General features: G+C 38.6%; 2 protein-coding genes and 1 long non-coding RNA gene across 6 annotated transcripts; 1 reads left to right on the top strand and 2 right to left on the bottom strand.

The window, feature by feature from the left end:
• Positions 1–16,944: 16,944 nt before the first annotated feature.
• GDAP1 (ganglioside induced differentiation associated protein 1) lies at positions 16,945–30,378 on the bottom strand. The gene is made up of 6 exons (XM_027722058.2): positions 30,124–30,378; positions 29,729–29,921; positions 28,340–28,513; positions 25,689–25,783; positions 25,111–25,225; positions 16,945–20,343 (listed from the first exon to the last, which is right to left on the bottom strand). The coding sequence occupies exons 1-6, from the start codon at positions 30,172–30,174 to the stop codon at positions 19,961–19,963; spliced, it is 1,011 nt and encodes a 336-aa protein (XP_027577859.1). The 5' UTR covers positions 30,175–30,378; the 3' UTR covers positions 16,945–19,960.
• Positions 30,379–34,225: 3,847 nt separating this feature from the next.
• LOC120322970 lies at positions 34,226–42,200 on the bottom strand. The gene is made up of 4 exons (XR_005562985.1): positions 41,318–42,200; positions 40,012–40,089; positions 38,512–38,585; positions 34,226–35,051 (listed from the first exon to the last, which is right to left on the bottom strand). It is a non-coding gene; the product is annotated as an uncharacterized LOC120322970 (long non-coding RNA).
• A 7,116-nt stretch (positions 42,201–49,316) lies between these two features.
• Positions 49,317–132,538, top strand: JPH1 (junctophilin 1). Of its 4 annotated transcripts, none has more exons than XM_027722056.2 (6): positions 49,317–49,799; positions 55,677–56,433; positions 105,040–105,158; positions 121,910–122,571; positions 129,888–129,983; positions 131,847–132,538. In XM_027722056.2, exons 1-5 carry the CDS (start codon positions 49,421–49,423, stop codon positions 129,966–129,968), a joined length of 1,998 nt encoding a protein of 665 aa, XP_027577857.1. In that variant the 5' UTR covers positions 49,317–49,420; the 3' UTR covers positions 129,969–129,983; positions 131,847–132,538. The 4 variants fall into 4 exon arrangements, with proteins under 4 accessions (XP_027577857.1, XP_027577856.1, XP_027577855.1 ...); XM_027722055.2 differs by having other exon boundaries at positions 130,538–132,538; XM_027722054.2 differs by having other exon boundaries at positions 130,149–132,538.
• The last annotated feature ends 11,641 nt before the right edge of the window (positions 132,539–144,179 follow it).

The following is a 144,179-nucleotide window of genomic DNA, read 5'->3' as shown; positions in this document are numbered from 1 at the left end:
AGTAAGAAAGTCTGCTGGGGAAAAAACTGGGCTGTTCTTATTTCATCTGACTCACTTTCTTTATCATAAGACTCCAGCATCAGGTTCAGTTACCAGGTTTCAGTAAAATACAGGGCCTCAGCTGAGCTGCAGGAACAACTTTCAAACTCTATCTTGCGGCAGTTAAAATGTATTCGCTTGAACATCTTTCATTACCATTGAGAGCATTTTTCAGTTTGCATTTGCAATGGGCTAGGAGTGGTCCCCAAAATGGTTACTGCTGTTCAGCTGATGCAAACCACTGTAACTCCATCCATCTTGAGTGCTGGAAGCTCTAGGACACTATTATCACTCAGCTGGTTTCAAAAACCCCAGCAAATAATGATTACTGAACTTAAAGGATATAGGAAAAGAAAATTACAAATGCCAAGAAAACCAGAGGAAATCTCAATGGGTATGTAAAGCAAGAATATGATAAGCTAAAAAAAAAACGTATTCAGACCATCTAGTTCTTGTACAGCAACATCCCAAGGAGATGCCCACTTCCACATCTCAGATTAAGGATGCCAAACTAGTGTCAATATCCTTGAGCTTTGAATAGAGAGAGGTGTTTCCTCCTAACAGAAAACAGATTTAGACAAAGGTAAGAATCAAGTCTTCTAATGCTCCTTCCCCATCCTATCAGTGATCTGCTGTGCACTTTTCATCACACTTGGGGAAAATTGAGAAATAATACAATTGCATGTCTGTAACTGCCATGATTCAGCCTATTTGCAGCTGGATAAACACCAGGTCATCCCAACAGTTATATGTTACAAATTCTAATTTGTGATGATTAAACTAGGGGATGGTACAAGAGAGGCCAAGATCTAGTGCCAGTGAAACCATTAGGAAAAGATTTCAATACTGAATCTTGTGAAAGAGGAATAGACTCTATACTAAAAGAATAGAGGAAAGAATATGCTAAAAAAACCAAACCAAACCAAAACAAAAAAAACAAAAACAAACAAACAAAAACACCCAACAAACCAAGGGTTTTTTTAGCTAACCTCTCAATACTTGGGTATTATGGGCTGCCTTACTTCTTTAATTGCATAAAAGGCACTTGTCATTTTGACCTAGTGCTTGCAATTCAGCAGTCTGACTTTTTTTTATGACAGAAACACTGATAAATACAACTGTTCAATTTTCCCTCAAAATAAGTCCTGAAGAGCTAGTGTAGAGGAAGACAACACTTTTTTTAAACTCTGAAAATATTTATTAGAGCATAAATCTTCTTAATATAGATGGTTTCAACTCTCCTTTCAATCACTCAACCATTTCCAGCAGCAAAAATTGCCATGTTTCATGTCTACTTCAGCACATCGGCTCATTGGCTACATCAGACGTGCCCTTCTCTGAGCATAATGAAAGCCAAAAAATAGCCTAGACTCCCTGAAATGAGAAACAAAACAAAGGAAAGTTTTATTTCACTGTTTATCGGTTGTGTTTTTCCCTCTCAAAGTTCAGGAGGGATTCAGAAAGTACCCTGGGCATCACCAGGGAGCATTATGGAAGTAGAAAGAGCACACTGAGTGATGCTGTTCCCACAGCCATGTTGCCCCCATCCCTAGGGTGTTTTCTCCCAGTTTTTCTCCCTACCCTCACTCTTCATCTCCTCCAGACTCCTTGGAGAGCATGTGCCAGCTGAAAAGCTCATGCAGTGGGAAGCTGTGTGGGTATGAACTAGCAGGAGGGGAACTGGCACAGAGTGCCAGCAGGGTCACCTGACTGAGGCACAGCAAAGTATGAGGACACGGGAATTGGGATATATTGTGCACACAGATGGGGAGGAGATGGCTTGTCTCTCTCCAGGCAAGATGGCACAACTAAGGAAATGAACCTGAATGAGCCTCAGTGGCTACGAAGATGATGTTTGAGGAGGTGGAGGCTTGAAAGCTTTATAGTGATAATCACGGGTTTATTTTCTCCTTTCCTTTTAACTTCTCTGTTCCTGTCTACATCTCTGTTGTTCATCCCTCTCCCTTCTGCTGAAGCATAAAATCAAGCACATATCTTTACTGCAACATAGCGTAGCTACTCAACCTTCAAACCAAATCACAAGGTGCATGAAGCTCAGATCCGTTTGTTCTCTTCAACACAAATACCTTTTAACCTACTATGGTAGTATATTATTAAAAAAAATGTAGAAGAGCATATTGAGCATGAAAGGATGCCGTGCTTTACATTCACACCTCAGGTCATTTCACTGCATGGAAAAAACACCACATTTAAAGGAAATAGAGTGAGCTGTTTGCAAATAGTTGGAATTTAAATGCAGAATTAGGAAGAGAAGTGCTAGTATTTATGACTAACCAGAGCACATGAGGCAAACCAGTCTGCAATACTTTTCATGTCTTCCACCACACTAGCCTAAGTTCTCCTTCAATTTTTAGCTCTGTCCCCAAATCAAGGTCATGACTGTTTACATCCAGATAAGTTTGATGTTTTCACTAAGATTTTTACTAAGTTGTTAAATTTCCATGCAGGATTAGTGACAATTAAGAGAAAATTTTCAACAAGGTCTGCCTCAGTCGTTTATACCATATCAGTTAAGATGCCATCATACCCAAAAAGCCCTTTAGAATATCTGGCTATAACTCAATAGCTCTAACTAGAACAGTTTTACAGAATATTCTTTGACACATTCTTACCATAAATGTAAATATGGTATTTATGCTTCATGGTATAATCTTCAAAGATATATCCCAATTAGTCCAGGGTTTCTGCATTACAGATACCAGAAAACTGAATTTTCTTAGATATCAAGAATGGAAAGAGAGACTGAGATGGACACCAGTAAAATAGAGAATAAAAAGAAGAGTACTTTGCCCAGAGGGAAAGTAAGCCTTTCGTGCAGTAGATATGTGTTTTAAATGAAACAAAAAATGAGACCTTAGACAGGATTATAGTGGCCTGGGTGTAAAAAATGCTGAGCACACTGGTCCTCCAAGGGAGAGATTTTAGGAAACTGACATCTCCAGTATGTAGGTAGAAACTGTAAAGAGTCAATAATGAACTAAGGAATTAACTGAGAAAATCCCTCATCTATTGACTCCTTTTTCACTATTGTTTTCTTATACATTGTAAGATTATAGAGTTGCAAGCCTTTTGCTGTAATGAATTTAATTACAATGCTGGTTTGAAATAATTTAGCTGTACTATTGTCATCTTGCAATTACTCTGTTAACTATGTTACGATGTTAACTAACAACAGATGTTTCCCTTGGCTCATCAGTGATTCTTTCTGCACTTATATTCGTCTTTGGAGAGCTGAACCCTTCCTGGAAGGCAGTGCAGAATTTTCATTTATCTTATTTCTCTCCAAGAAAGTGTAGCTGTTGATAAGTATCAGAGAACTTGACTGCTTTCGAACACCACATGTTCCTGCCCTCTGCTCTGAAGTTATGTGTTTTTCTAACCAAAAACTTGGTTTCATCGAGGATAACTTCAATTCAAAAACATGATCTAAGCTAACAAAGATTGCACTGCAAAGATAAGTATTCCATAGCTTCTCATAGCATCTTTCAGATCAGGATCTCAGACTTTAGAACGTTTAAGCTTACTTAAACTTTACCCTCTGTGAGAGAAAAACCGTCTCAAACATGAATAAGTGGAGACAGAAAACATTTACTGTCCATGGTGTATGTACTGCTTGAAAGGAAATTTAGTGAGACTGCAAAAATTTTGGGAAAAATATCTCTCTTTAAATGTGTAATGCTGAACTTACAGCATTTATCAAGGCCACTTCATTCCTAACTTGATTTTGCTTTTTTTTGCTAACGTGATACTTGCTTTTAATCACACACTGGTTTCAACTCAGAACCAGTCAATGCCCAGCTTAAGAAAAGGATTTCTTAAAAAGCATTCTTAAAAGAAATGCATCACTTGCAGCTTAATCTGCCTCGTTCCTTGGTTGATCAGAGATCAAAGACAAAGGATTCTTCAGACTGAAAAGGAAGAAGGAGGAAATGGAAGAAAAAAGGTTAAAGAACTATTTGCAGTCACCCACATCAACAGTAAACTGGCTTTTTCCCATGTCACCTTAAACTTTTGATATATTGATATATTTTGATACTGCTTAGAAACTCACATATCCACACAAAGCTACAGAGAGTAAAAGTAAAATAATTTTTCAATTTAACAGCAAGAGCTGAGCATTAGTGACCATTACCATCATGTGCAGTCAAGTCTATCATTAACTATCTCCAAGGAAATGTAAGCACTCACTTTATTGCCAGCTGTTGGTGTTACTTACTATCAAGTTGACTAAAGCAAATCAAATGCCAATGAACTCACCAGAGAATAGCAAAAGGACAAGAGTCATATCTTTCTTTTCCTTTAAATAAGTTATGTCAATGAGAAAAAGAAAACAAAATATCCATATCACCCATCTGAGAAAGGGAGAAGAGTTTGAAGTATAATGTTATTCTCATGCCATGGCAGAAATCATTACTACAGAACTGTGATTATTTTTTTCTGGTGCCAGAATACAGTGGGAGCATATGTCTCAGCAATTTGCAACAGAGTATACATTCTTAAATTTCTACTGAAAATCCAACTATCATTCCATTCATAAGCACTGGCAGAAAACGGGATAAAGGCAACACATGCTCATAAAACAGTGTCACGCTACACTAGTGTATTTTCCAAAGCATGGAGGAAGTTGCACTTTATAATAAAGTATATCTTGGCTTTTGTTAGTTATTTGTTTAGTTATAATGTCAACATTCATTCATGGAGAAATACAATTCAGTGAAATTATTATGTGTTACATTGACTTGTTCAGGCTGTCAGGGGAAATCAGAACCTATATGGATTTGTTTGTAAGGGCTAAAGGTATCACCCACAAAATAAAGAAGGAACCATTTCCTTATAAGTAGCATAGGACTTGATTGCTTCAACTGGCAGAGGCAGGTGGTATTAGAGAGTTTGAGAACTTAGTCTAAAACTAGTGTAATGGGGTGTCAGATCTTTATTGCAAACAGAAGTTGTAACTGCTGTCTGAATATCTGACTAATCAGCCTGTTAAATGATTCCATAGTTTGAAAAGAACTCTTAGAAAATTCTCTCTTTGATGAAAGATTAAGGTAAGGTGATACCTTGACACTAGATTAAAAGAATGTGAGTGAATTCAACTGACAACACCAATTCAGTTTTCCTAGTGGAAGTTTGGACTTCACTGAGTTTTGAAAAGTCATATTCACTAAACCAAGATCCGCTGCCTGCCTACCCATGACTTAGGGGGCATGTCCTAAGAAGGTAAACAGTCCATTATTTTTATCAGTCACTGACACCGTAAACCACTGGCTTCAACTAATATCAGAGAGGAGTTTAAAATTGCACTTTAGTAATAGAAACAAACAGTAAATAGTGAGAATTCTTTCTCCATTGCCATTATTAACGAGGATTTTTTCTTTTAATCTACAGGTGACGATATCATGATAGGGGTTCATGAAAGAACCCATTTTCAGCTTTCTCCAGTCCAAATGCTTCTTGAAGAATGGCTGTCAAAGCATCTGTCTCTTGAGGGTCTCTCAACGGGTATCTCTACCCAACATTACATTATTTTATATACCAATTAAGGCCTACTTATCAGTAAGACTCACTTGATACAAAACCTGGAGCTCTGTCTTTTACCTGAGTACCTGCATAGAGCCTGGAGGCCCTCAGAAGGACAGAAATACTTGTTTGAAGTAATTTTCAGTATTTGAAGTCACTGTCAATAAATGCTGAAACATTTTTTCACTGCTTTTTCCCTAGCAAGTGTGAAGGACATTCAAATCAAACCAGCAAGGAGGAGATTCAAAGAAACAGTTTATACACATCATGTATAAGCTATGAAACTCCTGGACAGAGGATAGTGACTATCAGAAGTGTATATAGGTTTAAGACACTAACAAATACGTTGACAAGAAATACACAGGGGGATTAAACACACAGAAACCATTTCTACCTCAGGATGTCCCTGTGCCACAAACCATTGTCAGATGGGACTTTTATCAGAGCAATTGTCATTGTATGATTCCTCTAATCTTAACTTCTTTCCTAGGCATTTTTTTAGGCCATTGCTCAAGACAAGAGAGTGACCTAATACATCTTATCAGTTCTGTGGATCAAGTGAAATACCTTCTAAGTCCAGACTCTTTTCAGTTTCTGGGCTTTCTTTCCTTAGAAGGAGCTAAGAGGGAGGTCAAGCCCTGGTTCTCTCTTGGTTGTGTAACCGTCTTTAAATGTTTACCAAGCTATGGCTTATCTCTGACTACTTTTTTCTTCGTTTGCTTTTCTTACAGCCCAGTGTTTAATTAAACAAATAGCCCAACAGTCATCCCAACGGTCGTGTCAACGTAGTGTGTTCATTAACTATTTTTGCAGCTCCTCATCCATCACTGTGGATATTAGAGCTTGACCTGGACATGGAAACCATTGTCTTTAAGAACAAGTATCTGCATGGTTTCAGTCAGCTGAGTGTGTTTGATGTGATGATAAGCACAGCTGGTCTTATCTAAATGTGGAAGAATATAATCTAAACCACACTTCAAATGCATAGATTCAGGTCTTCATTTTTAAGAAGGTCAATTAACTACTAAAATAGGCTAACAAAGGAAGTAAGGGACTGTCTGTTTCCTGGCAACTTTGTGCCAGGAATGTTTTAGTCAAACATGTTATTCAGTGAGAGGCAAGTGTGACTTGGAGCAAAGAGATGAAGGGGGTAAGAATATTGATGGTTTATATTATACTACACTACATGTGACACTAAAATGATCCTTTCTGGCCTATATAAGACATCCTGATGTCAAAATCATGTTCTAGTGGTGCATTCTTCCCTCTGGTTTAAATCCATTTAAACATGATGACTTGGATCATTCATAGATCTTGTTAAATCTTCCATCAGATTACATAAATTGGTAAGATCAAATGTAAAATAAGAGAGAAGGTAGGATTGTCTTTCCATTTTGCCTTTACTTATCTCTTTCATAGTTCTTTTTATCTCCTGTTAAATAACTGATTGACAACAGATTTACCACTTAAAAAGCAGTGTCTGATCTACCTTTTATTCATGACTCCAAAGATTTTTCTTTTTCAGCTGCCATAACGATGTTTTAAAATATTTTCCAGTGATTTGGTATTTACTTGCCCTGCAGTTCTTCATTCAAACACTTCAATGTTTATGAATTTTCAAGCAGCAGCTGTAACCATACTTGATACCAGAAACAATACACCTCATTTACATGTACTTTTTCCCAACAAAATCCCTCTTCACTACCTGTCAAGTTCAATAAAATAACTGCCATTCTGGAGATAATTCCTCATGCAATTATTGGGGTTTTCTAACTGTTTTTATTTTCCTTGCATTGTGGAGTTGTCTGTAACTGCTGTTGTCAAATGCAGTTTTGAAACACGACAAAAAGGCACATTTTCTTAATTTTATAAGTAAAAACATTGTTTGCAGCTGCAACACTGTTCAGTACTTGATCTTTAAACCTTCGCAAGAGGAGGTAGATCATCCTTCCTCCGTGAAGGGAGTGCTCCAGGTATAACCCAAGTAGAACTAACATTGCACTGGGCTGGCGGGGAGTAGCTCTGTATCCCGGTGCCTGGTGTCTTCCAGGCACCCAGGAGGAGAGGTAAGTCATGTGCAAACTAGCAGAAAAATTTGAGGAGAAGGAGTTAAAAATCACAGGGGGTAAAAAACTCAAAATGGCACCATATGCAGTAATAAATAGTGCATAATGGAAATAGAGGCATAAGTTGGATTTTAATAGCAGGTTATGAGATTTAATTATATGTCACTAAAATGAAATATTATTTTTCTTTTTGAAGAGAAGGATTATATGTATGATTACAGTTCTAGAAACCAAAAAGAAAATAAAATTGACACACTCATTAAAGCACAGTATCCAAAGGAATCCCAACCCAAAGACTATTTTCTTACTTTGTCTTGTTAACTATATCATACATTTTTCTAAAACAAAATTCCAGTGTCCATAGTGGAAAATACTTCATGAGAATAGGTCCTTGAAGTACAATCTAATTCAGTGACAGATATTCCAAAACAGTCATATATTGCAAAATGTATTTATACCTACTCTGTAATGCTGTACAGAAAATAAATGTCTGACCTGTGTTTTTCAACCCACTGCACTAAATTCAATCCTGAGCAAAGCTCATAGGCATGTGCATCAACATGTTGGGGTTTGATTTGCTTGCTCTAAAGGCAGCATTTCTGATCCATTGGCCCAAACAGTGCTCTGCATTGAAGCGAGCAACTCAACCACAGCTAGTTCCCTGGTCAGCACACACAGCACGAGGTCAGGGGAGACTGGGACAAGGTGATCCTCAACTGGTGTGTCACCACAGATGCAGTGCTGCTGGCTGCTGGGATTACACACATTAGTCACCATGCACAGTGTCTGCAGGGCTGTGGAAAAAGAAAGGCCCTCAGCAGAGAGAAACACACCTATGGCCTCCTGTAGAGCTCTGTTATGCTGATGGCTGTCACTCAGGAGTGTCCCTTCTTCAGTGGTGGCCTGCTGCTGCAGTCCCTTAGGAGTGTGTGTATACTCTCTCACAGCAGCACTCAGTTCTGATTCCTAAATACATCTGAGGGGCCCATGGGCTCCTCTAACAGCTCAAAATTGTGGTGCACACTAGGGCGCTCATGCCAGTCCCAGAAGCATCTGTGGCTGGCACAGGGCAGTTCATGGAGCCCACAGACTCCTGCTGCCCACACCCTGCCATTCATGGCCAGCACAGCACATGTCAAATGGCTGAACTGAAGAGCAAAAGAAAAATGACACTTCTTCAATGGAGGGATCAAGCAAAGGGATGTGGTTCTCCCAGTCACCCAGCTCCTGCTCTGTTTTTGAAGGGACTGTCCATAGCCTGTGCTCCAAGACTCCTGAGCAGCCCAGGCTTATGCAGTGGTCCCAGCTGATGCCCTGTGGGAGGGGTTGCCATGTTAATGTTAATGGGGGGACTTGTTATTGCTTTTGGTAATTAGAATGGTACTAGAATTTACTCTTAAACTAGGACTGAAACTATTTTGTCATGTCTGGTGTACAATACTCCAAAGTCAACAGTGTCACTCATACATGATGTCATCTTCTTGGCAAGAGGGAAGCTTTCAAAAGTAGACTCTGAAATGACAATTTTTATTTAAATAATTCATGACAGTTTTCTTCATGGTCAAGAATGCCTTTTGTGAATTATCACATCAAGGGATAATTAGAAAATATAAAACAAGTGGAATGAGTAAATGTTCTTTTCTAATGAAAATCAGAATTGAACAAGGAGTATTCTTTTGTGACTGGGTTTCTACATACAGCAAGGGTGCTTATAGCAGTACAGATGGCTTGTGATTCAACCTTAATTTAAGTTTCTGGCTGGATTGTACTCTGTATCTACAGGAATTATAATTTTAATACCAGTCTTGTGTTTTATTCCAAAACTGTCAGAGTTGTGTATTTGTTTACATATTTTGATCCAAGATAAAATCTCAATGACAGTAAATAAACAGTGTCATGAAATCACTATTTATTTACCACTGCTAACAGAATTCATTTGGACCGAACAGTTTTTCCAAAAGGGTTTTTAAGGGTTTTGTGGCTTGGTTTTATTTGGTTTTCTGTTGACATTTTTTTAGCAAGCGTTTAACTTTATTACTGTGTTACTGAAAATGCTGTCTTTGCACTGAATACTGCTTTCACTTGTTGTGTCCTTCTGTGTAACAGAATTTTAGTTAGCAAACACACTTTGAAAGTAGGTGTTCCAAGTACTGTTATTTGCTTATAATCTCACCTTTGGGGAAAATATTTATTGGGGTAGGGCATCCTGTGGAAATTTTCTCCTTCTGTAAAATACAACATTTTAATAGTTTTTACTCTACTATTTTGTTCTGTTATTTTTATAGGCTTATTATTGCATATAGTTACATTATTGGGATATATACCAGGAAGAAGGAAAACTTGCTTAAACGGTAACATTGTCCAAGGACAATTGGGTATGACTGAGCTATGAAATTTGGAAATAAGGTTAGGTTCACACAAACTGACAGAAAAGTTTGAAAAACAGAAAAGTTTTCTTGGAGGAGGAGGAGACATGATTTTACATGATGAATGAAATGGGGTTTTTCCATGGTGGCAGTTTTTAAACTACCCTGTGAAAAGGGCCAGGACTGTTCTGAGTATGAACTAGGAGGCTGTCTTCAAACCCTTATATCTTTGATATCCACACTCAAATGAGGACTTGGGGACAACCTTGAAATGGACTTTTTCAAAAGTTTAGTAAAACTGAACAATAATAATGAAGGTTGTTTCTTAGGAGAAGAGGAAAGGAAAACACAAAGATGGGAATTTAAGGAAGCACATTTCAGTACTTTCATAGTCTGTGTTATATTTTCCCTGCAAAATACTGTAGGAAAAAGAGGAGTTGAAAAAAACTGACAGTCTTAAACTGTCTCCACTAAGAATGTCAACTATTGGAATGAGGAAGAAGAAAAAAAAAGTATCAAGATATCTCTAAGCAGATTAAAAGCTCTCTAATATCTTCAAAATACAAGAAAGCATCTGAATAAGGCCAAATTGATACAAGTATTAAATAATAGCTTAAGTATATAAGCCCAATTCATGGAATAAAATGTCTCTTGCTCTTGTTAGTGATGTCAAAAGTTATCAGAAGATAGTGTTAGCTGAAATCATGAAGCAGAGGCTAGTCATTCATCATTCTCTGTTGTGCTCCTTCTGTTACAAGTCTGGAAAAGAGATTTTCAGAAATCATACCTCCTCTTCCTTTATATACACCATATCATTCAGACTCCAAAGACTAAAGGAAAAATAATTTATCACATATAAAAGCTCCCTGTTTTACACATGGCCATCAAGGTCCATATTCAAACAGAGGTACTACAATTTGGAAAATCATCTAACGTTTTCTTAAAGCTACTTAGGCAAACAGTATGGAGTCATTGCCACTTGAGAAAATTATGCAAATGTCTTACCCAAACACTACTGACCATAAACCATGTACTTGTACTGAACTCCTTTCGATGAAGCACTTCATTAGCAAAAATTAAACTGTAGGCATGTAAACCCTGTAAACATTTGGCATGTCTGGGCTAGAAAGGAAAATTCCACCATTTGCACTCATGTGAAATGTAGCTGTCTCCCATGTAGCACAAAGGAAAATACTAAATAACACATGTAGGTACTTATGGCCTTTTCTCCAGCTTGAGGAAGGAGTCAATTTATGTTCCCAAACAGCTAACTAGCTCTTTTTTTTTTTTTTTTTATAATCCATGCTGTGTTCAATATTTCTTCACAAGTACAGAAGCGAAAAGTCCTGATGTACAAACTATAGAAGTAAGCACTTGCACTTCTGTTCAGCTTTCTACCTGCTGATTTTCTGGAACAGTGGTAGTATGACTGAAATGCTATGTATTTTAAAATACTTCTTCAGAAGTCTCATTGAACCGAATTAGACCATTCAAATGAGTTGAGTGAATAAGAAATTTTCAGTTGGTACCCAATGAATTACCTGGCAAAGGTGCAATCTCATCTTTAGATTGTCTGAATATGAGTCTCAAAAGGTAAACCACAGAAAACGTTAGTGCACTATAAAAGAAATAAAATTCTATACAAATTTTTTTGAAGTGAAACATCTGCCTTTGGATAAATAGCCAATCTACCAGTCTGACCACTGTCATTCTGTGCTATCTCAGATATGCCCATATATGCAATCGGTTTAAGGAATTTTACATTTGAAAAGGACCTGCTTCTAAACCTTACCTGTCTACAGAGACCATATTACATATAATAATATGGACATCAACTGTGGACCTGATTCAGACATTCTAACTGCGCACAGTCCTATTGAATTAGGTGGGAGCTGTAAGTTCTTAGAGGTTCTGAAAATTAGACTAGCTAGACAATACCAAAAGTATGTCATAGCAATTACAGCTAATACCAAGAAGCTATTAATACCAACACCCATGCTTAGGGCATATAAAGCTTGATAAATTCCTTGTTTTTTAAGTTCAACAAGCAAGCAAGGTGGGCAAGAATGCCAATGGCATCCTGGCTTGTATCAGAAATCATGTGGCCAGCAGGACTAGGGAAGTGACTGTCCCTCTTTACTCAGCACTGGTGAGGCTGCACCTTGAATCCTGTGTCAAGTTCTGGGACCCTCACTACAAGAAGGACACTGAGGTGCTGGAGCATGTCCAAAGAACAGTGAAGCTGATGAAGGGTCTGGAGCAAAGTCCTATGAGGAGCGGCTGAGGGAGCTGGGGTTGTTCAGCCTGGAGGTTCAGGGGGGACCTTATTGCTCTCTACAACTGCCTGAAAGGGGGTCATAGCAAAGCAAGGTGGGGGTTGGTCTCTTCTCCCAGGTAACAACAATAGGATGAGAGGAAATGACCTCAAGTTCCACCAGAGAAGGCTTAATTGGATATTAGGAAAAATTTCTTCATGGAAAGGGTGGTCAAGCACTGGAACACTGGAACAGGCTGCCTAGGGAAGTGGTTGAGTCACCATCCCTTTAGGTTTTTACAAGACATGTAGATGTGACACTTAGGGACCTGGTTTAGTGGTAGAATTGGCAGTGCTGGGTTAACAGTTGGACTCAATGATCTTAAAGGTTTTTTCCAACCTAAATGATTCTATGATTCTAAGATGCAACACTACACAAAGTGCCCACAGCCAGCAGGAGCCTGGGGAACTGCAGGTTATACGGCAAACAACCCAGATTAGAACCAGTCCTGTACAAACAAACACAAGATGAAGGACTGCAGTGTGGCAGAACAAAACTACTTTTGAGGCAAGGTTGTGTAGTAAGATTAATTATAATACATGTAAAAGCAGAAAATTTGTTAATACCTAATAAATTAATAGAAGTAAACAGGGAAATCACTGCTATCTTGAATTTGCATTTTAAGCTGTGATTGAAGTACATTAAACAGAATCATTATTGAATGATTCAATGAACCATGTAATAATAAAGCTTGTTTCTTTGCATACTGCAACCCTAACAGAGGTGTTCAGATAAACCTTCACTCACAGTAAGTAAACTCTCTACTCGTTCATCAACAGACAACATCTTGTGATTGCATCTCCCTCATGACAGTAACGCACACCTTGCAGTGTAGCACTCTATCAGGTGTAGATTTATTTATTATTAAAAGCCAACAAACTAACAAAACCAAACAAAGCCTAAACCTTAGGGTTATCAGCCTGTAAATGTAACTTAACCATTTCAAGTCCTCCTTCTGAGTCTCCACCACTATCTACCCTATCACTTTTCTCTCCAATGACACAATGGTGCTGAAGCGTGCCAGTGTGATACGTGAGGCTAAAGACTGCATTTCAGAACTAATTCTTGCTGAGACCAAGATATGAGCATGCTTTTCTTCATAAATATATTTTTAATCCATTTTCTACACAAATATAAGCACAAGATACAAACCTTTTCCTGATTCCAGAATTCAATATGTAAGCTTTCTCCAGTACATTACTCCTGCACTGCCAACTGATACAGATTAGTATCAGAAGCCTGTGTAAACACCAAGGTATTCTCTCATTCCATTTCATTAGATAGAGATGCTAGAGACATGTTAGGTATTCATCTGTGCAACCAGTTTGAGGGATTTCTGGTTTTAAGCACAGCCACTTGTGCTGGGTTCAAAACTTGGTTTCCTTCTCCTTCTTTCTCATAGAAGGCTGTTGGATTGCAATGAACTACTTTCAGTTGCTGCTGGACTTCCACTTCCATGGGTTACTATGGATGTGGAACTGCAGTCTCAGCTGATGTTGCCAGTGCTGCTGTTCTGCCAGCCACTTTGGAAATATTTTCATCTTTTCCTTTGTAGAAAAAAGACCCTGATAATTCTCATAACACACAAGAAAGGACAGAACTCTTATCCAGTATGATTTACCTAAGAAAATTAACTAAGCACAGTTATTTTCTGTTAATAAAATATATACATAAAAGAGAAATCTGTTATCTTTTTCTCGGCTGGAGCTTCCTTGTATTGCAGTTACAGTTTGCTGTTAACAACAGAAAAATGAAGTCAGCTATAGCTTTTTGGTTCTCTTTCAAATCCAAGAAATAAAAAATTTATGATGCTGTTCTGGGATAAGTCCTAAACATACATTCTTGGACTTATTTTAAAAGAATTCTTTATTCCAAAAATAACTCCATATTCCATAATTTTTGATTCAGTATGTGCTGCCCATATTAAAAGCTTAAACAGTTTTTAAAAGTTCAAGTTCTGCATATATCCTTTGTTTCAGAAAGGTATTGTGCAGCTTTCATTGTCTCTGTAACAAATAGGTTGATCAAAACAAAACTTGTCAAGGCAAAGTCGTAAAATGTGATTCATGGCATAATGACTTTAAAATCAAATTCAGATCCAACATAAGTAGATGCACAACTACATTTTTTGTAACAATGACTCATACCAGATCTGAATCTGGCTCTCTATTAGAAACTGAAATCTGGATACCTCCATTACTGCAACATTGGCCAATTTTGTTTCCTCTCTAACTTCTATTGGATTCTACCTCTGTGTTTTAGAGCTGTCTGTAATTCAGCACAATGGAAGTGTGCAAAATTCTTAAGGCGCAAGATTTGGACAAAAAGCGTCTGGTACAGACTCCCTGTGAGATCTTTGTCTCTGGAACTCTTTCTATTCAAAGACCTAAAAATCCAAACAACAGGTCTTTCTATTTTTACTGCCTCTGGCCCTGGGGTGCAATCCAGACCTCTAGTTTGAATTTTTCTCGTTTGGTGTCTACGCTTGTGACAAGGTGTTTGAGTAGAGTTACACAGTTCAAAACACATGCTTTCACAATACCTTTCTGAACAGTGGTCCAACTTAAATATCTGTATGAGGAAGCTGGCTTCATCATGTATTTAACAAAGACAGATATTCTTCCCTCCATTGATTTCAGTTAAATAGTTGAAGTGAGTTATAACGAATATGTCCTGTGAAATAGCAACCCAAAAGCCTCTCTCCATCCACAGAAAAGCCACAGAGAGCTAGACCAGAAGAAATAGTGATGAAGCTTCTCTGGACAGTTTCTTCTCTGATTTATTTATATAGAATTCCTTCCCTTTCACCAAACCTGTGTTATGTACCCAAAGACATTCTTACCAAGAGCTCAGCATTTACTAACTGCTGGCTTTTAACATAGCTAGTAGAGGAAACTGTGTGGCAGGCCCTGGTCTCCATCAAGTTTCTGAATGACTGGCAGTCTCGGCCTTCCACATTTTCACACTACTTTTTGTCAAAAACATGACCTCTGATTTCTGCAGAGACAGAAATGTTTCGTGCTGAGAAAAAGGAAACCTGACTCTGCAACCTACTGCATAGGGTACATATTTACAAGGGAGGAGTTTTTGTCTCCACTTCTGAGTTTTACCTATTTCAATACAAAGTGGGGGAGAAGGACTTCAATTTCTGTAAGGTGAATGCCTCAGCCAGCAGGGGAAACAACCAGCGGCTTCCTCTACAGCTTAACTATTTTATGGTGCAACATTTTTAACTTCACATTAAATAAAGCACCATGATTGTAATTTAGGAAGAAAAACAGAAATAAAAAGGCTATTGAAGTGCCACATGAGTGAGTTAGCAGTAGAGGGAGTTAACAGTATTGTAAGAACTCTGGCTTCTGGAATTTCCTGAGTTTTGAGTGCCTGACTTTATGACTTGGTACTGCACCAAAACTAAAAATTTCTTTATAAAGAAAGGAGGGAACAAAACCCAATATATTTTGTTTGGGATTTTTCTTCATGCTTTTGACTTTCTCAGCACATCTTATAAACTGCCTAAGCACAACCTTACACCTCTTTGTCTAACATCAGCTAAAGGGAAAGATAAAGTTAATAAGCAGGCCTCAGCAAATCTGTCATACACATTATTGCAGAGCACAGTGTGCTCCAGCTAGCTAGACCCACAACTTTTCACCTACTTTCCATCTACTGCTATCTCTATTCCTCACAAATTAGGGCACGACAATCTGGTCTGTAAACCTTAGAAGCTCCGTGCTCCCATAAAATTAAGACTTAAGTAAAAAACGCCTTTGAAAATGACACGTAAAAGTGGATGTACGGCTTTGCAAATCTAGACAAGGAATTTATACTTGCCATATTTACCTTCCCACTCACTCTTGCTCTTCTTGTATGTTTAGACACAAGCTTTTCACAGTAACAGCTCTGTGCACGCTTCTGATCAAGGCTACTTCTAAATTGGTCCAGGTGTCATAATCTCGTCAAACTCAAGCCCTATCAGCTGTCTACCTGATTCTAGCAGCTTTCTGGACTTTCAAAATACTGAGAGGAAATGCATGCAAGCCTCAAGTACTGTTGTTTATTCCTCTGCTTAACAAGAAGTGAGTCCAATGCAGACTGCTACATTGCAAGGAAAAAAAAGAAAGCTTTTTTTTTTTTTAGTTTATGGCCACACAAACACTGGTTGGGTTACACCATCTGGTCTCATCACGGATAATGTCAGCGTGAACACAGATTATGTGCTTCTCATGCACCTTATAGAAAGGACCTTCAGCTGCTGCAGCTCAACAATGAGTCAGGGACACAATCAGAAGGGAACTGGCATTGTATTTTTTTTTTTATGGATTAATTAAGAGCACAAAACTGCTTGCCCTCCTTAATTACTTTTATATTTTTATTTTTTTACTTTATTAATGGCTTCTGTTGAACCTTATGCATATACAGCTCAGATAGACAAAGAAAACATCATTTCAACTGCTGTTTCCATATACATGCAAGGCAAGCTGCATGTAAACCATTAAGCTGGTTTAAAAGGTGTTCAGAGGCTTCTCCTTGAATAGCATCAGACTCCTCACAGCAGTACTGTGTGATCCTTGAATGTGCTTTGTTTTACTGACACAGAAGACATAAGCCAGTCTAGAAAGTGGCCTTAGAATCTATGTTTATTGTGCAGGTCCCACATAAAGATATGAAATATACGTGATGCATGATATGAGAGCAAATAGGAAATGAAAACCAGAAGACTGCTTGTGTATCCAACTGAAAGAGTATACAGAGCTACCAGAGCAAACAAAATAAGCCAGCCTGAAAAGAAACTTTACAAGCACAAAAGCTATCCTGCACAAAGAGCCAAATACAGCATATGTGCTTCTAAATCTCATCCTATTTTGAGGAATTTAATCATGGATAAGCCTTTTGCTGCCACCTGTACAGAAACCAGTGTTGTACGGAGTACTTCAGGGCAGTGAAAATAAGTGGCATATGAAACATTTGAACTAACAGACATGAATCAAACCAGGAATCCCAACTTTTCTGCTGTGAAAGTTTTACTCATTCATTCCCGCAGATGACACGTTTAATTGTTGTTCAGTAACATTCATTTTCAGGTGAAATATTATTTCAACTTTAGCCTCTTATTTACCCAAAGTAGAAGCTACACAAGCATAAGTGACAGGTATCAGAGAACCAACCTGTGGTAGACCAGAGCAGTTCTTTCAAGAGCTCTTGAGAGACTGCTAGTCTGATGGGGGGGCTCACATCCCTCTTATGCTGAGATCACAAACTTTTTGTTTGTGAAAACTAGTGCTTTCCTGCCTCAGAGGCGCCGGAGCAGAGCCCTGGAGGACCACTGACACCTGGTGGTCACTTCACTCCTTCCAACAGCACCTGCACCTCCCGGCAGGAAACAAGCACGAGCTGAAGTGCAGAAATCACTGAGGTTTGGGGAGAAGTAAAACGGCTTCCTCAGTAATTAGCCTGTATCACAGCGCACAGGTCTGCTAGTGTGAACTAAGCCAGCAATATAAGTGTTCTTATCTGCAATTAACACATTAAAAAAAAAAAGAGGAAAAGGAAAAAATAAAATATAAATTAATTCTAAAGAAAGCTAAGTCATATATACTTAATTTTACTGTGACTTGATCAGATTACATTTTATAGGTGGCCTGACACAAATACATGTCAGGGAAGCATTAAGTTACAGGTCTTACGCCGTGTTTATTAATTTAGTGGAATTTGATGGTTACAAGTAAAGCAGATGAACTGCAATATGCAAACAACAAACTCAGTTAAAAGTGCCAGCACATTAATAGTATTGTTGGATTAAACTCTCTCTAGAGATAATAAAGCTTTTCTAAATAGACCACATTTAATTCAACAAGTTCTTGAGAACAACTGGGTTGTGAAATAAAATTATATAAAACTACCTTTTTGACAAATAAAAATGCACATTTTTTCCTAGGTAGATGTTACTTCTTACTGAAAGGGAGTAATGAGATTCAGGTCTACTTTTTCTAGACAAACTAGTACAATATTAAATAATAAGCAGAAGTATTCAACAATTTTATCCATATTGATATGTGTTTAATGGTGAGACTGTCCAGACCGAAATTGCCTCAGTTCTCTCCAGCAAACTTCAGAGGATCTTCCTGACAATTAAAAGCAATTGTGCAGAGAGACAAGAGCCACCAGCACTGGATCTAAAATGTACTTAGGCCTGTTAGCACTGGTTGATGATAGGCAAACACCAAAAGCTATGCTTTGTTTGTTGCAGCTATATACAACTTGTAAACAAAATTCTAAAGCTTTCAGACATTCATCCAGAACACAAAAATCTTACTAAATTGTCATGAAAATTTTCAGCCCTTCCCAACTGCTTTCTTCGTCATGGTTCAAAGTCTATTTTCAGGTAAATGTAAATTTCTCATTGAAACAGGAGCTCAGTTCAAAACTAATAAAATTCACAGCATCTGCTGAGCAGTGGGAAGTAATCAAAATGTTTTTCTACACCTTTCCTACATGCTACAAGAGTGCAGTTTTGCAAAAAAATCTGCAGTAAAAATCATCTGTCTTCAAACTGACCTATATTTTTCATTTACCACCAACATGACACCTCTCCATAAGTAAACAGATTGCTAAATTACAGCTTCACCTTCAATCTAGGCTACCTAACCAGACTGATAGTGAACTATTTCAAATTACTTTTACAAAATGCATTGTTGTGCATACATTTTCTAGCCAGCTGTGGCACGTTGGGGGCAAACATTTCATAGAGGCACATGCAAATGTTAATGTAGACAAGAAGTGTGCAAAAAACACCCGGTGCTCAGAGTGAAAAAAGAACACTCATACGGAGGCAATTATATCAAGCCACTCCAATGAAAGAAGCAAGCGTGCACCAAGATAGTTTGATTTGATTCTGCCAGAGTTTGCAGCTAAGCCCAAAAGGCTTTTGAAAGACAAGTCTCAGGTTTTTCACTCCCACTTGTATTTCAGCAAAAGTCCAGTACCTGTTGCCCAGTGATGCCCCTGGAGAATTTCACTCATGTGGCCCACAACTCACTGATGTTCTTACCTGTCTTAAGTCTTTTCTTGTACTGTTGCATGAACATACAGTGACAAAAGTGGCTTCACTTTTGAACACATCCTAAAGGTCCAACGGCAAATCAATAGACATTAATCAGTACAGAGAAACTAGCCCCTGTACACAACAGGCACAGAGCCGACGGTCCACTTAAATTCTACTCTGAGCATTTAAAGAGCTATTTTCAGTATTTTAACAATGCTGGTTTCTGCACAATAACGCATTTCACCTACAGTGAAAAGCTATCACATTGCTGCATATCTATTAAATTAAAGCATTATAATTAGGTCAGCTACTGGGTAAAGGAGACGACAACCACTTCAACAAAGCACTGTCACAGTTATAGGTCCTTGGCTGAAAAGAAAGTCTCTTCTTTCCTTTGTTGCCCCCTCAACATACATTTTTGAAAAATATCTCAGCATTACCAACCCAATTATACAACTGCAGGAGATGATTAGTGTGTGAAAATGTTCTAATTCACAGACATAATCTTTCATCTATGTTTATATTTTATTGGGGATATTTTCCTGGGGTGGAGAGATGCCTTCCACTCACCACCAAGGACAGACAGGTCTAAAAATAATTTTGCCTGGTTCTAATCGGTAACATCACGTTGGCAAACCTCTTCCGAAGACACAGGAAAGCAAGATAACCCATTCCCGCCAGGAGGCTGACCAGCAGGGTGGTGCCAAGAACCCTCGGAGCCCTTTTCTTGGCCACACGGAATGCCGTTGGCAGAACAGCTGAGATTAATATATTGTTGACGTGTCCCAAAACTTTGTAAAATGCTTTTCTCTTCACAACACGCTCATAATAGGCTTCCAAGTTGGGCCGCTTTCCATTTCCCCAGTTTCTTCTTGCTAATCCCAGAAACTTCAGGCGATGTAATGTGACGGCAAGTGATACATCTGCCAGACTGAAGAAATCACCACAGAGCCAAGGCTGATTTCCATCTTCTAAGCAGAGATAAAACATAAAGAATTAGGAGCTAATGGAATACAAGCACACATGGAAGCTTCCATGCACTAATATTTAGTTTAGTGCTATTTCAAATTCCGTCTAATAAACACCACCAACACTTCAGGTAAGATATGACTTTAATTGATGAACATTTTAGTAATCCCTGTCCATTCTTTGCACAGTATTGTAGTCTTAGGCTCAGCAGCCAGGACTACATTTGTTAAGGAAAAAAAGAGTGACATTCCAGGTTCATAAATTAAAGCTCACAGTAAACAGTTATTTTCCTCAACTACATTTCTCAAATCTGGATTAAATTAAACAGGACTGGAAAGGAGGAAGGCAGTTTAAATTTTAGTGAAAAGCTACCACTTGTCTGAAGAATTTATCATCTTGCCTATGTCACTCAGCTCTATGGCATTCACTCAAGAACTAAGTCCAGCTAAATTGCTGCAGGCTTTCAAGTCAAAACCAAACAGATCAGATGACTGATCTGCACCAAACACACCAGTTCAGTGAGAAGACAGAGCTTCTACCTCTCCTTCTTTTGTGACCATGGGGTTTCTACAATGAGATGTTTAAGAAGTGACAGATATTCACACTGCCCACCACTAGTCATGAGCAAAGATAGAGACCCCAGGTTCCCTCTACAGTTGAAGGAAAGAGATGAATCTTCCTGGGATGGCTCAGAGCAGTGTCAATGATCTGAACCACCACCACCACCACGTGAAAGGGCTGACCTGTATTGACTACACTGAGAGCTTTTGAAACCCAGGATATGAAAACTAATAGTTACCATAGCTGTCAGCATGAGTATTCTGCTCTAGCCTAGTTCTCAAATAGGACTATGCTGTTCCCTTCTCATTTGTATCCTTTCGCAGTTCTTCCCACACAACAGGCATGCAAAAATGCTGGCACAAACATTCAGCAGCACCTCTCTGGAAACAGAAAAATTTAGCAATCTCCTTTTGCCACCAGAGGAAAGCAACAGTTTGGTACATGGCTGGTACCAGTCCATTTTGACCAGTCAAACAGGTCTGGAAGAAAGGCCTCTCTAGAGAACAAGGTTATCCTAGGTTGATGAAAGCATACCTGGGGATTCATCTAGTGCATTAAGTAAGAATATAGAAAGGAAGACCAAAGAAGCTATCCTTCATGAAAGATACCTGCAGTGGCAGTAGCAGTAATTCAATGAGAGATTCGAGTAGTAGCAAGAGAAGCAGAAGCTACAAGTTTGACCAGGACCTGGAGAAGCACTGATCACAAAGCTCAAAAGTGGGAATACCTCAGACAAAATTCCAAGAGGTGGGCAACAGCCCCATGTTTTACAAAATCCTGTGATCCTGGCAGTTTTCATAAGGTCATCAAAATTGTAGCAGTTGACTCCTTGGAAAGGTTACTTAGCAGAGAAAGCAAGGGGCTGTTGGCAATGGTGACAGATGTAGTTTGCTGAACAAAATCCTTTATGAGTAAAAATATTTTCTGTGACTCTTCCACTGTTGAGTCAGTAGAAAATTTAACCTAGATTTTCAATCACTGGTTCAAACCTATGGTTGTGATAGTAACCGGGAATTATTACAACAGCTCTTTACAGGACTAAATGCAAAAAGTTATTGATTTGAGCAGATGTAGTTGATATTGACTGATGCTTCATGCAGTTCCCAGTGAAGTCAGAGGAAGGACTCCTATTAGTACCACTGGGAGTTGAACCAGGCTCTGAATAAGCAGAAGACTAATCCCATTCAAACAGAATTTAGGATGATGACAAGGATGATGCCTGTGGGCAAAGATCCAGGGGAAGGTCATCAGGGCAGAAGTCCTGGTAGGAATATGTTACAGACCTGCTAGCCATGATGAAATGGCAGAAGAGGCATTCTGCAGGAGGCTGGCAGAAGTCTCTCAATTTCCAACCCCTGTACACATAGGGGACTTCAGCTTGCCAGATGTCTGCTGGAAATACAACACAGCAGAGAGAAGGCAGTCCAGGAGGTGCTCGGGGTGTGTGGAAGAGAACTTGCTCTCAACTGGTAGGTGAGCCTTCCAGGGGCGGTGCCCTGCTAGACCTGTTGTTTGTGAACAGAGAAGGACTCATGGGTGATGTGGTCAGTGGCTGTCTTGGGCATGGTGACCACAAAATGACAAGAGTTTTCAGTTTTGAGTGAAGTAAGGAGAGGTGCCAGCAGAACTGCCATCTTGGACTTCTGGCGGGCAGACTTTGGCCTATTTAGGAGGTTAACTGACAGAGTCCTTTGCAAGTCAATCCTGAAGGGCAAAGCAGCCCAGGAAGGATGTACATGCTTTAAGGAGGAAATCTTAAGGGTACAGGAACAGGCTGTCCCCCTATGCTGGCAGGGAAAAAGACTGGCTTAGTTAAACAAGGAACTTAGGCTGGAACTCAGGGTAACAAAGATCATGTATCACCTCTGCAAGGAGGGAGGTAACTACAAGGATGTTGTGAGGTTATGCACAAGAAAATTATAAGGAAAGCCAAACTAGAACTTTATTTGGATGCTGCAGTTAAAGACAACAAAAGCAGTTTCTGTAAATACATCGGCAGCAAAAGGAGGGCTAAGGAGAGTCTCCATCCTTTGCTCAATGCAGGGGAAAACAGTGTCAGGGGATGAGGAAAAGGTTGAGGTACTTAATGCCTTCTTTGCCTCAGCCTTCAATACAAAACAAGTTGTTCCCAGAACTGGAAGTTAGTGACGGGGAGCTAAGTGAAGCCCCTAAATCCAGGAGCAAATGGTTAGTGACCTGTTATGCCAGTTAGACACCCATGAGTCTATGGGCCCAGATGGGATGTGCCCAAGAGTAAGAAGGGAGCTGGCAAAAGCTTGTCAAACCACTTTCAATCTTTTACCAGCAGTTCTGGTTAAGCAGAGAAGTCCCAGTTGACTGGAAATTAGTGACCCTTCATCTACAAGAAGGGTCAGAAGGAGGATCCAGGAAACTACAGACCTATCATCCTGTCATTGGTACTAGGGAAGGTCATGGAGCAGATCATCCTGAGTGCCATTACATGGCATTTGCAGGACAACCAAGGGAACAGGCCCAGCCAGCATGGGTTTAGAAAAGGCAGGTCCTTTTGTAAGGTTTGACTAACCTGATCTCCTTCTATGACAATGTGATGCACACAGTGGATGAGGAAAAGGCTGTGGTTGTAGTCTACCTAGAAGTCAGTAAAGCCTTTGACACTCCCACAGTATTCTCCTGGAGAAACTGTCTGCTCATGGCTTGGATGGGTGCACTCTTCATTGAGTGAAAACTGGCTGGATGTCCAGGCTCAGAGAATGGAGGTGAATGGAGTTATATCCAGATAGCATCTGCTCACAAGTGGTGTTCTCCAGGGCTCAGTATTGGGGCTGGTCCTGTTTAACATCTTCATCAATGACCTGGATGAGGGGATCCAGTGCACCTTGAGTCAATTTGCAGACGACTCCAAGTTAGGCAGCAGTGTTGATCTGCTGGAGGGTAGGAAGGCTCTACAGAGGGATCAGGACAAGTTGAATTGATGGGCTGAGGACAACTGCATGATATTCATCAAGTCCAAGTACTGGGTCCTGCACTTGGGTCACAACAACTTCATGCAATGCTTCAGGCTTGGGGCAGAGTGGCATGAGAGCTGCTCAGCAGAAATGGTCTTGGGGTTCCTGGCTGACCATGAGCCAGCAGTGTGCCTAGGTGGCCAAGAAGGCCCCCTGTATCTTGGCCTGTATCCAGAACAGGACTAGTGAAGCCATTGTCCTGCTGCACTTGGCACTTGTGAGGTTGCATCTTGAGTACTGTGTTCAGTTCTGGGCCTCTCACTACAAGAACGACATTGAGGTGCTAGAGCAAGTCCAGAGAAGGGCAATGAAGTTGGTGAAGGCTCCGGAGCACAATTCTTATGAGGAGCAACTGAGGGAGCTGTGGTTGTTTAGTCTGGAGGAGACCGAAAGGAGTTAGTTGGAGGTCGGTCTCTTCTGCCACGTCTCAAGTAAAAGGAGGAGAGGAAATGGCCTTAAGTTGCACCACAGGAGGTTCAGATTAGAGATTAGAAATGTTTTTTCACTGAGGGAGTGGTCAGGCATTGGAATAAGTTGCCCAGGACAGTGGTGGAGTAATTGTCTGTGGAAGTGTTCACGTGGTGTCAGGATGTGGCACTTGAGGATATGGTTTAGGAGTGATTATGGCAGTGCTACATTCACAGTTGGACTAGATGATCTTGAAGGTCTCTCTCAACCTTGATGATTCTGTGATTCTGTGAAAACTTGACTTTCATTTGGGTGGATGGCAGGTAAACAGGACTGCTTTCCAACAGGGTAAGGGAAGGGGCTTGCCTAACAATTAAAGCAATTATCCAGGTTGCTCATTCTGCATGTCCACAAATATCAGCAGAGTATTTACACAAGATTGTAATAAATCTACGTTAAACATTAAGGTTGTGGATCATTATAGTGATACTGAGGCCTACAATAACAACATCAGCATTCTCTAGTTTAAGTTTTTCTGATTTTGTTGATAAAATATTGAAAAATTGTGCAGCTAATTATACTCTGCTAAGACTGTGATCAAGCACTCTCACAAGAGAGTGAGAACTCACTGACAGCAACAGTAAAGTAAGCTAGTATTTAAAACAGTATTGATCCCTTTTGTGATGTTAGATCAGTATATACTAAAAGTAACAAATCACACACATTAAAAGCAGTTCTATAATGGTGCTGACAAGTTCACTCAGTCTCCTGAAACACAAGCATCAACAGGATTTAGCAATAATAATAGTTTACCTGGTGTTTCCTCATTTCGACGCTGCAATTCAGTCTCGACCTGATCCAAAACTTTTTCTAGTTCATCCAGAATTTTCTTTAGATATTTTATATTATCATGATCCAGCAGCTTAGACTAAATAGATACACAAGTTAGTGTTTTAATCATCATACAGAGGTTGTATTTTATTAGAGAATCTTTTACTTAAGATACTACAGTGTTTATTCATAAAATGTGATTATTTTCTCCACACAGTCAGCTGGATACCATTTGGATACTGGTGACAATTCAGATAACAGAAGAAAAACATTAGAAATGCTACATATCGAGGTTTGCCTCACCCTGCAGGGTGCTCAACAGCCCAACATCAGCACTGATGTGTACTTACCTTTGAAGTCAGTAGGACCAGTCCAGTACTTCAGCACACACTTGAAGTGTGTAGCTGATCTGGGGGGCAGACTGCTTCATGCCTTGAAGGGTTAAACCACTGCATGACACTACTGGTAATGACAGGTGAAACAAATGTTTACATTGTGACAAAAAAATCTAACACTAACAAGCTCATAATAAAGTGCGGGAATACAAAGAGCTTCCTTACTTTAAGGCGTTTCTGTTTCGCAATATAGGCATCTTGAAGGTCTGGATTTTCTTCTGCAAGTTTCCTCAATTCTGATTCTGTGTTACTTATTTGGCCTGATTGGAAAACAAAACAAAACAAAACAAAACAAAAAAAAAAGAAACAAAGAAAAACAAACACAAAAAATACCACAAAAAACCCAAACCAAACAAAAAAAAGGAATGACAAATATTAGATATCCAAACGTACTCACAAAGCAATCCACAGGGACTGATCAATAGTCTGTGTACAAATACCACACTAAATGGGAAGTGGTACTTCAATACAGCATCAGCTCCAAGTCAGGACTTAAAAACATCATGTTTTGGAAAACTTAACTGCTGCTTAAATTGATCCCACCACACCTTTAGCTCATCAATTTGCAATGTCCTCTATAGGTGCAAAAATGAGGAAATCTTGTTAATACTTTTCTCTTATTCAGAAAAAAGCATTTTGCTGCCAAAATATGTGCTAAATCCATAAAATTCTACTACAAATACATTAGGTCTCTGATGCTTTTGTACCTCAGTTCCTAACACATCTGTCATGCTGTGAAAGTGCAGCCAGGCCAGCACTGAGATTTATTGAAGGTCACTCCAGGTTGCATGCATAATTTCAAAGAAAAAGCCTAAATACCACTGAATATGGTGTTTTCAGTTAGCTAAAATATTATACCAAAGTATGTGATCCCTTTTGGAAATGTTCATTAAGGACTATGTGGGTGTTCTAGAAAAACATTCATTACATGACTTAAGGAATGATGTGAAAAGTTTAAGATAATTTTACTGGTTTCTACTACATGTGTATAGCCTTTTCTCTCCTTAAAATGGGACTTTGTTAGAAAATGCTATACTTACAGACCTAGATTACCAAAAGATAGTGAATAATAAGTCTTCTTCTAAAAATAAGTTTTTCTAGTAATAAACTGAGAACAAAAGAATAATTATAGAGCATGAATCACCTCTCACCGGTACTTGATAATTAAGTTTAGTTCCAATTAAGTCTTATAAATCAAACTGATAAAAATTCTTTCTAGAGAATAATGAACTCACTGTTTTATATATTCACTTCAACCTGATACGGCTGTGAGAGCCATCTTTCAGCATAGTATATGAAGAAATTGAAGGATGTAATCACACAACTAAGATCTTACATATGCAATTAATTATTTGCTTCGATTTGGTACGCATAAACATAATACAGAACTGGTTCATGCCTTATTACATCTAGCAGTCTGAAAAAGATTAGCTTTTCAAAACTGAAAACTAAACCATCAAGGAAAAGTTTGAACGTGCAAAGGAATTGTTCAGGAACATTCACATGCTATTAAAAAAATGCTTCAAATCAAAAAAGTAGGCTATGCTTTAAGTACAAAAAGGTAAGAAAACATCCCAATTTAGATGAGTGATAATTTTAGCTCTACCACTATGAACGTGTGCAAACTGACAACAATTTATACCAGCTAGATGCTAGAGGGTAAGAATATATACAGTGAGAAATGCAGAAGACAAGGTCATAAAGTGAACTATAATAAAGGCACTGACTATTAACATGTAAAACTAGAAAAAAATATCAACAATGCCTATGAGTAAAGCACAATTGCTCAATAAACAGTTAGCATTCATATTTGGGGGAAAAAAACCACTAAACCAGACAGTAAACTGATGTAGGAGAATAATAAATTTCTTGGACAAATGGGAATTGCTTTAAGCTGAAGGAGGGCAAATTTAGATTAGATATTAAGAAAAAATTCTTTACTGTGAAGGGGGTGAAGCACTGGAACAGGTTGCCCAGAGAAGTTGTGCATGTTCCATCCCTGGAAGTCTCCAAGGCCAGGCTGGATAGGCCTTGGAGCAGCCTGCTCTAGTGGACAGTGTCCCTGCCCATGGCAGCGGAGTTGTAACTCCTTTAAGGTCTCCCTTCCAACCCAGGCCATTCTATGATTCTGTGTTACTTCAGCTATGTAATTCATGCAACTATATGGAAAATTAACTGCCTGCCTTTACTTCTGACAACACAAAAGTGTGGCTAAGTTCTAATAAGAGAACTGACTTGCCAAAAATTTTAAGGGGGAGGATAACACAATTTGTTGGAAATAGAATTTCTCAAACTAACACAGTATCACCTTTTATGATATCATGAATTTAGTAACAGTATAGTAGTATTGCATTTCAAAGTCCATGCAGTATTTGACTGTGTTCTACGGATGATTCTAAAATATCATACAAAAAATCAACACAATATAAACCACTGACACTCACAAAAAAATCAAAGATCTCAGGATATAACGTAAACAGGGAATCATCACCCAGCCATGTTGTCAGGATTTGATCCTTGTACTAGAACTACTTAGTTCGTTTGTAATACTTAGAAGGAAACATAAAAACAATATTTAGAAGTTTACCATAGCACAAAAATTAACTCCACAGACACCTCAAAAACGACACTTCCTCTTTCCCATTTTCAAATTATAAGAGACTACACAATCAATAAAAAGTATATGGACAAATCATCAATGACTGCAACTAAAATTCATAAGCTGTGCTCAATATCTTCTGCTTAAGGTGCATTTAAGAAGACGAATGTAATGCAAAAGCCTACTGATAGACAGTCAGAGCTATACCAGTACATACTACGAATTCTGCTGGTAGCATAGGCTGGAATCATGGAGTCCACTGTTAACTCCGGGTGCAGGATGCAGCCATGTGTGTAGGCATCCATAGGCAAGGAGTCTAAAAGCTCTCTATAGTGTTGCACCCTTGGATAATACATGCTCCCCTCTTCTGGCATTAATCTTGGTACTTCCTCTGCAATATAAAGTTAAAAATAAAGTTAAGAGAAGAACCATGTAATTGACCTAAGTTCCTTCAGTGATGTTCAACTGGCACAGATGACACAGCCACAGTTAAGAAAGCTTCACTTGCTCCCCACCGTAACTCAGTAGTGTTATTGCAGCTCAGAGAAATGTATATACACATACTTCATTCTCAAATGTTTTAATAATTCTAATTCCTATGCAGTAACCCACATAAACACATATTTAAGAGGTGTTCAAATCAGAAAACCGGATTCAGCATCTGTTATGTTCTTCTAGGAATGGGCAACCACGACGCACAACCCTATAGTGCTCTAACAGTAGGGCACAGCTGAGGTTCCAGGAAATTGTTAAGGCTGAAACATTACTATTGTTGTAATGCTTGCAAAAATTACAGTATAGGAATCCTACTCAAAGCATGGTTAGAAATATTCCGCACACCACTGAGTTTTACCCTGCCCTCGATCTACCTGAGCCCTGACTCCTCCTTTTTTGATTAAAGCCAGAATTAAATACAAATTATGTTCTCTCAACAATCAAGTTTTCTTCAGGCCTTAGAAATCGCAGCACTAAATCCCTGAAATACAAAATGCTGCCATCTTCACACCTATAAAAAATACAGCTTCCAAAATTGAAGTAGGTTGGGTTTTTTTGGCAATACAGACACAAAGAAATTCAAAAACCTGCACGTGAGCACTTCTGAGGTTTCTCTTCCTGCTTTTTTACCTTTTCACTCCATTTTGGCTCCAAAAATAATTTGCTTATTTTACTTTCATTTTTCCACCCAAGATTATTCTGGAATTAAGCATGTTTCTTCTTATCTTACAGAGAATCTGGACCTGCCTGACAACCATAGTCATGTAGCTTTGTTCAACACTTTATTTTTCATGGCAGTGTCATCTCAGGGTTAGCACAGCACAGTGCTGCTGCCATTCCTGTCTTTCCATCCTTCCTGAAGGGTTAAGGACGACAGTGGTAGGTTTTACTTGAAAGGGTTGAGAAACTGCTGGAAGGCCTTCAGTTCATTTTAAAGGAACGTGTTTTCAGCCCCCGCGGCCAACTATTAGGAGAGCCCATTTATTTGTGAGACTCTAAGCATTTCTGTCCTGAGTGAACCTCCCCGCAGCGATACAGAGCTGCCCCCAGCATTGCTGGCACGCTACGGGGCGAGGGGAAGCATCTCACACCGAAATGCCTGCCGGATTACCATCTACAAACGTCGCTTCCAGGTAATCGATAATCTGCGTTGCCTCACAAATGATGTTTTCCCCATGGATCAGGACAGGTACTTCTCCGGAGGAACTCAAGCGCATGAACCACGGCTCGTTGTGCTCGCTCAGCGGCAGGTTTACATCGTGCTCCTCGCACTTCAGCGCCTTCTCGGCTATTGCCAGCCGCACCTGCAAGGGCACCACGGCTCACCCCGGGGGCAGCAGTCCCCGCACGGCCGAACCCGGCCCGCCTCGGCCGCAGCCAGGGGCGCTTCCTCCCTCCATCCCCCCTACCCGGCTCCCCCGCGGGCGGGCAGGGGCTCTCGGCACGGCGGGAGGGGCGACCCGGGGCCCGCAGGCCGCCGCCCCGCGCCCCCGCCTCCCCCCTCACCTTCTGCGAGGAGAAGGACTGCGTCCAGTGGTATAGCACCAGCGGCGCCATGACAGGCTCGGCTGGGCTCGGCTCGGCTCGGCTCGGCCCGGCCCGCGGCGCCGGGCGGGGCGGAGGCTGCGCGGGCAGGAGCGGCGGCCGGGCCCGCCCCGCGCCGATCCGCTCCTGGAAATCAACAGAAGGGAAAGCCCGGGGGATGCGGAGGACACCCCCTCTTCCCCCGCCGCACTGCTCGGAGAACGACCCTTCCTAAGGGGAAACCGCCCGCAAAGCCGTCTACAGCATCCCCTAGGGAAGCGCAGGAAGATGGATGCGCAAGTGGAAAAGGTCACATGGCAGGATTTTCCCTTTTGTATTTATTTGTTTCTTTTCTTGAACGAGTGCTTCCACTATGAATTTCAGGGACATTGACATCATGTGCTTGGGGAAGAAAAAAAATACTACCGGAAGACATACTGAATGGGACCCTGTGGGCATAGATCCTCTACTGCGAAATGTGTCATAGCAAGAAGGAACACTAAACTAAACACTAAAGATTGAGAATAACGTCTTTTGCTTCCTGACGTGTTCTTTCAATCTCAAGAGAGAAATTTTCTTAATTATTTTTTTTTCTAGACAAAATTATAAAATTGAACAGTTTTGCAAGGCTTTTTTCATTTCCCCTGTGTGAAGGTCCTTTCTGAAAAGCATTTGATAACAATAGCTTCCATCATCAGAAAATGCTTCCTTTGTATTTTACACTGGAGATAGTTTAGAAGATGCAGTTGCTGATAGTATATCCATTAGACACTATCAGCATCATCAAGGAGATTTTAGCAAACTAGAAAGCACGGTGGGATTACAAACTGCAGATTATTGTTCTCTTCATTCTGACTGCTCAATCCCCAGTAAAGGCAACTACTTAAGGCAAGCCTGATAACTCACTCCCACGTGCAATTTCTATGTAACCGATGAACCCCACCAGTAGTATCCCGAAGACCTGACCCTAGTATGTTGAGAGAGACATCCCAATAACAAGTACATTTAAGTTTAAGGGAAATTTTTACTAACGTTAAGCAAGTGAAAGGATTTAAGTCACTGAAAGAGACAAGGTAATGGACAAATCTTATAAATAAAAAAGAGAAGAAACAAAAAGCCAGCTTCCAGCCCTGCACTGGTTCATGTAAGTAGACCCAAGGGCAGCCCGATGCCTTCCCAGAGACTTCTCGGTGCTAGTCACAAACCAAAATAATCTCTTCAGAAGGTCAGGCATGACAAGAGGCTTCTCACAAATACCAGCTGACAGCAGTCAATGCGTTACTGATGGTAAATCCTACATTTTGGGGCATTTAATTTAATTGGAATTCTTCAGAAAGTTGGAGAATGTGTTTAGAATGGATAATAAGAATGCAGTTAATGGAATGAGATAAATACATTATAGCTGGATTTACTTCCCTTTAAGATACATGTCTAAGGTAAGAGTGCTGGAATATGCTCACATACACCAGGGCTTTAACCTGTGACTCACTGACACATGGATATTCTAATGGGTCCCTGCCTAGGTTGCTATACAGCAGTTCCTCACAGCTAGATCTTACAATAACTCAAGGCAAGAAACTGGGATTTATTTATTTATTTATATGCACTAGACACTCTTTCAGGTTTCTGTTTTGCTATTTTTTCTTTAATTTTGCCTTTAAATCAAAATGTCATTTTATCAGTCACCACATAGACCACTACTCCAATTCTCTTGTTCAGCTAATTAATTTAATATCACACATAGACTTCTGAATTATGTTTTGTTACCTGGTTTAGCTGCCTAGAAAGGCAATGAAAGGTATCTATATTATAGTACAATAAAGAAAAAAGGACCAATGCAAACAATATTTCCTACTTCAGACCTGTTCAGTAACAGAGCAGCTGCAATCATATTCAGATGTCTCGTCTTCCTGCAATCTAGTCATCTGTATTGCAATGAAATACAGAAAGGACACTGACCAATTGGAGCAGGTTCTGAAGAGGGCCACCAAGACAATAAGGGTAATGGAGTACCTTTCCTATGAGGAAAGGCTAAGAGAATTGGGATTGTTCAGCCTGGAAAAGAGAAAGCTTAGGAGTGACCTAATTGCAGCTTTCAGTACCTGAAGGGAACCTACAAGAAGGAAGGAGAGGGACTTTTCACAAGAGCGTGTAAGACATTTTACAATAGCCTGTAAGACTTTTTACAAGAGCTAGACAAGGGGGAATGGATTCAAACTGAGAGTAAGTTTAGATTAGATATTACGAAAAAATTCCTTACTTTGAGGGTAGTCAGGCACTGGAACAGGCTGCCCAGAGAAGCTGTGGATGCCCCATCCCTGCAGGTGTTCAAGGACAGGCTGGATGGAGCTCTGAGCAACCTGGTCTAGTAGTGGTGTCCCCGCTCACGTTAGTGGGGCTGGAACAAGATGATCTTTAAGGTCACTTCCAACCCAGGCCATTCTGTGATTCAGTGATAAATACCACCCGTATGTCCATGTTAATAGTCCTGGCTTGTTGTCAACAGCTCAGCTGAACGAGGGAGCGCCTGCCGCCGGGCTCCCCCCAGCCAGGCAGGCAGCTGTTCTCAAGCCTGACCACACGAGGCCTCCCTTTTCCAAATATACGATGCAAAGAACCTTCTCATTCCAGAGATTATGAAGAAGAAAAGGGGCTGATCCCTTTTCGTTCAGGACGAGCACCCAGCCATCCCCCTATGTTTGTTCCCAAGGCCTTCTACCTCCTCATACCTGAAGAAAAGCAAGCAGAAGGGCCAACCTATGAAAAAGCTCACTGCACCCTGGACAACCTTGTTCCACATGCATTTACACAAAGCTTTACACAACTGAAATTAAAGTCTCCATAAAGGCACTTTTAATGTGTATGTGTCATGAATACAAAAGCAGCACACAGCTGCAAATCTGACTGGCATCTTGCATCTGCAAGCAGCCCCTAGCCCTGCCTGATAAAACATTTTTCCAGTCACACTGATGTTCTTGCCCTATTTCTCTACATGGCCTCTCTGGGGTCTGTACATGCTTACAAAAATATATATATATATACACAACCCCCTACAAGTGTCTTTTTAATTCACAAATTTTTACATCATGGGAAAAAAATAACATTTACAGCTAATATTAATAACTAAACAGTACAAAAATCAACTTGATAAACAGTTGTATAAATTGGGTCAAACATCTGGAAATCAGTATTCTGGTAATCAGATTCCTTCTTTACTTCACCTTGCACTCCATGATATTGACAAGAAACATCTAGGCCAGATGTGTCATTAAAGTGATTGATGCAAGTAAAAAATTACTATTTATTTCTAAACAGATTTCGTTGTGCATATTGAAAACCAAGTTTGATTAGATTACAGGGGCAAAAAAATCTTTTTGCTTTTTTCTATGCAGCCAGAGCCATTATAGCTAAAAATTAACTGGATTCTGTTTATGCATCATTAACAGATGCATTGGTTCAGTTCCAAGTGCAGAACTGACCTAATTGACAGTGATGGAGGAGTTAATACTGGTTAGGAAAGTAAGACAGGTTCTGTTCTGGACCTTCTGTCATCAATAGTTATTGACTAAATTCCAGTGGCAGATGCTGCATTACTGTTGATGACATGAGTCAAAAGAACTTAGCATTGAATTCAGATACACAGCTGAGACTTAATATTGACACAAGAACTGTCTTTAATGTGACTGATGAATTAGATATGCAACTACTTAGAAACAGTGAGAGCAAAGATACATCTTGATAGTCCCAGCTGAGACTGTCTGTGCCCTAATTTAACTGCATATAAAACCATGGAGGGATGGCAATTCTAGATAACTGATGCATATTCTCAAGAAATATAATTAATGAGCTACCATTTTACATCCAACAAAATCAACTTATAATAGAATTGATTTAGTCATTTTCAAAGTTACTTAACGTATCATACTAGGTTTTATTCTGGGATTTCATCCCAAAATTCTTTCATGTTTTCTCTAAATACTATAGTCCAACCTGTTCCATGCAGGAGTTTCATATATAAACACTGCTTAATAATTAATTTTTCTACATAAAATTCTTAGAAGTTTTATAGTAAGTCTATTTCAAAATAGTTATTAGTGATTACAATATAACAAAAATATTCATTGTTCTAATGCTATATAAACTTCCATAGTTTTGATGACTGGAATGAATTTTCCTGAAATATAAGGCTTTTAAATCAAACACAGAAAGATACTTAATGTATTTACATAAGGTGAAAAATGTGCAATTTCTTAGCTGTCAACCTTAAAATCTATATATTAACATTAAAGCTTTATCCAATCTATCACTCCTCAAGCTTTTATAGAAACAACATCTTCATTATAAAATCTAACATATCAGCCTAATTCAAAAGAACTAAATCATGTTTTTATAAACTTATCCATGTCTGCTGTCTCTGTGCACAGGTGTAATATGCTGGCTCACGAACTCAGACCATTGCTGAGCTTTTAGGAACAATTCTGTATCCTCATCTGTATCATCACTTCACATGCTTCATCTTCCCACGCATTAACTTAGATGAGTAACCCACATGACTGAAAATTATATTAAAAGGTTCTCCTGTGCTCTGTACCTCTGTGCATAGCATCCAGGTGTTGATTTTTTTATACTGGTTTTAATCTAACAGTGATGACATTTTGTTTGCACAGGACTGTCTGGCACACTGGGTTTTGGCTGCCCATTAGAATTCACATATTACCACAACACAAAAAATGAATGTTAAAAATAGTACCTTCCATTGCCTGTGGCCACAACCAGAGTGTACAACTTTGAGCTAGTAGAAAAGATTAAACAGATGCTGAAACAAAGTCCACCAAAGTTAGAGGGGTGATTTGTAGTGACTTCAGTGGGTCCTCTCTCAGTTCTTAAGCAGGTTCAAATTCTACATCGCACTGCAAAATATAAATATCCAGTAACTGGGATGACAACCAAACACAGAAAGACTTAAGGAAATTTAAGGGGTTAAGTACAATTTTGTAAATGTCCTCTGAAGTCTCATGCAGTATTTTCTCTGACTGGAAAACAATTTTAAAAGATCCTTCCTGAAAAATTATAGAAATCAGATTCTTTCCATCCCTAAAACAAACCCAAAGTTTAATAATTTTCAAAAATTTCTAAAAATCTTTGAAAACATTGTGAAAATTTTAAGTTAATTTGCAAGTAAGTTTAAACTAAACATTTAATCTTGTTCCAGCCAACTTTAAAGCATAATCATGCACTTCCAAACATTTTCATTGACAAGTAAAAAAAAACAGCTGCCACTAAGGAAGCATTAATCATTAAGACAACATAGAAATATAGTTCTCATTTAAATAAGGAAATTGTTATTTCTTCAGCCTTAATTCTTGATATTTGCTCATTACCTTTCTGCAAGCTGGACTAAATAACCAAACACGAACAGGCAAAATATTTCAATTAGCTTCCCTGAAATCTCACTTCATGAGATAGTCAGAAAAATAAAAGTGCTTTGAAAAGCTTAGGTCACCCCCTGTCCCAGAGCACCCTGTGCCAGCACAGCAGCAGGGATGAAGGTTGTTCTATCCTGGCCTATCTGCAGGCTCCACACCACCTCAGAAAAATCATGGGGACTGTCTTGGTAACCCGGCTCACATAGTCTCAGGGAGGGATGGGGGCCTTAAGTGTGGGTAGAATATTTTCTCTTGCTAACATCTTTTTCCCCAATCTAAATCACGTAATTTATGCATGAGTATTGCATTGTCTTTTCAAAGAATAGTACAGCAGAAACAAAAAGAAATTTATAGTGGTCCATTATGATATATCAATTTATTGTATTTACTGAATTTTGAAAAACTAAAGAAATTTTCAATAAGTTCCACTTCTCACAACATCCGTATAAGCCAACTGGAATTTTCATTCCTCATATTTCCCAGTGGAGGGCCCTCCATATGCATGACTTCCTGTACCAGCTCTCATTTCTACGCTTCATAAAGGGAGACTCAGCATTTCTGTTACACAACTTCCATCCTCTCCAGACAGACATCAGGATACTATTTTATTAGGTCTTCAGACAGATTTAAACAACTTCTCCTGCTTTTCTTCAAATTAACAAAATTGTGTTTGATTGATAATTGTTCTTTGAGTTTTCCAGCCTCTTGGCATGCGTTGATGAAAAAGCCCAAAAGAATTGGACTGTTAGTTGACAACAATTCATAACTCCCTAATTTGAGTTCTGACCCAAAGAGACTCCACTTTAAATTACTATTTTATTCTCTACTCTTCTTTCTCAACCTTGGTATAGGTGTTTAAGAGTAAATCACTATTTATGGTTTAGGTGTCCTGACTACCAAGAATGGTCAAACTCCCTTGTTTTGGAGAAAAAAGTATGTTGTGGCACCCAGGTATTTCAAATGAAGTTAACTCCAACACAAGTAATGATAATTTAAGAAACTGAGATTCTTTGACTTGATTGTTACAAACTATCTGTGCCACTTAAAACCTTAAATTTTCAATGCTTGAAATAACAGCAGAATGTAAAACAGCTGCGCAAATTCATTATCAAATATCATGCAAACACAACATTCACCTAACTCCCCCTGTAAGCAAGACCTTCATTTGTGAAAGTATAAATAGGACAAGATACAGTTTTGGGCAGCAATAGATCTGGGCACCGAATTGCTGTCTATGTTCTTTTGGCACTGACTGAAACATGCTGGCATGATTTTTTCTCAACTGCATAACGTCACTCACAAATAGAGAACAAATTCCAGAGCTACTGCTCTGAAAGCATACTTCTCTCTTCACATTTAAAGAAATGTCAATGAGATTTTCTAAAGAAAAAGAGGCAGTATATTAATGCCAGCTGAAGGCAGTAATATTTGCTATTTGACATTTACTGAGTTATCTGAGAAAAAAAAAAGCACTATACAGAGAAAGGGATGAATTTAAATCCCGTGTGTGTAACTGATACAAATGAAAGTATGAAGTTGTCTCCATGCCCTGTGCAAGTGCAAGGGAGAAGTGAGGGCAGCAGGCGATGGTATGTGTCTGAAATAACAAACCCTTTCCACTAACACCCTGGCTAATGCACCGGTGTGGAGGCAAAGCCAGAGGAGAGAAGCTGCAGAAGCTGAAGTGAGCTTTTCAAATTTTACAGAGATGTGCAAACTGGAGTGGGAGTGGAGGAGGACGCAATGCCTTGGCTTAATTCCTGTAGCGTCCTGTCAAGTCCAGTGGTCAGAGCACAAAAGCAGTATTTGACCGGTGTGTTACAGTCCTCAGAGCAAAATAAAAGCATTATAAAAGCTTAGAAGCTATATTAATACAAGTTAATATGAACAGAGCTTAGGGACAAGGAAGTGAGAACATTCTCTTGGCCCAGAGGGGATAATCTATCTTTTCAAGATGAAGAAATTAGCAGGTTTTTTTCTTGGCCTTGAATAATTAAATTTTTCCCTCTTACATGTTAGATAGGCCACTGCCACAGACCTTCAAGGCTATCTTACTTTATTTCAATATACTGCACAAAGTGAGAAATAACTGGAACTGGAAAAAACTTTTTGAATCTCAGCCTCTCTCTGACTTCACTTTACAATACATTTGTATCTTGGTGCAGTGTTTTAATACTGTGATTAAATTTGTATTCCCCCTAAACTGCATTTTGTTTGAACTCCCTGGCTTGTGATCCCGTTTCCCCTGGTTTTCTTGATGTCAGCTTCTTCACTGCCGGCAGAAGATCCCTCCAAACCGCAGCTGCATTTGTAAATGTTTCATCAAAGGCTCTGAACGTCTGGTAAGCAGCAGACCTGGTGGGTGCTACGAATGTGATCTGGGTCTATCTCGGGGAAGAACAGCATGACCATATTTACTGCTGATGCTATTCTGGGGGCTGTATGACGTGCTTCTCCCCTCTGGCTGAGCAACACTTGCCCATTTGTCTTTCAACACTCACTCCAAGCATGACAGGATAAAATAAAACAAAATTTACTGGTAGCAAGCTTACTTGCATATTGAAGACTTCCATTTTAACAACCTGATCACGCAAACACACAGTCTTATTTCAATAACCACGTTAAACAATTTGTACTCTAGGTAGATCAGATTCCTAGGTTACATTAAAAGAAAATAAGCTAAATAAAAACTACCTCATAAAATAATTCAAATTAACATGGGGGCACAAGTTTATTTGTCCCCATAAATGAAATCTTAACTAAGGATGGTGGCAACAGCAACACAGTAGTTACAGATCTGCACACCACCTCCAAATGCGGACATCATCTGTGTCTCCCAAAAACTGTGAAAATAGGTGGGAAAATACTGCACTTCTTGAAGCAATCATGCACATAGGATCACCTCTTCCAAAATCAGGCAAGTAGTTTACAAACTGAAACTCACTCAGTAGCCAGCAGAATGAGCCAGGCACTTCCAGTGATTGATTAAACCCAACCTAGCGCAAGATCTGTGCAAGACTTTGTAAGAGAAAGGAAAAAAAAAAAAAAGAAAAAAAAATGAAAAACCCAACAAAATTTCAGATTAAAATCACATGCACATTTTCACACTTCAAGTGTTATCATTTTGCCAATATTAATATTTTTTTTTAAATCTATGTATATGCCACTGATACTGTATGGCACAGAAAAGGTCACTTTTTTCTTCTATTAAGCCTATAAAAATAAATCTTCAGCACTAAAACTGGATACTGAAATTTTGAGTAGGAAAATCCTGATGTAATAAATTTTAAAAAATGGCTAACATTTTTTAAATATTTCATTTGGCTCAATCTTTCAAATATGCAACCAACTGTTAAAGATTAAATCTGATTACAAGTTTTATGAGACAAATAAACTGCAGTCTCAAACACACAAAACCAAAACCATATCCCTTTCTATATGAAAACAAAACTGCAACCCCCAGCTTCTAACTTCAGCATGTTGTATCACAGAACCACAGTCCTCCAGCTCTATTAAATTCTTGTTTTCATGGCAGAACCTCATAGAAGCAAAAATAGCAGACAGATAACTGTGTGTGAATTAATAAATTTTTGCAGTGTTATCATATGAAACAAAGGAATTTCAAAATTAATTTTCGTTCTCAAATCAACTGAAAAAAACTTTGTACCTAACATAGCCAAATATCATGCAGATTAATGCCACCGACAAATTTTAAAATTAATAACCTAAAACACAAACTAAGGCAATCTCCACAATGGACTTCACAGCACTGCTGATTTTAGGCATACCTACAAGTGAAAGATTTAGTGATAAATACATGCCTAACTAAATACAAATGATTATTCTGTAAGTCAATTATATTTTTTAGGCATTCAGACATAATAGAACATCATATAATAGTTTTCCAAATACACCGTATTATTAGGAAGTGTAGTGGGTTAACATACACTTTGTGATTACAGCAGACAGTGTCATAGAAGAGGTATTTTTATATTTGGTATGAATCTTAAATGCCACTGTTACATGCTGAATATACAGTATAGCTAGGTTACAAAAACTTAAATAATGGATACTTTTTCATACAGGACCTTTTGTACAAGATCATAAGCTTCTACATAAAGGGAATTTATTTACTATGAGAACTACAGTTACTAAAGGATGATACTTTGAAAAAGTGCACTAGGAAACCTGGGTTAGACTCCATACCTAAAATGACATGTTTTCTACTAAAAAAAGACAAGATTACTTTTAAACAAAACTAAGGCTCAAAACTCTCCCAGTCACACAGTTTCTCTTTAGAAAAAAATAATGCAAATACTGATTTGTCCAATGTCTTTCTTGTACTTGCCAGAAGCAGAGATATACATAATTTATTCACATGCAGAGCTGCAAACACAATTTCACATGACTTCACCAAAATAAGAGCATAAAAACTGTACTGCACCTGCAGAATACAGAGAGAGTCACCCAAAATTCTGCACTGGTGGTTGTGCCTTCCAAAGAGCAGAATCTAATCTTTAAGCTGAAATAGAAAACTATTTTGCAGCAACATGACATTACATTAAGTGCATTTGCTAAGAAAGTCAGTTTTCAAGATGCAAAAGGGGCTGATACTGTAATCCACATGGTGAACAGGTTTCTTCATCATATAAAAATATCATGACATTATGTTATGAGCACTTAAAAAGCCAACAGAACAGAAGCAAGTCAAGAATAAATGAAATCTCATACCAGCTGGGAGGTTTAAATCATTTGTTAGGCTGATTATGATGCACTAACCCTTGCTATATTTTTTCATGTAAAATTAAAATACGTTCAGGTGTTTGACTTGTGTGTTAACTGTGGTGAGAACAATTTTCTTCCCTGGGACAAATATTCCTGGATAAGCATAAGAAACTTATCAATAGAAGAAACTTATCAATAGTGTGCACTTACTAACTCTGGCATAACAAGCATCTGTTTGTCTTTTACTGTTTTATCAAAAATCAGTTAGAGTAAGCCGCATTATCCTCACCAAAGTTTAAGCAGATTGAGGGAGTGGCTTTCTATTAATGGTCTTTGCAGTGTAGCCTGCTTAGCCCCATGGTAGTGTCCTCTAAAGCTCAATTCCTCTATTGGAGACTTTGTTAATAGAAACCTATCTCAGAAGTGACTACACTGTGCATGAAAGCATCCATATTATATTCATCGTCAAAGAGCAAAACCCTCAGCGTTTGCATCTCTGGTAGCATTTGCCTTTTCTACATCATCATCTGAAAGAAAACCCCAAAACATTGTCATAATTAGAATGATAATGATTTTCAATTAATTTCACAAATGGATTCACTCAGAAGAACAGTTAACCAATTTCGTGAGGTATAAGAAGCACCAACACTAATTCATTGGTGAAAGGCAACAGCTGCTTGTTCTGCTTCAGCACGGCAAAACAGGAGTGTGACAGCCATGGCCAGCAACATGTATTTTAAAATTATAAATATTATATCTATTTGCTATTTAAACATTAATTGATCATCTTTAAATTAAAAATAAAAGCATTTCCATTTTTATAAGAAAAAAAAGAAGTCACAAGACAGACCTCATGGTAAGACAAAATTAGGTATGGATACAGACAGATATATGGCCTCATCCCTGTGTCTGATAAAATCTGCCAGATGAAATCAAGACAGATTATAAGGAACTGCAAGGTCCAGGGAGCAGCTGGAGAGGTGTGATCCCTATAGAAGTTAGCACAGATCTTGAGGTGCACTCACCATTGCAAAGGTATCCCGGTGTGACCACAGACCCCTGGTCTTCTTCACTGGAGTCAGGAGAGGGAAACAGTGGAGCTGAGACTGTCTGCCAGAGAAGGAATTCTCTCTGTGAAGGTCTGCAATCACTGGTGATGAAAATACTAACTAATGAAGGAGGATTTTCAATTAATAGGTGGCCTAAAGCATGGCAAAAGGCCTAGATTTCTGGGAAGATATAAGTGGCTCTCAATAGAGGTATTCAGAAAAATAGCACCATGGTGAGCAGAAAGGCTGCTGAACTTCTTTTTCCTACGCTATTAAAGCAGCACGGATGAAAATTATTTAACCCACTAACTAGTTTACATGAAAATTACCAGAGGAATTAAGATCTCAAAAGTATGACATTCCTACAATTTGAAACAAAGGAAAGCCACAAAATACACATCCAGGCAGAAAAGAGATGCTGTGCACACCACTAACAAATACTAAACCACCCCTATTCTTACCTGTTGTGAGAGCTAATACAAACCCTCCAAACAATTAGAAAAGCTTCAATCAGGTCTTGGACCTCCTCAGGCACCTGGAAAATCTGTAGGACATGGCAATGCAGGACTCTAGAGCTTTGGGTCCTGCTGCTAGTTAGTTCTTCAAAGCACAGAACAGGGTGAAGATGGAGGACTTCAACAACAAAGGGACCTGTTGGGAAGGTACTACAGGGTCATTACAGTATAGAAACATAGAATCATAGAGTGGTTTGGGTATTAAGGGGCCTCAAAATCATCTCATTCCAAGCACCCTGCCATGTGCAGGGGGACATCTTCCAGTAGACCAGATTGGTCATAGCCCAATCCAACCTGGCCTTGAACATTTCCAGGGACTGGGCATCCACAAACTCTTTGGGCAACCTGTTCTGGTGCCTCAAAGTAAAGAATTTTTTCCTAATATCTAGTGTAAACCTACTCTCTTTCAGATTTCTTTGAAACCATTCCCCATTGTCCTGTCACTACATGCCCTTTTAAATAGTCTCTCTCCATGTTTCTTGTAGGTTCCCTTCAGGTACTGGAAGACCGTTGTACAGGGAAAAGTTTTGTAACCAAGCAGATAAGTGACTACGTCAAATCTGGACTATCTTTTAGTTTTAATCGATGCGGGGTAAACTGACTGAAAACACAAGACTAAGGGCAACTTGGGTGAACGATTATGAGAAAATATTACTTGCAATTCCTAGAAAAAGAGAATAGAATTAAAAACAAAAAAGGTGACCAGTAAAGCTGTCAGCTTTTCTGTCTGCTTTCAATTGCATTAAGGCAATTGTTTGTATAGATGCTCTGCAAACGGAGCAAAGGATTCAGCTTTAAGAGCAAAATAAAAATAAATCTTTTTGCTGGATTATTTTTAAGCTGGATTGGTTCCCTGATCCAAATCACAGCTCAATGAAGAAACAGTTGTGCTGGCAGCACGGACGGCTGGGGGCATGAGAATATCTCAAGCCAGTGTCAGCCAAGACTGCCCTGTGAAAACCACAAACTTAAGATTTGCTCTCCACTAGGTTATAATTTATTAAAAACTCCAAAGAGAGCAATCCATTTTCTTAAAGAAATAATGTGAAGGGCATAAACACAGACTACCTTGATGAGAAGAGAGAAAGAGTATCACAAGATAAACGACTAAATTGAGAGCTCTTCAATGATCCTGAAACACTAGAAGGAAGTATATGCAAGTAAAAAGTAGGTCAAATTACTAAAGGATGAATTTTAGGGAAGAGTGAAAGTATGTAGGAGCAAAATCAGAAAGGCCAAATCACAAAATGAATCTTGGTTAGGACCAGAAAAGGAAACTGAGACAGCCCCAAAGGAGGAGGACGAGGAGGGCAAAGGGAAGGGCTGTACCCCGGCTCAGCGGGGAGGGAAAGCTTTCAGATGCACCAGTGAGATCAGCTTTCACTAAAAGATACTATGTATTTTGATTTCAGCAAAGCTGTTGATGTTCATTAAAGGTGATCTAGGCAAAACTGTAAGAGACTACACGTTGTTTACAGTTACTAAGTAATGTTAATAATTATTAAGTCCCACGCCTGAAGGATGTATGAAATGCTAAATCTGTACCAAATCCTTTAATATTCAATGCATTCATTAATAACTTTGATCTTGGAAGAGTTCAGTTACTGTATATGCGAACGTGCAAACTTAAAAACGCAGGAGGACCTGCAACATGGGATTAAAATTAAAATTACCTTGAGAACAATCTTATGGAGGGAAAAAGAGTGTGCTAGTGAAAACCTGCTGAGTGAAACTCAACTTCACTAATACAAAGGTGGAAGCAACTACGTAAACAATATTCTGTGGGAAAGGATTAGGAAAACAGCAAATCATGCACTGAAGATGAGCTGTTACACATCATCTTGTTGTGTGGAGATCAGAATCATCACACTGCTGATTCCTGGCACCACTGTAAAAGAATAATGTCATTTGGGAGTCATACAAAATTATGCTACTTTAATATGACACAATATTAACCAAATAGTGTGGTTTGTTTTCGAAACCAGAAAAATTAGCAACTACATAATATAACTGGAGAAAGTCCAGACAACAGCAACTGTGACAATCATGAGGTCTAGGAGAAAATAATGAAAGACAGAACCTGCTTGGGCTAAAGAAAAAAACTCAAGCAAGACAACACAAACCATCTTCAGACTTCGGAATTTGCTGCAAAAAGGAAAGCCATAAACCTTTCCCATCTTCCCTGAGGAAGCAAGACTTGAGCTGCAGCAGCTGCAGAATTCCTATCACCATTTAGGAAAAACTTGCTGGGAATAAATCTGATTTTGTAGATCTTTTCCACCTGTATAATTTGAGTGCTAATTTAGGGCAATCATTATGATATGACACTTTTCTTCAAATCAAGTGTTATAAAATCAAACACATTTGGAGTTAGGTTTTTTTTAAGTGGATTAAGGTATTGTGATGCACTTGTTTTTGTTTTGCAGACATATATAAAAAACCCAAAACAACCAACAACACAACTGTAAATGCTGACGAGATCCAGAAACAATATTTTTTATTTTTTTTCACCATTATAAAATATCCTAATACCTTTATACATTAAAAAAACCATAATCATTCCAATACACTGTATTGTATTTGTATGGAGAGTATTGTCACTGTTAAAATTACTTCAGAGACAAAGGTGATCAACATAAATGCTACATTTCCTTAAAAAAAAAAACGAAAACGCATTTTTATTTAAAATCTAATTCAATTGCTTGGAACAATGCTGAAAATAGAAGTCTGGGTACAGAACATACTCATTTTGTTTTCAAGTTAGAAAAGTATCTGTATTTTTGTTTTTATAAGCTTTATCAGCACTTTTGCAAAGAAAATAATAACTGTATTCACTGAGTAAGCATAATATCTCTGGAATTAAATATACTGTCTTACTGGCTAGTTCTCAGCTTCAATTGTAAGGTAGAACTGACACTTACTGATGCATCTAGGAGAGTAGATTCATAGCACAACATTTCTCAAATATTTAAGCAAATTTTTTGCAAAAGAAAAAATCCTGTAGAATTATTATTTCCATATTTACACTACCTTATGTGGATTTACAGTATATTAGGAAAAAGTGTTATGTTCCTGTTCTAGAAGTCAGACAACATTATCTGTGTTAAAGTTATACCGAACTAGATTTATAAACTTTAATTTAGAATCCAGACATAAAAATAGGCATAAAAGTTGTGGCTGCTCATATAGAGCCAGGAAAGATCTATATGCCTTTGAAATTCCTACACTGTGGCTTCTATACCACCTTTACTTCTCTGTTTCTGCCTCCCACACAGCAGTTCTGTTTGTGAACTCCTCCAATACAATGTGTGCAGCTCATGGAGCTCATCAGTTAAGCATCCTGCCTCCATTCTGCAGAGTACTTGAGAACATTCTTTAGAGCTTGCTTTATTTGAGCAGAGATATCTTGCAGATGTTTAATTTAAGGCTCGTGTGTAGTCTCACTGAAGTAAATGGGATTACTGAAGTACTTAAAGTAATTCCCTGCTGAATCAGGCTTTTATGGGTAAGAATAAATGTGCCTAATTTTTATTCATGCATCAGATATCTATAGACTAATAGTTTAAACTCAGCAGTTTTGTATCCAGTTAATGTTAAATCTCTGGAGTTAGTGTGTCTTCACCTGCTGCATCTACCATCCCTATACCAAGGACCTTTTTACATAAAACCCCACAGCACAGTTTTTGCATACATACTGTGTCACCATACACTCGTGTTTCGTATATATACAGTGTTATCAGACCTAGTGCTGTGATGACTTCTTTGTAAATGATAAATAATCTGCACCTGGTCCTCATATTTTCTGAGTGTTACATGTATGAAAGACTTCAGAAAAGAACTCTTATAATGTAGATTAAAAAAATAGCGGAAGCAATTCTATTTATTTTGGACAAAAGAGATAAACTCATTCATAGACCTATAACTGCTTACTTCCTGTATCTATGGAGTTGTAGAATAATTTTTAACTTAATTCTGGGCAGAAGGAAAGGAAACAAAATCCGTGGATCTAAGGTATTTAACACATACATGCTAAAGATTGCATATGAACAATACTTACACCGCAGCCAGAAGGAAACACATATTGGCATGAACTAAAGTTGAGGCTTGTCAATGCAAAATCTGTCAGAAAAAAAAAACACCAAAAAACCTCAAATAATAAATCTACAACCTTATCAGCAATGAGACACCTGTGATGTCTTACATCATCAAGACCTGGCTGACTGATGCTAAGAGTTCTCTGCAAAGCACTTCTATTCTCACATGGATCAAAATTTAAATTTTCAGCAGGGAATAAGAAAAGGCTGTCAGTGACGAATTCATCTTGTCATCAAGTGTCAAGTTCATTTAAATTGATTACTTCATTTTAATGAATACACCTGAAAATATAAACCACATGCAAAATTACCACTGATTTTAGCATCATTTGCAGATCACTAAAAAAGGAGCCACTGACACACGTGTGATAACACAAGAAAAATAATACGATTCTCTCCTAAAATTTTCATTGTTTCATCTCTGGCCTATCTGATCTTGTTGATTCATCTAATCTAATATTAAAACCTGTAAAATTTAAACCAAGGGAGTAAAACAAAGGACTAATAGGCAGATGCCTATTTCATTTATGCAACGATACAACATCTTCTACTGTACAGATGTAAGGACTTAAGGCAGCCCCAATTAGTTACAGGTTTGGGATACCATAATAGACATTAGATCAATAGCTTTAGGGATAAACAATTTATCGTCAAGTAACACTACAGTGACACATATGCATCAGGAGTGCAATTACCCAGATCATTACAATGGCAAATCCAATTATTCACTAGTACAACTACTGAGGTGGAAATGACAGCAAATCCAGTAATTCACTGATACTCAGGTTGGTAAAGGACTTGCACAACCGTGATTATTGTCCAGGCCGTTAGGCAGCAGAACATGGCTGCTTCTTCAAAGAAGCAGCTCAGATCCACAGAGGGGCTAAGACAATCTCATTCTCCCTCAAGAGGCTACCTCTTCCACTGCCAAGTTGCAGAAGCACTGTCTGGACTTGCTAACCTGTCATCACTCTCCACCTCTGCTCCCCTCTGTGCTGGTTGTGTCCCTGCTATGCACAGGGTGTCATGTAAGGCAATAGTGGCTTTACACCTCTGTTGTGCACACAGCACCCAGAAACACCACGTAAAGCAATAGTAGCCCCCCAACAGATAAACCCAATGCTCAACAGCTCCAGTTCAAGCGCGACAACTCATGTACTTCATAAAAACTTCTCATATAATAACATGCGGTTATAAACAGGAGGACTCAACAACTAGTTAATTGTTTACCAGTATCAGTTATTACACATGCTGACTTCCAACGGGTAGTTACCCACACCCATATAAAATATCTCACTCTTCCGAAATTCTGTTGGAATGTGACAGGGCTTTATCTGGTGTCAGAAGAAAAAAATCAGAAGAGATTATTAGAGTGAAAATAGTAAACTCCTCAAAGCATACGTGTCATGACAACTATTGCTTCCAATCTTTTTCTTGAGTAAGAAATGCAAGACAAATAGGGCATAAAATCTGATGAGGTCAAGCAATACTCAGAGGATGCTGTACCACATCTTATTCAGCAATCCCACCCACTGCAACGTTTTCAGACTTCCCCTTCATTCTCAATAATGGCTTTCCAAAACTCTTAAATTGCAGTGAAGGTCTCACTACTCAACTTCAGAACGCTATACAGCCTTGTCCAAAGATATGTTAAAGACTGCGTGCCTGTGCTACAGAAACAACATTCCTGTATGGTTTTATACACTCCAAAACTATGGAATAAAATTCCCCGGGAAAAAAGGGGCATTGAGAGTTTCCCCATCTTCTCATGGACAAGGCACAGGTCTTTGATGGTGTCTTTTTTTCTTTGTACATATACATGTGCAGAGTCTTCTACCTATGCATGTTCAACCAGAATTAGAAATCCTCTTATTGGAACAGAAACAAGGCTTTACAGCACACACTTCTTACTATGACAAAAGACAACAGAGGCATCTATCAGTTATGGTGCTCAACTCTCCCCTAGAACGAGTAGAGATACTTTGGCACTGAACTGTGTAAGTATGGCATAAAAATGTACACAGAACAATGTGCTGTGAAGGACAAAGCTTGAAAATTTTAACTTCAATGGATATGTTTAGTATGTGCAATATTTTAATTTCATTGAGGCTTAAGTCAAAACTGCTTATAACTGGGCTGAATTCGGCATAGATTTCTGAAGCTTAACTGTTTCAACTTCCGATGCCTTTTGTTCAAATCCTTCACTTACAATTATGTTTCTGGTTTTACTCATTACTCCTAACATAGCTATTGCTATTTCTCCATGTTTCCAAATCATCTGTGTCCAGATAGTACCACTCTCCATGACTGACAAGGATGATTCATGCTTTTAACAAAACCCCCATTGAAGAGGAATATTTTATTTCAGATTTTCTTCCAGTCCTGGATTGTAACTGTGAAAGAACAGAAAGCTAAGATGCCCTATGACAGGAGGTTTCAATCCCTTCTCCACTACTCTGTCTACTGTTTCTACTCTTCCATGTTCCTCCTGTCATTGGCCCTTATATTTCTATCTGATTATCAAATATCTGGCAAAGGAGGGCTTGGCAGGATTTAGCGCCCTTCAGTCACCCGTCGGCCGTGAGGCTGATGGTATAATGAGAGTGACTTATGAAGTTCCCAGCAGCCTCGATACCATCCACGTTCCTTTTACCCCTCATTTTTCCACCCGTGGAACACGGTGAGCTCCACGTGTGGTTTGGAAAAGGGACAAAGCACAACTCGGCTCTGCCCTGCACGAACAACTTCAGCTGAAAGCTAGTCTTCAAGCTCAGGGAAAGTGAAAAGTAAAAAAAAAAAAAAAAAAAAAAAGGCAAATGAAGACTCACAAGTAGCACTCGAAAGCCCTCTCATTTTGCCTGCGTTGCAGGTGCAGCTGCAACCTGTTCGGGAACCCGCGGGGCGGGCAGCGCCGAGGCAGGGCAGGGCAGGGCAGGGCAGCCGGAGCGCGGAGTCGCCGCTGCCCCCCGAGCACCGCGGGGGCCCCGGCGCGGTTTGCGCGCTCCCGGTCTCGCCCCGCCCCGGGACACGCGCGTCCCCGACCACCGGGGGGCACCTTTTCCCGGGAACGAAGGGCACACGGAGACCTCCCCCGGGGGCAGCCGCCTTTGCCTGGTCGCTCCCGGGGGAAGAGTCCATCTAGGTGCGGCGGCAGCCAGCGTAGCCCCCGGCCCGCCCCAGGGGCGCGCACCTGCCCCGCGGCTGCGGCGGCGGCCACACCGGGGGCGGAACCGGGCGGGCGCGGAGGGGCGGGCGGGGAGGAGCGGGGGGCGGGCGCCGCTCGCCGCCGCGAGGCTGCGGCTGGGCTGGGCGCGGGCGGCCGGCCGGCGGAGCGCTCGCAGTCGCGGGGAGCGCCGGAGCTGTCGGCGGGCGGGAGGGGAAGGCAGGGCAGGGCAGGCGGAGCAGGGAAGGGAAGGCGGGCAGGAGGCGGCGGCGGCGCCGCGCTCGCCCCGCTCGCCCCGCTGCCCTGGATGACGGGCGGCCGGTTCGACTTCGACGATGGCGGCACCTATTGCGGCGGCTGGGAGGACGGGAAAGCCCACGGGCACGGCATCTGCACCGGGCCCAAGGGGCAGGGCGAGTACGCCGGCTCCTGGTCCCACGGCTTCGAGGTGGCGGGCGGCTACACCTGGCCCAGCGGCAACACCTACCTGGGCTACTGGGCGCAAGGCAAGCGCCACGGTCTGGGCGTGGAGACGAAGGGCAGGTGGATGTACCGCGGCGAGTGGTCTCACGGCTTCAAGGGGCGCTACGGGGTGCGGCAGAGCCTCAGCACGCCGGCCCGCTACGAGGGCACCTGGAGCAACGGGCTGCAGGACGGATACGGCGTAGAGACCTACGGGGACGGAGGTGGGCGCCGGCGGGGGGCGCGCGGCCGCGCCGGGGGACGGGCGGGCAGGAATGGGGGGGGGGGGGAGCGCCTGCGTGGGCGCGCCGCGGGAACGGCCCCTCCTTCCACCCCCGCGCCCTCACCGGGGTCTCTCCTCCTTCCCTAGCCCGAGGCGGTGCGCCGTCCCCTATCCGCCCCCGAGGCCCGGCTGGCGGCCAGGGAGCGCCACAGGTGCTTGGCGCCCGCCCCGCCCCGCTGCGTGAGGAGCCGCCCGGCCCCGGCTGCACTCCGGGAGGGCTGTGCTGCCCAGGCTCGGCGCTTTCTCCCGGCCAGCTGGTAGAAATCCGTATTACGGCCGCCTGCAGACGGCTTTCCTTGCTCCCCGCCCGCGGTAGCGATGGCGGGGGCGGCCAGAGGCAGGCGAGCCCCGCCGCCTCGCTGTCTTCGCACCGTGGCCGTGGGGAAACGGCAAGAACTTAATAACACAGCAGTGCGGGCAGGGGTGGCTTTGTGCGCTCAGTTGGTAAACAGGAGACTGAGGGTAATGGGGTGGGTACGCAGCTTGCGTAAAATCAATGAAACTTGGGTCCACCCTCATGTAATAACTACTATTTTTACCAAAATACGGGATAGTTTAAAGCATGCTGCTCAAAGCACGAGGTGTGTAGTGAAGTTACACAGACCTGCCTCTCACACCTTTCACCACGACAAAGCAAATGTTCCGGGGCTGAGCTCTCGGTAGGCGTGCGGAGGGAACGGGGCGATCCGCCCTTCTGCCCAAGTCGGGAACGGTCAAGAAGTCAGGGTTCAGTAAGGTCACTGAGGACTGGACCTCACTGGTGCCCTCAGTTACAGTTATTGTGCTTCTGTCACTTCATGCTGTGCACGCCAAATAAGCCTGAAACTCTTTAATTCATCCTTTGCTGCTATAATGTCGTTGGCATCAGTGGAAGTGCCACCTGCAACTTCTGTAGAGTTGCTCTTCAACTTGGAAAAATCTAACAGGTTTGGTAAGACTCATTTCATTCAGAAAACGAAAAGTGCAATGGGTTTTGCACCTTTCTGTGTCCTTGTTTATGCATATTTGTAGCTGTCTGAAAATTGTTTTCTGGTGTGGAAAGTTCTGATGTTCAAAGTCAGCTGAGATGTGTGTTTGTGGATTAAAAAAAAAAAGGAAAACAGTACCAAAATCAAAGTCTGAAATAGATCAGGATTTTATTTTCACTTTCAGTATGCAATACACTTTTTATTATATTTGTTTTAGCTAATAAATTACACGCAGAAGAACAGCTGAATTTGCAGGGCCATCTTTTTTTTTTTATTTATTTAATTTTTAATTTTTTTTTCCTGGAAAAGTAAATTGCCATTCCAGTAAATCTTCTAGAAATCACCTTTTCAAATTCAGGTTCTTATTAATAAGTTCTTTTTTCTTTAGACTTCTTGTGGATTTTTTAAAAATCTTAATATAATACTGATTATTGGAGGTAAATTCTCTAAATTTTTAGACTTGGGACAGCATATGAAGTGTGCGGTTTACACTGCAAGATTTTTAGCCCTGTTACCTGAAATCTGTTGTCATAGCCTCAGACTTTTGCATGTTGCAGTTCATACAAACAGAGGGTGGGAAGTCCCATTGATTTTAATGAAAGTACTCATGAATGAAGCAGAGCAGTACGTCATAGATGTTTGCAGATGTGTTTTTGTTTTTGTGCTCTGGAAACAATAGCCATACTTGCACACCAGAAGAATGTCTGAGATGTTTTTATAAGGGAACCAGATTTACATATGTGTCTTTAATATACTTTCAAATATTTGTAGAAAAGCTCTCTTGATGACCCGAGAATACCAGCATAGGGAAATAACTCTTTAGACTCTGCCACTTGCCAGTTTGTTTTCAAACTTGCTATACTCTAGGCCTCTTTGCTGCTATTTTTTTCTCTTTTTGTTTCTTTCCCTAGTATATTGTTTTAGAATGCATTGGTGGTATTAGGAGATGTGGTTTAGGGAGGGAAAAGGAAAATAAGCATTGGCAGTGTTCCTCAGTGTTTCTGCACACAACACTTCACACAACATGGGTAATAAATATCATGGTGTGTTCAGATGCTTAAATTTGTCACTCAGTCTAATCTCTGGGGAAAACACTGTGAGTTATAAACCATGATCCTCCGTTCGTTGCATGTGATTATGTAGGGCCTTAAAGTGTCCTGTCAGACTGTTCCCGACGGCAGTCTGGATTTTTGTACCTCCTTTAAACTCCCTAGGTTTGTTGAATCTGTGTGAATCTGCAAACCTACCAGACCTTTTCTTATGCAGGGACTGTGGCCTAATTTGAAACTTCAGTATGTCTAAATGAGTTATTTATGGTCCTTCCAACTGTAGCAATAACTGGTTGTGTGGTCGTGTTCCACAGAGGGAGATCAGTGGCCAAAGCACCCTAAGCAGAGGTCATCAATAGTACGTATGTTCATTGATTTCTGAGAGCTCTTCTTTCTAGGTCTGTGCTTATCTAACATTTGAGTCTGAAAAGCATGCAAAAATCTTGATATAACAACGAATTTGTTAAAGCACAGAATATGTAAGTAAAGGATAAGAGCAAATACAGTAGTTAAGTGGGTCCTTGGCCTCTCAGTTTTTTTCACAGTGTAGTTTTAAATTTTAGCTGCAAGTGGGCAATGACATTTACAACTGTCAGATGCACCAAAGGTGTTTTAGAAGGGATGGCATAATGTAACTCTAAGGAGACAGGTTATGAAGTTATATCTTGGAACAACTTGCCAACAAAAAGAAAAGGAAAAAAATATACTTTTTAATATGTGAACACCTTTTCAAGGGAACCAGTTAAACACCAGATAGATGATCAGTAGAACTTGTGGCTGAATGTTTCAAGGGATAGCAAGCCTAGCTTTTGAAAAATCAGTGCTGAACAATGTTATTGTTTTATGGTCAAATAAAACTTTAAATTAGATCGACAATTACAGTGTTAAAATTAAAATTTTAGCAGTTGACCCTTATAGGAACTGCTTTTGACAGTCAACTACAGTATAAGGTGAAACATGATAAGGTGTGCTTGTTGATATATCATTCATATTTATATCTATATAGAGAGGTAAATAGTGCATATGTTTGTATCTTCATATATGGGAAAAACTTTTTATCATGTCTTATACATTGTAGTATTTGATTATTTTGAAACAATGACATACCTTATCTTGCTCATTTAAAGATTTCTAATTTTTTTTTTGTTGTTGTTGAATAAGGTGATGTTGATGTTTTTTTTGTTGATGTTGAATAAGGTTGATGAATAAGGTGTTGAATAAGGTGTTGTTGAATAAGGTGAATAAGGTTAAAGGCTGATATAGTTAGTCAAATTACTGTACAAGTCTCTTGTATCTGCATTCTGGACACTGCCCTCCATATGCCTTTAAAATACTTTTCCTTTAAAATATAAGTTGAAAAATAAAGGAAAACTTCTCTTTAGAAGAAGTTGGCATTGATTTTATTTCCCCAGTAGAAAGAAAAATTGGACTAGTGAATAGCAGCACATCAATTGTTCTTGTTCTAATGCCCTTATGAACAATAGTGATCACTTCCATTTCATTATAGAGTAGGGAAAAATACAAGTCCTAAATTAGTTAAGTATTTTTGAGCTTTCCATGTTTATTAATTAAAATATTAGTATGAAAAAGGCTGACCCTTTATACTTTTATAAAATTCTATACTGAAATAAATTAATTCTGCTTCAAGTCTGACATTCAAATAGCAACATGGAGAGCCATAATTATGAGTTGCTGCTCTAATGTAGTAATGTGGTATAATCAAAATTAGACTTAGATTTATTATTTCAAAATGAAATTAAATGGTGCAGAATGTTAGATTATTATATGCAGCCATAAGTATGTGTAGCCAGATTCTTAGCTCCAGCATATCATTGGAATACTAAGGGGATCCCAGAAATAATTAGGGACAAAATGAAGTAATTTATGCTCATAAAATATTAATATATTTCTAGGAAATGTCTGTTTAATAAAACAAAAAAAATTACAATGTGGCTGTATATTCGCAGTATTTACAGAATACGTCATACCAGTGCTTTGTGCTCATGTTTCTATTTGTTCTTCCCCATATGCTGAGTTTTTTAAAATAATCATGTTCCTAGATTCAGCACCCTTACAACCAGTGCAGCAGGAGGTATCCAGGATACAGAGAATGAGAAAGAAACTAAGAAAGTTGTTTGTTTGTGTCAGCAACCATCTGTTAAGACAAAAACCTTCCACTTGGTAGAATTTTCTACCAACACAAAATAGTTATGTTGTAGAACCTATCTAGTGTTATATAATAAAGAAAACAGACTTAGCAAATTGAAATAAAACTTAGAAGAAGAGATAATTCAGCAAAGCAGTACTTGATAGATGCTTACAACCAAAACAGTATGCTTATACAAAGGAGAATCTCAAAGCCAGTGAGTCTTTAAGATACATCTAAAACTGCAGATATTTGACAAATATTTTCACAAAAATTTTATCAATCACTTAATTTGACATTTGATGTTCAGTTCTCTGAATAGTTAGTAGGTGCTCCAATTAAAGCAGAGCAAAATAAAAAAAGATATTTAAAAGATTGCTTATTCATCGCTCTGTGAGAATATTCAGATTTAAAATAGCTTTGTTTTAAAAAAAAAGAAGCAGCACTTGGTAGGCGAGAGGCTTCATTTTGAGGAGCTTAAAGCAGTTTAATGGAAATTTGAGTGAAATTGTACTAGAAAGTGATTATCTTGTATTTGCTAGTTGTGGGGTTCCTGCTACCTTCGTTTGGAACTTCTGGTACAAATGGCTTTCAGAGACCAGACACTGGCAAATGTCAAAATGAGAATGCCTTTTGAGAATATAAGAAAAAAATTGTTAGCAGTAGTAATCTTTTAAAGGTGGGGTTTGGTTCAAATGCAGCTTTGCATGGGTATCCATGACTTTTCATAACATATACCATGTTGCTCTTTCTTACACTGCTGTTTAAAAATTTTTACAAAAATAGTTGTGGTTAAATATGTTTGATAGAATGTTGTGCAATATTCTGTTTGTTACTGCCTTCTCTTTCTTACATACTGCAGAGCAAATGAAAGGCAAAAAAAGGGCTAAAGGATTCATGCTTCTGATCACTGTCACAACATAATGCAGAATGCAGTGCATGTTTATGTACTGGGGATACCATAAAGTGTTGATATGAAGAGTTCCTAAAGAGAAGGAAGTACCAAGGTTTTGTTCTTTCATTTGAATGCACGCAAAAACTTTAAAAGATTTAATTTTACAATAGAGATTTGTATGAGCAGATCCAAAGGCCCATCTGAAGACAGTTTTTAGTGTATTGTCATATAGGTCCTGACAAGGAGAGGTCTGTAGCCACCTTAAACCCAGGATAACAGGATGTTTACTTCTACTTGCCCTTTCTGTGAGCAGCTGGAGGCAAGAGCCATAAGTGTCCTGCTCTCTCCATCCATTTATCCCTCCTCAACTGACTGCATATAATGTGGATCTATTTCTGCTGACCACTTCCCATCAGTCCACCTTAAAAAAATGAAGAGGGAGTCCTGCTTTAGAAACTTCTCTTTGAGTTTTCCTGGACAGATCCATTCAAAAATGCTTATGATTATAGCTACTGTGTCTTAGTTGCCAAATAAATTAGTTCAGCTGTGAGAGTGAAGCATTTGCTAAGCAGAAAAATAATTTATAAGAAAAACAAGTAACAAAAGTAGTTTATCTGCTGTGTCATGTGCTGTCATTTTTCTGCGTTACTTCTTACCAGAACCAGAGCTGACAGTGTGGTATTGCCTGTAGCATACTGGATGTAGAGTGCTATGTCTGCTACAGCTTCCTGAATTTAACTTCTCCTTATTCCTTTAAAAGGTACGTACCAGGGGCAGTGGACAGGAGGGATGCGACATGGATACGGTGTGCGTCAGAGCGTACCCTATGGCATGGCCACTGTGATCCGTTCACCCCTCCGAACGTCTCTAGCTTCACTTCGGAGTGAGCAGAGCAACGGCACCGTTCTGCACGACGTCACCTCAGACAGCCCGGCTGGAACAAGAGGAGGTTTTGTGCTCAATTTTCACAGTGATCCAGAAGCCATGGGCATTAAGAAAAAAGGAGGCTTGTTCAGAAGAGGATCCCTTCTTGGTAGTATAAAACTTAGAAAATCAGAATCTAGGTCATCGATATCTAGCAAACGGAGCTCTGTCAGGAGTGATGCTACTATGAGCAGAATTAGTTCTAGCGATGCCAACTCTACAATTAGTTTTGGAGACGGTGACTGTGATTATAGCCCTATGGAAGACCATGTCGATGCCACCACTACAGAAGCCTATATGGGTGAATGGAAGAATGACAAGCGCAGTGGTTTTGGTATCAGTGAGCGTTCAAATGGTATGAAATATGAAGGAGAATGGCTGAATAACAGGAGGCATGGGTATGGATGTACGATGTTTCCAGATGGCACCAAAGAAGAGGGAAAGTATAAAAATAACATTTTGGTCCGTGGAATAAGAAAGCAACTTATACCAATACGAAACACAAAAACTAGAGAAAAGGTGGATAGAGCAATAGAGGGTGCACAGCGAGCAGCTGCCATGGCAAGAACCAAAGTGGAAATTGCAACTTCAAGGTATGTTGTTGACTTCAGTGAGTACTTGCTTAGCATTACACATACAAAACTTAGAACTTCAGCTCCTTTGAGTAAAGGTGTTTGTGTATGTTCCATGATATACTGTGAAAGTAAATTTCCATTCTCAATACATTTCTGCTTTCACTCAAGAGCTGCTGTGTTATGCCTTTAAACCTGTTTGGAAAATAAAACTGGTGAGGTAATGTAGCAGATTATTTGGGAGACATGAAGCAAAAATTGAATATCTTTCCATAAGCATGTTCCAATTATGCTTATTGTATTGCTGATTTTTTTGGGTAGCATCTGAAAATCACTGAAGTTGCTCAATCTTGGGCATCTTAAGATGCATCTGTTTATCTGAGAGACAGTGGTATGAACAACATAAGAATAATGGTCGGTGCTGTTGTTCTTAGAGGCTGTTCATTTGGTTGCCAGGGCAGTAGCTGCCAGAAGAGTTCTGTATGAGGACTCTTTCATTTTGGAGAATGCTTCTCCTGTGTTGTCTGATCATAAGACCACCACTTCAAATAGTGGTGGTTGTCTTCTCCCTGTGCCTCTGCCAAGTGTTTGAGATGGGAGAAGTGTATAGGTATTAGCAGTGGGGAAAGATGTCATTTACACTTTGAACTCCTAAACAACAACCAAGCAAAGTTGTTTGAAATAGAATTGTTACAAATTAAATCAGTATAGACAATTTTAATGGGGTTTACTATTAAGTTTAAGAGCTCTTCAAAAAGCTATTTAATTTTTAATGCCTTCCAATAACTTTCTGTGGCAGTTTCTCTGTTGTTGGTTTTAGTTTGTTTCCTCAGTCTTTTTTTGAAATATGCTTTGGATAAAAAAAAGAGTCCAGAAATGTGCATGAAAGAAAATCTTCATGCTATTTTAGAAAGAGGATGTCACATTACACATAGAACTGAACAACTGATTCCTGATTTAGTGTGGTCACTAGTGTGTCCTCAGTGACTATCCTTTTTCTGACAGTCATAAGGAATACGGAGAATACTAAAACGTGCGTTAAGTGGAAAAGCTTGAATATATAGATGGCTCACAGCAAAAAGTAATTGAGACACTAACATGAACAATTTAGCATACTGGTGAAGAACCTTTCTGAGTACTGGTCACCTAAGTAACTAGAGGGTAGCATATACTCAGTTACTTCTATAAATATATGTAAGGTGAACCCATAGAGGCCATTCATTTCAGAGTTGGACTTGATGGAAAAAAGGGCTGGCTACTCAGGAAGAGTTTAGGAATATAGTTAGGTCATGTAGAAAGAAAATTAGAGAGACAAGGGCACAACTTGAACTTAATCTCGCCACTTCTGTGAAGGATAACAAAAAGTCCTTCTACAGATACATCAATAGCAAAAGGAGGGGCAAGGAAAACCTTCATTCTTTACTGGACATGGGCAGGAATATAGTTATCAAAGATGAGGAAAAGGCTGAGGTATTTAACACCTTCTTTACCTCAGTTTTCAACAGTAAGACAGGTTGTCCTGAAGACAGCTGGCTTCTGGGTCTTGTAGAAAGAGATAAGAATCTGAATAGGCCCCCTGTAATCCAGGAGGAAACAGCGACTTGCTGAGCCACTTGGATCCCCACAAGTCTATGGGACCAGATGGGATCCACCCAAGGGTGATGAGGGAGCTGGCAGAAGAGCTCGCCAAGCCACTCTCCATCATCTACCAACAGTCCTGGCTCACTGGGGAGGTCCCAGATGATTGGAAGTTGGCAAATGTCACGTCAGTCCACAAAAAGGGCCGGAAGGACCCAGGAAACTACAGGCCCATCAGCCTGACCTCAGTGCCTGGCAAGGTTATGAAGCAGATCATCCTCAGTGCAATCACACAGCACCCACAGGATGGACAAGGGATCAGACCCAACCAGCAAAGCTTTAGGAAGGGCAGGTCCTGTCTGACCAACCTGATCTCCTTTTATGATCAAGTGACCTGCCTGGTGGATGTGGTCTACCTGGACTTCAGCAAAGCCTTTGACACCGTCACCCACAGCATTCTCCTGAAAAAGCTGGCAGCCCAAGGCTTGGACAGGGGCACTCTGTGCTGGGTTAGGAACTGGCTGGAGGGCCGGGCCCAGAGAGTGGTGGTGAACGGTGCTGGGTCCAGTTGGTGGCCGGTCACCAGTGGTGTCCCCCAGGGATCAGTGTTGGGCCCAGTTCTATTTAATATCTTTGTTGACAATTTAGATGAGGGGATTGAGTCCACCATCAGTAAATTTGCAGATGACACTAAGCTGGGGGGGAGTGTCAATCAGCTGGAAGGCAGGAGGGCTCTGCAGAGGGACCTGGACAGGCTGGAGAGTTGGGCTGATTCCAACGAGATGAGGTTCAACAAAGCCAAGGGCTGGGTCCTCCACACTGGCCACAACAACCCCATGAGAAGAGCAACGAGGCTGGTGAAGGGACTTGAACACAAGTCCTGTGAGGAGAGGCTGAGGGAGCTGGAGTTGTTTGGCCTGGAGAAGAGGAGGCTCAGGGGAGACCTCATCCCTCTCTACAACTACCTGAAAAGAGGTTGTAGCCAGGTGGGGGTTGGTCTCTTCTCCCAGGCAACTATCAGTAAGACAAACGGGCATGGTCTTAAGCTCTGCCAGGGGAGGTTTAGGTTAGATATTAGGAAGAAATTCTTTACAGAGAGGGTAATCAGCCGTTGGAATGGGCTGCCCAGGGAGGTGGTGGATTCTCCGTCCCTGGAGGTTTTTAAGATGAGATTGGATGTGGCACTTAGTGCCATGGTCTACTATCCATGGTGGTGTTGGATCAAGAGTTGGACTTGATGATCTCGGAGGTTCCTTCCAACCCAGCTGATTCTATGATTCCATGATGATCCTTGAGGGAGCCTTCCAACTGAGAATATTCTGTGATTGTATGACAGCATACCATGTTAGCAAAGCAGATCAATAATAGGTAACTTGAAGAAAGTACTGACAGTTTAATGTTCTGTCAGTACATAATAAGTCCTAGTTCTGAAAATGTGGGTTGATGTGATGCGTGGAAAAGGGGAGTCAATGTAAAGCTATTAAGAAATTGTAGTCTGAGACCATTAGGTTCCAAGGCAACAGTGTATGCACTTCCTCTTTAAGAAGGGATATGTCTCTGAAGAGTTTTATTTGCTTTTCCTTCCCTTCGATTTTAGGTGGAGGACAGAGTTCAAATTGCTTCTTTTGGAACAATTCATGAAAACAGTGTTTATTTCTTGAAAATACGGTTTTGGAAGTGCAACAACAGAAGGCATCAGCTGTAGAGTGCAGCTGTGATCCTGGGCTATCTATCTCTCCTTCTGGTTTCTTAACTGAGAGTCTCTTTGAAACAGACTCATGACTACCAGTATGGATAGCAAGATTGCAGATTGAGGTTTCCTGTCTTTTTAGTAGCCATTGCATTAACTATACTCACACTGATTCAAAGGCCAAAGACCTGACACCAAGTCAGGCATTGTCAGGCACAAAGAATGCATTAACTTGACTTGTGAGTGCATGTTGGACTCACCTAGTAAGAATGACACAACCCTTCCCATTTCTCGAGTTTTCAGAATTGCCTTTAGTAGCAGTGAGTAGGAGCAAGGCCATGGCACTGTGTGAACTAAGGGACTGTCATACTGGCAGAGTCAGTAGCACTGACTGTCTTAAGAGCCAGGTTATCTGGGAGACATTCTAGAGTAGCATTGAGGAAAAAGCTTCCAACAGTTGCTGAATTCTAGGTTGACTGGATTGGTACAGTTCATGATGAAGGAACTTCCGTCTCACTGAAACTTGAGGATCAGTATTAGTGTGACTGCATTTTTTACCAAACTGATATATTAATAGTACGTTAATCCTTCAGACAGTAGCATTCCTGCAATGTCTTCTCAGACGAATGGGAGGATGGTGGTCTTGTCTCTTTCTAATGATCACTACTACACGAAATGTCTGGAAGGAAGAGTACCTTTTATCATGTCTCTAATATGTAATACTAAGGTGGTTTTGCCCATATGGCATAACCTCATTGCACACTGGCCTGTAAAACGTTCTGTGTTTCAGACTGGGCAGATGTCACCAGCAATGTGTGCTTACTGTAGATTTCCATTACATTAGTGGAAGAACTCTCTAGATAGACCTTTTCTCACCCCCAAAATCACCTAATATCCAGGTTTTCATTCAAAAGGGCTAGAAACCTTGACTCTTATCCAGATAAGTGTCTTTTCAATGCAGCTTTGAGTTGCATGCTGTTCTTCCTGTATTGTTTATTCCCAAAGTGTTTGCTCTGAAAACAGACCATACTCCTCTTCATAGCTCCCTGCTGGTCATGACAGCTTTGGCTGGTAGTTTGACCTATGACAGATGTCCACACAGTCGTCAACAAGACCAACCACTGTTTTGCTTTATATTCCTGATGTCTTTTTGTGTCTAAAAGTCCTCTTTAATAATCTGTGTACTCTTCCTTTATCTAAAATGGCAGTTTGGTGTATTCAGAAAAATCTAAAAGTTGGGGTAAATAGTGCTTCTCTGAACCTGAATTTACACTGGCTCTCCTAACTTAGCCTTTGGATTTTTGAGACATTTGTACTGAGGTGTTTTGGAAAGCATAGCAGCCTTTCTCAAAAGACATCAGATCACAAAACTGTGGGATGTATAAAAAGCTTCTGTATCAGGGAAATAATTAGCAGCCTCTGCTACACAGGTCTGAATTCAAAACAGATTATAAATTAACCATGAATAAAAATGCTTTTAAAATTATAGCACAGCTTAATAGTATTGATTGTGTATTAGACTTTTACTAGCTGTATTTAAGGAAAAATATCTCGATGCAAATATAAAAATCCCAGAATTTGAGAAACTTCAGAAGTATGTTCAGTATTTTTTGCTTTCAAAATATTAAAAGTTGCTTTTTTAATATCATTATTATAGGCAGTAATTAATTCAAATTTGTCTTTAACACGTTGTGCAAAAAGCAGTCAGGTTTGTATGCCTTTTTTGCATTTTCCTTTCTAAAAAGAAAAGCTGCTTTCCAGAAACTTTTGATAAATTCTCTTCTACGCATGTGAAGTGCTTCAAATGCTGGAAGATGTATGTTTGGAAGAGCCCTTTGGAAGATATTTAAAAGCCCCAAATGTCCATTTAACCAGGAGTCAAGTCGAAACTCATTTTGAAGCTGTCACGTAATTCTCACTTTAGAGGTTTTGAACTTCCTTTTCATTACTGTCATATGTCTCATTCAAAGGAGATATCCCTCTGTAGTTCAATATAAATTGGAATTGTATTGGAGTACTTCTTTCTTAGTATGAAAATCACTTAAGTTCTCATTATAATGTATTATATTAACTTTGTCTTCATCAGTACTTACAATGGTAAAAACTGTAATGTTTCTGGAATTAATTTTCAGAATTTGAATATAAACTTACCTTCAATACTCAGCATTGCTGGGTGGTTTTTAAAATACATTAGTCCTGTAAGTAAACATGTAGCACTGGAAGCAGAAGGAATGATGTTTGTTTACATACAACCCTTCATGTACCAAATTCTTTCAGAAAAGTCAATTTTATGCATTCAGAATTGAGCTCTCAGAGCCAGGCTCTTTCCCCCCCTCCTCCAGATTTTTTTCTAGGTAGCGTTCCCCTTAAAAGGTCTTCCCCTTTAAGTGTTGACTCTGAGAAAAAACAAACTTTGCAGGGACACAGAGGGACAAGATGCAAGTACAGCAAGGGTAAGAAATATGAACCAGAAGATAGTGTGTGGAGGAAAAGGGAGAAAAAAAATCAAAAGAAAAAATCTTTCCTTGTTGATATTTTCCTTATACTTCATTAATCTTTCAGATCATAAAACAAGCAGATTAAAGAATGGCAATTTCTTTTTTATTCTCTTTTCCACAGAAGCTAAATACTTTTAATTACTTTAAAGTTTTCAGTAAGTTTTAAATAAGATGTATGTACTGTCATAGTGTGCCACAAGAACTTCTGACCACCTTAAAAGTAATATTGTAGTGGGCTCTCATTAAATGAGCACCTGAGGTTTGGTGAAGGATAATGGTGCCTTTGTGTTAGGCACTGCACAAACAAATCACACTGGCTAGAGACCTTGCAGTCTGGGAAAATGGCAGTGCTCAACAAATGGAAAGAAACTGGCAAAAGCCTGTGAAAGGATACGAGATCAAGATAACAGTAAAATCAATATCTTGCTACTAATAATATGGAGCAGTTCCTTGTTGTTAATTAGCTGTCTGTGCTCAGATAGCAGTGACTAGCAAGCCTTTAGTCAGGAAGACCTCTTAAGCAGAGCACTGAACTGTTGTGTTTTCTGCAGCCATTTCTTTTTCAGAGTACCCTTTTTAGACAGCTCAATTTTAAACATGTTTGTGTCCAAATCGACAGATGCTATGGCTAAGTTTCAGCCTTTTTTTTTTTAATAGAAACTACTGAAACTCTGGTTGTGATCCTGTCTCATGAGCAGGCTGCTTTGTTCTGCATCGCTGTGAAGGCGTCTCGAATTGTTACAAGCGGATGCAGGAGGAAGGTGCAGCAGGATTTACTTGGTAGTGAAGACCCAGTGTACTGATTTCATTTGGGAGCAAACCCACTGCCACAGCGTGGACTTTCTTGGGTCCCTGCTCTCCCTTGCTGTCATAGTGGCCTCCTGGAGGCATTAGCGGGTTTGTGTAATGTTTGGTGATGATGATGATTCAGAGGATCGCAATTTACCCAGCCTGGTGCTACCCCAGCCTGGGGCATTGGCGTCAAGTCACTGGGCAGCCCCTGCTGCTGAACGACACGGTTCGGTTCTCCGCCTCAGAGCACCAGTGTCCATAGTACATCAGTTATTTAACAACCCCTGCTTCTGTTTTTCATCACCTTAATTCAGAGTAATTTTCAGTAAGCCGAAAACCCCACACTTGGTGGGGTTATATGAAGCGTGTGGAACTGTCAAGAAGGAGTACTAAATGGTTCAGTAGCCAGTTCCTTTGTTGCATTCATTACCCTGCATGACCAGTGTGCTCAGCTTGACCTGAACAAACTGTGATTTCTAGGGAGAGCTGGAATTATATGCATGTGATAGTACAGTTTGTGTCCACACTAGGAGGCAGCTGCCAGTCATTCCAAATGGCACTGAATTATGTGCACCACACACAGCTTTCCATGATGGATTTAGCTGACTCTACCGATCTCACTTTACTCAAGAAACTAAAGTGGTCACTTGCAAGGCTAGTGCCTCACACGCCTTGGAGATGCTTTACTTATTATAGCTGAAATATGAATATTGTATTTAGGAATAGGATCCAACAAATACCAGAGGTATTTATATAAGACCGGTTGCCTCAGTACAAAGAGCTGCCTTAGGTTCAAAATGAACTTTAATTACTTTGCTGCATAGTCTGTTTAAAGATAACAGATTAAATGCTATGATAAACATTTAAAGTAAGTCTTGAGCTACTATGGATAATAATTTTAATGTTGATTCTGCATTCTTCAGAGGAAACCATATGTTACTTGAATCCTGTGGGAGTTATACCACTAACTTCAGTGGGGCACATTTTCACTCAAATTTCACAAACAACTCATTGGTAATATAATATAATCTTGGACTGTTCCTCAGTTATTTGCTGGTGAATGAATAATACATCTGTTTGAAATATATAAATCGTATAAACATTGCTACACACATTTGATTTCTTTTCTTAGTAATGTAGTAAGATTACATGGCTGAAAATATGCAAAATTATTCCTGTACCATCCCTCAGCTTGAAATTTTAAAAAGCTTCAGGTATTTAACTTTTTGATCAAAATACCTATATCCAAGTACACCTGCTTACAGCCATAAGTTCAAATAGGGACTTCTTTTTTTTTAAAGCAGTTCTGATGTATATCCAATCTTACCTTGTGTTTGTATTACAAAAGGAATTGTTACTCCAGGGTTGCTCTTCTAAGTTCTTTAAGATCAGGAGATTGCGAATATAAGACTGAAAATTTTTTCTGCTTCCAGAAAATAAATGAAACAGTGCCGCACCACTGCTTTTAAAATAACCTTCTAAGAAAGCCTTTTTTTAGTGTACAAACCTCCTTGAAATATTTCTTTGTACAGATTATAAGTATTTTTTTCCAGGTTTGAGAATACTTAATTTAGGAGTTGAGAGAATCTTTGCAGTCAATAAATGTAGCTAGCAGATGTATATGACAACATTAATCCTTTTTTAATGATACTGAGATACATGAAAAGACTAATATTTTTCTATAATCACAGAAGATGAGCTGTTATGCAGATTCTTGCCTTAGTATTTACACAGCATCTCAGTTTTGATCTCTGTTACAACAATTGTTCAGAAGCTAAGCCGCAAACAGCATCTGTCTCTACTGACTTTCCGGAGAGTTTCTGTGGTGGAAATAAATATCCATTTAAAAAATAAAATCTGGATTGTTTGTACTGGTTAGTCACACACGAACTGTAGCGTAAAGTCATTAGACTTCAGTTATTGACTCCTATAAAAATATTCTCAAAACCAAAAAAGATCAATTTCTGGTGTATATAGTACAGTTGCATACATATGACTAGTAGTACTAGTCAGAGCTTGAGTAATTTACTTGACGTTTTGCTCAAAGACTAAATCAATTTTTACAGAACCTTCCCAGCTTATTTCTTCAAAGAATAAGAAAACGTGCTATCATCTAACTGTAACATTGTTGATCATTATTCTACAGAGTAGGATGTTTCTCACTGAACAACTACAGCAGAAGAATAGTCATTTAAATGATTTAGTTAATGCCCCATACATTGATCTAATTGTATATTTCCCAAATCATAAGGGATTAATTTTCTGAAAACTGGTGTAGTTCAGTGAATAGTGCTGTTTGAATACTAATTGATCAGTGATAACATATTATGACTTCTGTTCATTTTTCTGTGATTAATACACACAGTGTATTTGCATACACTGACTTGCATTCTTTTGCCTATCTCACCACAATCTTCCTCTTTTAGTACTCCTCTATTTGTGCTTCTTGTTTTCTACTTCTTCGTTCTTCTACGGTTCTTTGCTCTTTTTGTCTGGGGAGGCAGAGGCACGGTCTCTGTGTGGCTAGTGTCCAGGAATAAATTTCTCCATACAAGTTTGTCTCTCCTCAAGCCCATGTAAGTGTTTAACATCTAAAACAACCTATCCATTATTCCTTTTGGCCTCTTAAGATCTAGTTTTCCAGATCTGATGAACAGAAGTAGTCTCCCAAGAGCTCATTCATGACGTCATCTCAAAGCCACTTACTTCATAAATAAAGTTAGGGTTCTTCTGCCTTGCACATCACTCTTACACTTAAATTGATCTTCATTTGCCGTTTAAGAGTGATCACTGAGTTTTGTGCAGCCTTTTGCAGTTGTCCCTCAGACTTCTCTAACACTGCCATTCACAAATTATGCCACTTAGATGTTCACATCTTTTCCCCAACATTTATGAATGACATGGGTTCTCAGCCCTGAACCGTGTGGGTATCCAGTGGTGAATCTTCTCAGCTGGGAAAATTAATAATTTAATCTGTCCCGTTATATTCTGTATCTGAACTAATTTTTGTTCACTTAAGCATTTCTTCTCTTTTTTTTAATCTTGATTTCCAAAGAGTTTCTGATGAGGAATGCTATACTTTGGTCCTACTCTACATTAAAACTAGGGATTGATGAGAAAAGATTATATTATTACTGTTTTGCACTTAAAAGCCAGAAATTTCCTTATTAGTATCTGATTCATATGAAATCAGTTAAATGTGAGGTCTCAGTTCTTTTGTTCTAGGAAGTTAAGAAGGAAGGTGTATCCTTTTATCACTCTGAATCAGGTAGGTAAGGCTTGTTTAGTTACCTTACTGCTATAATGCAGCACCTCCACTTAGTGCTTGCCTCAATTTACTAGCATATATAAGATGAGGGAGAGGTCAATTTGCTACTGCTTTTACATTACTTACTGATTTTGGGGTGAATCATTTCAAGGATCTGTCTTTCTCTGAATTTTTAGACAACTTCATAAATAAAGGTGTTGGATCATGTCACTCTTACAGTTATGCAAAAGGCCTTAAAATCAAAATGTGGAAGCAAGCAAGACTCGAAAGATTCTCACTGTTTAGATGGTCTGTTGGCAGATGTGGACATGCATCACAGTCCTGGTTTGCTCTTATTTGAAGCTGAGGTTTTGTACCTGTTCATGGATAGAAACTTGACTTCCGTAAGGAAAAGAAGACTGAGAAATCTTGGTGATCGCTAAGGTGAAGTGACTTCATAGGAACTGAGTCTGTGTGTGTATTCAACCCAAGTTCACTTTTTAAGCTCCTTCACTTGTGTGAGTTTATGATGTCCATTGTATAAGCATCTTAGGAATACCCTGAAAACAAAGAAAATAATGTCAAGCACTAAGATACAAAATGTATTTCCGGAATAATAATGGAACCATCCCTGGAGGTACTGAAAAACCATGTAAATGTGGCACTCAGGGATGTGGTTTCGTAGTGGACTTGGCAGTGCTGGGTTAACTGTTGGAGTCAGTGATCATTTCCAACCTAAACAATTCTGTGATTCTATAACCAAAAGTTAAGAGTGTGAGCCAGCAGATACCAGTCGTCAGAATGCTTTGTGAAGATGCAGTAGTGAACCACCTTAAGCATTGAGTGTCTTTTCCTTATGTCTCCTGCTTGGAGACATGTCTTTACTAACATATCTTGACCAAGGGCTTATTTTCCCTTTTACTAAAAATCCAGTAATTATGCAGAGTTTGGAATGTTTGTAAATGTATTACCATTTATGACATTATTTTGTGCTTCAGAGAACGGTACAGTTTTGGAAATTGCAAATTAGCAGCAAAGTTGGGAATGGCATCAGTTCTACAAATATCAACAGAATAGATAAGCTGGTGATGTTTTCTGATTTCAAAAATGTTTGATTTGTGCAAATCTCTTGAAGTAATAGTAGTTTCCAGTGAAGAGGCCTTCCCCTTCTTTCCATGAGGGCTAGATTCCTCGTGCAAAACTAATTCATGTTGGGAGGTCTAATGTTGCCAGGTATTTAAAATTTCTTAATAGTGCAATGTGCAGGTAAAAATATTGTTTTATATTCTCGATAATGAATTATCAGAAAAAAATCACATTGAATGTGTTACAATCCCAAGTGATCTTTGATAATGCATGCCATATCTGTGAAGAGTGTGGTATTATTTCCTAATGCAGAGTTTATATATGTTTCAGAAATCATTTTTAAGACAGATAAAAAATTAGTGTATATTTCATATTCTCAATATTTAGACTACCTACAGAAGATCCAGTTATGTTACTTGCTCATAGTTGAACTTCATACTACTGCTTGTTATCAGGAAAAGACACTGAGCATTTTCAGCTCAAAGTCTGTATCTATGTCTGTGATATGAACAAATACGATGCATTTCTGATGGAAAAATTGTTGATGGAGCTCTGGGAATGAACCTTTGTTAGCAGAAAGATTAAAGTAGATAGCATTTAGCTTTTAGCTTTGCTGGGCTTGTGAACAATGACTGCAGAGAGCAATTAGTCAAAATTACAGTTCTGAATAAATTCCCCAAAGTGTTTGTGCTGAATTTGATTTGATGTTTTCTTCAAATTTTAGTTGATCATAATATGCTTTAAATGGCTTTTAACAGTACACTGATAAGTTCCAACACTGTAATGTAGTCCATACTGGATTTGAATTCATCTGCTCCTTGCACTTACAATTAAAACATAGAAGTGGTCATGAAACCCGTATAACAGTTAAGTTGTGAGTTAGCTGCTGACAGATTATATGCTGCATAACGTGATGAATTTTGGTTGTGGACCTTGGTGGTGGGTGAACAGTATGAAAGAGCTGATGTCTCTTTCAATGAACATGTAGATTTCTGCTGTTTCCAGCAAGGATTAAGCCAGACTGGAGTCTTTTTGATATAGAATATTATTAAATTTTGGACCATTATTTTAAAAAAAGTCCTCAGAAATGTTGAATTGTGCCCTGGTGTTTGAGTAGGGGTTGCACAAGCGTTGGTCTGGTGAAACCTATGAACTCATTTCCTTATAGCAACAGTTCTCCCATTTATTTGCTATTTCACAGCATATTTAATCAGCCCTTTGTAATAATGAAGGCATTCTTGGTCGGCAGTTCAAAGAACATACTGACTGAGTCTTCATAGGTCAGTCTGAGAAAACTCAGCTTAAGCTATCGTCAAAAACCTTGCTTTTTCACGGGCCCTGACAAGTCAAGAAATTCTGTTATGCTTTCAGTGTATCTAATGTGATACTTGAAAAGATACTTTTCTTTGAAAAAGATAATTAATTTGCCTTGAATTTTCTGGTGCATGAAAACACATATTTGAGCAGATGTATAACATAGCCCTGCTTAATGCGTTCAAGGAAATAATTCTGGTTTTGCATAGAAATTTACTTTGCGGAGTGAGGGTGACAGGTTCCTCTTGGATTACCTGCTTTTATACGCTCACTGTTAAAACCATTTCATATCTTCTGTCTGACTCTGAAACAATTTATTGTCTTTCCGTTAGTAAAACAGACTTGCACCTTTGAGATCTTATGATCTTTTCCTCTGTTCGTTGACACTGAGTTGTCTCATTTTACAAGTAAAAGTTTGAAGGGAGGCAGAAATTGAGCCTGCTTAGTTGCAAATCAGCTGAGGTAACATTTTGTACACAAGTTTGACATTTCCATCTATTAATAAATGAAACTTTAAAATAAATTAAGAGCTTTTAACAGTTAAGTCCATTGTAGTTTGTTTCAGATTACAGCAAGCAGTGGTTTAACTCTTTTTTTTTCAAGAATATTTGCTGTTTGTAAAGATATTTTTGTTGTGCTTTCATCCTCCTATGCTTTCCATACTTACAGTTTAAATGTTTTGTTCCTCTCGAGATTAATTTGAAATAGAAAAGGGGAAAGAAATAGCAAAGTTCTGTTAATATCCCCATTGCATTGTAAACCCACATTTTCTTAGTTTTCATAGTGATATTTTTCTGTGGAAGATTTTAAATAAGACACCAAGAATGTATTACTTAATATAATAAGCATTTAACATTGATGCAGCAACAGTAGTGAAAAAGAATTGAGAGAACAAATGAAAGTCCTGAATTTTAGAGCTGTTATAGAAGTCTATTAGTATCCCTTTATGGTTGCTTTACTGTCATTTCTCCAAAAAGTACTCTTTTTTCAGAAAAAGTAGAAGTTGCTTCACACCTCCCAGATAGCATAAACTATATGCCACTCAGAATTTGCCTACACACTTAGTTTTATATTTTCTTTATTCTCTTGAAGTGTCATCAGCTTGGTTTGCATTATGAAATTGCTGTTTGAAGTGTTTCTGTGAAAGTTTTCCTTCTTTGTTTTTCTTCTTCTCTATAATCTTCTATGTATAAGTGTCACCCATTCCCAGTCCCTGATAAGCCTTGCTTAGGAATGGATGCTGTTAAGAATAATTTGAGATACTTTTTTTTATTTTCTAGAAAATGTAAATTCCTTGTCAATATCCCCATGTTTTGACCCTGTTATTGCTATCAGTGTAATGCATTTTCTTCTCTTGGAAAGAAATGCATTAGATGGATTAGCAAAGCACTAAAAATATCTTTGCTTAACCACTAAATTATATAACCATCCGATTTCTGTTGGCTGCTGGTCTCATGCTGTGGTACAGTTTAGAAATCTGCATTTTACAGCACATCAAGGGAAAAAAAGTTTTTGGGTAACATCAAATCTTCTTTCAGAGTTTCAAATATATCTTTTTTTTGTAAATATCATTCTTCATTCAAAAGGTTAAGAGTAGGGTTTACTGAAAACTTCTGATAACTATTGTCACTTGAAAATGCTGGTGCTTTTATACCATATAATCCTTCTATGTTTTGGTCACTTTGGGGTGGTATGTCTGATATTTTCTTTGGGTTTGTTGCTTGTTTTGGCAGGGTGGTATTTTTTAATGAATAGTAATTTAGATCAGATGCACTGGTGAGGGTCATGGTAGTCTGAAATAGGATGAGTCATTTTTCTAGAAAGTTCTTTACATATTCACGAGAAGATTTGATCACCATGGCCCGCTGTAAAGCTAAATGTCACCATTTTTCTTCCTTGCTATATCATTTGTAATAAAGGATTTTCTAGAGTTAATCTATCCCAGAGACCTCTATAAGGAGGGAACAAGAGAGAAATTGTTAATCTTCCCTTAGATTAATTAAATCTTTGTAATATTCCCAGTATTTATCTCTAATTTTACCATGAAGATCTAAAGTGATTTATCTTTTAGTGTGCTATTGCGGTATTTGACTGTACAAATAGGAGTAGTAGTAAGTTGATGCTATAACTCACTTTGCACTGGTGAATGAAGAAAAAAGAGGCTCAATTTAAACATGTAGATCATTGACTGAAATGCTCATCATAGATATTTATGGGGAGATAACTTTGTAGACTGATGGCTGTATTTTATTTCTCTGTGTCAAAAAGATCATGTATTGCAGTGGAGCTGTTGCCTGTGGTCAAGTTCCCTGCAAAAGGGCTGAAAGACTTTGGTCTTTGTGAGTGTGATAAGACAAGTCCACTTGTATCCTAAGGTCAACCAAGTGTCACCTTAGTCTGCAGTTACATCCTTTCCTGCTGTTTGTTTTTCTATTGTGTAGCTTTAATGAAAATAAAAACTTGAATGCCTGAAAAAAGGAAATGATGCCATTGGAGCAATCAATTTGCATGTAAGGGAAAAGACTCTACGTATAATCAGCTGGCTAAAGGGCATGAGAACATCCTGAAAGGTAATTGGGCACCTTTTGTTGAAATACTCTGATATATCCCATTAACTTGTTCAGTCTTGCTCAGAAACAATGCCTATAGGCAGGGGCACAATACTGGGTCTTTGTTCAAAGCCAAAAACTGCAGTTGTCATAGTGTACAGCATAATCTGCAAGCTCTAGTACTGTTTAGATGCTGTTTCTGGAAGAGCATGTACACAAAGTGTTCTAATTTTCCATGGACTGTATTTTTGGTTTTTCACCCATGATATTCTTTACAAGACAGTGGGAGAAATGTATGGCTTTTTCAGATCCTTCTCAGAGTTCATCCCTGTACTCATGTGTCTTGTAGAGTATGAGTAGAAAGCTGAAAACCCTACCAGTTGTTTCTGATTGCACAACTTACTATTGGTCTTCTATTTGCTCTCACTCCATTCTGTCTGGAATATTTGTCTCCACGTGTTCCATCTCATATTTTAAATTGTACAGACTTTGGCGCCTTTTCATCAAATGTGTTTTAAATTGCTGAAATGATGGAACCTTGTCTACTTGTCATCATGCAAGTATTAACAAAATATACTACTAATAAGAGGAGCAATGAGAAGATGATTTCCTGTGGGGTTTTTGTTGGGTTTTTTCTTTTTTTTTTTTTTAGAATCCAGTTTTTTTCTTTAAATTCAATAAAATTGTCTTCAAAAGCTCTGAGCTGGAAAGAATAAACAAGTTGTTTTTTTCCCCTCTCTCTCTTTTCCCTGTCACTTACCAGGAAAGAAATTACAAATTTCTAGTCTTCAAGTCTCTAGTTTCTTCTCAAAAAGAAATAACTAGTCTGCCCATGGATGTTGGGGTGTATGTAATTGCTGCTAGCCAGTAGAGGTATGGAGGCATTATTTCGGTCTCTTCAGCCGTTCTGCTGCTGAAATATGGTTTAATATTTATGCCAAAGAAAATAGTCACAGGTTTTATGACAAAAAACCCCAAACTTCGATGAGAGCATTATGTTAAATCTAGTGAATAAAGCAGAGACTTCAAGAGCAAGCATATTAAAGTGAAAGACCTGTGTTCTCCAATCGCAAGAAAAAGGAAAGATTGGCATGATTCAGATTCTGGTATTTCTAAGTGAAAGCAGGGGGATTTCAATACGGGTGATCCTTGTCAGACATGGGAGTAGATTAATAATATTAATATGACAAAATTATTTTCTTATGAAATTGTTCTGAAATATAGAGTCAGAATGGAGATAACACTGTGTGATTTTAACATGAAAATATGCAAATGTTTTCATTTGATAATGCTTATAATTTGAAATAGCCTACCCTTTCATGACCCTGAAGGATACCTTAAAGTTCACTTGATTAATCCTAGAGGTCAGTTATGAAAAAAAATGATAGTGAGACTATAGTAGTACTGTAAGGTGGGTTTTTTTGCCTCTTTTTATGGTGCCTTTCATTCTCAAGGAATGAGCTGACTCTGATCAGCAACTCATCACTGCTGTTCTTTGGCAAATTATGAGATGAAGAAAAGCTGGAAAGGAGCATGCAGCTTGCTGCTCAGTGGGTGTAGAGGGAAAATTGTCAAGAGTTTTTAAAACACCTTTACTATTGAAATATTTTCTATGATGTTACTTTTTTTTAGAAGCAGAGAAAACATCCCTTTCTAAAGTTCTAATCAAAGAACAAGATGACTAACTTACAGTCCACTTACCCTATTGCTTTGGAGGATGAAAGTGTGAGCTGAACCTGGCTTTTAATTTATCCTTTACATAGTCTGTTGGTGAAACATGAAATGTTGGCCATGCTGACATCAGCAGCAAAACTCCCACTGGTTCCAGTGATAGCAGGGTATCAGGGATGGAACAGTGTTCTTTGTGAGCTGCATGTTTTGTGGGAGTCACAGGCAGTTGAAAGGCCAAAGTTGAGATACTAGAAGTTCCCAGCTGGACAAAGAAGGGGTAATCAAGTACAAAGACTGTTCAGTTAGCACTGAAGGAACCCTTTAGGTTCTCAGTATGCTGTCCGCTTCTCCTAATTTCCAGAAAAACTAAAATTGAATTATTTTATGAATTGCAAAGGAACTAATAGTACCTTCTGAGATTGTCTTTTTCCCATTGCACACAATGAAGCTTCTGTAATGAATCCATATCTCACATTCTGTCTGCCATTACTGATGCTGAATGATATGCTGTTCTGCACATTGTCCCCAAACCTGAAATATGAATATGGTACAACTCAATATGAATAAGGGTGACAGACAGAATTTATTCTAGAAGAATATGTCAGCTCAGTTGCTGAGAAAATCCATATTTCTGGAAGTCATGGTGAGGGTTTACTTTGAAAAGCTTAACTGAGAATATAATTTTGTGTTTTATAGCTCTACTAGTGAATCTGGTTTCTGCATTTACATACATGCAAGAAATATTACTAACAGATTATGTGGTTTGCAGAGGAAATAACTGATTATAGAGGTTGCTGCTTCTTTCTTGTTTTTGCGGTGCAGCTGCTTTTGTGTTGCAAAGATCCTCAGTGTGGTAGTTAACCAGATGAAAGCATCTTATCAATCATGATTTATTTTCCTAAGCTTTGCTTGTTCAGCCCATGTTTCTGGAAGGTCATCTGGATAGCGGTGCCAAACTTCCCTGGCTAGATGCATGTATCATTTACCTAGTGGCAGGGAAAGGTACGTGGCTTTATTGCATGTGCAGTACGACACAGGCTTCCAAGGAAAAGAGGGTGCTGAAGCCATTCAGACAGCTGGCTCCCGGCTGTGCTTTTTCCCAAAGGATCTTTAGAAGCGGGTGTGGAATGTGCTGTGAAATTCTGGTAGCGGCAGCCAGACAGCCTTGTGGTGGAGGCAGCAGCTCTGGGAAAGACAGTGATCGCGAGTGGGCTGCTATTACTTCCAGAGTAATTCAGTCAGCAAATCATCTGTGTGTTGCATCTCCCCGGGCATTTGTCCATCCAAAAGCCAGCCCTGGGTTTGGTGAATTAGTCTAGTGAGCTGCATACAGTCTCAGGCATAGGCAGGAAGTTAGTCCAATGGATCTGGTGCGCAGCAGAACTTGATCGTGTGAGTTTGCTTTCCAGGCATGCCATAAACTTCAATGTGACCTTTCAACAAATGAGTTATGGTGAGGCACCATATTAGAAATACCTGACCTGGCTACAAGTCCTCTCCTAAAGTTGTATGAAAGAGATCAGGAGTATGTGGTGAGTGTACAAGCTCAGATTCTGTCTGAGGCTGTGACCCCCTTGCGCTTTCACTGTATTGTGGAAAACCAGTCTTACTTCTTATGACTGTTTGCATGAGAACTAGCTCAGGCCCAGGACTGTACTGCTACAACTACACAGTTTCCAGCTCTGGAGCAGACTTGGTTCAGTGTGTCATCGTATGTACTCTTCAGTCAAGCTTGTGCACAAACTCTCTACATATACAAAGGAAAGTACTGCCTACTCTCTAGATGATGTGCTCTAAGAATAAAATCTGGTAAATACTGATGTACCTCTGCAGCACTAAAGGCCTCTACTAAAAAAAGTAGGATATGAACTGAGTGCTTTAGCTAACATGATTAATGGCATTGTGCAATACGGAGTGAGTTTTAATAGAACATATTATCATAATTCCAGAGGGAGCTAAATATGTGACATTCAGTGGATCCTCCTGTATTCAAGAGCTGGCCTTTTGGCAGTAGCTGTGAAATAACTTACAGCAGAATGTTGTTAATTCATGCTAATGACTTAAAAAACCCATCACGGATTACTTGATTTTACAACTTAGCGAGTAAGTGAAACATGAGGACAAAACTTCAGAGATGTTTCAGTAATTTGTCTTGCTAGTAGCAGTTATGCTGTAGACATATTTGTAGTAGATGAGTTAATGGACAGTAACATTATTAATGAAAATATAGATTATTTCCTGAGATGGCGCTTGAGAACAGCAACCTGTTATTAAATATCTTCAATGAAATAGGACTAATCTAATAGTTATGTGAGTGTGGGACCACTGAAAGTAACAGATGTTGGGTTTTAATATTAGTAAAAATGTTCTCTTCTCATGTGTCTAATGTTATATAGAGTAAATGTAACTAGAGTTACTTGGGAAAAGAGTTATTCTGACTATCACAGTAATAGTATACAGGTATATATGTAGGTAAAAAGTTCATGAAATTTTATCATCAAGGCTGAGTTACTTCTAGAGAGCTAAACTGCTAGCTTATGCTCATTCTTAAAATTGTCATTCCAAACCTACAGGCTCATGGAACATCTCATATGTTCCAGTAAATTCCATAGTCTTCAAAATACATAGTAAATATCTCCATTATGAAAAAGCCTGTGATTTTTTATGACCATTTTATTTTAGTCTACATTTTGTTTCCACATTAAGTACTACTAAGAATGCAGTTTCATTACTGGCAGTGTGTTCTTAAATGAAAAAATAAGACTTTTTCAATATGCCTTAGAAAATGACACTGAGCCACTTAATATTTGTTATGCTCTGATTAAAAGAAGGAGCTGCAGCCTCTCTATACTGGAATCATTATATGCGCTTGTTACTGTGCATTGGTGTGTCAGCAGAGAAGTCTGACTAAATAAGGCAATGCATGAGTAGAGCTTATCAGCGTTTGACAGGAATATAGTCCGCTAACAGCTGATACAGTAGCTCATCTTTTCTGTGCTATCATCGTCTCTACACTGCACACAAATGTACGTTTATCATCTGCTCGGTTGCTGATAGTGCTCAAAACTTAGCCCTTCACCTTTTCTTTTCAGCTACTTTATGCTGGAAGTAATACAAGTGAGCTGAAACCCTTAGAAAGCCAAATGTATTTGTATTTTTATTTATACAATAATGTCATGACCATGGAGTGGTCAGCTTTCAAAGTTCAGGGAAGAAGTACACTGTGCCTTCTGTTTCTTCTCCCATCAGATAGTCTAGAGTGGGTGATTATTGTTTGATAATATAAATAAAAAACATGAAAATTCATGCATTTGTGTGCCGTTATGGTAGTACTGTGTGCTAAGCAATGCTTGTAAAAAGTATCCATAACTTCATGAAAGCAAGTCCTGACTGATGCTGCCTTCCTCACTCTGTGGGTCTGATACTGCTCAAATGAGTGGCTAAGGTCCAAAAGTGATCTTTCTGGGAATAGTATTACACCTTGCATATTTGTAGATGCTTCTGAAAAAAATCCAGAGTAACATATCCTTAATGTTGTTTCAGTATCAGTTTCCCTGAGTTTGGTTGTCAGACTTTGTCCCTGTGTTGTACAAGAGTTTGGGATTTGACGATTTTATGAAGAAAGTTATTAGACCAATAAATACATTTTAAGATTTGATGGCACCTGGCCTGCTACCGAATGTCCCCAAACAGTCAAACTGCAAATATGTTTTGATACTGGAAGTGGATGTAAATGTCTGTTTTCCCGTTTTCACAACAGCATTGTCATTGTTCACCCCCTGCTTGTCCTCTTGTGTACAGGAAGCTTGCTGAGGAATGGAGAGTGCTTGGCATAGTTCTGAGAGCATTCAGAAGGTTCAAAGTTTGTTATGTGGAAACCTGACATTTTGTCTAAGTATTCAACGTATGGTATGCAAAATTATCAGAGAAAGACAAAAATTCCCATAGCAGTTTAGGGAAGAGTTTTCTGGTAACAGTCGTGGGAAAGCGGAACAGATAAATCTGAAAAGAACCACAGCGAGGCTTTTTGTTTTGGTTTGTTTTTTACCTTATTCTTCCTGTTATCTCTTCCCTAAACTTGGAATGAAGAATCAGGTTTCTTTCCTCCAAAATTTACTTTCTCAGGACAAAGAAGGGACTTCCAACTCAGTCATGGAGAAAATGCTTACCTCTGTACACTCTACCTAACTTAGTTTCTTGTACACGACTTAGTGTCACGAAATAATAGAGTATTCTATTTCCTGATTGGGAGTCAGGCTTGCAATCCTACTGGCACAGCACGCTCTCTTTGCTTTTTCCAAAGTTAGTTGTTTTCAAAGTGTCTTTTCACCTTACCCAATGCAATGCTTAAAAAACCCAAGCCCTGCAATTTTATTTGAAAGATGCATCTTCCTCAATTCAGTAGCCTGGCTTAAATGTTCTAATGTGAATTCACAGCTCAGTAGGATTGTTGCATGCAATGTATGTAACAGAGATGTCATTCTGTCCTCTGAATCTGTCTCTGATAATGGTACTGAGAGAATAAGCAGTTCATTGGGCTGCTTGCCATGAGGGCACATCGGGAGGGTTCACAGTAGATGCGCTGTGAAATGGACTGTTCACCGTGTGTGTAATAGCTCTTACACATGGCTTTATATCCAGCTCCCCTCCAAAATAAGAGTACTTTTGCAGTGCAAATAGGGACACTTTCAGGCTGCCTTTTTGACACTTCTCTGATGTGCCCAAAATACACTGTTAGTTTTCTGGAATGTGTCTGCGAACCCCCAGTATTGAGCTAGATGCTATATCATACATTTGTGTGATCTGCATGGAAAGCAATATGATGTGTCCACAGAGATAGGGAGGCTGTATAGCCCTGAATTTAAGTGCAGTGACTATGCAGGAAGGCATGGTAAAGCCATTAAAATTTTTTAGTCCTTCAGGACTGCTTTATTTTGAGGAATTTTATCAACTACTTTTATCTTTTTAATATCTGAAAATGCACTTTGAAAATGCTTTAATTGTTGTGATCATATTAATTATGCAGACATAATTTCACGTTTTCTAGTTATTGTGAAGATATTCTACTCTAAATATTTTATCATGGTTTCATAGCACAAAAATTAAAGAAGTATATATCAGTTAAAAAAGAAATTAACCAATCCAAGGCTCTGCAAAATGGGCCTTGTAGCACCTGAACATGTTTCTATATAAAAGCAAGTGTTTGGTAAGCTATATTATTAATTATATATTATCATGAAAACTAAACCTTAATCAATAGTACTTGAACTTTGAAGAATAACATGTTCAATAGTCTTTTAAATTGCTAAATGAGATGACTTGATCAGCTTTTCTAGAAGTTTAGTTAATGTCTACACTGAAGTTAAAAAATGCATCAGCATCATACATTCTACTGTGTAACTTCTAGTGAGTTATAAATTTAAACTTTTGTTAGGAGATTTTAACTTTACTGTTCATTAACTATGATTTATCTTTTGGATCATATTATACGTTAACGAAGTGAGTCCCACATGTGTAATAGATCATCCATTCAGAATTTCCTTCATCAGGTTGCAGTGTTTACTGCTTATCCTGCAACTCCAGAAGCAGTATCTGTGATGTACAGATGTGACTTCACCTTCCTGAAATGAACGTTTTGAAAGCTTTCGTTATGAAATCTATTAAAAAATTGATTTATACTTTCAAAACATTAGTTCACATTCCTTTATGTTTTTTGCGTAGAACAAAACGAAGTTTGATGGGAGAAGAAAAATCTTTCAATACATTTTACCAGCTGCTCAGGCACAATATTAGAATCATAGAACGATAGAATGGTTTGGGTTGGAAGGGGCCTTAAAAATTGTCTAGTTCCAAGCCACTTACCATGGTCAGGGATGCCATTCACTAGGTCAGGTTGCTCCAGGCTCCGTCCAACCTGGGCTCAAACACTTTTAGGGGTGGGGCACCTACAGCTTCCCTGGGCAACCTGTTTCAGTGCTTCACCATCCTGTAAGTAAAGAATGTCCTCTTAATATCTAATCTAAACCTGCCCTCTAAGCATTCAAAGCCATTCTGCCTTGTCCTTATATAAAGTCCCTCTTTCTGCTTTTTATAAGCCTCTTTAAAGGTACTGGAAGGCTGCAGTGAGGTCTCCCCAAAGCCTTCTCTTCTGCAGGCTGAACAGCCACAGCTCTCTCAGCTTGTCTTCGTAGCAGGGGTGCTCCATCCCTCTGATGATCTTCAAGGCCTGTTATTGTCTCTGATTGAATTTCTAAGCTTTCGAGGATGCAATTTTCAGCACAAATTCTGATTTGGGGCACCAAACCATTTCTTATAGGTGTCCACGTGCTAGTTTGTCTAACTAGACCTGGGACTTGACGTTTAATATCCTGCTGCATATATTGCAGACTATGTCTCGTAGTAAATGGGAAGGACAGGTCCTGGGTGTATAGTTTGTGTAGTAAAGAGGCTGAGGTCTGTTTTCTCTGTGTAAATCTATACTTTTCTGAAGATCAAATTTCTCCAAAGGTATAGTGTATTGTTCTTATTTCCTCCTACAAACTGGCTTAATTTGAAATATTTTATCTGTTTCTGCTGAAGCTGAAATTACCAGAAGAAATCCCATTGCTTTTGTGATAAAAATCACAAAATTATATAAATAATTGTCTTCCTTGGAGTAGTTTATATTGTGGGCTAAATATTCCAGTATTTTCTGTAAGGGCTGTGAGGTAAAATTATTAAGAAACTTGGGTAGTTCTTTGGAACTCCTTGCAGGAGAGGTAGTATCTCTGAAGAACCTATTGCTCCTAAGAGGAGGAGCAATATTCATCTCTCCTTCATTATGAAAAGTATGTGAGGTTTCTAAGGGTTGTCTGCAGTGTGCTAATATGGAGGGATACTTTTTCTCTCCCGTGCTCGAGTTACAATATACTAAGCAAATATTTATTAACAGACCTTTCTGAGGCAGTGCAGTGTCAGCAACTGCACTCACACATCCTGGGTAAGTAGGAAGCTTAGTTGCTTCCTGCCCCTCTCACACCACCACCTTGGTTGCCTCACTGTACATTAGCTCTTTGCCTCCACTACCATCGAATAAGCCACAATTAAAGATACTGATATTCATAATTTGCCCCTTGTCTCTGATTCTTTCCTTGTGCCTCTGGGAAAATTTTTTAGCACTTGAAACAAATAGCTGCAGCTCCATCTAGTAGTTAGACTTGTGGCTTTGCTGGTTGCTTCTGGGTCTTGCTAAGTGTATAAAAAAATTATTGTAGGGGTTTTTGTTTCTCTGTCCTGGTATTTCAGGCAAATGCAACAGTTTATTTATAATTATGTCTCTCCCATTCTTTAATCCAGTGCTTCTTCTACAACATAACGTTTTTGAGAGTGACCTTTTCTTTATGGAGCCTTCCTTCCTCACCTGTCTGTTGTAGTCCCTCCCAGTATTGCTATGTGGTGGCTGGCTATTTTGCAAGTTCTCTCCATTATAGGGGTTTTAAATAATCAGGGTAACTGGGGAGATGCTTGCTTATGTTTTCCTGAATTTTTTAATTTTTAAGGTTTCATTGCATTGTCATTCTATGTTTCTGTCACTATTTGTGTTACCTTATTTGTAGACCCTGGTAAGATTGGTACTGCAATGTGCACCTGTTCCTCTAAATCTTTCTCCTCTTTTGCATCTTGTCCTTTCTTGAAAATGCAGGGTGAGAAGGGGTGAGGGAAAGAAGATCTGCCAAAGGAATTTCTCTTTCAGGGTTGTATTTCACTTTCAAGTTTTTACCTTTGTCACTGTAAGATCATGTGCCCGAAATCTTGGCAATGCAAAAGCCAGAAGTTGTTAAGAATATACTTGGGCGTGGGGGTGACCATTCAGCCTGTCTGCAGCTGGCTCCTCAGTGTCCTTGAACAAGAGGGCTTGAGAGTAGGCTGGATGGATTGTCTTGCTGACAGCAGCCCACTCCTGACTTCCAAGTGTTCTCAAACACAGCTGAGAGTGAGTAGGATGGAAATAATGCAGATGGGAAACATCAGATTGGATGACATACACATTTTACACTCTCTCTGTGTATCCAGCAGAGCGGTGGAGTGAGGAACCACTACTGCCACGTGCCATGGTGACTCGGTCCCTGCTCTGCCACGGTGGGGCATTTAGGCACCATTATTCCATGGCATACGCTGTTACTTAGGAGCAGTAGGAGAACAGGGGAAACATTTTTCTACACTCTTCCATTCTCTGACTTCCTGAGTATCAAGTGATGAGCAGCAGGTTGTTGCCAGGCAGGAAGGAATTGTGTCTACACACATAGTCGGGGCCCTGCCTCGGCCAAGTGCCGTTCCATGGCTCAGCTGTGCCTGTCCTGATCTGCCCAAAACCAGGAATAACTAATGGGGCTGTGTTTATTCTGGAAGATCTCAATTGTTATGCTGCAGCCATATCTATATCTATGAGGTTCTGGATATTTGAGTGCTATGGAAGATAATGACTTATTTGCATACAGTTTTTGTTGACAGCATGAGCGCTGTTGATCCCTTTTCCCCTGGGGTGCTTTCATGCAGCCCTGCTACTGACACTCATGAATGCTTTGTGTTTGCTCTTTTCTGTAGTGTTTTTTGTAGTGGTTTTTTTTAGCTTTTGAAAGTGATTAAACCCTTTGTACATGAATATCCTCATTATGTTTCTGACATAGTAGTGCTAGCTAGCTTTTTTTTTCCTGCTGTTTCTTAAGGCACTTTGATCATCAGGACTAGTCTTGCACCTCCTTCTTGTGGGGAGATTGCTTTGAGATCTCCTTCACCATTTTTGCTGTACTTGGCTGCATCATTCCATACTCCTTTGAGCTGTCTTCAGACTAACTAACCAACTCTGCACAAGTTTGCATTTTCTTGTAGCTAACTTTAGACTTGTACTCCCTGTGTATTATAGGTAAAGTTTAAAGACTTCTTTACTGGTTTTTGATAATTTTTTAAGTAAAGCCTTTTCTGTGAAAAGCTTTACTGTTCTGTACACACCCTCTGGAGTCTTTCTTATGCTGACCATTTACCTAAAGCCACAGGGATGTGGTTCCGTGGTGGAGCTGGCAGCAATAGGTGAACAGTTGACCTCAGTGATCTTAGAGGTCTTCTCCAACCTGAAAAATTTGATTATTCTATTGCAGCACCATATGTTAAGCACAGTGCTGGAAATGTTTCTTCCACTGCTCTTGGTTTAGTCACATGTATGAGATATGGTATGTGGTGCAGTAAAAACTTGAAAAAAAGCTTAAGTGATCTTACGTAGATGTTAGTGCCCTGTGATGTTGCTTTGTGTAGGTCTTGCAATTTCTGTTGCAGCACTGGATTGGGGTTTCTTTACTGATTTCATTTGGGTTTTTCCCCCAAAAATTACGTACATTAATATAAACTCAAGTCACATTACTCTCTCCCTTTCTTTTTGAACCAACTATTTTTATAATCCTGGCAGGAGAGTGGCGCACCTTCAACCAAAGAGGTGAGCATTGATCTCCACAGAAGAACTCATCAGTTTGGCAACTTGTTCTACTGATATGTAGGTAGAACAGATTGAAACTGGAAGCAGGCACACCTACAATTCAGGTTTCACACTTTCCGAGCTGGTGTTCTAATTACCAAAAGAGAAACAAAGGATGTTCAGGACTACAAACTCTGCCTTTGGCAGTGTTTTCTGAATACTGACCATAAACCAGTACTCATCTGTATTTAAATGCATTAATTTAGAGCTTAGATTCTTGACAATTTCCAAGACCTGAAACTTATTATCACACTCACATAAGTACAGATGAGAGAATTTGTTTTGAATATGTCTCGGAGCATTTCCTTTAGGCAAGTTGAAGCTTCCTAATGTTTAAAGTGCTGCTGAGTACCTAATCTGTACATCAGATTCTCTTCTATTCATTTTGAGAGGATCTAAGTATTATTTCTAAGCATTCAGATTTTTACTCCTCGTATCTAAACACAGTATTGCTGAGCTTCATAATGTTCTACTTCTGATCCCTGTGTAGTGTAAAATGTGAGCAGTTTAAATATCCCATTTTTCCAAGGCACTTTGGGGATAAAGTGTACGTGCTGCAGAGATGGGGTAAAAGTATCCAGTTAAAATAATGAGTGGGTAGATGAGCTTAGTGCCTGCCTGAAAGGCTCAGTACCCAACACAGCTAATGAAGACTCCAGTGTCATTCAGTTTGCTTCAGTGGCTGCTGAACAGTTAGTTCCTGGCTGTGCTCTTTTCATCTCAATATATCTGAACTGTATGGACAATACTGAAGATGACTGAAGTAAACTTCAAGGTGATGAAAGTTACAGGTGTTGAGGTGTTCTTGTATGCAAAGAGAGGAGAGGGGGGAGCAGACACGGGGAATGCAGTTACGTTGCATTGTATTTATACACATTCTTTCTCTGTCACACAACAAATGATGTATAATGCCAAAGAAACTTAAGAAAGCACATTTAAATAATATTTTTTATTATTCAGAGCAGTGATAATGTTATGTTGGTACATCTGTAATCTTTATTTCTTTTAATAAAAACTGTTAGTTTAAAATAAGTTAATAATATCATTTAGGTTTTCTTTTAATACATGAATTACATTACTGAAAACAAGCAATTTATATTTTCAATTCATTGCTATTTCACTGGGATGTTTTATTCCTCATTGAGACAAGATTTTCCGTGATAGGTTATGCTACTAAGGAGAATTTTTAATTAAAATCATCCCTTTTTTTTTACGGGTACTGAATTTCTTGTCCTTGCCAATAGGACTAACATATAATGTTGAATGCAGTGCTGTAATACAAAGAAACACAATTTTTCACTGCATATTTTATTGAAAGAGCAGAATACATCGCTAAATTTGAGAATTTTCAGCCAATACTGTTTACATGTGCAAGTAGGAAGAGATGATGCACCCTTCCCCCTTTATTGTTGAGTGGTAAATTGTTGCTATGGTGATCGTTCTTTCCATCTCATCAGCTATAACCTGGTTTTCCACATCAACTGAATAGCTTCAAGCAAAGCATGATCTTTATTTTTTTTGTATATCAGTTAATATTGTTTTGCTACATAGTATTGTCTTGGGACTTAATGTCAGCATCAAGAGGCAGTGAATATAAGCAAGATAGTTCTAATTCTGTTGCACATAAATCTGTTTACTCATTAAAACAATCTTCATGTAGCTGCCAAAAACTTTCAAGTAGATTTATTAAAGGAAGCTTATTTTTGGTGCATACGGTTGATTATTTTCCTTTCATTATTACAAAGACTATAAGCTTTTTTAGTAAATATGTGGAAAACTTGGTAAATCTCTGAATAATGTCTCAGTTAAGCAATATGTTGTTTGTTTTCTAAGGTGATGAAAACAGGGCAGTTCTAGTAAAATTTCACAGGGCAGTTTTATTTTCTTGCAGTGTTAATTGGTACATGTGGTTCAAATGAAGAGAGATGCCTGCATGGTGGTGAGAGTAAGCCAGGTGACCTGTTGTAGAGTCACCAAAGGGCAAAACAAATGAACGTGGTCTGGATGTGGTCCTATGCATATACACAATAGATTTGTGTCAAGAGAAAGGGCAGAATGAGCGTGTGGGCCATCAAAATATTGCCTTGAAGCAAGAGGTGCCTTCTCTTATCACCACCACCAGGTTTTTCAGGAAATGGGCCAGGTGTAATGGCAAGCCTTGGAGACATAGGTGGGACACTGCTGTATAGCATGATAAACAGGGATTTTTGAATAACCTCTTTGAAACTTAAATTGATGCTTTTAAAAGACAGTGTTTATCTAAGCTCATATATGTATTGTTCATTCCAGTCAGTCTTTCCTATTCATCTAAGATGTGAAGCATTTAAAAACATAACCATATTCAGTTCTGGTCTGCATTGCTAGACAGCATATGAGCAACTCTGTGTTTCTGGTTTCACTCATGTTTCAGTATATTTAATTTATTTTTTTTCCCTGGGAACTTTTTCTGTCTGCATTATTCATGCTGTTTTAAGTTGTGTGTCATGATCAATAAGGGAGCAAGACCATATCTGTCTGTTAATTACCAAGAAGACCTGAAGAATAGATAAGGTTTCTCAAAGACTGTTCAAGTCTATCATTTCATGTAAAAGCATCCTTAATTATCATATACACAAATGCAAATAAAGTTTCTCTGTTAGTAGTCTTTTTGGATTCTGTATAGGAAAGAGTGTTATTCGTGTCTCAAATATTGTGCTGCCATGGGCAGACTTACTTTCAGATGTTTATGACCTATACTTGTAATGAGGGATGTTTTGCTAAAGAATGTCAAAGATCATCTCTCAATAGAGCAGTCTCTTAAAGGATATGGTGAGAGTTATTTCATGGCTGGGCTTCGCGAACGAAGATTTGGGAAGGCTCTATCCACATTTACTACAGGCACGTTGGGGGCTTATGAGGCCAATACATGACAGACATATCCGATTGCAAAAGGCACAGCAGAAAGACTCCTTAGATGGTGTATTCTGCGATACACGGTTCTTTCTGCGTTGCCTTTTTTCCTCGAGGGTGATCCTGCGTGCGTTCTCAAAGGAGACAGCTGCGTTATAGATGGTGTGTCTCCAGGCCTCCCGATTTGAGGCCAGAGTAGACCAGTTATGGTGATCAATATGGCCAAGGCTGAGATGTTGTTTCAGGGTGAGAGTTATAGTATAAACATAAATGCACTACCTATGGAGGCAAACTAGGAGTTGGATTGATATTTCAAGTAAGAACAGTTTCTTTTCACATTGTAAGTCTAGGGGACAATATCTTGAATTACTCGGATCTCTTGGAAGTACTTACTGCATGACTACCAAAGTATTAATCCTTTTGGCTAAAACACAGTTCACTAAGTAGCCTGACAGAAAGTACGACGTGGAAGTGAGGAATGCCATATTTCCTTCCAGCTGCAGAGGATGAGAAGTAAGTTACTGAGAAAGCATACTGTAAAGTTGCCTGAGCCAAAGCAGCCATTACAGGGTTCTTGTAGTAACTGTTTGCTTTGCCCGACTTTATTAGGTAGTATGGTATTTCAGTTGTGAATCTGTTCATCTTAGTTTTAGGAGCTACCTCATTGCTTTATTTCCCCTCACCAAATCTGTATGATAATGCAAACTGAGCACCTGCAAAAGAATATATCAAACCCTCTGTGGCATGAAGTCCTTGCACATATTTCACAATCACACGGAGAGACCAGAGAAAGACATTGTTGTCATGTACTGATCCTTTTTTTGTTGGGGGAGGGATACAAACAATTTCAGCATTTGGAGCAAAAACTGTGGTGAAAGAGAAGCAGCTGCTCCATGTTTTGTTGTTGCATTTTCTTGAACAATGTTTCCTACAAAACCAGAAATAATTCATCTCTGAACAGGAGCAGAATAACCCAAGGCTCAGTAGCCCCCAGTGCCAAAAAAATAGCTGAGTAGTCTTTATACCAAGCTCTTTATTTAGTCAAACTTCTCACTTCCTTACTTCTTTCCCAAAATCTGTGGTTTCAAGTATGTTTTTAGCCTGTAGTACCAGGAATCAGTACCAAGAATCAGCTGCAAACATGAGACACAGACTGATCTGAGTGCAGGAATGACTGAGACTTCGGAAAGAGAAGATAGTTCCTTTCAGCTATGCTCTTCCTTAGATTTAAACATACATGAAACCATAGCCTTGCTTTACCTGAATTTTTTTTCCTACTCAGTCCCTTAAAGGGATCTGGTGTGTTTCTTTGTTGTACAAGTGTAATCAGGAATTCGATGACCTGGAAAAATGTGTTCAGGCAAAATGCCAAACAGAGAAGAGAATCTTCTGAACAGTAGGACTGTGCACATGGGATCTGGTATTTCTTTCTATATTATTTCCCTTTATAGAAGTAGCAGGGATTTCTCTTAATTTTTCTTGCTGTTGTTTCTGAAACCATGTCCACATTTATATATCACAAAAATAGTTCAATAAAAGGCAAACGTAAAATCAAACCCACATTTGCCATGTAAAAGGCCATAAGATAACTGTTCTCCATTCCACTCAGATGTGTGAAAGTGTGCACCAGGTGCCTTGTTTAATTCTACTTGTTTCCTGTAGTCAATATTCTGTTTATTTAACGATTTGTTAATTCAAATAGCTAATTCTAAATTCTTCTGTATGTAGTGGTAAATAGACTTCGTGACTGATATGTAAAAAATATTACTTTTAACCTACTCTTTGGTGGTGTTGAAACAGATTCGAAAATACAGCTACAATAATAAACAAGTTCTATATGTGAATTTGTTATTTGTGTAAAAAACTTACCAGTTAAAAAAAATTACAGTTTTGATCATCTTAAGGATGAATGTGCTGGCAAGGAGACAGTATTCTCTCATATAAGGAAAGACAGACAAAGAAACTGTTGATGCTTGACAGAGAATATCTATTTCTATAGATTGAAATGCATAGCTTCAAAAACAGTTTAAGATGGAAATTATGGTGTTTAAAAAAAACCAAACACTACCACCACCCCAAAAAAAACCCCCAAACACATACAAAAACCTCTTTCTTTCTGGAACCATTGAGAAGAATTGAATTTTGTCTTCTACCTTAAGTGTCAAGGATGCAGTGTTTTGTCTGCATGAATGTAGTTCTACCCCTGAACAGAGACTATCCTTAATGCTTTTCTCGCCTTCAGAATTCACAAGGAAAAAACCAAAAATGTCCCATATAAAAGATCATATGGGTACCAAGGAATTTTCTAAGCTCTGTTGTTTATTGTTTATTTTTTATATTATTGGTAAAATTTATCTGACGATACATTTTTCAGATTTGCAGTTTTTATTTTCTTCACCTTGACTCAGGTTTCTCTACAGATCTTCTGAAGTACTTCAATTTCTTCCATCTGTCCACTGTATAGCAGTTTGCTGTTTTCACAGCTTAATTACTGCTGAGCATGTTTTATTTCCTTACTAACCTGTTTGTCTTCTTGCCTTGTAACGTTTCTGTTCTCTGACAAAAGCCTGACACTGCTAAGAGGCAATACCATTGTTCAGGGAACTTGCTTAAACAACATATGCTTTGTTCCTTTTAAGCACTCTGAAAAAATGTTGTCTGAAGGATAACAGAGAGAAAAACTGTTAGACCTTTCATAAATATTTTCATCTGAGATTAATGGTACTGCTTCTGTGTTCCACAGCCTTTCATCACAGCAAATTATAAGAGAGAAACATGATTTGCTCCATCCAAAAGCATTTATAATAAGGGAAAGAAAAATAAGTGTTTTAATTTAAAAAAAAAAATCTGATTTAGAGTAAGTAAATCAACAGACAACATGGAGATTGTTCTCCTTAGCTAAATTACTTTTTAGCTATGTAAAATTTCCTATATATAAAATATTCTGGATTAATTATTCAGGATTCCCTCATACACTTCCAGGATGACTGCCTTTTCATGGTGTGGTTTGAAAGTCCTTGATGCAGAAGGCAGTTGGCTTCATAGATTTACGCAAACTAACTGTTATATTTTACATGTAAAATAAATCTTATTCTGGAATTATTTTTATGTGTAGAAAGAGACCACTGAAGAGAATAGATGGATAGATAGCATTAGTACTGATTATTAGGTATTATGCTCTAGTAATTGACCCAAGTAAAATACCTTTTTTTATTTAGTTTAATTCAAGGACAGATGGATACCAAACATCTCTATGAAAAAAAAAGTAAGGGTATTTAAGTTTCAAAATTCCAAACTTCACCTTGTCAAAGTTTTTATGGCTTGTGTTAGATGTAATTCATACTCTTCAATGAAGAGATATTGTAGGAGGAAAAGTAATTAGCTGGAGGTGGACTCTGCTTAATTATCCCATCTCCAACAGGGCTAAATTCAGCTCTGACATAACACTGGCAAAAATCTCATTCACACAGCAGTGGCACTGCAATACATCATGCTCCAGTCTCATCAGGTGGCATTTCTTCTTCAGGTGTGTGTCACTCAAGGTGTGTATACACTTCTGACAGGCTAGACGAGGGGAGCTGTTTTGTTTGGGTTTAATTGCAGCATATTTTCTGCACTACACCCAGCTTAGCTTTTTTATTCCTCCATATAGGATAGCAAAGTACAAGATGCTTAAAGCTTCCATGTAAAAGGATAACATGAAGGGATGTCCTTGTTTCCCTCTCACTCTGAGAGAATGTGATGGGTATTAAAAATACTTGTTTTCAACTCAAACATTACCAAAACCTTTGAGAATATCCAGAATTCTAACTCTGCCCTGATCTATTATTCTCTGTTTCGGATGCTCACAACCAGATATTCATAAGCTTTAAATTTAGTCCACCTTGCAACTAACATGTTCTTCCGTGCACAAGATAAAAAAGTCAGCATTTTTTTTGCGAGGGAAGCTGCATGTTCAGATATATCATATGACTGCCCTTATCTGCTGTAATTCACAATATGTGAGGTTGATGACTGAAACTCTGTCTTCTGCAGCAGCTCATGGCCTCATCAAACCTTAAGCAAGTTCCAGCATTTCTATTGCAAGCAATTAGTGTCCATTAAGTACACTACTGAGAAGACTAATGCCTGACTGCCATAGCAAAATGTCACAGAATAATAAGGTGTTAGCAACATACTGATGCTCTTATACCCTGCTGAGGTATAAAAATTTCAGAATGACAGCACCAGCGATGCTCTCAACATGGGAATCAGTAGCCATAGTTACTGCAGTATGGGTCTCATTATTGATCCCAGTTACAGGGAGATAGATGCACTTAATCTGAATCTGCTGGATTTGATATAGCAGCTAGCTCAGATACAAAGTGTAGTACCAAGTGCACTTAAATCTATACAACATTCCTGGAAGAGGTTTGATTCTCTGGTCTTTGCCCTTCTTGCTCAATAGGGATCTGCTCCCCTGTCCTCAGTGTTCTACCCAACAGCACCTTATTTGGCATCTTATGGGAGTGTCCTGTGAGTGATGCTCAGGACTGACTGAGAGGGGGCAGTTCAACTGTCCTCCAATTAACTGCTACCTCACTTTTTTCAGGCACTGTCTTTTAGGAATTGGTCTGCACCAATGACAGACGGGAGTCTTACCCTCTCATGATCTGAGGCTTTACCCTTGAGGAGCGTGTATGTGGAAGAACTGGGTCTCGTGGCACAGGATTAATGTGTCTGGAGATTCAAAAGACTGAGGCACACATGGACGGTTAACGTCAGGGAAGTCAGAGCATGTCACTTTCTTATTCATGCAGGCTCATCTTGCACATTAATGAGTGACTTCTAAATTCCATGAGAGCACTGGAGTAGACACCAGCCAAAAAGATGAGATTTGTTGAGAGAGGCAAGAAAAAGAGCTTGAATATTTTTACAGTGACTCCAGTTGAGCCTCCTAAGTGGTATGAGTTGTACAGAGGGATTCTGTCAAGTAAAAGCACGCCTAAGGAGAAAGACCCCGAGGCCTGTGAGGAAACTGTACCTCAGCTTTCCACAGCTGTTTGGCTGACTGCTATGTCTTGCTGGCAAGGAATTATCTTTTCATATAGGGTGGGATGACACCTTATTTGCACGACAACAAATAGGTCAATTTTGGTGAAACAGAAGTGTCCACTGTTAGCCAAGTAGCTTTGCAGGAAGAAATGGACACACTGGATATCCTGACCATTCGTGGTGTAACGGAATAGCACCTCCAGGCGCTCTGGGGGAAGGGAGACCTTTTTAGAGCTCATAGTTCTTCAGCATGGAGATTTGGTAGTGTATACTCACCAAAAGGACTGGGACCTCTTACTCTGGGCAATGGGGGAGCAACACATTTGCTCTCTAACACAAGACTGTACAGTTGCCAAAAAGAGTTGTCCCAGCATTGCAAACAGAGCCTTATGGCAAATGTTTCTGGGGTGCTGCTGTGGAGTCAGCCTTCCTTTTTCTTTGACATGATTCTTGTTTCTGAGACTACCTCATAGATTTAACAAGAAAGCAGATAGCTGTTTTTAACCAACACTAGAAAATATGGTCTCTCAGACTCTTACCTTGCTCTGTTCCCTCGAGACTAATTGTTAGGACCTCAGATGGCTGAGTCCTTCAATACAGTTTTTCCTGGCTAGTCCATTCAGTTTCAGTTTTCCATACCAGAGACAGCTTTTATTTCTTTACCTTCTCCAAAGACTTTTTGTCTCTGTGAAGTCTTTTTCAAACAAAATTGACCCTCTTGTTTCATGTGAGATCTTTGAATGAGGGTCCTGCTTTCTTGGCTCTGGGAACTGTGTATTTCCTCTAGGTAGATAAGAAAGGCGACTTCTTTCCTTCCTTAAAAAATACAAAGCTCTCCCCATACTATCTCGCTCGTAAGCTGGTAATATTTGATTTTATCATACCATGTTTAAAGTAATAAGACTGATACACTGTTTCTGGCATTTTTACAGAGATAATGCATTATATACCTAAAATTATCAGTAAAGGGTGCTGCATCTGGAACTTTTCCATGATGTTCTCACTCTATAAAATATATGATGTGTTAAAAGAAGGAACCCACTTATGTTTTTACCCAATCAACCAGATGATTAGAGAGAACTAATCATGCAGTGATTCATGTTGTGACCTGCATGCTTTCAGTCCAGATATTATGGGCTTGAACACCGCTACCCTTTGAATTGTTATTCAAACCCATTAAACCTGAGTAAAGGGTATAATTTTTCTCCCCAGTGATCGCTCTTTTAATGTACTTACAGAGAGGTTGAATTTCTGCACATAGAAACTCTGATTAAAGTACATTAAAATCCTCGACCTAAGAATTCCTAAAAGCTTTCTTTGTATGTCTGCCCATTCTGTGCAATTCCACCTTGATTGTCAGGTAGAAATCTAGTTACCATATTGACCCTTCTAAAAGAGGCCGTTTTGTATCCTATTTTCTTGGTATTTGAATAATCAGAACAGTACTTTGCTACTAGACAGGTCAGCCATTCACAAAAAAGTAAATTGCAAGACTTTATAGCTGGACTCAATTTCAAAAGAGTTAGAAAAAGAAACGGCTAAAAGCAAATTTCAACCTATGATGAAGGATCTCTGCATAATTTCTTGCAAACTCACCCATTGCAGTACATCAGCAAGTGTTTTCAGCACTGTACTTTGTGGCAAAAGTTTCCTTTATCTCAGCAGGGCTTTCACTGTACGTCAGTCTCACAGAGAATGAAATGTTATTTGTTTAATACGATTGCAGAGTAAGTCTCTACTTGTTATCAAATGACTTCTGCTTTCCAATGAGAAATCATATTCCATATACATCCACTTGCTGCCGGAGCATGCTCCTGAGGGAGCAGCAAGACTGCTTTATGGAACAGACCCTGACATTTTGTTAAATAGTATCATCTAAGCATGATGGGAGGTCACATTCCTTGTTCGGTAGACATACACTTCATCAATAGATCTAGCTGAAATTCTGACAGTCGTTTGTTGAGGGAGAGATTTTTATTACTGTTATTATTTTGCTAATTGTGTAAGATGAGTTAATCTTGCAGTGATCATCTTGAATTATCAAATTCTTCAAGAAAGCATGTGTTTGCTTTCCCTGTCCTTCCAGTGGCTCTTCAAGTATGTCCTCCATTCCTCCTTAAGCCCCCAGCAATGCAGGCTTCAGTGTGACTGAAGCCTTCCCGATTGATGACCTTTGTATTTCCCCATGGGATTCATAAAATAAGATGCATATTCAGGTGACGGTGGATCTGTATGGACTCTTGGAAGGACCAGCTTGTCTTGGTATACAACCAAGCAAAATAAGTTGTTTTTTGGGTATTTTAGCCCAGGGAAGAGAAGGCTCCAGGGAGACTTTCTAGCCTCCTTCCAGTACCTAAAAGGGACCTACAGGAAAGATGGGATACACTCCCTTATCGGGGAGTGTAGTGGGAAGATGAGGGGTTTCAAGCTGAAGATTTAGGTAGGGTATTTTTAGGATAGATTTAGGTTAGGTATTAGGAAGAAATTCCTTACTGTGAGGGTGATCAGGTGCAGTAACAGGCGGCCCAGAGAAGTTATGGATGTTCCCTTCCTGGAAGTATTCAAGGCCAGATTGAATGGGGCTTTGAGCAACCTGCTCTAGTGGAAGGTGTCCCTGCCCATGGCAGGGGAATTGGAACTAAATGATCTTTAAGATCCTTTCCAGCCTGAACCACTCTATGATTCCGTGATTTAAGATAATTCATCCAGTCCACAAGGTTATTCCAGGACACTGGCTGTCCCGGGATTTATCAGCCCTTTCCCTGCCAAGATGCATGGCCTTGACACAGTGAGGCTTTTTTAATGTCCTCAAGAAAAATAGCAGGTGAAAATATTTTCCTCTCACTCGCTGGTGTTCAGACCCTTGCAGTTACCACTGGCTGGCAGCAATATTAATTGCTGTTGTAGCAGCAGTTACTCCTGTAGTGTTAATTTATTGAAGACATGAAGAGTGCAGAACTTAGATGGGTGTCTATTTAGTAATGCCCAACACTTCTGGCAAACACTGCCATGTGCGTGCAGCACCGTTATTCAGTGCAGGCAGAGCAGATCCGGTGCTTCTGGCAAGCTGTGGTAGCCCTGCTATGCAAAAGGAAGCAGCATTGGCCTTTCTCTGACACTCGTAAAAGCTCAGATACCTGCAGTTTAGAAAGGTAACTTATTTGTAATAGTTTACTAGGAAGGAGACTAATTTTTGAGGCTCGGGGATTGCTTGTCAATCCCGATCTCAAGCACCAGATCTCAAGACCGGGCCTTAGTAGGAATAGCTTTTTGGTGGGAGGGGGAGCACATGGTAGTGCCTAATAGGAGATTCTTGTCTTAGCAGCTGCTCCAGTGTCACAGTCATGAGTGTCAGTAAAACCCATCAACCTTTAGATAGATGTGGAAAAAATCTGATAAATTTGTGTTTGTGTGAAGAGAGGACAAGGAGACGTTAGAACTGATTATTTTGGGAGTTGTTTCCTCCTTCATAGCATGCAGTGGTATTTACGCTTAAATTCTGCTGTTAGTGATGGAGAAAAGAGAGTACTTGATTTTTAGAGGAGGCTGGGAGAGAATGTTAGGGCTTCAGACAAGGCCTGTAGTAAGGGGAAAAAAAAAGGAGCAAATAGACCATGACCAGCGCTGTTCAGAGGGTCCCAAAACAGTAGACTTCATGAGTTTGCAGAAAGTTGTTGCCCTCGTGAATGGTTAGTGCTAAATATGTAATACAACAATGAATCCTCAACCTTACCATGCAGATCTGCATGACTTCAGCTGAACAAAGCAGTCAAGGACCGCTCTAAGCAGGAACAAATAGGCTGCTGTGAACACTCAGCAGTCTCTGGATGCCACAAAAGCCTTCTGGGCATCTAGGCAAGATCATCAGCCCTATGGCAACCAGCAGAGAGCAACATTCCTGGGTTTTCAATTTTTCTGGTGCTGATAGGACATGCTGATTGTTTATTCAAAGTTTGTGTTATTGGCAGCCTTGTAGATAGCTACAGAGGGTAAATACATACGTAGATGTTTATTGGAGGGGGGTATATATATGAGAAAAGGTTATTTTAAAGCTGTTAGCTGCATTTGTCATAAACCCAGGTTTTGCATTTCCTTCATGCTGGAGATAGCAAAACCTGTGAATAGCTGTCAGCTGCCCTATATCTGAAATGATCTGATGTTATTTTCAATCTGCAGTGCTCTTCAGTTAAGAGGAATTACATGTTTACAGATGGAAGGATCATCAAAGTCTTTCTTTGCTTGTTTAACCTGTTCAGTCTCTTGATGTTTAATGTATAATATGAACAACTGGATTCATGTCTGCCATCCTGGAGAAAAGTCAAATCAGATACAATTATCCCTGCACTTGTCTTCAGTGGAGAGCTTACGCCCTTTGTTAATTAAGCTGTTCAATTATAAGGTATCGTTGTTTTCTGTTATTCAGGTATTTCTGTGAATTTTTATAACACTTATCTTTACAAAACTGAAAATGGAAGAACTTATTCCAGAATGGTTTGCTAGACATTTTTCTATCGGTACTATTTTCTAGACATCTGGCACCTAATCAGGGAACAGAAACGAATCATGCAAAGAAAGGTAAGCCCAATTTAGTCTTGGCTCTAAGATTGCTGAGGATACAAAAAGTAAATTTAAACACACATTGTTAATGCCTTTAAAAGGCTGAAAATACTGCAGTATTGTTTCCCCACTAGATTTTAAGGACTGTGATTGAACTTTATTCCATGGTCTGTGTATCCTTTCTGTTCTCATTAGTTTTGAAGATTTCAATTCCATACTGTTTCTACATTTCGAGAAAATGTCAGAAATAAATGTGTGTGTTACAGCTTTTGTAATAGAGAAAACCAAATAAGCACCAAGCCACTAAACGAGTAGTAGGGACTTTTTACTTAGTATATTTTCCTCCATCAAGCACAGTAATGAAGTCTTTGGGTTCAGGTGCTAAAACTACAATATAGTAAGTTACAGACTGCCAAAGTCACTTAGGAAAAGCATGAAGCATGGACCTTGAACTATTTATGAATGGGGAGTTCACCTTGCACTTTTTGAAGCCAGTAAAACGCACAGAATTTTAAATATTTTTTCATGTTTTTCCTGTAATATTCAGTAATGTAGTTTTCATGCAGCAAATGTGTCGCAAGTTACATGTATATTAGTATGTGAAAAGAGATCAGATGCTGGTTTCATATTACAAATTTTACTCTACAAAAACTTTGGTATTCTTTGCTAGAATATCTCTAACACTGTGGACTTGTCTTTGCTTGAAAATAAAAGAAATTCATAAAAAACCCCACATCATCTCTGTATAGGGGAGAGATAAGAAATAGGCATTGTTGTGGATGACATTTGACATAATTTTCCTGAATAAGTTTATTGACTAATAGAGCTTCCAAAAGTTTCCTAAGTAGAACTAGTCTAACAAAAAAAATCTAAATAATGACATCTGATTTCATATTTTCTGATTTTTTTACCTTTTAAAGTAATTGAAAGTGGTAAAAATCAGAACACTGAAAAAATGAAGATAATGTTTTTAATGGCAAAACCAGTCCATTTTTATGCCAAAAAAAAAAAAAAAACCTAGTCTCTTCCTGTAAGCTGTTCTTATTTTTCATCTAGCTGTACTCCTGGGATGATGATTTGTTGTTGCTTTCTTATGCTTAGAGTGTAGAGTAGCTGCCAGATATTGATGTTGATGATAGCAGTCATCATACCTACCATTTTATTTCATTTGTCCCAGGTGGAGAACAGTTTTTTAAAAATATTTGTGCTGGGGGAAGAGCAATGCACTAAACATACCTTAGAAATTATCTAAGCAAATGATCACAGTGGTCCATGTATTCCCATTTCGTTGAACAGGATTGCCTTCTCTGTGCAGAATCCTTATTACATGGAGTTGTTTTTCCGTGAAGCTTGTATTTTATGATGAACGGAAGAGAAACTTATTTAATTTCCTTTTTGTTTTCTTTTTCACTTAACTGTGTCATCAGGAGCAGCTGAAGCTCAAGTGTACATCTACTTTTTTATGCTTCCAGCTAGATTCAGAAGCTCTCTTCAGTGAAACAATATAATTGGCTTTAGTGATTGGAAACATCAAATTGTTTGCAGCTATTCCTTTAGCCCTTTCAAAAAGAAACCTCTCCTGTCTGCAGGAATTAATATTATGGGGCCAGGAAACTGGAAGAAAATATTGCTCACTAAGTAGACTTGGTAATAAAATAGGATAGAATACAGTCTGTCCTATGAAGCAAGATGGACAAATATCCATGTAGATTTATACTTTTCTCTAGATGTACTTGATATTTAAGAGGCATGAAAAAATACTGTCAGTGAATCACCATTGGCAAAAATGAGGGAAAAAGCCCTAAGAGCATAGTATACAGAAGTGTATTTTGTCCAAATGTAAATTTTCCCACAGTAAAACTTGCATTCTGCTTGAAGTGATGCTGCTCATCTTGCTGAAATTGAAGACCGTGCCATCTTTAAGATTTAACGAAGTCGGTGTCAGTCTTTTCTCACATGTAACAAGCAATAAGACAAGAGGGAATGACCTCAAGTTGTGAAAGGGGAGGTTTAGACTGAATATTAGGAAAAATTTTCTCACCTAAAAGGTTGCCAAGCATTGGAACAGGCTGCTCAAGAAGTGGTTGAGTCACCATTCGTGGTGGTTTTTAAAAGACTTGTAGATGTGGCGCTCAGGGATGTGGTTTAGAGGTGGACTGGGAAGTACTGGGTTAATGGTTCAAGTTGATGATCTTAAAGGTCTTTTCCAGCCTAAATGATTCTATGATTTCTGTGCCAGTGCTATGGTCAAGTACAATCAATACGAAAGCAAAACTCATTCATTCAAACTACTGACAGAATGGTGATTAAAATTGAGTATATCACATGAAGAGCCACATCCTTTATTCAGGGGCAGAATATCTGTCACGCACATAAATAATGCTAGGCTAGTGGGACACCTAAGGTTATGGAGAGTACCATGTAAAGCAACTTCTCTAGTGATGCTTAACAGCAATTTAAAACCACTGTCAATTCAGACATCTGCATGTGACTCTTTTTCCAAAAAAGTGAACCGATGTGAGGGCCTGGAAGACAGACTAGGCTAGGGAGATCGAACTAATCTATCTCTATTGTTAAAAGTGGATTTTCAGAAATACCTTCTTGAGTGTGCTGTCCTTCATTAACCTAAAGTCTTTCTGAACTGCTGTGAATATGTGTCTAGTATTACAGAAATCAATACCTTGACACTCCTGAGTTGCTGAGCTGTTCTGGCTTTATTGATATGGACCATAGAGGTCTAAAAGAGAATGCAGACAGGTTCTGATTCTTGACATAAGAAGGCAGCTGATTCCTCAGCAAACACATGGATTGGTGTTTGCCGTAAGAGGTTTCATACATTTGTAGGTGCAGCAGGGAACATTCCTGCTGACTGCTGCAGAAGCGTAACATCCACACAGTTCTGAAGTCCAAACTGTAAATAATTCAAGTGACTTATTTTTAATGGAGTAATGGGTGTCTCCAATGAGATGATCAGAACCCTTATGTCAGATGTCTAAAATACCTAATGTAAACAGCTCCTAAATCAGCTAATCTCACTTCCTGTAAACAAAGGACTATGTCATTCTTTTCTCAGAAAATGGATTAAAGGGGACATTTATTACAGTGCCTAGTATAATTGCAAAGGCTTAAAAATGTCCATCTTTTTCTCTGTAGATTATACCTATAACATTTTAAGGTTGACTGTGCCCAAATTCAACTTCTAATTGTTGGACAAGATAAATCTTTATCTGAAACACTTCTCCCCATTATGTCTACCACATATTCCATTGTCAGATACCCATGTGTACACAGTAGTAAGTGGCTTCTCAGTGTTTCTTCAATACAAGGCTCAAGAAGTTTAAGTTAAAAAGCTTGTCTTTTTAGAACCGAAATTATTCTGTGATGCTGACATTTCTCTTTTCTTCTTGAGATGTAGATGAGCTGGGCATCGTTCCATTAGTGGTTTTATGGATGCTGGATTATGTAGTACAAGAACAAATTCCTTAGTTTATACTTGATTTTCATCTCTACATGTATTAAGATCACATTAACCCTTCCTTTTGCATCAGTATGTGAGTTTAACCAGCATGATATTATATTCCTTCTGTGTGATTTTCCATGCCCATCTCCCACACTGCCTATATTTTTGTGTTTCCTAGTGTTCTGTTTTGGCGCACTTAAACAAAGTGGGGTTTGGAGTTGTTATCATTGAACTTAGTGTTACAGTAAACTGTAGATTACAGTAACTTAAGTTTACAGTAAATTGTCCTTGAGGATTTTTAAGAATTCAGAAGTTGTGTAATCTGCCCACTCTACCATAATATGTTTTAGCTTGTATTGAGACATTCTAAAAGTAAAATACGAAACAACCAAAAACTAACTCCTAATGTAAAATGCACATATCAACCCTTTTCTTTGATGTCTTCTGCATTAAGCTTTGAAATTTATCAGAGAGTTAGCTTTTAATCCATTTTTATGTACTTTATTAATTCCATGTAATTTATGCTGTTGTTTAATTACTTTGCCATAGGGTGCAAAATCAGAAGCCTTGAAAATAGTCCAAGTATGTTAAATCAAGGCAAACTAGATAAGGTATAGGACCCATAATCTTTACATGTGTATGAAGTGTCTGACAAAATACTTTGTTAAAGCATGATGCCTGGCACAATATACTGTTAGCCTGTAAATCTTTATGGATGAAGACTCAGTTTATTTATGCAGTTATTTATGCCTAAGACTAATATATTACTTACCAGTCATTATCCCCGGGTTATTTTTTCAAGTACTGAAAACAGGTTGGCCATTTGCCGGTTGTACGAAATTTCCTCAGTTTTTCAGGAGTCGTTAATTGAAGGTTAGTATTTTTTCAGTTCTTGTAATATGAGTTAAGACTGAAAAATATGAGAAATGGATTTAGGCTGTGAAGGAGGAGTTTGCAGAAGCAAAATCCATTAGGCAAGATGATGCGGATCGATGTGCCAGCAGTGTGTTTGCATAATAGATCTGCTTATGCTTCACTGCATCAGACTTCACTGGTAGTACCAAGGTAGTCCAGTTCCTGAGTGAAGTCAGTTCATGAAGAAGGAGTGGCTGGTTGAGATTAAAATTTAGCAAAGCACAGAGAAGATTGATGAAGTAAAGCACTTAAAATTGAGTTCAGACTCCTTAATTGAGGACATATATCTCATTTTGTTATTTCAATCTGTAGTTTAGGAGAACTTAAGGTTTCTCACTGACATGAAGTGCTTGTATTGCATTATCTGTAAGTCCATCTTTTTCCTCTCTGTTTCTCTCAGAGATTCCCATTTCTTGCTGGTATTCAGTGACCTACCCTCAATTCTGAGCTATATTACAGCAATGAGTTGTTGAGAGTAATGAAGCCAAGAGTTCCTAGGTAGCTCTACATAGTTATGCATGTATGTATTTTTATTCCTACCAAAGCAGAATATTGTTTTTCATGCAGTATTATCACTGAAATAAGCTGAGGAGGATGGTTAGCACACTTGATAAACGACACTCTCTCTTGCAATGTTAAAAAGTGCAGAGATGCTAGATAATTACTGAACATTCATTATTGATATATAATATTAGAAGAATATGGAAATAAAATGGGGACAAGGAGAAAATTAAACTACCAAAGAACTTTGCTTGAAGTTTTCCTCTTCCTCTCAGCTCCTCTTTTCATGGAAATGCTATGGATCTCTGTACTAATTTTACCAGAACTTGGTTTTGCAGAATTGAGCCTCTGACAGATAGAAACAAATATAAAAATGTTAGAAAGTTTCATACCTGGAAAAAAAACCCCAACAGTGTGTTCTCTGCTTTCTGGAAAAATCACTGCATTTTAGAGTTTAGGAAGGTGGGATTGTGTTTAGAGAATTCCAGTTTCAAAAGGGATGATAATGGGTAGTAACCCACAATAGTTAATGTTAACAGACAAACCTGATAGCTGTCATTAATAAAATATATCTCTGAGAACTTCTTGTAGGTTTGGCCTTTACTGATTTTTTTTTTGCTTTACAATATAGAAATCTGTTCATAAGTAACATTTTAAATATTAATGGTTTAGGATAATTTGATAACATAATTTGGTTTCATATACTGAGCAAATAGAAAGCAAAATTATTTTTATAATTTTGAGAAATAGGAAACAAGCTCCTGGAAAGCTTTATGCTGGAATCACTATGTTTAATAAAATCTGAAAAATGAAACAGAGTAAACATATGTTGCTTACATTTTTAGTTGACTCTGAATGAGGCATCATTACAAGTGCATTGAAGGATACCATGGAAATACAAAATAATCTGGAGGGTAATGGACAGTTCTAAATGGGTTTTAAATTTAGATAAACATTACATAATGCATTCCAGGCACATGGCATTATATATAAGCATTGTTGCTGCAGAATGGGAGATAATACTGCTTAAGCTCTTCAGCCCTCAGTACTCCTCCTTCAAGTCATTTTTCGCATATAAGTAGATAGAAATCTGATCACAGTATTGCTGGAAGGGGAGACTGCTTGTAGGGAGCCTCGGGCTCTGTGCTTGTAATTTTTGAGTGTAATTAAGATGATGTGTCCGTGTTTACCTACCCAACCAAGCACAGAAAAGAAAGGTCTCAGTAAAGAACAGTTGTCCCACAGTCTGGAAAGCTTAAGCTTCTTTCAGAATCAGACCCTGATATGAGTCTGACTGAATACAGTTTCTCACAATACCAAAGTTACTCAGTTAGCCATTGGTCCTCCAGCCCTCCATCACTGACAACAGAGAATGATAAATACAGGGACTCCACATGCTACCACATGGTATTAAGACTCTGCATGAGCTATAGGTACATGTTCCTCCTTAATGTAAATACAGTTTGATTGCTGGCACATGTAACACTTAATTTTGCCCCTGCCTTGATTGAATTTACCACCACTGTGGACTCATTACTGAAGTGATAGGTTGTCCCTCTAAATATTAATTGGTTTTGGTAAATAATTTTTATATTGATTTATTTGAAAGCTTTCAAACATGTGCTTGAGACATCACGTGGAATGTTAATGGTATGATGACACTTTCAAGTAGAAATACATGGAAAACCACATGGTAATTCACAAGTTAGTAGTGTGTATTTGCTATTACAGTTACTAAGAATGAATTTTACAAAGAACTGCCTGTTCACCTAAAATAAAAAAATTTGTTAAAGGTCCTTTGCTGTGGATTAGAACCTGAATGAAGCATTGCAAAGCAAGTCACTTGTTTTCCTGTACTGCTTTGCAGTCTGCTTTGCTACCCACTTTCCTGCATAATTTCTGTTTTACGGCTGAAACTTCAGATCGATCCTTCCTGGAAAATGTGTGGAACAAGATGAAAAGCCTGCTGCAATCTTTTTCTTGGCTGGGGGAGAGGAAAGGAGACATTTTGAGTTTTGCTTTCAAAAGTTCTCTTAAAGATCTCTTGTCTTGGCAAATGATGTAGAGTTCTCTGGGGAAAAAAAGTAGAAGGTGGTCATTCAAATGTGGGTCATTTTTACATGATATATCATAGACTTAAATTTCCGTGAATAATTACTGATAACAAACAAAACTTCAAGACTTTACAGTGACAAAATTGCTCCAGAAATGAAAGGTAAAGAAGGCTTTCCCAAACTGTGTGAAGCATAAATGGAGCAAATGGATTCAATTTCTGCTTTGATAGTTCTCCTTTATAAACATTGTCATTCAAAACTAATATATTTCTTCATAGTTTCTGATAATAAAAGTCTGATAGTGTGGTGGTCAGTGCAAGGCAAAATAAAGCAAGTACAAACAAAATGTAGTGTCAAGCAGCAGTAATTGTAAGCAAGTAATTTGAAAAACATACAGAGAAATCAAGTGTGGAAGTCAGAATAAAAAGACTCAGGAAATTAAATAGCAACAGAAAAATTATTTAAGTCTGACACTTAAAAATAAGTGTGCAGGAAATGAGAAAAAAATGTCTGAAGATACAGTTGCAAATTGAGATGATAAAGGACACATTGCTGAAGTTAGCCAGTAAAGCATCCAAATGCCAAGGTGATAACTAGCAAGCAATGCAAATAATGGAGAGCCTGCATTCACAGGCAGAGCACATTGCTGCTGTTCTGTGGAAAAGGATCATCTCTTCTGCTTTCTCCTGTTCTTTCACTTTTGCCATTTGTCATCCACGATGCTTGTTGAAGAGGCTATTGGGAAAGTGTCTCCGCACTGCCATGTGCACACACTCCTGTTTGGCTGGTTGAAGGCCTGCTCAGGAGCATAAACTGTTGTTCTTGTGCCTTACCCTCCTGTGCCTGGTTAGTTCCTCTTGCTGCGTCATCTCTCAGCACAGCACTGAGACTGCTCCAGTGTATCGCTGGGACATGCCTTGGCAGTGTTCACTTCTGAACAGTCACTCCTGTTCTGGTCTGCTGGAACTCCTGACTGTGAGGACAAAAGGGGCAGAATAGCAGGAAGTGCAAGTTGAAAAAAAGAGGTGTGAGAGAAGGCAGCCAAGGAAAGCCATGCTCATTTACCTTCTGTTCCCTTGGCTTCATCCTGTTGCGACTTGCTTTGCCCAGCTTCATGTAACAAAGTTACATGAGCTTTTTACTCATGTCACCATTTAATTCCTTTACTAATTCATACTGTATAATGGAACGGGATGTGTGATTTGCTTCTTGGATGTAATAATATAGAAAATTCACAGACATCAGTAAATAAATGTATTATCCTGGCAGTATGTCTTCCTGGTGCTGGTCATTTAGTATATGAGGTTTTAAAATGTCTGTTGTAGCAGTAGCAGTAGTGTTAGACTATTTTTGTATGGGAGTAGTCTGGTTGTTCTTTCATCACAAAAAGATGAGTAGTGTCTAGTTTATCTATGTGCAGACTACATTATTGTCTCACAAAACAATGTCCCAGTGCTAGGATTGCTTCATTAAGTTTATGCTACATAGACATAATTATGCAGTAGCTAAGAATAGCTCATCTAATTGAAAATAATGATTATAGAGAAAGAACGGGTTTGATAGCTGTTACTAAGCAAGCACATACCATACACCCATTCATGAACTGCACAGAACACATATGGGATTATACGGTGTGTTCGTTATTATTAACAGTTTCTTTCCCCCATCCTAAGTACAAATTGAAGGTGTTACAGCTTATTTGTTCATTATCTTTTTTTCTCACAGACCGAGAGGGACCCGCAAGAAGGCAGCATAAGCTGATATTTATCCAGTAAATTATGACAAGCTAAGCTTTGAAATAACATTCAACATTTATCCCCACACACATTTTAGGAAGGATGTAACTTAAATAAATCTTCTCCAGGCACCACAGATGAAACTGTCTATGTGGTTTTTTTATGACTGTGTTTATACTAGTACCCTAAGGGATTAAACATCCTTTTAGAAATGCAAAGTCTGCCGTTCTGTTAATCTCTTGATGCTCATTCTGGTTAATGCTAACTTTTAATTCTTACTTTGTCTAAAACACATAGAACTCTTCTTTATTCCTTGAAAAGAAAACTGAATTTTTACGATGAAGTTGTTGAAAGTTTTAATTTATTTGATTGCTGTTGATTATTATCACCAGGCACACAGGATAAAAGTTGGTGCTACTGTTGTTCTCTTAAATAATTATTTTCTTACTTCAGTGTCAGTTTTCTACTAGAATGTTACGAGAAAAGGGATGAGATCATGAAATTTAATGTATCTGGTTTAGGAAGGTTATTAATATCTCTAGAGTCTCAAAAAATTCTGCTAGTTTGCCGTGTTTAGCTTTCCCTCTGTTTTAACGAACCATTTCATAGCTCTGGGCTGTGTGCTAATGTTGTGGAGGCACAGAGAGATCACTGTCATCAGGAATTTTTAAACAGATGACTGTTTGGAAAATGAAGTGGTGAGAGAAGATGGGACAAACCTAGCTGCAAACCTGCAGTAACACAACTGTCGTTTTGCACAGTCTGGAATCAGAGGCCTTTGCACAAGCTGTTCTTGAGGCTTTTTAAGAAATAGCGAAAGGAAAAAAATGGAAGCAAAGGGCAGATTACTTTACCAGAGTATTCCAAACTGTTGTCTTGACTTCTGAAAAGTTGCCTTTTCAGATTGTTTTTGGATTTAAAATTCAGTGAGTTACAAGAATTTAAAACTGGTAATAAACTGTTGTTTATACAAATGCCTATTGAAGTGTCAAACACTTCTGTGCTATTTCTTTGCAACATGGTCTGATTGTAGAAGACATTTCCCATATTTTTGGGCCGACATACCTGAATTTTGCCCTTCAAAAGTTTTTATATGGCACCCAACATTGAGCATTAACTTTGAAATGTTGTAAGGGTAGTAGCATTTGAACACCATGTATCCTGGTCTCACAAAAACCTGTTTAGGAGTCAGTGTGGTGGCTCAGTCTGACCTTCTGTACACTTTTGTGCACATTGTGGTAACATGAAATTAAATCCTAACCCCAGATTTCTGTCAGATACTATATTTTTTTTTTGTAATTTTAATTATAAGCTTGGGCTGTAATTGTGTTCCTGCAAGTAAGTGTGATTTCGAGGATGAGCAGGACTGCAGAGCTGAGAGGAACAGTGGTTTGATTCTGAAATACTTTGCTGATTCGCAGTTACTCACAAGTGGGCATAAGAGCACACTGTACAGGATAGTGCATGATAGTTGAGGTCCTTTACTCTCACATTCTTGATGCAACTGATAAAAGACTACTTTGCATAAAAACTGTTTTCTACTTTGTACAGAACCGCACATGCAAGAGCTAAAGCTGATGCTGCGGATCAGGCTGCTCAGGCTGCTCGACAGGAATGTGATATTGCAAGAGCAGTTGCCAGAGAACTTTCACCAAATTTCTACCAACCAGGTAATTGTAGATTGGGGTTTTTTGTGGCTAATTGCTTTATTGCAGTGAAAAGATTTTGTGTTAAGTTAAAAGTGTTGATTTCATTTTGAATGTTATCATTTAAATGGAAATAATAGTCATCTCAGTCATGAGGAGTGTACATTGCTAAAGGAGATTTTGCTTTCAGTTTTTAATAATTTGCTAACTATAGCTTTGTATGAAAACAGTAGTGTGTTGAAAAGTACCAAGGATATAACTTTGCCTCAGATTAATGGTTTATTCAGTATGGTGTCAAAGGTAGACTTCAGAGAACATAAATCCACAGAAATTTTGGTTAATTTTATAATGCATTTATTAGTGGAAAGATCCTTAACTTTTTTACTGTCCAGTGGAATTCTTGACCATCTGGGTTAGCTAAGGTCTGAATTTTGGTGAATGCTTGACCATTAGACATACATAATCTGTGGGGGAATCTTTCTCTGTTATACCTGTGGTGCTCTGTGAAACGTTAGTCCCCTATTCAAGATATAATAGAATTAGGTCTATCTCACTTATATCAGCATCCAGCCCATTTTAATCTGTCACGTGGTTTGAAAAGTTGTTATAGAAAGAAGCAAAGCTGATTTTGCTTTGTTTTTCTACTCTCTTTCCATGAAGCTAATATTTTTGAGTACTGCTCTTTAGCTTAAGATTGAATAGATAAAATGGAACTCCATTTGCCAATTTAATGTCTTTTCATGTCTGCCCTTTCTTTCACCTGTCAAATTGAGTTGAGTCATATCTTGTTATTACTTTTCAAGGACCTGCCAGCACTCATATGCTAATATAGATTATAGCTCTAAGATTCATTTTCACTTACTGTCATCTTCTGCATATCTTTGTTTCAGACATAACCTGCTTATTCTTAAATGTACCCATATAGTGAATGGAGGCGAATATCATGACCCACAAAATAAACACACAACAACATTCTTCAGCATTTTCTAAAAGTGCACCTATTCCCTTCAATTTTTATTTTAAATGAGTACTGCATATAACTTGTTACTAAATCTTTATTGTCAGAAAGTTTAAAGAATACTCGTTTTTTTCTTTATTCCTAAGTACTTGTTTGTATTTTGGGGTTGGGAGAGTTGGGGCACTCTTTTTTTATTCATTTAGTGCATAAGTCAAGGGTTGGCCACCTGATTAGAACCTCCATTCCCCTCGCCAGTCTTGCAAACTTTCTTTGTACACATCCTGATGTAAATTCATCTTTCTTGAACATGGCAGTCCAGAACTGTAGGCAAAGTTCAAAAGAACTATTTCCAGTACTGGCTTTAAAACAGTATAAATATGTACCTTTCACTGTTGGAAATTACCTCAATACTACCTTCCCTGTGGATGTATATTAGTGGCCCATACTTCTATAATAATCAAGTCTTTTTCTTTTTTCATTATTTCATTCTTCTATCAGCTGAAGAAATTACAGTTTATAGCAGCAGGTCATCTTTCCAGTCATAAGTTAAGAAGTCATAGGTGTAGCCATGCAAAGAATTGAAGCATTTGGAAAGAAAGTATTTGAAAGCTGCCAAACCCTTGAAATAAAGAAATGGCTGGAGCACTCGAGTGAAAATGCAAACATCTGATGGTGTGAAATTTGACGCCAAGAAATTGCCCAAATCAAGAATTTCTCAGATGTCTTTTTTTACTTCCTGCCACAGGAAATGAAGTAGCATTGCTGACAAATTGGCTGAGATTTGGGGAGAGAAGGTGTGGGATCTTATTTTCCTCTCATTTGAAACTTTTATTCCAATTACAGAAGAGAAGAATTTGTATCACCTCTGCAAATGCAGCTGGATATGTGTGCAGTGACGTAACAAAGCATTTCTTAAAGTTTACTTGCTCTGTTCTTTGTATGGAAACATCTCTCAGTTACTTAGCTACCTATCAAAAGATAAATACCTCTTCTGGAGTCTAAATTTTGAGTTTCCTAATTATTTTCAAGATAACCAAATACAGCATGTTTGTATACACTTGAAAAAAATTGCTATTCCCATTGCTTAGGTAACTTGCAAAATGCCAAGATATTAACTAAATTTCAGTTATCCCAAATAAGCTGCAGCAAACCACGGGGTTCACACATCATTGTGATAATTTCAAATACTATCATGTCTAAGATGTTTTCCAGACTCAGTGTACATGATGCCTTTTTCAGATACATTTCTTCTGTGTGGTACTAGTTAACCCTGAGACTCACTTGTCCACACGTTCGTTTATGGATTTCCCAAGTCATGCCAAGACTTACTGGACAGTGTTATCATTAGCTTTTGCCATTTATGGTAATAAAATAGATAAGTATTTTTAATTATTTACATTCACTCACACAAACAACAGTAAATAGCTGCTCTTTGAATAGCATTTTTCATGTGTTTGAATGAAAACAAGATAACCGTTATTGCTTCCTAATAGCAACTTCTTGGTTTTCCTGTTTCTTGAGCTTTATATTTTTTACAGTATCTTTATAAGTCTCTGTAAGTGCTACTAAAAGGTAATGGTAAGTTTTGTGTCTCAGTCTCTCAAGCTATAGTTAAGTGAGAGCTTTCCATTGTACTAAATAGTCTTGAAAATAAGTTATGAGACAGTGTAATTTTTCTCTTATTTATTTAACTGCTTAGTATTTCAAGCATGCTGTCAGCAGTAAATGTATGTAGTATATCAACAAGCCTCTTCAAACAAAGAGACAAAAAAAGTCAAAGACAAATACCTCTCTGTAAACAACTGTGAATTTTTTTTTTCTGTCTTAATGAGTGATCTCTGAATTACTTGCAGCCTAAGTCCATTGATAAAGCTCTTAAATTTTAGATTCTTAAAAAGCAACCTTCTGGGCCATATAGCCTAGTATTACACACAAATTGTAGTTACAGTGAATATTCGTAAGTCATTGTACCATGATAATTCATACTTTCCAATTACTTTCTCTCACGTTTCACTTTTATGTTCATTAAGACATTCATCAGAAGCTGCCAAGATGTTCTAGCTTTGTAATGTAGTTAAAAGGAGACTAAAAGGAGAACAAAGCAGTAGAAAGTAAAGTGGCATCAAGCATTTAAGCATAATAATGTCAGTAATTAGGTACCGTAGAAATCTTTAGATTCAGGTTTCGCAGTGATTGATTGCCTTAGTGTTTGCATATGAGTAAAGCCAAGTATGACTGAAAAGGTCAGAGCCATGGTATAAGGAGTTATAAGGCTGCAGGGAGATGTTTTTCCCTGAGTTTGTTCATGCTAGTCTCAGGCAAGACCCTCTTCTACTTTCGTTGTACAGAGATTTGTCCTAGTGATTAATAATTATGAGGATTCATGTCTTTTCAGAGCCCTATGCACAAGGCTATACATTTTGTAGATTTAACAAATGTTGCAGTCTTTACAGAGGCCATATTTTACAGGCCTTTTTATCGACAAATAAAATGAATTTTGAGAAATCCCAGCTCTGACCTGTTTGTTTTCTCCAGGCATCAGAAAGCTTGTAGATGTGTCAAAAGAGAGCATACCAGGACAGAAACAAATGAAACCTGAGTCATAGCCTCATTCAAGGGAGTCATCCAGGGACAGTTTGAGATTTGTTTTTGCTTAGACAAAAAATAAATGCTGTTTTGTGTCTCTTGTTAAAATGTAGAGAATAGCAAATTACTAATGGGAGTGCTGTATCAAAGGTCTAACAGAAAAGAAAGGATTTTGTACACCCAGTAAAAAGGAGGAGTATTGTTCTAATATTGCACAAGGTTAGAAGATGTTTTGACTTACACATTCATTCTAAATTCCACAGACCATCTCTCAGATATAGTCTTGTAAACACACTATCAGGAGGTAAACTGAAGTATGAATTGTACAGACTGGACAGCTAAACCATAATTGTCTGTGTGCATGTATATCCTGCAGCAAAAGGATACTGCTCTTTCATTCAGTTTGAATGAATAACATTTGATTAAATGAAAGAAGGGTGAAACTACTTTGCCGCAGGGTAAGAGCAGTGTGGGCACTTTACCGCAGAGGAATTAAGGTCTGGAAATTCAGATCTGAATTGTTTTCTGGCAGATTATTTGTCAGGCTAGCCAGCTGCCAGATGAACATACATGGATCACCAAAACAATTCATCCAGTTTCTGATCTCCTAAACAAGGCATGAGAGAAATCAAGGAGCAGTTTATCAAACTAAAGCTGTCTAAAGAGATGGACAGAATTTTTTCAGGTGAAATACATAGCAAATATTTTCTAATGATAAGAAAAAGAATTTAGCAGGTTTTACCATTATTTTTTATTATAATGTTTGGTTACTCTTAAAGCATCACTATTAACATGCTGAACATTTCTAGTTTCAGAAATAAGCATTTTAAGTTTATGATAAGGCCATTTGTAATGGCCTCTGATGCCTCAAAGAGCAACTGTGGTTTACATTCTCTTTTGACCAGTGGTGGATGTCTGTAGCCTCAGAAAAAAACACATCCTTCCCATCTTCCTCCTCTCTGTCATCGCCACCTCCTCCAGTTCTCAAAATGCAAACTCCATATGGACAGCAAAGAGAGATTTCTGGCTGATGCTAATTAACTAGAATGTCCTGGCTAAATGCATATGGGCCAGACCAGATATTTGTATTTAAAAACCCAATTACAATGAGCATTTTGCCTGAAAAGTTACCAGCCATGCCATCAGTTTGTGCCTTAGAGCATACGCTCACTACTCTTAGTCATACAAAAGCCTGTTCATTTTCTGAATTTAGTCTACATATGACTTCATCATTCGCACACAACTGTTGTTGCAATTCTTGCTATGCCATTTTTTCTCTACAATTTATTGCTTCCATTCTCTTTCTGCAGAACTCTGGAGAAACCATAGCCTGTAGACATATCCTGATACACTTCCGTTGTATCCAGTAATAAAGAAAGAAGGTGCCTTGAAAGAAAAGATGTCAATGTCAAGCTTTATTCTTGTTCTCCCCTTTCTTTTATAGCCCTTGTCATACCAGTCTTTACAGCTTGCCTTCCAGATTTATCACCAGTCTCACCAAGCCCTGCGTACAGATGGCCCCACCCTTTCCTCTTGCCCAGTGTGAGGTCCATCCAGCTTGCTGGCAGTTTGCACCCATCCTGCCACATTGCCATACACACATGCTGGTTCAACCCACTCCACAGCATTCCTGCATGCATCTGGAACAAGAAAGCGTGCCTGGGAGAAGGCAAAGCAAAGAGAGTTTGCAAAGGCTTACTCTTAATTCTTCAGGATGCTTTCTCAATCTCTCCAAGATACTTCTGAGTCACATAATCAAATGATTTGCTTAGGAAAAAATGTGCATAATTAGTTTTGAGCAAATTAACTTTTAAAACTAATAACAGAGAACCAGTTTCCTGTAGAGAGATAAAGCTGCTACAATCACTGTAATTTTCACAGGCTTGCATTAAGTACTGAGCTAGTTAATTTACATCTAGATGAAACTTGTTGCCTAGTAAAGGCTACAGCGTCTGTCTGTGAAAGCTGTCTAGAAGCCTGGACTAACTTCAGTGCTGTCTTGGCTATGTTGCTATCTTGAAGTAACTTCTGGAATTCTAGCCTAGGTATACCTATCTAATCTGACACCACGAGTGTGTTAATTGCAGGTGTAATCTGGGAGAAAGAAGTCAGTGCTACCTTAGAGTTTTAATTACCTCCTTTCTCCTGTTAAAAATTATTCATTTGCTCTGAAAAAGAACCAGGACATAGAACCTGCCCACTGTTGGCCTGCTCCAGTGAATTTCTATATTGGTCTGTCATGGTGTCCAGCCAAGGACAAGATGAAGTAGGGTCTATCACGTGGGACTATTATCATAGTGTCAACATTTCCATTATAAATCCTATTTATAACTGTGTCATAAGTATTTGTTCCGTGTTGAAATTCAGCTAACAAAGTCTGTACTGAGAACTTTCCTTACAGTGCTAATTTTCACTAAAGTATGCTGATCTATTCTGAAAGGATTTTATTATACTAGTGAAGGTTTAAATTATGTTATAAAAGGCTAGGTTTCTCCTGTTATGTTTTTAACACGGTGTGGACCATTAGAGAAAAATAATCTTTGCAGCTGCATTCTATGTTTGTCAGGGCCACAGAAATCTTTTATTCCAAGAAAGTGTGCAAAATTTAAGAATTACTTGAAAGTAGAGAGATGTAGAGATCTGAAAAAGAAAGATCTTATTCATATTATAGACCTGAGTAATGTAATGCAGTATTGTTCAGTATGACATAGAAGACCATGCTGAGAATTTAGAGAAGATGAAGATTTCTACCTACTAGTTTTGTAGCAGTTATTCACTCAGATCATAATTTGAACAGGAGTCAAACCTGGAACTGAAACACAACCAGCATGGAATTGGTAGTTGAATTTTTTTGTATGGTGAGATTAAACAGGATAAAGATTGTAAAAAGACAAGGTAGAGAGACGAAGAACAAAATAATGGGAGATTATTTTCCTTGAAAGTATAGTTTAAAAATGAACGAAAAATAAGGCTCAAGTAAAAGAATAAATCACAGATGTTAACGGGAGAATTGTTCCAGAAGAGGAGAATGCCCATCTGTGTCAAAGGAGTATGAGAATAGTGCACTGATACTGAGATGTGACTAAGAAAATCATGGAGGCTCCTCAAAAGTGTCAGATGAAGAGCAGAAAGTATTTTGTCAGAGGCAGTTGCCAAACTGTGAAGATAGATTTGAAGAAGAGGAACAGTAAATGGATATCGCAAATTTAGACTTTAGAAATGAAAACTTACAGTGCAGATGTGAAGGGGAAGAAATGACACTGTGTGAGGTCAGAATAGTAAGTGGCATGATGATTTGGGTTTCTCTTAAAGTACGAAGGATCAAGAATGTATTGGAAAGAAGCCTCAATAGGATGCAAGACTAAGCAGCTCACATATCCTAGTTCTACCAGAATTAAATTGATTGTTGTATTTCTATAGTTCTGACATTTGCAATGCCAGAATGACGGTCGGCTCTGCTAACCCACTTCAGTCTCCTAGGCTTTAAAATTAATTTCAGTGCTAGATATAAGAAATTAATTTTCCTGGAAATGTGGTGCAGCTTAATGAGTACTCTCTCTGAAAAATACTGGGTTGATTCTCAACCCTCCAAGAAAATTCATAAAGCCATATATTTTAAAAGCAGTACATTTTGAGTGTCTTTAATTTACTCTTGTTTTTGCATCTTTCAGGTTCATAATTTCAAGTGTTTTTTCTGTAAACACAGGGATAAAGGAAACTTCTAAAAAAATTGTATGACGTTATCATATAATCATGAATCCCTTTGAAATGTGTAGAGTTTAGGTAAAGATGGTAATGCATCTCCAAATCTGTTTGTAGAATCAGTGAAGTCTGAAACTGTCTAGTTATTTCCATGATATTTTGTCCATCTAAATCATTCAAATGTAAGTTTGGTTGTTTGGTGACACACTTATCTTTCATGTCTTCCCAGTATTGAGCCTTATTGGCACGTATTCCACATGCTTAAGAAGTGCTGACATAGCATGTCTTAGGCTCTGCTTTTTTCTGTAGTGGAAGAGTAGAAGGCTGTTCAGAGGAAAAACAGTGCAGGCACTGCCTCCTTATGAAATAAGGATTTTAAAAGAGGCATTTCAAAGATGTGTAGATGTGGCACTCAGGGACATGGATTAGTGGTGGACTTGGCAGTACTGGGTTAACAGTTGGAGTCGATGATGTTTTCCAATCTGAATGATTCTGAGATTCTTTGAAAAATAAAGTTATCAGTAACATTCCACATAGAGCTCAAAGTGGGTGCTACCATTTGCAGCAGTACTTACTGACCAAATACAAGCTAGTTTGCAGGCATGGTATTTAAGCTGAAGACAGTGACTGGCTCCTCAAAAGTGCTATGAGAAGGTCTTCAGAAGGGGTGACAGACTTGGCCAGTCGAGAGGAGATGTGAACCTGCTCCTGTTGAGTTGCCAAACTCCCGCTGAGCAGGGTGATAGCCACGCACTTGAAACGTGATATGGTAAGAGTAATAGCCAATACCCTTTCAGGCTGTATATTCAGAAGCACGTCATGGAGAAGAAGGGTAGTGGTCTTTTATCTGCAGTATCCCAGTGACACTGAGTGTATAACTTTGGGAATCATCATATCAGAAAGATGTGGAATATCAGAAGAAGTGTAAAGAAATTTAAATTCTACTGAGTAAAGACCGCTATTATGCCACATTAACGGTCTCTCTATATATTTAAAATTCACCTTTTCAGAGAATGTGCAGTTGTGATGAGAATAGGATTACAGCCTTTCACTTCTGCCCATCCTTTAGGAGTTTAAAGAACTGCAGCAGTTAACAGCTGCCCCAGTGCAGCTCAAATGAAGAGGTCTCCAGGTTTTTTGTGAAAAAGCTAAAACCTTACTTTCTCAGTTATCGCCTATGAAACAGCCTGTAGGCTCAGGAGCATTCAAGTAGCTTATATTACACGTGTTATTTAGCCAGGATCATTCACATTAAATACAATTTGTGTATATTATCTCGCCTGGAAAAATGAGGCCTTTCCTAGATTCAGGAGTCATATGCATCACCAGGTAATCTTGACAGATATTTTTTTGAAGTTCTGTCAGTATTCATTAACAGAGAGGTAGGGTAAGTAAAGCAAGCCATAACTAAGATTGCTGGTCATAAGCAATCTCTGTGTCCATAAGCTGATGTCCCACTGAGGTGTTAGAGATAACTGTGCAGCCCTCATAGTGCCATCTATCAGGTAGGATAAAGTTGTTACATTTTTCTGATGGTACTGAACCCAGAAGTATGAGGGCCTACACACTGTAACCTGCTATGCAGATACAATTAGAAATTTTGCCCTATTTTGGAAATACCACAGCTACTTCAGTCACCTACTAAAGCAGTAACAGAAGTGGAGCAGAGATTGAATTTATAGTCAGAATAAATTCATTGTTCTTGGTGCTGCCTCTAGGCAGTTTTTGAGATTCATTAGTGTAGTCTTTCCTGACTTCAGATCTTTCAGTGTGTATATGTCTGCTCTATAATGATGTATTTAAAAACCTTTTGAGGAAGAAGATCTTACTTTAAGGGATTCCTTTATCCTTAATTATTCTGGAGTTATTGGATAATACAAAAATGCAAATTACAAGAGTACTGCTTAGGTTCTGTGTGCGGGTGTGTTAATGGCAGGATAACTGAAATGAATTTCAGATTTAGAGGAAGTGACAGGGACAGAAGAGGCAGTCTGGCTTTCGTACAGATAGAAATTGCATTAGCATCTCTGTTTCATCATGCTACTGCTAGACTTACAAGTTTGTGATGTTGCTTGTGATGTGAATTGTTTGGTGGAAGTCCATTTTCTGTTGTCATTACTGTCACTAACAACTCAAGTTCATGTTCTTGAGCATACATTTTGATATATTCAAGAAGCATTGTGCGATAACTTTTTTTATATACTTACATATGTGAGTGTCATATACTTTTCAACAAAGACCTGTGTGAAATGCAGAGAGACTAATATGGTAGTCAGTTCACAGGTCACACCAAGAGCTGTCTTGTGCTGTGTAAATATCAGAGCAAATACAGAAGCGTAAGAACTAGCTTTGGGTTTGGCCAAAGTGTATGTGTGTCTCTGTATGTGTGGCTAGTAAATAAGTAACTCGAGGACTTTTGATCTTAGTCTCCTCTGTAACTGGAAGCATTTGATGTGAGTTTTGAGAAGGCGCCGTTGCTTTCATCGATGTCAAATTCAGGAAAGTAAAGCACTGACAGATATTTTAAAGATGGTAGATATGTATTCTAGCAAAACTACAGAGAAGTTGATTATGATACTGCATGAAACTGTGCAGTTATACCTGTTTCCTGAGCAGGTATAAAGATACGCAAGAATTTGTGCGTTTGGGGTTCTTCCAGACAAGACACTTGATTTCTACTGGTGGATACCTACTGTCGGTCTTTACTTAGCAAGAAGGAAAGGTTGCCTTTAAAGCTACTTTGAAACCTGCTTGTATTCAGTGATGCTACCTCCCAAAGTTAGTCCTAGATAGCAGATTTGTGTATTTTAACTTTTACATCACTGAATGACGATGTTGCTTTGTCAGGTTGTGGCAATAGTATAATATCACATTGTATGCCATCTCTGTGTCATATTTTTTGGTCATGTTGGTAGTACATGGTCTGAAGGACAGCAGGCTGCCAGATCAAATCACAACAGTTCCATAAAATAAAATAAACAAAAAACCCACCTTATTTAATAAAATAAAGTGAGGCATCATTCTCCATGACGTTCATGGATTTAGTGAGTGAGTAGCTGTTGGCACATGCTAGTTTCAGTGTTGCTGCTGGTGCAGCAGGAGAAGGAAGACTAGCAGTAGTACTGCTTAAGGGAGCAGCAGTGCTAACAGGAGATTGAGAAGCCCTAGAAGTGCAAGCTGGAAAAAACTTCAGCAAAGGGAAGGTATTTTCAAGGAGGGAAGAAGAGGAAATGAGGAGTTACAAGTAAGAGTGAATTAAGAAAGATTCCAAATAGTAAACATTATATTTTAGAGTATTTTTTGGATTATGCAGGGGAAAAAGAGCTCTTCTTCGCCTTGTTTACATTGTAATTTGCTCTTCTAGGCAGCCGTGGTACTTCCATACTGGTGGGATTAGGTCTAGGGGAAAAAAAAAGTATTGTAAGGCAACCAAGTGGAATTTTAAAATTGATCTGGGCAAGACTTTTTATTTGCTCCTAGCTAGGGAAATTGCTAACTAGCATTTAAAATATTGACCATACCTCACCAAAATACAGTTGCCATCAGAGGATAAAAGTTAGATCAGCCATCCAGATTTGGGTTTCTTCTACATCTCCCCAGATAATGTCAACAATCCCTTCTGTTTCATTTCTTTTTTCTCTTTTGTGTCATGCTTTGTTTTTAAAATTTGCCAAATGTTGTTTTTTATTCTCCAAAGCATTCTGAAGTACAGTTAAAGAGAGCCATTATTCCAGCTGACATAACCAACTTTACATGCAGCTGAAGCAGAGCAGCAGGGCCTACATATGTGATTTTGAATTAAGGAGTTATTAAGTAACATAGATATGCATCACTAGGAGTAAGACATTTCTTGCCTTTCTGCACATTGACTGAACCATGAAGGACCTACACCATTCCATGCCCTATTGCTGGGTCACTGTATCGACCAAAAGGGTCCTGCAAACATCTGGAATGATAACCTCTTAAAATACCATTAGGAACTCTTTCTCCACCAGGAGGGTGGTCAAACACTGGAACAAGGTTTTCTAGAGAGGTGATTGATGCCCCAAGCCAGTCAGTGTTCAAGCGGCATTTGGACAATGGCCTTAATAACAGGCTTTAACTTTTACTCAGCCCTGAATTAGTCAGGCAGTTGAAGGAGGTGACCGTTGTTGGTCCCTTTCAACTGCAGTATTCTGTTCATATCTAAGTCAGGAAGAAGTCTACTCTCAGAGCCCTGTGGCTCTTTAAGCACCTTGCCTTATATCCATCAATTTCTCTATGGCAATAATCCTTACCCTTAATTTACAGCCCTACTCTGTCCCAATGCAGTCTGCCAAAGATTACTAAAACCATAACTATATCTCTGCTCTGCTGAGTTCATCAACACATTTTACACATGGCATTGCACAACCCTGCATTCAGTTGGTCTGAATTCAAGCCAGCAGTCTAGCAGTTCAGAGATTTTTTTTGGTTCACTGTTACCACTATAACCTTCAGAAAAATAAGAATAAAACATAGGAAGTATTAATGATATTAATTATAGTTTTCCACCCTCCCTTCACATCTCCCCAATGCAGAAATAATGATAAATCCTATCTTTCTAAAATTTGCTGAATAATTTCCACTTTCATAATTATTCATCGAATCACTTCTTTTAGGAGACTGGTAGATGATCATTTTTATTTCCTTCATCTAGAGTTACCATGCTGAATGCTGAGGAATTCTTCTAAAATGGATGTTCTATACCGAAAAATATTAATTGATCCTCCAGTCAATCACCTGGCTTTACCAAGTTTTATTAAGTTCATCAGTGTAGCAAATAAATCTTACTGTGAGAGCATAAATATTATTGCCAACAGTGATACATTAGAAAAGCATCGACAACATCAGAAGACAACAAACCAGATGGTTTTCACTGGCTTATTTCATGAACAGTATATATCAACCTGCAGCACCCACATCAAACTATATATTTTCCTTTTTTAGTACAGTTCATTTAAATACAAAAGACTTCAGCTTTTGCTTCATCCATATCATGTGCTGGATTGGTATTACAAAACAATGTGGAGTAAGAAACTTACTCACCATTTACTATTTCCTTCTCTTAATCTTTGGATTTGGATTCAGTGGACAGTTCTCAGCTTTTTCAGGAAGATGACATTTATGACAATAGGTCACAAACTTATGGCCAAGGTGCTGCGTCAGCTTTTGATTACTCAAGAGACTTAAACTCCATTCCTAGTTTTGACAAAGGCTGCCTGTGCATCTTTAGGCTTGCCAAAGATTTTGCAAAGCTTTGAGCATGTTGATACTTTGTTGACAGCTGATCACTGAACTGAGAAGGGTTATTCAGATGAAGCACATGCTTTGGGTCATGATTTCCCTTTGGTTTAGCTTCCCTATCAGTAAAATGCACTATTGGTATAACCTTTCCTATTGTACTTACTGATTCTGAACCTTTCAATCAGGAAATCTCTCTTTTTGTTATGGAAGTGTTCAGTAGTGTAGTAAAGGGGGCCTCTAATCTTCGAAGGTTTGCGTATAGACTGCAGAGTTCTGGATGAGCAAATAACTTTGATTGCATCACCATTACCCCAGAGACAATCATTAAACCTTACAGTGAAGGTGGAGTGACTTTCCACTAATAGTTCTTACATATAAACAAAATAAGGAAGTATCTGCTTCATGGGTGGAATTTATCTAGAAGTGCAACATAAATTTTCTTATAATCATGAAATTATAATGTCATTTCTTACTTGGGTTATTCTTTATAGCCCTATCTATTTGTTAACTCTTTATGCAGCACTAAAGGTAGTTAGGTTACATCACATAATGTGTACTGTAGTTTAAAAAGCAGAAATAAGTGCATGCTTAACTAATAAGTACTTCTAATATACCTTGAAGTTGAATCACATCATTTCAGCATCAACAGTACTTTAAATCTTACATGCTTTAGAGATTATATTCTAGAGCCTGAATTAATGGCATTACTGTCTTTTTTTGCTTTCCGTAGACTAATAAAATGGTAATACGGAATGCTTGTTTTTCCTGAATGGTAAGACTGGGGACAAAAGAGTGGAAGAAGTATCGTGAAGAAATTATAAGATGTATATAAAATTATAAAGTTGCATATATGTGTTTTTCTTCACTATCTTAGGTGTATTCTGCAATCTCTCTCAAGCTTCAGATTTATTTTGATCTGATGAGGCACAAGGTCTCAGCCTTCTTGGGAAACAGTGTCTGCATTTACAGTGTCCTGCAAGATGACGTTTTCAGACACTCCTTGAGCCACAATCCTGCAACAGACCTATGCTACCTCACTAGACCATGGGGAAAAGCATGTGGCTGTCACCTCCTTAGGATGCTGTGGCAGAACCAGGGCATCCTTCTCTTCATATTTACAGGGCTGGCCATGCTGTCACATCACTTACTGGAGCCCTTCCAGGAGGAAGGACATAGTACACAAGAGCTTCACAAGAAATTCTAGATTTAGAACAACCACGAGTGTCTTCAACCAAACCGAAACTTCCCTCACAGCCATCAATGAAATGCTGTTCAAGCAGAGCATCAGACTATATGGGACTCTATGTGCATACATTGCACACATCTGCACAATCCTTTGGCTTTCAGAGGCTATTCCCCCTGAATACTGGCTAACTCACACTTTAATAGTGCCATCAAGTTTCTGGCGTCACGACAGCTGTGTGCACCAAACCCACCCCATGGCTTTAACCTGCAAAAGTGCATCAATTTTGTTCTCATGGCAGCACAGCCAGCATGTCACTGTAAGAAAACACACAGGGTCATCCACAAAGAAAGCTTATCTTTACTTGGTTAGATAACATTTCTTGGTTCTGCTTTCCAGACCAGGTTCTCCTTAGACACTGAGATGTATCATGTCTAGGACTAAATCTACTTGTTGCTTGAACTGCGAAGAACCAGAGCTCTGTGTTTATTTCCTAGACAAATAATTCCACTTTACCTTCTTCCCACGCTCAAATTCTATTCTCTTTCTCATTAAGATCAGCCAGCTGTGAAATCTTACAGTGACTCTTTTTCCAAATTTCCTTGGCCCCCGTTCCTTTAAACTTGTGCTGTAGATTGCTCTTAAGCTAAAGAAAAGGACCCCCTTACCCATGTCTGTAGTGTTAGATAATACCTTTAACGAAGGGGAAAAGATAAGTTCTGACAATTCTTAGTTCTCAGAAGAGAGAGAGAACTGAGTTCTTGGAGTCAGTGGCTGAGGCAGGTGCATAATCCGATTGTATTGGATACAGTGAACAGACATTTAAAAAGTATTTGGACAATCTCCAAAGCTAACTTCTCGTAGAGCCAAGAACTTCAGTGTTGGAAAGACCTGTCTGACAAGATTGGAGGCAAGGGATGTATCTCTAATATCCATATGTGATGTACTGGGGGGGTGGGAGGGAGGGCTGCTGTGCTCTGTTACAGCAATTGAAGAATGTCTGGTCAGACACCCTCAGATGTTCGTAGGAAGTGGGTGGAGAGGGATGACATCTGTGAGGTCCAGATGTTTCCTTATGAAAGTGTCTTCAGTTCATCAAATGCTGTCAAATATTAGTAAAAGTAAAATCTTTACATATATGGGCGGTGCAGAGCTGTCACAGGATGTGAATTTTCAGGAACTGATCAGATGCCATTTAAGCATCATTGTAAGACTGAAGATATATTATTGCAATTGGATGCTTGGCCACAGCAATCAGAAAGAGCAAGCTGATGTGAATATAGATCTTTCCATAATAAATAATTATTGCAATTTAACAGTTCTGTGGCTTAAAGATTAGTCAGAACTCTTTTGGCTATCCTTTTCTCTTTATGCCCCTAATTATATCTAATGTGAAAAGATAAGGAAACCAAAGCTCATGTATGTTAAATCCTCAGCATTACCTTATATATCTCTGCAAAGATGGAAGGAAATCCCCTACATGCCAGAGAATTTTTTGAATGGTGATCATACCTGTAACTTTATAAATGGAAACTTTTAATTTATGTTGTGCTACCTTTCCCTTTTACCAGGAGGATTATAAAAAGCCGTAAGAACCAAGCCTCTAGTTCTCTCCCTCAGTACAGGCTTAACTCTTCAAAACTTCCTTCTCAAATGTCACTTGAGAACAAATCCTGGCTTGTCTACATCTAGCTTCTTTCTTAACAGCTCCCTATTTCCACCCCTGGTTTTCAGAGATGCCAAAAATGTTGTGATTTTCCTGCTCAAAAGACCTTGCATGCCGAGTAATTCTTCTTCTCAGCAATGCTTACTTACTGGATGACTCAGTAACTTCCAAAAGCTTCGTGCTGCTCTTCCTTCCTCTCATCTTCGCACTGCGTAGTGATGCATATGCTTCTGGTGTCTGTAAAAACACTGTATCTGCCTAACACAGCTAGAGCTTCCTTTAAACTCAAAAGCAGAAAAATGTGTGCAGACGTTCTTCTCTGGGCACAGGATTTCTCTATGACATATAGCACAGATAAGCCTCACAGAAAAAAAATTAAAGGAAAGTAGTGCTAGTAGGGATAGAAGTGGAGAAACAGTTGCAATGCATTTGTCAGAAGCCATTTTTGAACATACAGAAAGATTGTTGCAGTTCTTTATTCACAGAGCTCCTCAATTTGTGACTTCTTTGGGAAACTGATCCTGGAGTCTGGGATGTGACCTCTAGGAAGTAAAACAGAAAATGCTGCCCACAATACATACAGATTTACAGCAATTTTGTTTCTTAAACAATGTTTGCTCACATCATACCATTAAACAATTAAATCAGACAACCAAAACCTGGATCACAGCATCTCAGCCAGCTTGTGTTTATGTTAACAGCTGTATAGAAATGCACCTTGTGAGTCCTAGCAGTGAATGTGTACGTGGGTGTTTAGGTAGGATTTGAATAGAGGATGTTCTTCACGCTGGCTGATCTGTAGGTATTTCCCTAGTGAATATGAGAGAACTTGTCTTCCTACATCCTAGGTAGGCATTGTGTTACCAACTAGAGAGGTTAACCTGGGTCTCTGTGTGGTGAGAAAGACAAAGCCAGTGTGTGAGAGTTCAAGGCACATGTACATAAGACAAGCTGACATTCACAGAAAGAGAAAAAAAAAGTGGTTCAAGCCCTATTTCCTGTAGCGTATAAGAGACGTTTCATTCTGATGGTTAATTACTTCCATATCAAACAGATACTATGATCATGAGGGTAGAAGTTAAATCGATTAGGGTAATTAAGCAAAACATACCTCAAAACATGCCTCTCAGAAAAAGAATGATAGACAGGTAGGGTTAGTCAGTCGTCATTCACTCAGACTTCACTCAGAGACAGTTTACATCTTGTGACCCATTGCAAAGCTGAAGACATGAAGTGACTGAGCCAAGTTAATAAGTAGTCCCAACAATTACCAGAAAAAGTACACTAGCTTCAACAACTTAGCAATTTAACATATACTCCTGTCAGCATTTTAGCAAGGCAGTCCAGTCTGACATCCCAATGCAATAGTCTTATTTTTGTTTTAATCTTAATATTTCTATTACACTATTTTTCAGGCCCTGATTATATCAAACAAAAATTTCAAGAAGGAATGGATGTGAAAGAAAAGTCTGAAGAAAAAGATCAGGAAAAACCACCTACCCCAAAAGAGTCACCTCACTTTTATCGAAAAGGTACTACACCCCCTCAAACCCCAGAAGCAAGTCCAAGGCATAGTCCTCTTCTTTCTTCTGACACTTCTCCTTCAAAACAACTGAAAAGGCAAAGCTCCAATTCTGGGGCAAGACTCAGTCAAGAAAAAAAGCTTTTAGCCACTGAGAATATAACACCCACAACTAACAAGCCTTTATATTCAAAAGCACCAGTGAAGGAAGAAGTAGGTGTGAAACACCAGCCAAAGTTTTCAGCCCAGCACAATCCCATCAACACAGAGAATGGGGAGCTGCATGGTCACTACCACGGCTATTATGTAAAAATGAATCCAGCAGTGCTTCCACAGGAGCTCAGGGAAGAAGATGAATATGCCAACCCATCACCATCAACACTTGCACGAATACCACCCTCTCAGAAGCCAAGTCCTGCTAGATCTGGGGGTAAGCCAGATGCCAAAGAAAACAAACCTGACACAAAAATTAAGAAAACAGAATTTGCTGCACCAAAGAATCCAGCTAATAATGAGTCACATTCAGCAGTGGAAAAAGAAGTAGGAAACAGCTCGGTAAGTACTACAAGAAACATTTTCACTTTCACTACCCATTTGCCTCTGAGTGCTGAGCTTTGCAACCTGAAGACAGGCAAAGCTCACTTCTGTCAAATCTTCATCTGGATACATGCTGCTAGCTAAAACCCACTGCACCAGACTGGAGTGAGGAACAAATATTCCAGTCCTTTATGTTATCTTTTTTGTAAACTGGGAAGGGATAGTTGATAGCCAGATATTGACAGACTTCTGAACCATGAGATCCTATTGCATCCATAAACACAAAAGTGTGTTGCTGTGTGTGTGTATATACATAGAGGTGCGATTTGCATGTGTGCAGATACATAGTCACAGATACACATTTTTTATGTAGAGAGAGACATATATATATATATTCCTCCCCAGAAAAGAAGTCCCACAATGTTAATTGTACTTCTGTGGATATTTGTACAGTACTGGAAGTTAGACACACACTTTTCCCCAAAGGTCTGCTTTTGGCTACTGTTGGAGACAGGATGCTGGCCTGTGGTCTGACCCAGTCCAGAAAATCTCCCATTTTCATCTTCTGCTCCATGTTGATTTTGGGTTCTAAAAACAGGAAATTTGGACCAAAATATATACTGTTTTCAAATGCATACTTTGTAACAATGCTTGCGTTTTACAGTGACATGAAAAATTTTACTTTTCGTGAGGAAATGGAGAAGGAGTTTTAAAATTATGCATCCAGAGCAGTGTGAATCTTAATTTCATTCTTATTTAAAAATAATAAAATTATCAATAACTATGCAGAAAAGGAGTGATTACTAGTAGCATTTCTATTCCGTGTTAGAAGGAGAAGCCAGGTTATGAAATTCAGAATCTCTGATTATGATTCTATGATTTCTGGGCCAAGAGAAACTCGGAAAACCATTAGTTGTAGAACCTAAAGCTAACCTTTAAAACTGACTGATGATTCTCAAAGTAATTAGAAAAGCATCAGTTATTTGGTATTATTCTGGTGAGGTCATTCTTACATTAATCCTGCTATTCTTATTTTATTCACATTCTTATTAATGACATGCAAGAAGATGTAAGAATATTGCTTGGGAAGTTCACAAAAGACACAGAGACCAGGAAACTGGTAAATAATGAAGACCAATACAAGCTGATCCAAATCAACTGTTAAGAAGGGTGCAAGTATAATTATCCATGGGTAGCACAGCAAAATATAATGTTATGTATGAAAAACAATTAATAGAGCCTGACCATGCAGGATCAGAACTGGAAAAGGTTGGTGGATCAGGAGCAAGAGAGGCAACTGAACATGAGCTCCCAGTCTGCTGCTGTTGTTCAGAGATGTTAATATAATCCTTAGATTTATCAGCAGAAGAGATTAAACAAGAGAACATGGGAGTCTGCTCTATCTGCTTTTGGCACGGGTGCAACCACTTCTGGAGTAAAATACTTTGTCCATAAATCGGGGATTTAAAATGAAAAAAACCTTAAGGGGAAGTCCCACAAAGAACTGCAAGAATGATTAAAACATGTCTTACAATGAAAGATTCAAGGTAAAAAAAACCCTGACATATTAAATCATTTCCTCTAAGTACACTTTATAAAATGGTTTTCCAGGCTAACAAGCAAATGTGTAAGAAGATTCAGCAGCTTGACAGATTCAGATAAAAGTCTTGATTGAAGTTGCTTTTTATATTAATTAAATGTGACATTAGTTTTCCGATGCTGAGGTTTTGGACCCATCGCTGAATATTTCAATAATGAGCATTTTGCCAAGATGATATTCTCTAGTTCTGCAGGAAGCTTGTATTCTGTTTTGTGCGGATCAAAGTAGATGTTCACAGAGGTTTTGTAATCTGCAAATCTGTATTACAGCTGATATCAGCCCTTTAACCTTTCAAATCTCACAGATATGACTCTTATGTAGGGTAACACAAAGCTGTCGGGCTTGTAAATGTTAAGCAAGCATGTACAGAATTTTAACCTGAATTGGAATTGTTTGTTCAGCTCTGGTAAAAATAAGTGAGTAGAAATAGTGCTTATTTTTCCTGCATTTCAAATAATGTTTTGGAGCTGAGCGAGTCCTTGTCTTAACAAGCACCTGAACAGCAGTTTATTGACCTTCTAGAATAATCAGGATAAGGACCATGAACCTACAGCCTGTTATCAAGAAAGGTGTAAAAGTGATGAGATATTGTGCATTAGCTACTGTTTGTTTACTGATATTACAGTTCATCTGGGAACTGTCCCTCTATTTCATTTGGAGCACCCTAATTGCACTATTCCTGTTACCAGCATGTCAATAAGGAAGGGAGGTAGATTTTAGGAATTCATTTTTAATATAAAAGTATTCTAAGATATATGTAGATGTATGTGGGTGATTTCAAAGATGTCTTCCATATGTGTCTATAAATTTATTCTTATAGAATAAATTTCCTACACACTTATTTCTTTAAATTGCTGAAATGAGTAAAAATGCTAAAACGATTAAAGCGGAAAAGAGTAGCCTACTGGCCTAGCAGTTTGAGGGAGAGACAGTACAGAATGACTGTTAAAATTGCCTGGAGACTTCTAATTTTTAGTATTACCTTTCAGCTTCAAAAAACACTAGCCTGTTCTGCAATGCTCCTGGACTGAGCTCAGTAGTGTGCTGGAATTATGCAGTGACTAACCTAAGAGTGCGCAGTTATTGAGGAGAAGCCAGATTCATAGAATCATGGAATAGTTTGGGTTGAAAGGGACCTTAAGGATCATCTCGTTCCAGCCCCACTGCTGTGGGCAAGGACACCTTCCACTAGACCAGGTTGCTCAGAGCTCCCTCCAGCCTGGCCTTGAACACTTCCAGGGATGAGGCTTCCACAGCTTTTCCGGACAACCTATTCCAGTGCCTTACCACCTCACAGTAAAGAATTTTTTCCTAATACCTAGTCTAAACCTACTTTCTTTTAGTTTGAATCCATTCCCCCTTGTCCTGTCAGTTTGAATCCATTCCCCCTTGTCCTGCTTAATGTACTTCTCTTTATCTCAAACACTTCTGAATGTTGAGAGACTTCAGAACTCTAGACTTTCATTGGGGAATTATTTTATTTTAGTAAGAAATTGCAATTGCTTTTTAGTCATCCTGACAAATGATTTCATTATGCTTTGAAACGTATTTTTTAAGGAATATAAAGTGAAAAGAACCCTCACTCTCATGAAAAGGGAATGGTAAAACATGTTTTTGGAATCCAGAAATGAATCTATAACATTTATTGAGCACTTTCATTAGGTTATGTGAAAGTGCTGTGTCAAATTGTGCTGTGATTTTTCCAAGTTTCTGGTAATAATGCATTAAGAACATAGATACAGAAGGGAAGATTTTCAATTCTTCCTTCCATGTATCTAAATCAAAGCCATATCTCACTTCTGAATGAAACATCAACTTTAATTTGGATTAAGATCGTTAAACAACTTTATTTGCAGCAAAGCTTGCAGCAGCTGTTTTAGTAATCAAATTCATGTTTTATATTTTCTGTGAGTCTGTTACATCCTGAAGAATGTCATTGTGTATCATCTGTGCAATAAGTAGTCATAGAACAGTACTGATTCTCTAGATATCCCCTTTTCTGCCATTATGCTTGAAAAATATCAGCACATACTTCTTATGCCACACATTTAAGTGTGTTTCTCTATGTACTTACTCTGTGATGTTCAAAAATCAAAGTTTAAAATAATTTTGGAACTCATAAGAAAGAGTCAGTTTTATCAAGGTAAAATCATGGATAAAGCACAATGACAAAGTCACTGTTCATCAGCTGCTCAAAAACAGCTGTCTGTTTGCAGGAATTACCTGTCATTTATGAGAGATAAATCATCCTTGTTTCACTGAGAACTAGGCCAATTGCATAATTAGGTAAATTGTATTTACCACAGTGTGAAGGTTGTACAGAGACACTTGACCATAAACCAGTACTGTTGTTTCTAACTGCTCGTTAGCAGCCTCTGGCTCCAGTTTCAGTTTGCATGCTGCTATCCCCCCTTGAATATGAGCTAATTTGAGATTGTCTTGGATTTGGGTGAAAAATAGGATTGAATTTCACAAAACACCATTGTAGTGTACATTCATGAATACACATTTTGTTTGCCCATGCGTGACCATGTGCTGCCCTAGGACAGATCCAGGCCAGGCACAAGTGTTTTACTGCATTGTAATTTTTTTCGTCTTGCAGGTAAGGATTTTTAAACCACACAGACTGTTTAGCCTGGTTTTTACCTGTATCTAAAAGCTTTGTTTTGCTGAACGTTACCCAGTGTGCTTCTACTCCCATCTTTTTGTTCAACTCTCATGTCTTTGTTAACTTAACATCCATTTAGTAAGGGCTATAACTACCGTGATATTAAAAAAATAGATCAGTATTTGCCTGATCCTAAATAAAACCTCTGAGCAGGAACTTTATGCTAAATTTAATGGACATTCCTAATGCAGTGGAGTTACAAGACTAGTCTTAATACTTCCTGGCATTACATTTTAGGAAAATATCTAATTTTCCTCCCCAGATGAAAACTAATTGTGTGGTTATATTTTTAACTACATAAGTGTCTGACTTATGAGAAGCTGAAAGGGCAATTTTTAAGCAGGACTGAAGATTTTCTACTACAGCTTCTTTAGTGCACCTGTTCTAATCACTCTTAGACTGTTCAAACTAATTGTGGCTTTTGCTATTTTAAGCCCTTGCAGGACACTAAAGTCTTATTTGTGGTATTTGTCTTAAGGCATTAAATGCTTGTTTCATAGGTGTCTACAAAAAGGTGGTAATTCATTGCATAAGAACCGTGTGCTGCACAAATATTGTCTGATCATTTTTTAGTGTATCAGGAAATCCTGCTTGGGGCTGAAGAGCATAGTTATCAGAAGAGGAAACAAAGTGCACATAGCAGACCAAAGTAGATGAGATTTATATCTTCGTATAAGGCATAGACTCATTATCATAAAGACACATTTTTCTATGATCATGTAAAATCAACATGGTTTTACAACAGCCCAGTTCTCAAGCTGTCACTTGCTTCTGTCTTTGTAGATGAGATTTCTTGATTCAGGCCGTAGCCCCTAGGGTTTTTAGCCTAATTTATCTAATGTTATTCTGGTGAGATTGTTATACCTAACCTGACTGACAGATGCATCAAAAGAGAAGTCCCCTCCCCCTCCAACAAGCTTAATTTTGTGAGACTGTGCACTTATGATACTGAGCTGCTGTTGGAGCTGCAGTCCCTGTTTATCAATCAGCCAGAATCTGTCTTGCAGCTACCAGGATGCTTTTCCACAATATATTTCAGGTAGTGAATGAGTTCCTGGCTCCTGTTAAGTCCCCATAGGTTCAAATTTTTTTTTTAAGTCATAATAAATCAATGTGATTTCCACAGATGTTATTTTCAAGTATACAGAGTCCTAGGTGGCCAAATCCCAGTGAATTTTAATGGTATTTGGCAAGGATCTCCTTCACATTTGCTTGCAATTCCTTGTGCAGTATAACTGTAAAATCTTTAGTTGAGATTCCAACCCATAAGGGAACTATTGACCAACCTAAGGGAACTATTTTGATCACATGGGGAGTCCCTATTTGAATCATAGGATCATGGAACCGTAAAATGGTTTGGGTTGGAAGGGGCATTTAAAGATCACCTAGTTCCAACTCCCTTGCCATGGATAGGGACATCTTCCATTAGACCAGTTTACTCAAAGCCCCATCCAACCTGACTTTGATTACTTCCAGTGATGGGGCATTCACAACTTCTCTGGGCAGCCTGTTCCAGTCTCTCAACAGCAGAAAGAAAGATGATGCTGAATCCACATCTTAGTGGAAATTAATAGTGTAATCAAATCACACTTCCTGTAGAGGACTTTGTAATATTAGTATGTTTGTCATGAGATTCTGGGAATTTTTTTGCAAAAGAAGCAGTCATTAAGTGGAAGGGTCACTCCTAAGGGTGTTTACACTAACATTCCAATACAGCAAAACTGAGATATTCTCAAAGTAGCTTTTGTTTCAAGTCAAACATGTCTTATTGCTCCAAGTCTTCCAGTATGGCTTTCCTGCATAAATCTCACAATTGCCAAATGCATTTGGTGGGAATCCTGATGGGAACTTGGATTTCCTTCACAGTAGAAAAGCACAGAAGTACCCAACCTAATGTAATTATGACCATGCCAGGAAGAGAAAGAAGATGTTAACCTTGAGTTACACAGCGAGGCTCCTTACAGTACTGTGCTCAGAAATGTAGCCATATCTGGAGCTGTGCTTTGCTTTTATGCCTATTCTCTGTCACCAAGTGTCTCATATTCTTGGGCACATGGTGAGTCACTTGCACTAAGGAGGAAGGAACATGGTTCCACTTCTGTTCTGTGACCTGATGGTTAAGGCATACTACTGGTAAGTGGGAACTTGTTAGTCAAAATTACTTTGACTAAAGTATCACTAAACCCTGTTTTCAGTTTCCTAGTCGATATTTTAGACATTAAGCAAAATGTGAATACTGCTGCCAGTACTGTTACCCCTCTGGCAACATTTAACTGGCATCCTGGTAATCTTAATCATTGTTTGAACTTGAACACCTAGTTCCTCAGCATGTGAAAAAATACCTCTGAACTGTTGCAAATGGATAGACCTGCTGATTTGGTTTAGACTCGCCAGAGATTTAAGCAGTACTTGACATAACATATTCTGTGACTTACTCAAGAACTTAGCAGTCCACATCTGGCCTGCCATCTGATGTACTGTGTAAGGGTGTGTTCTGGTAGAAAGCCTTTAATGAGACAGTTTCAGAAGGAGAGCATGTGATATAATAATGACACAAGTACTACTCAATAGCTTCCCAGTTAAGTAAGTAACATTTTCTCCCGTTTTGGTTGTCAAAAAAGGTATTCTTTTCATAAAACACGTTTGTTTTGTCTGTTTTGAAATGAGTCGGAATTGGAGAAGGAACACGCTGTAAAGATGATGAGCACTCCAGCTTCCATAAAGTAGTTCTCATTCTTTGTTTTGCTCTCTTTTAAGCTGACATTGCTTTTGTGTTGATAGGTTTGTTTTCATTTGTTTAGATGGTCATATTTGTCAGGTGGTTTAATCTCAGTATGATTAAGAGCAGCATGATAATATACTCTCACTTGTATTTATGAAGCTCATTTTCACAAAGATGATACTTAGCACAACTGAATATCAAGGGTAGTAGCTATTTTTCAGGAGCAGGGTCTGTATCCTTCAGATCAAGGTCAAAACCAGTAGAAATTGTAAAATCGGGTCATGATCATTGCTGTGCATGTGTGGAAAGCTGCATTAATTCTCATATCTTTATTTTATTTTCAGGGCCCTAACTCAGTCATGATCGCCCTGGTAATGCTGTTGAATATTGGTTTAGCCATTCTTTTTGTCCATTTTCTAACTTGATTGGAATTAGGAAAGGTAAGAAAGGTCTTGTTTTCGTATAAAATCACCATATCCACCCCACCTCAAATGATAAAGATTTAATTTCTTTGCATACTTTTAATGTTCCCCACTTTAATTATAGCTATGCCTGAATGTGATTCAACATAGTTATTTAATATTGTAACTGTTTTGACCCTTCAGTGAAGTCATGACAACTAGTGGTGTTAGCCCACAGTTCTCTGCAGTTGTGTCATCAGCCTTTTAAATGGCACCTGTCATACTCAGACACAGGGAAGGAGGCTTGGAATTAGGATGGGACGCAAGAGAGATGAAACTTGGAAAATTCAGCCAGGGGCTCAAATCAGTTTCTCTGCTGATGGCTCGTGGCTTTGGGGTCTTCTGAAAGCTGAAGCAAGCAGCCATGTTGGAAAACAAACAAAATAATCTGCTGAAGCAGCCCCGCCACTGAAGTGCGTTGGCTTCTCCATCTGTTCCAGCAGAGTGTGACTAAACTGGAAATGTACGGAGCTGCACTTTTTGTTGATGGAAGCTAACAGCTGCCTTACTATTTTACCGTCTGATGTTTTTAGTGGGGAGATGGGAAAACGACTGCCAGAGGAATGTGGTCAGAGGATTCTGTTGCTGTGGAAGTGATTCCAACGTTCACTCCTATCTCATTAGAAGAAATAGTTAGCAGCATCAGTCACCAGTCTTATTCCATTACCTGCTGCTTTTAACATCTCCTGCAGTGTTCTGGGAGATCGAATTTCATTTGCCTTTGCATGATTCTGTTCATTTGTTGTTTATGAAATTTGATGTATAGCCATAACGTAGTGTTTGGTCCAGCCTGGAGAAAGCTACCAGTTCTGCCTAGCAGCAGAAGCAGAAAATCAAATATCTTTTCCTAGTCCAAAGATAAAATTCTTAAATTCATTTTCCTAAACCTGAAGAGTCATTTTGCTTTAAGGTTTAGGAAGTAATATACCATTACTGTAAAATTTAAAGACGTTGATATCTTCCTAAAAATGCTTCCAAAATGCTTCCAAAGCAAGCAAAATTTTTCATAATAAAAGAATAAAAATCTTATGCTGGTATCAGCACATTCTAAACAGGAGGTGGAATATCAGAGTAAGCCAAGAAAGATGAGCTATAGGGTTTGCATGCTAACTTTTTTTTCTTTTTTCTTTTTCTTAATTCTGGTGCTGTGGTAATTGGTGATTTCAATTATTATGTATCAACACTGAGGTATTTTGCCAGCGGTTAAAATAAAGTCTTGTCTGGGTGCACATTAACGCCAATGACAGTTAAGCTAGCTAATGCTCATATTAAATCATCATAATTTTAAAATACTAGATTTGTGTTGAATACATTCAGGTAGAGCGTTTAAAAATGTTAAATGATTGTTTATCGATTTGATGCCTTCAGTGTCTTTAAAATCCATATATAATTTTACCTCAGCATTAAAAAAGCCTCAAAATTTTTCATTTGGAAGGTTTGTCTTAAGTAGTTTCATAGCCCTTTGTTCAAACGATGTGATCATGTTTCTTTTTATGTGCCATTATACTGTAATTATTGTACCCTATATTAATCAAATGCATGCTTATTTACTGAATATGTGGTGTGATCATTTGGCAAGTAAATATTTTAATTTAAAGCTGCAAAAAGCAAAGGGCTTGTATTATGTTTTATTTTAGCTCTATTAGAAAATCTTTCATACGGTATAGTTTTTGAACCTGTTTGTAAACTTTCTAAGTTTTTGCATGGTTTAATGGGCAACATTCTTACAAAATACATTAGCTATTTTTTGATTCAGCATATTAAAGTACCGTAGGTATGGACCGAATATTGTGCAGCGAAGCAGCTCTGAGCAGGGCAGTAACACCGTGGTGTTTTTTACAGAAGTATGTTGAGAATCCTGTGTTTTGACCAGTGTGGATAAAGAAGAAAGCAGAAAGAGAGCAAATGAAAATAAAACTTGTATATTTATTTTTTAAAAAAAGTTTAAATTGTGTTTTAAATTTAGGAAAGTAATTTTTAAATAAGAACAAAATTTTAAAAGTTACTGTGTAAGCCTTGACTTAATGGATGAAGTGTTCCATCCCGCAGTTAAATCACCCCGTGTCTCCTGACATGAGGAGGTAATTTTGTAACTGACATATTTAATTCCTATTAAATGTTTATTTAAAATACTTTATGCTCTGGAAATAATGGGTAACAAAGCTTATGAAAAATGTTTATAAATTTAAGTAAGCATGTTAGTACCATTTATAAATATGTATGATTTATAAGCTTTTTTAAAACAAAGCTCAGACAAATCGTTGGTATTTTTCTAAAATGTGCACAGTTGTATTTTACATGAAAGGCTATTTATAATTGGTTGTTATACTGTACACTACATTTTGGACAGCACAATGAAGCCTGCCAATGTACTTAATAATGTCATTTTGTCTATTTAAAGTTTCTTGCTGTCAAAGAATGAACTCTTTATCTATGGGTTTCTCTATTTATAATAAATTCTTGACCCAAAATGTACAATGTACAGTTTTCACAACTGTATTTGCTCTAATAAAAATAAGTTGGTTATTAATAGAGTTTCAGACTACTTTTTCCTGTTTATGAATTACTTTGTTCACTCTCTGGAAGCAATTTTTCTAACAAATTCAATAAACGAGGAGTGAAGCAGGAAAATGGGTGAAGTCCTGGTCCCTTTGAAATCATTGTGAGTTACTGTTTTCAACAAAAGTGATTCTGGGAAACAATTAAAAATAAATAATTAAAAAAAAAAGTCAAGCTTCCTTTTGTGTCTTCTTTTATCTTCTGATACAGCATTTTCGTATCTTTATAAATTTAGTATCTTGAATTACACTTTCACTACAAGACTGTTTAATCAATTTTGTTTTAATCAGTGAGTCCACTGACAGCTGTTCTTGTAAGTGAATTAACTTTTTTAAACTTCAGTCCTCCTTGGGGTCTTCATAGGTTCAAAATTAACATGAAGTCTGTGAGCCAGCGTTACACAGAGAAAAATTGCCATTACAACTGTCTTAAAGCCACCACATTTGCTGAACTACTCAATCAGCTGAAAATTTTATTTTCTGTCATTCTAGTTCAGATTACTAGCCAACTGTACTGAAATCCTAATGTTTAGTTGAAGAGGACAGCAAGTTTTATTTGTAGTTCCTGTATAATGGAAACATTTTTAAGGACTAGTTATTAGTGTCTTGTTCTTTAAAATAATTCTACCAGCATGAAGCTTAAATTTCAGAATTTTTATTTTCTACAAAATAGCCTGCTCCCTAAAGAAAATTTTTGGCTCTTCAAGTAGAGAAAAATATATTTTCAAGAAAAATAAACAGAAGTAGCTACAAAGCAGAAAATTTTTAACCGCAACAAGCAAAGGATTTGTGCGGAAATAAAAGGGAAAAAAAGTTTTCATAATTAGCAGATGGTCATTTTGCATCTGAAGTGTTTTTACCAGTGGTTTATATCACTTGTAAACTTACAAATGGGGTTATGTAGGAATGCTTCTGCTATGCCTAAGGGGAAAAAAGGCCCCAAAAGATGGACACACAGTGCAACTTAATGCTTCAGGATTTGGTCTAACATGGAAAACTTTACCCCACTTCAAATGCAAGGAAAGTTTTTCTTAGGCAAAGTAGTTTCTCCTGGCATAGTTGTGTGTTTGCCCACAGATGCCAGTAAACAGTGAGCTCTCACCTTTGAATTTGACATCTGGTTTCTTGGACAGCTCCATTTATGTGGTTAAACCATATATATAATGTACGCAGAAAAACAGCAAGTGAACGATGGTGAGGTGCCAAAGGCTGAAGAAGAAAAGAATTGTCTGTCATCATAGCTTTTTACTCTATCTAGTTCTTTCTTTAGTGCATATATATATATGTTTATAGATATATATAAAATCTTAGTATATATTACTTTGCCTTCCCATCAGAAAAGCAATAAGCAACACAAAGAGCAAGGAATCGTTTGCGTTTGCTTTCTAAAAGGAGAGGTTTGCTTTGAAGGCAGAAATTTTGTGACATATGGCTACAACTTGCCTTTCAGATACAGACGTATGTTAAAAAAAATCATTAATACAACCTAGTGCTGACTTTAAAAGATGTAAAACACCTCTTTATGGGTGCTTAATTAAAAATCTTGAAATAGGTATTTACATAACTTTTAATGGCGTGTTATGTGATTACATATCTATTAAAAGCTCTGTTGAGATACAGTTACACAATGTTAAAAGATTCTGACAATAATGCAGATGCAATGATAAAAGCCTGCAGAAATTCACTGCGTACTGAGCTACAGTAGCATTCTCAGTTGTTATTAATAAAACATGGTTTGTGAATTGTATCTAAATGGTTTTACTCATAGTTCATTTGAACCGTTTAGTCAGGGGAGACAGTTCTATAGACCATTCTCCTATGGAAATGGAATTCAGTAAACAAAGCAAATTAAGAGAAGGGAGATTAAATAAGCCTTTCAAATGAAGTGGTTTTCTCTCATTTAATATTCACAGAAACAGGAAAAAATAGAAATCATGTCAAGTCTGAGCAAGAAGCCATGAATACACACATGCTGTAGCTAAGCCATCTACAGTATCCATCTCCATTTTTTTTCTACTGGACACAGAAACTTTAAGAGACATTGCACTGCCTCCCATTGTAGGAGGTAAATATAATTTCTGTAATAACATTTTTAAGAAAAGCTGCCTATAATGTCATTGGCTTTAAACTAGGAGAAAAAAAGCCACTTCATCTATCTAAACAGTTTGTGTTGTGACCATTACTGTAGCAGCTGAACAAATCCCTCACCCCCATAAAACCAATAGCAAAAATGAAGTTGGTAACAGAATTTGTTAAAATCTCTCATGTTTCTTCCTTCCAGTTGCTAAAAAGAGGAGACGGGGGGGGAACAGGGAACAGACAGCTTTTTTTAACCTGATAATCTAAATTTCATCATGTCAATACGTCCTTCCTTCAGCCAATGTTTTTCACAGTCACTTGAGACTGGTTATCTAGGAGGTTTTAGGTGCAAACTGGCAGTATATTGAATGTTGATTTTTTTTCTCAGTAATGAAAAAACCCAGAATTTTTCCTATCACCTGTGAAATAGTTTTGGTTGTAGTTTTTCTGTGCTTCTACTATTTTTCTAATTATCTTCTATCCTTTAGTGCCCACCCACCCCCCAGCTCTGGCAAATTCAGCGTAATCACCTTTCCCCACACATGGTCATTGCCCCGACACTTCAGCAACTCACTCCAAGAACTCTCGTGTTTTCTGTGGGGCACTTGTTTAAGCAGCAAGTTTAGGTCTCTCTGGCTGTGGAAACCCTCTCCCCTGCAGTTTGCCCTACACCAAATTGCAGGTGTCATATATGGCAGTTTTCATTCGGTCCGTTTTCTGCATACTATTAATGCTGGCTTATGCAACTGTATTATAATTTCAAATCTATTCTCACTGTCTCGAGTGTCAGGACAGTGATATAAATACAGTATGTGGGAACTGAAAAGAAAATTACTGAAAGTGATGCTATACACAGAGCTAATGGCTCTTTGCAATTCATAGAAACCAAGGTAATGCTGACATCATTGAGAAAAAGTCTGGTATCAACTGGATTAGGAACTCTACTACAAATGTCCACATTAAGATTGTGAAAAAGACTGGCCATACAACTGAAGCTGATTCTCAAGTCAGAAGATGAAGGAGTCCTCTTGAGGTTTGTGATTTACGGTATGAGGAGTTCTGAACTTGATATAGCTGCATGTGGATTGTTGGACAGAATGAAAACATCCTCTGTTGAAGATCTAGGATTGGTCACCTGCCTGAGCTTTCTTATGTCTTCCTTCGTGTGTTATACTGATTAATCAGAGAGCTCTGTGAAAATTTGGGCACATACATTTAGACAAGGACTAGATTTTATGTTTATAAGTGCTTTCAATACTAATTAAGTAAAGAAAAATAAATTATAGGTGAATCATAGGCTTTAAACCATAGATTTTGAACTTTTTTTTTTTAATGTTGATTTATAGAAATTGGAAGAAAATACAGAGTATAGTCAAAGAGTAGAATTTCAGGTGTTATCTTTCACAGTAGTAATATGTGTGTTAATCCACTACAGTACCTGAATTCCTTTGAGATCAATGCACTAATTTGAGAGAGATATATATCTTTCTTGACTTTCCAGACTGTGATTCACTGAATAGCAGCTTGACAGAGACCTGTGGTCTGTCTACTGTCTACTGTAGTAGACCACAAAAGACAAATCTTCACCAAGAGTTTTGAAAATGGCTGCCTATACTTAAATTTCTTAGTCTACACTTAATGACCCAAGTTTAAAAACATCCTGGCTCCTGAACACCTCATGGTTACTATTCAAAGACAATTTTGGGGAGGGAAAGGGGAGAGGTCAGATATTACACTGAAAACTGAAGTCCGCAAAAATGTTAAATTTGGCCTACAAATATGCCAGAGGTTGAAAATATTTTGATCTGGGTTTTGAGTCAGCTGTTGGAGCTACAGGCTCTGATTTTGGGATTGCAGTCAAAATCCAAATCCAGATCTGATTCCCAAGGCATACAGGTGAAGTGCTTGAACCACGAGTGCTTTTAAGAAAGGGGCTGGGGGGAGAGGGAGTTAGTTAAAATCAGGCTGCTGTAACTCTGGGTTAATTAAACCATTACATTCTGTGCTTCTGGAACAGTGTCATTAACTTTATTTAACATTGCAATTTTACCATATTCAGGACATGTTCCACAGAGTACTTCTGAAAGTATCATAGTTTAAGGTGATGGTGCTTAATTACTTATCCAATTTTAGCTGCGAAGTACTTTTATCATGTAATACCACCCAGACTTCAAAAATACTGTAAACTGTCTTCCATTTAATTATGACAGTTCTAGATTTTGTTTAGGCCACTGATGAGAAAGTCACAAAAGGATGGGATCAGCTACCATGGAAACAGTGAAGGCAGAAGTGCACCAGCAGCCTTTCACAGGGGCTGGGACTAAAAAAGACATTCTGCAAAGAGAAGGTAATTGAAAGACATTTACATCACATCAGATGGCTTTCATGCATTCCTGCCATACCAAGGTAACACATTCCTACATTTGCTACAAGCCTCCACATGCAACAATGATATACAGCAGAACAGGCATTGTCAGAAAAATTGGAAATGAACCTTCAGAAAAAAGGAGGTACAGACATGTTGAAATCAAAACTAGAAGAAGCAGAAAGTAGGGGGGAGAGGAAGAAAGTGAGCGGAAAGGAGAAGCCTTGGGAACCTGTATGTGTTAAAGAGAGGGAAAAGGACTGTTTATAGGAGAAAAATACAAAGAAAATAAACTATATTGGACACAGAAAAAAGTAACATTGGTTAGATAGGAATATGAGTGGGATAGAAGACTGAGAAATAACTGTCCTCAGTACACAAACAGCTGCTCTAGAAAGCTGCTTTCTAGGCCCCTGGGAATTAAGAAAAAAACAGACAGATTTAAATTGTATGAAAATTGAGATCCAAGTTAGACATAAAGAAAAATTCTCTAATTGTAAGAATAATATCTCTGAATTAGATTACCACAGAAATTAGAAGATTTAATATTTTTACTCTGGACAAGATTTCAGATTGAAAGATTGCTGAGTGTCCCTTAATGGCCTATTTTCTGTGATTCTGTGGTAATTATTATTATTATATGGTAATTATTATGGAATGTGAACATTAGACAGGTGTGGTGGGAAGAAACTGGGGGACAGAGGAAGGAGCCCTTCTTTACTTATAAAAGAAACTTAAAAGAGAGTGTACTGCAAGAATAAAGTAGGAGGATGTTTGTACAAGACAGATGGTAGGAACAAGAAAATGTGAGCAGTAGAGAGTCAAGAAGAGAGTCAGGATTTTGACAGAAGCCACACATGAGCGAAGGGGATAATTGGCCTGCACTGCAGGGTTGCAGTGCAGGAAGGAGTACAGGCAAGAAGTGGGCTGGGAAGCCTTAGGCAGTCTTGCAAGAACACCACATTGAAGCACAGCAAAGATGGCTTAGGAGTCAGAACACCCACGTGCCAAGGAAGTATCAGGTCTTCAGCCACACCACAGGTGTGTCCATCTCCTTCATTTTCTCAGCTGAAGATACTGGTGGACTTTCATACAATTTTTAAATTGTGGGAATAATTGAAGTTATCAGGAGGTCTCCTTTTATTAAATGTTCAAGGAAACATCTGTGCCCAAAACCTGCAGAAAACAACAGCTTACTGTTACAGCAGGCTGCCTTTAGTTCCACCGAAAAGAGTCAGTATTGCAGACATGGTAGCAATAATTTTATTAACTCCTTGTGTAAAGTTGCTCCAAGAAAAGTACTTGGAGCAGTGGGATTTTCCTGCTGTTAATAAACCAAGCAAAAAAATTAAATCACTATATAATCATACAAGGTCCCCATTCGAAATGAACATTAATGCAAATTTGCAGGTTTACAGTCTCTGTGAGCATCTCAGACTACAAAAATGTTGTTGGTATTTACACTGATCTGCTGCTGTACCAAATGTTGCATATGCTCTATGGACTGTGGTGGTGTGAGTCACGCAAGAATTACGTAACATTTGGAAATACATTCAGTCATCCCTTTGCTGCAGAAATACTGCTAACATTCTTCACTCTCTTTTATCTCTACAGTCTTTATCACCCTTGTTAAATGCTATTTTCATGCAACTTCCTCGGGGGAGATGACTCAGCTGGAGAGTAAACTCTAGTGCTCCATTGACACCAATGGCCATATGTGCTGGTAATCAGGTGCTGCCATCCCCTCATCCTTGACAAAGCTCTGTTGCATCGGTTTTTAATTGCATCCAGAGTAATATTCCATACTACATACTAGTGCAAATGTTACCATGAACAGAGTGAATGGCTACAAAACATAATCAATAAAAGGCACAACTGATAATGCAACCCTTTTTCCAAACAAATGTCAGTTCTCCAAAGAATCAGTGTTCCCTCTTGGCCATGCAGCTTTTGGCTTGTCTCCTGCCTGACCACGCTGAGAGGAAAGATGGGCTTTTTCCTAAAGATGAAAAAATGCGGGATCAAGGCCAACCTTTAGCCATGGACCCCTTCCAGTAAACCAGACTACTCAATCTCATCTGATTTACCTGAGTGCTAATTGGTTTATGTCAGGTCCTCAAAAGGCAGCTGCACGCCTTGGAGGGTTTAGGGCTTCATCCAAACCCTACTTCTTTGATGGAAGGTGGGGGTGGGCAGCAGGGGGGGGGGGGAGTTGGGGTTTGTTGGTTTTCACACACACATGCACACACATGTGTGAGCACACATTTTTGTCCAGTGTCCTTTCTTCTCAAGCAGCAAGAAACAGCAGTTTTACTATTTCCCGCAAGTAACTGGCCATTTCTCTGAATCAATCAGCCTGAAGGCAGCAGAGATGTTTCAGACACTCAGCGTGGACATGTGAACTTCATACTTTGCCCAGGAGACTGAGCACTTCTGTAGCCTGTTGCTGCCAGATGTGTAAAAACACTGGATGCATAGATCATATAGCCAGCTTTAAAGTCTGTCATTAGTACTTCTGACCACTTTTACAAACTATTTTTTAATTTTATTTTAAGCATCAGGGTGTCTTTTATGGTTGTTTAAATTGCAGTTCTGTAGTGGTTGACATAAAAAATGTCAGTCACTGGCTTTGGCTGCCAGAGGTACATACTGCTAAATGTTCAGACAGGTGACATGTCATCTCATGAAGAAAAAGAAGGAAAAATATTTTCAATTCACCTTATGACTACTAGCTAATTGGCTGACATTTCAAAACCCTGTGTTCACCTATCTCACATTCTTCATAGTAAATGAGAGAAACTGAAGAAAATGCATTTTCAGGTAAAGGAATTCTCAGGCATCATTTGAATTTATTTTGAATGGAAATGAAAAGTGCTTTTTGATTATGAGTCAGAGAACCTCAAAGACTATTTGTATACAGTTGTATTATGTACACTGAAGCCAAGCCTAGGTCTCAAATGCCGGCTAGACAGGCTGTACACAAATACCCTACTGAGGTCACCCTCTGTGTGGAGACAAGGCTTCTTTCAGTTCACTATCCAGATGGTATTACAGCTGCCAGCCGGCTGTAGGTATGAGCTTTAGGGTAGATGTGACCTACAGCTGGAAAGCAGGAGGTGGTGGAGCAGCACCCTGGGGTCGGCTGCCAGCAGACAAAGGCCTCCTGACATCTACACTTGCCCCACCAGCACTGGGTCTGGAGCACTCCCTGTATCCTGGAGAGGGCAGTGGTGAATAATGGCACCTACAAAAAGACCTGCGCACATGCCTGTCCCATGCCAGCCCCTCAAAGCCAGGTACTTATAGCGTGCCATTAATAGTTTGCATATTACAGCAGGAACCAGTTGATGCATCTGGGCACCTATGGAATACCTACCAGTGTTCCAAAAATGCTTCTATAAAATCCCCGTCAAAATACTTGGAAATACTGATGGCAGAGTAAAATAAACAGGAAGGAGAGCAGAAAAAGTTGCCACTTGCAAGACAAAAACAGAAACAAGAGGCGCTTCCATCCTTACAGTTTGTACACGTGGCTTGGGAATAAGGCTGGTGGCCAAAACTGCCTGATTGTGCCTATCAAGTGTCCCTGTGTTGGGAGGGAATGTCCTGAGGAGCTGGCTGGCCACTGACATTTGGAAAATGAATGTATTGTGCTTGCCAGGTGCTTGGGAACAACTTTTGGCATGAAATAGCTGGCATGACATGAGCTTGCAGTGTTATTATTTCCTATTCTTCTAGACTTCCCATTGTATCAGGGGACTAAACAGAAGCCTGTTTCAGAGCAAGTATTCAGAGGGTATAGTTACAGATGTATTTACAGTATATTAATTTTATTAACATAGTTAACTAGAGTAGAATCGTGTATAGAATATTATCCCAAATAATAATAGCAGTGGAGACCTGAAATGGATCTGAAATGTACGCTTTGGAGACAGTGGGAAAATCTGGGAAAAGTCAAGGTAAGAAAATGTGAAGAGTGGCATTCTGTTGTCCATGGTGGCTGAGCCAGGCTAACATTTGGACTCTATGTTCTTAGAGGTCCTGTCCAACCTAAATGATTCTATGATTATGTGATTCATACTTCTGTATTTCTCTTACTGCAAGAGCCTAACAAATAAAATGCATTAGTCACATTTCATAGGAGGAATCCATTTGAGGTAACTAATATTTCCAGAATTTATGAAACGGGTGAATGAGTTTTGCAGACCTGAGCTACTGCTGTTGTTTAGAGACCATCTTTAACTAGGAACATTAAAGCCCTGCTCTCCTCCACCCTTAGCTGTTCCTGTTTGTGGTTTTTTTAAATGCCACTCCAATACTTCTAACCTTAATATTCACCACAGCAGAAGTAATCGAAGTCAAGCATAAGATCAGATCTAATACAACAGCCTGTCACACATTGCTCCAGAATGACCTTTAAATCCTTAGCAATCTGTGTCTTTTAAAGAAGGCACTGGCTTTGTTCCTGGAAGCAACAGGTGCTGCTTGTGGCACATCTACACAGAAAGACACAGAGAGACACCGTTTTAACCTGCCATTGTTGTATTACTCAAATCACATAAGGTAGAAAGTTAATATATTAATTCAGTGGTAATGGTGGTCATCAACCTCAGAGGCCAGCTAAAATCAGCAGCTGTGACAGCAACCAAAACTGCATAAAACTGCTACCTAGAAGGTCTCACACCACAACTATGCCTCCATCCTACAAGGGGTTGTCAATGCCATCCATGGTAGTGGAAGGAATACCCCATCACACACACAACTGTGCTTCAGCCTTTAAATGAAGCCTTCATGCTGAGGCTCCTTCCAGCTGAGATGAGCTAAAGCTATCAAAACCAAACTTCAGACACTTCACTTTAGTTAGGCACAGGCCATCCTGACCAATGCCCCCTGCCAGCATGACAGGAGGGCACTGAACAGGTCTGCTCCATGGTTACTTTCACAGATAGCTGCGCTCTTTGCATGGTCGTGTTGCTGAGACCTTCAAATTTATTTCACATAGCCAGCGCTCATCTATTTTCCATAGTATTTTGAAACTACCTGGCATCAAAATTCTTACTATTTATAGTTTTATGTGCAACTTAATATTTACTTCAACCTCCAATAGGGGTGTTTATTGTAAATGTCAGTGGTTTATTTACTATGGCAAATTAATTAGTTGTGTAATGATTCTTTTTAGGGAGGAGAGACTGTTAATACTTGTTGGATTACTTGGGCATTATGACCCTTTGAAGTTCTTCAGCATTTTTGGATATTTAGTTCAGGACCATGCAACTTTAAAGCAACCAGTGCAAATAATATCCCAGAGCTCAGGCATAAAGAGAATTGTTTTGTTTAACTCAGGTATTAACAGTACTTTGCCTCAAATGAACATGTCAGTTGTGCTAAATTACAATGAAGTTCCAGTTGAAGCATATAGGATTGGGACATTTCATGAATTTATTTTGATGAATGCTATTATGGTGACTATCTGCTGTGTTAATAATGATAGGACAACTGAAATAATGTATCACCAGCTGTTACTAACCAACTAAACAACAGTAATTTTTTCTCCTTGTGCCCTAAAATAAATTTTGAGAAGGATGAATACCAAAAGATAGAAAGTCACATTGATTTGTACTTTAACTCCCTTTGATGTGTTTGGAGTGTAGTTACTTTTATTTGAACAAGACAAATGCATATGCAAATTAACGATTGCTAGAAAACACGTAACAATATAAAACAATGCAGTTCCCTGTGAAATATGACAGGTTACATGCTCACAGCTAGCACCACAATTAGAAAAAAATATTAAAAATGAGCAACAAAAGCCAGGTGCTTGCTAGGCTGGCACATGCAGAATAGATTTTCAGGTGCAAAGTGCTAAGTTTTTATATATGACAATGTGGAGACCTTACTGAAATTTTGAAACTGGAGGCCATGCTAGGCAGCCAGATATGCAGAGAAGTAGTGGAGACAAGTTCTTTGGGATGTGATGAGATGGGACTGACTTAATACTTTTATTTTGTACAGCGTATACTGCACTTGTAGAGCTCACAAGTAAATAATATCCACTTCTCTGTTGTCATCATTTAGCACCTATTTGGAGAGGCAATTTTTCCTTTCCAGTGTAATTTTACTTTATCCCTTTCCAATTGACAAACAAAGAATTCATATTTTTGTTAGCAGATTTTGCCGGTCCACTCTACTTTTAAAAACACCTCAAGATCAAGAAGGATGGGAAGCTGTCAGGAAACAGATCCAAACCCTCTTCTTCTGCAAAGCAAGGCTGAGCTAAAGCAAACACATCTGAAGCAGCTCTCCCCCGTGGGGATGGTTGGGGCAGATCTAATGACCAGCCCAGAAGAGCACGAAAGCAGGAAATTGGGGAAACAGATGGAGCCATGAGATGGTGAGAGGGAAGGGTGTAAAGCTAGTGAGCTAAGCAAATGGGTACCATTGTTTCCAAGCCCAAGAAGCTCTTCTACCGGAAAGATTACAGATTGAAATTAGCATTCAAGCTCTTTGGTGTCCTGAAATTGCTGCACTCAAGGGTCCCATTGAGGGATCTGGAAGCACAACTTCCCTTCTTAGAAATAATGGAAGTTGCAAGGATATTTTTGCCACTAGATTTATCTGTCTGAAAAAATATACTTAGTATATCCGAAAGACCTTATATGAGTTTCCATCTGGGGGCAGAGATGTGTCCTGGCAGATCCCCTGTCTGCAGTTTCTCAGGTTCCCCTACGAGGGTGCTGTACATTGAATATCCAGCTCAGAAATAGACTCTGGTCCCATTTGAAGATCTGTTTGATTTGAATTCAGTTCTTCTGCAGGAATGGTAGGAACATGAAGAATATCTTCCGCCTGAGGCCCTACAAGATGACAGGATATCCATACCAGAGTTGTAAGTTCACTGATTATATGTTTGGACTATACTTGTTCAGAGTCATCATTGCTCAGAGTTACATCAGCATCAACACAGTTCTAGTAGGAAGAAAAAAATAATTGGCACTGTCTGGTTGCATTCTGGTTTGCATTCAGCAAAATAGCTGTCTAATACTGGGAATAATTAGTGAATTTAAATCACTATTTCAATTATCATTACTTCATTGATACTCCTTGTTAACTTCAAGGCATCCTGAGGGTCAGGCACAGTGTAGCACTGTTCAGGAAAACAAACAAACCATAGGC

This window comes from Pipra filicauda, unplaced genomic scaffold (assembly GCF_003945595.2).
Source record: "Pipra filicauda isolate LSUMZ 115617 unplaced genomic scaffold, ASM394559v2 scaffold177_size2800117_pilon, whole genome shotgun sequence".
Classification (NCBI taxonomy): Eukaryota; Metazoa; Chordata; class Aves; order Passeriformes; family Pipridae; genus Pipra; species Pipra filicauda.
Note: the sequence above shows the minus strand (reverse complement) of the source record. Positions and strands in the feature narration are given on the sequence as shown.

Coding starts and splice junctions, on each gene's coding strand:
- GDAP1 (XM_027722058.2), bottom strand. CDS start 30,174: ATGGCGCCGCTGGTGCTATACCACTGGACGCAGTCCTTCTCCTCGCAG. Junction 25,784..28,339: donor TGCTACCAGCAGAATTCGTA/GTATGTACTGGT, acceptor TTTTCCAATCAG/GCCAAATAAGTAACACAGAA. Junction 25,226..25,688: donor CGAAACAGAAACGCCTTAAA/GTAAGGAAGCTC, acceptor GTATCTATTTAG/TCTAAGCTGCTGGATCATGA.
- JPH1 (XM_027722056.2), top strand. CDS start 49,421: ATGACGGGCGGCCGGTTCGACTTCGACGATGGCGGCACCTATTGCGGC. Junction 49,800..55,676: donor AGAGACCTACGGGGACGGAG/GTGGGCGCCGGC, acceptor TTCCTTTAAAAG/GTACGTACCAGGGGCAGTGG. Junction 122,572..129,887: donor AAGAAGTAGGAAACAGCTCG/GTAAGTACTACA, acceptor TTTTATTTTCAG/GGCCCTAACTCAGTCATGAT.